Source organism: Pristiophorus japonicus, chromosome 21 (genome assembly GCF_044704955.1).
Source record: "Pristiophorus japonicus isolate sPriJap1 chromosome 21, sPriJap1.hap1, whole genome shotgun sequence".
In the NCBI taxonomy this organism is placed as follows: Eukaryota; Metazoa; Chordata; class Chondrichthyes; family Pristiophoridae; genus Pristiophorus; species Pristiophorus japonicus.
The window spans coordinates 42,740,028-42,866,812 of record NC_091997.1 but is presented as its reverse complement, the minus strand read 5'-3'; the positions used below and the strand labels follow the sequence as shown (position 1 = coordinate 42,866,812).

The following is a 126,785-nucleotide window of genomic DNA, read 5'->3' as shown; positions in this document are numbered from 1 at the left end:
TAACAGTTGTAGGCAATTCTTTGCCCTTATCTCCTGCTGCCATTTCTTTACTGAGTTCTTTACTGGGGTCTCGAGTCGTAGGCTTGCTAGCCGATCAATAGGTCGCTGATTAATTAACTAACACACCGCCGAAGTTTAGACATCTATGGGACCTCGAGCCGACTACCAACCGGAGGGTTCGCAAACCGGAGGCTTTCAGAATCGTGTAGAAGGAGAGGCGAATTTAGACTTTTGACTGAGGACTTTTTTTTAATAAGAGGAGTCCTTACCTCAATATGTAGGTCCGATGTTCAAAATTCAGTTTCTTTCCTCAGCGATCCTGTTCGCAGCGCCAAAATTGTTAGATCTCTTAATTTCCAATGAAATACGAACTCCGATTGTAGCTTTAATTTTTTAATCTTGGCAGAGAGCAACAAGCTGTTGGCTGATTGCCAGTTTCTTTGTCTTACTGAGACACATGGTCAAAATGGCTGTATTTTATATCAGGTTCAATTTACAGAAAAGAACTCGCCTTCTTTGACCTTATTGGCTCAATTGAAAGTCTTTTAACGTTTTAATTGGCTCGCTGCCCAAGGGTCCTAAAATGTCAAGTTGATTGATGCCTTAATGCAACATGCTGAAATGCATGTAGCATCTCTGACTTATTGTCTGTGAATTTTCACAGTCTGTCTAAATGAGCCTGTTTGAATACTCTATCACGAACCCTCACCCCCTGGATCGGAAAACCTGGCCCAGTTAAGAGCAGGACCTATTGGTCCCAGAAAGGCCAGGTTATTTATCCTAATCAATGGAGGGTGCTACAGGAAGGACAACTCTTACAGAAAGTGTCAGCCAGGCCATTCATGGAAGTGCAACACTGCATCTTGGTGGGAGGGACCAAGAAGGAAACCATTCAAGAGGGAGGCCGTGCCCAACAGCATCAAAAGCAGATGCAGAACAGATCGTCATGGCAACATGTTGGGGAGAGGTAAGAGGTGAGAGATTACAAGAAAAGGTTCGCTGATGAATGTCCACTACATTGGTCAACCAAGAACATCAAATAGCCGTAAAGGCAGCCAAAGGGTAAGGGGGTCAGTGTTTCATGTCACAAACTCTGAGTTCCCCCAGACCAATGCCACAATTACTACAATCCATCTTCACTACCCAGGGGTGACGTTGGAACTGGGCAACATTATTTCTGTGCAGCATGGCCCTTGGTCTGATTGCACAGTTTGCCATAAAATATATTAAGTAGATGTCACAATGAAATGTGGGGCAAGCTTCCGAGAGCTTTATGGGCAATGTTTTGTGCCACTTGGGTGTACGCACAAGCAGGTCTGTGCTGAGTTAGCACATCTCCGCTAATGCAGGATGTTAAAATTGGTCTCTATGTCCTCGGGCTAGGGAAGAGGTGAAATCAGCCAGCGACCCTTTGCTGGAATGAGGTGGAAAGGTCATCCTAAGGTTTGGCACCCTCTACAGCTTAAAGTTGAATGAATACCTGTCAACACGGACTATCTGGGCTCGTACATGAAGGAATGGCACCAAAACAATTATCTGGTCATTATCACATTGCTGTTTGTGGGAGTTTGTTGTGCGCAGGTTGGCTGCCGCGTTTCCTACATTACAACAGTGACTACACTCCAAAAGTACTTCATGGCTTTAAAGCACTTTGAGTCAGCCAGTGGTCGTGAAAGGCACTATATAAATGCAAGTCCTTCTTTTTAATCTGAGTAAGTACCAGAGAGCTGTAATCATCTGCATCTGTACCCAGAAAAAAAACATTACCTCAGGAGAGATGGGGAGCAAAGTTAAGGTGTGGAACAATACCATTTTGTGTGTTAAGTTAACTCATTTCTAGAGAAAAACCTATTTGATTTCTTGCTACAAATCTTTGCTTACCAGTCAGATTTCGGCTAAGGCAAAAAATATTCCACAGAGAAACCCTCTCAGAAGGGATCCGGTCCTACAACTTATTTTATTAACCTGTTCAAACCGACTTTATTATAAGGCACAATCAGTAATACAAAGCAACGTTGAACAACAAAAAAAGCAACAGGTTTAATATATTAAAGTACAAAATAAAATGCAGTGTTCTATGTTATATATACCATGAGCAGGGGTGGAAGTTCATAGTATCCCAGGCTTTGAGAACATCTGTTAAGAGTACTAAAGATCAAAAGTTTGAAACTTGGTTTCCTTCTTGTTTTTCCCATGTGGAGATCTTGACCCTGAACAGCCAGAGTGCTGAGGTCTTTAAAATGGTGGGATCTCCGAAATCATTAAAATGGTGGGATCTCCGAGATCATTAACATGGTGGAATCTCGGAGATCATTAACATGGTGGAATCTCAGAGATATTAACATGGTGGGATCTCGGAGATCATTAACATGGTGGAATCTCGGAGATATTAACATGGTGGGATCTCGGAGATCATTAACATGGTGGGATCGCCGCGATCTTAGCGTCTGGAGATTTGTTACTGGCCGTCATGGGAGGTAAGAACTCTGAGGCTGTCCACATCATGAGGCTTGAGTTACAAACATTTGTTTGGCGACAACATCGAACAATATTTTGAAGAATGTTCACATTTCTAAAAGCTTGCCACAAATGCTTTAAATATAGAGTAGATCAAAGATGAAGCCTGTGTCGTAAGTTTTTTAAAATTAATTATTATATGAAGGACTTTCACACCCTGTAGAGCCAGGCAAAGCAATGAATCTCATTGCTCAGGACGGAGTATAAAAGGCCAGGAGGCCCAGAAATTGCCAAGTTAGCTTCTCTTATGAATTTTGAAAATGAGATTTGGCAGTGGTTTTATTTCCTTATCGAATGATCACTTCTTTATTATAATTCTTTTTATGGTGGCAAGTAATATTGGAAACTAATAAATATATTCCCTCAGAAACTGTGACTAAAACATTTACTGATCTTTCGGCCTATATTCATTCCATCGTATGAAATCCTTGAACATTATCCAGTGGTGAGAATATGTAATTAACTGTTAATTTAAGTAGTCTTTAGGAATCTGTATGTTAGGGATGAATGGTAGTGTGAACTCTGAACCCAGCTAACATAATGGTCAATGCACTAAACTAGATTCACCCCACCCTTTATTTTTTTGTTAAGTCAGAATTTTACACAAATGTGGTCATTTTGTTTGTGCGTCTGACACAGGCAGAAAATAATATGATCATATTAAGGCAAACCACTGAGAAATCCACTTAAGTTGAGTTTCCATTAGCCTGCCCTGGGACTACTTGTCTCGAGATATACCCAAGTCCAGAGAAATTAGGTGCAAGATCATGGACCCCCATTTACAGAGTATTTTATGGATATAATTATCTGCTGACATTGTTGTATGTTGCATGTTAAAGAATCAAAAGCATACATTTATATAGCATCTTTAATGTAAAGAACATGGGTGTGAGAAAAACAGAAGCCAAGCAGAGAAGGGAGAGATTATGAGAGATGACCAAAGGCTTAGTTGAAGTGGTGGGGGGATTTTGATGAGTTTTTTTTTAGGGGAGTGGGAGCTAGAAAGGTGGAGAGGTTTGGGGAGGGAATACCACAGAGTTGGAGCCCGATAGCTGAAGACTCTGCTGCCCATTGACCACGGGAAGGGAGGATACACAAAAGGTCATAGATGGAGGAATAGAGTGTTGGGTTGGGTATAGGGCTGGAAGAGATTGCAGAAATGAGAGGGGCAAGAACATGGAGTGCAGTGAGGACAGGGGTGATGGGCAAGTGGGACAGAAGACATGGGGCAGAATTTTATTCACGTTGAAATTTGTGTCGTGAAGCAGGTAATGAAAGTATGAGGATGGAGTGAAGCTTAACAGTCATGAACAGGGTGACCTTAGCCTACTTAAAAGCTGAGTAACCCTCTAAATGTATAGCTGGAGAAAATATCACTGTGCTAGATCTTGTTGACTATGTGTCTCATATTGCCTTGGGGTGGAGAAGAGGAAAGACTGTGGTAGGAAATGTTTTTTTAGTTATGTCGAATTTACAGCACGGAAACAGGCCATTCGGCCCAACTAGTGCTCCACATGAGCCTCCTCCCACCCCACTTCATCTAAACCTGTCAACATAGCCTTTCTTCCTCATGGACTTATCCAGCTTCCCCTTAAATGTATGTATGTTATTTGCCTCAACTACTCCCTGTGGTAGCGAGTTCCACATTCTCACCACTCTCTGGGTAAAGGAGTTTCTCCTGAATTCCCGATTAGATATATTGGTGACTATCTTATAGATATGGCCCCTAGCTTTGAAGTCCCCACAACAACAACCTGTAATGATTTAGACGAGGGGATTAAATGTAGTATCTCCAAATTTGCGGATGACACTAAGTTGGGTGGCAGTGTGAGCTGCGAGGAGGATGCTATGAGGCTGCAGAGCGACTTGGATAGGTAAGGTGAGTGGGCAAATGCATGGCAGATGAAGTATAATGTGGATAAATGTGAGGTTATCCACTTTGGTGGTATAAACAGAGAGACAGACTATTATCTGAATGGTGACAGATTAGGAAAAGGGGAGGTGCAAAGAGACCTGGGTGTCATGGTACATCAGTCATTGAAGGTTGGCATGCAGGTACAGCAGGCGGTTAAGAAAGCAAATGGCATGTTGGCCTTCATAGCGAGGGGATTTGAGTACAGGGGCAGGGAGGTGTTGCTACAATTGTACAGGGCCTTGGTGAGGCCACACCTGGAGTATTGTGTACAGTTTTGGTCTCCTAACCTGAGGAAGGACATTCTTGCTATTGAGGGAGTGCAGCGAAGGTTCACCAGACTGATTCCCGGGATGGCGGGACTGACCTATCAAGAAAGACTGGATCAACTGGGCTTGTATTCACTGGAGTTCAGAAGAATGAGAGGGGACCTCATAGAAACGTTTAAAATTCTGACGGGGTTAGACAGGTTAGATGCAGGAAGAATGTTCCCAATGTTGGGGAAGTCCAGAACCAGGGGACACAGTCTAAGGATAAGGGGGAAGCCATTTAGGACCGAGATGAGGAGGAATTTCTTCACCCAGAGAGTGGTGAACCTGTGGAATTCTCTACCACAGAAAGTTGTTGAGGCCAATTCACTAAATATATTCAAAAAGGAGTTAGATGAAGTCCTTACTACTAGGGGAATCAAGGGGTATGGTGAGAAAGCAGGAATGGGGTATTGAAGTTGCATGTTAAGCCATGAACTCATTGAATGGCGGTGCAGGCTAGAAGGGCCGAATGGCCTACTCCTGCACCTATTTTCTATGTTTCTATGTTTATATAGCGCCTTTAATGTAGTGAAACGGCCCAAGGTGCCTCACAGGAGTATTATAAGATAAAACATTTGACATCGAGCCACATAAGTAGAAATTAGCTGGAGGAGTTTACAGAGACAGAGCGGGATAAGGCCATGGAGGATTTGATATTTTTTACAGGAGATGATGCTACGGAGTGAAATATTTAGGTATTTAGGTCTTCACTGTTGAATGCAACATTAAGATTCTAAAATTAGGCTGTGTGAATATTAATTCAGCAAAAATTAACACATTGGTATGAAATTCTTTGGCTTTCCATTTAACGGAGGCATTGACCAGTTTAAAATAAAATGGGTTAACACCTCAGATGAAGTAGTGGACCAAGGAATTTTACAAGAATGCATTGAGCGTTTATTCACTGATATTCACACAATGCCAGCAAGATTTGGGAGTTGTATTGGGATCAGCTACTGTCTGTATCGCAGAGCCCTGAGCAGAGTGTGGGCGGAATGAGGAGGGGGGCAAGGGACAGAAGAGAAAATAAACTCTGAGCTCAAAACTGAAAGTAACACAAGAGGGTTACCAACAAGTTTAGGGGGAAAAAAACACTGGAGAATGTGGAGAGAGGCAAAAGCAGGCAGGAGTATAAAAGTGAATGGAAGTTGATATGTATTTCATTCAGGTTGCTTTCCTCAATTTGAGTGTTATTACATTATAAGTCTCATTCTCACCTTTGTTTGTGATGACTGCCATCAGTAGAAGTCTTACGTGTGTATTATACTGTATATAATTTTAATTTAATTGGATATTATTGTATTAATGATTAGAAGGTATTTAAAGTTTGTAGTCATCTAAAGCCCATTGCCGATAGCTTCACCACATGGACTGCAGTGGTGCAAGAAGACGGCTCACCACCACCTTCTCGAGGGTAACTAGGAATGTGCAACAATTGCTGGCCTTGTCAGCGACACCTACATTCGGAGAACAAATTACAAATAAAAGATGTAAGTGCTCTCATTTAGGATATATCCACCAATGAGGCAACCATGCCAAGAACAGCTCTTTCCAAAGCCGTTGGCCTACAACATTGAAACAGACCAACAAATAAGAAATGTAAGTGCAAAGAGGGTTGAGTTGCCTGAGTTTTGATGGCCACATTGCCAGGGTTTAGGGGCTGCACGTGGTAGAGTTTGGGCACCACTGCCCCACGCCATGACAAATTTATTGTTTCTAATTGTAGTTTAAATAAAAGATTAAACAACAACAACTTTTATTTACATGGCGCCTTTAACATAGTAAAACGTCCCAAGGCGCTTCACAGGAGTGTTATCAGACAAAACAAATAAATTTGAGGGGGCCAAGGATAGATCCTTGGGGGACACCAGAGGTAACGATGTGGGAGTGGAAAGAAAGGCCATTGCAAGTGATTTTCTGGCTACGATTAGATACAAAGAATGGAACCAGGCGAGTGCAGTCCCACCCAGCTGGACAACGATGGAGAGCCGTTAGAGAAGGATGGAGTAGTCAAATGTCAAAGGCAACAACAACTTTTCTTTGTATAGCGCCTTTAACATAGTAAAATGTCCCAAGGCGCTTCACAGCAGTGAGGGATAGTTTACCTTTGTCACAGTCACAAAGGATGTCATTTGTGACTTTGATGAGAGCCGTTTCGGTTCTGTGTCAGGGGCAGAAATCAGATTGAAGGGATTCAAACATGGAGTTCCAGGAAAGATAGGCACGGATTTGGGAGGCGACAACTCGTTCAAGGTACAAAATAGAAATACAAAGACACAAATGCGACATCAATCCCTCAGCACTGGAGCTGGTGCAGATGTGCTGCAGGGCTCTAGTTGGTAGCAGTGAGAGGCTGTTCCCAATTATGACAGGAACCAATGCTCTCTGACCCTGCCCCAAGGGTGACTCTGTCCCTTTAAGAGTTCACTCGGCAAATGTAGAGGAGCAGGAACGATTCTATTGGGAAGGGATGTCACAGGATCAGGAAGTATGCTTCATTCTGAACACTGTACCTTGCTCGCAAATGGGAACAAGAACGAACAAGTAGCAATAGGCCTATCAGCAATGAAAACGATTCAAATATGCACACTGATCAGATGTAGTCACTAGGCCTGCCTTCACCCAAATAGCACCCTGACAGCTTTTAGTACCACAGCCGGTATTTGCACAGTGCAGGAAGCGGTCTATATTACCAGGACTTTCAAAATGAAGAGGGTTAAAGTTTTCACGCTACGCGCTCCCCCCCCTCATCATCATCATCATAGGAAGTCCCTCAAAATCGAGCAAGACTTGCTTTCACTCTAAAAGTGAGTTCTCAGGTGACTGTACAGTCCAAAATGGGAATTACAGTCTCTGTCACAGGTGGGGCAAATAGTCGTTGAGGGAAGGGTGGGACAGGTTTGCCGCACACTCCTTCCGCTGTCTGCGCTTGATTTCTGTATGCTCTTGGCGACGAGACTCGAGGTGCTCAGCGCCCGCCCGGATGCTCTTCCTCCACTTAGGGCGGCCTTTGGCCAGGGATTCCCAGGTGTCGGTGGGGAACTTGCACTTTATCAAGGAGGCTTTGAGGGTGTCCTTGTAACGTTTCCTCTGCTCACCTGGAGATCGCTTGCCATGTTAGAGTTCCAAGTAGAATGCTTGCTTTGGGAGTCTTGTGCCTTCTGTCACACTATTGGCTCCCACACTCACTTTTTAAATAAAGCAAAGCCCTCTCACAAATCAACAATGGCCACATCCTTGATTAGCCATCTTTTCCGAACAAACATGCTGGCCTCTTTCTCACAATATAAGGATAACTGTGCGATATGAGACTCTGGCATGGAGTTTTGGTTCCCAGGAAGGCAAATGGGAGGTTTGCTCAGTGAGTGCATGGATCAGAGAAGCGTGCTTAATATGATGTGCCCTTGATTTTCCCTGATAACCTAATTGGGTTAAAATCCCACCGTGTGCTAGTCGTGACAAACCGGCTCTCATGAATTTCCTTTCTCTGATATCTTAAAGTCGCCAACCTATTTAAAATAAAACATTAACACCTTTGTTAAAAACAGCAAAGGCATTCCATTTGATCATGCTCATTGCTACCATCCTGTGGCACAATCCCAACACAAACAGCTTTGCACACACATCTTCCATCACGAATAATGATGCTTACACAAATTTCCAATCTCAATAAGATCCTTAACACACTTTGAAGCAACCTTTGTTGGCAGACAGTAAATGCTACATCAACTCTATTTTCACTATTATGGAGGGAATGGAATAGTTAATAATTACTCCTGTTTAAAGTCAACCTTTCTCTGGCAGATAAGAATGGATCTCAGTCACACCCACCGCGTGTTAAACTCTTAAGGACAACCATTTGCTCTTTGTCGCGACTTTGTACTTCCTTGTGTTTTGACTCAAGCTTTCAGGCACAGCAATTTAAGGAAACATGAAACCTGGGATTTGCTGGAGAAACATGGGCAATAAAACCTGCTGTAAACAAAGAGCTGATAAACAGTGAGGTAAAACAAAGCAGCAGACAGGGGCGTGTGAATGGTTAACGTGTAACTATGCTGTCATCAAAGACGTTCTGAAGTGTTTACTGTAAACACCAGGTGAACAATTGAGCAGACTTTCGGACAATGATTGACATTGATATCTCTGGTCTTTGCGTCCAAAAATCATTTGAACAGTAGAGCCCAGTCTTCAATTAATTTTAAGGTACACACTTCACAGACTGATTAAACTGTGCTACTGCTGTAGATAGAAAAGGTGTAGGTTAAAACTGAGCTGTTCCACTTGGGGAAAGTCGAGGCTCTCCCCTGTTCCATTACCAGCCAGGCCCCAGGGGCTAAATGGCAGACTGTTCCTGACAGAAGTTGTCACACCCCATGAGGTTCCTCTCGGGTTCACTCGCAAGAGCCGCCTCCCTCAGCACTGACATGTGCTCCTCAGCTGAGGAGAGGGATTGGTCAATCCAGTCCAGGCTTCCAGTCATGTGACACGCGTTCCTGGTAACCAATACAAGATGGCTGACAGAGAGCAGGAGGGCCGTGGTTCTGCGAGAAATGGAAGAGACATAGTGTCACACATCAGAAAGGAAACTCTTCAATAAAATATGAATGAAAATAAAGATGACAAGGATTATACATTTTACATTTGAGCCTCTGCTCCATATCTATAACAATGCTAAGTTTACCATTCATGGTAGCTATGGGTATCAAAGGGAAATGTGTGACTGAGCCTCCTTGGTGTATGTTGGGTGTTTGAGGGGAGCTCATTATTGATCGAAATGTAGAAATCCACAGCGTTGAAAGAAGGCCACCTCGGCCCATCGTGTCCGCGCCGGCCGACAAAGAGCCACACGGCCCTCGGTCAGCAGCCCTGAAGGTTACATATAAACCGATGAACAATGAACAATGGTGGAAAGATAAAGAGCATCTGGTCCAACCAGTCCGCCCCACACAACTGCGACATCCCCTGCACCGCAACATTCTACACTCCACCCCAACCGGAGCCATGTGATCTCCTGGGAGAGGCAAAAAAAAGAGATAAAAAACCCAGGCCAATTGGGGGGGAAAAATCTGGGAAAATTCCTCTCCAACCCATCCAGTTGATTGAAACTAGTCCAGGAGATCACCTTGGCCGTATCATAGTCCCTGCAGTACTTACCATTGTATCTGCGCCAGCCAACAAGAAGTTGTCCAGTCTAATCACACTTACCAGCTCTGGGTCCGTAACCCTGCAGGTTATGGCACTTCAGGTGCCCATCCAAGCACCTTTTAAATGTGGTGAAGAATGTCCTTCTTCAAGTTAGGAGACCAAAACTGTACACAATACTCCAGGTGTGGCCTCACCAAGGCCCTGTACAACTGTAGTAACACCTCCCTGCTCCTGTACTCAAATCCCATCGCTATGAAGGCCAACATGCCATTTGCTTTCTTAACCGCCTGCTGTACCTGCATGCCAACCTTCAATGACTGATGTACCATGATACCCAGGTCTCATTGCACCTCTCCTTTTCCTAATCTGTCACCATTCAGATAATAATCTGTTTCTCTGTTTTTACAACCAAAGTGGATAACCTCACATTTATCCACATTATACTTCATCTGCCTTGCATTTGCCCATTTACCTAACCTATCCAAGTCACTCTGCAGCATCATAGCATCCTCCTCGCAGCTCACACTGCCACCCAACTTAGTGTCATCCGCAAATTTGGAGATACTACATTTAATCCCCTCGTCTAAATCATTAACGTACAATGTAAACAGCTGGGGTCCCAGCACAGAACCTTGCGGTGCCCCACTAGTCACTGCCTGCCATTCTGAAAAGTACCCATTTACTCCTACTCTTTGCTTCCTGTCTGACAACCAGTTCTCAATCCACGTCAGCACACTACCCCCAATCCCATGTGCTTTAACTTTGCACATTAATCTCTTGTGTGGGACCTTGTCAAAAGCCTTCTGAAAGTCCAAATACACCACATCAACTGGTTCCCCCTTGTCCACTCTACTGGAAACATCCTCAAAAAATTCCAGAAGTTTTGTCAAGCATGATTTCTCTTTCACAAATCCATGCTGACTTGGACCTATCATGTCACCTCTTTCCAAATGCGCTGCTATGACATCCTTAATAATTGATTCCATCATTTTACCCACTACCAATGTCAGGCTGACTGGTCTATAATTACCTGTTTTCTCTCTCCCTCCTTTTTTAAAAAGTGGGGTTACATTGACTACCCTCCACTTCATAGGAACTGGTCCAGAGTCTATGGAATGTTGGAAAATGACTGTCAATGCATCCGCTATTTCCAAGGCCACCTTCTTAAGTATTCTGGGATGCAGATCATCATGCCCTGGGGATTTATCTGCCTTCAATCCCATCAATTTCCCCAACACAATTTCCCGACCAATAAGGATTTCCCTCAGTTCCTCCTTCTTACTAGACTCTCTGACCCCTTTTATATCCGGAAGGTTGTTTGTGTCCTCCTTAGTGAATATCATTTCTTTGTTCCCAGTTATGACTTCCCCTGATTCTGACTGCAGGGGATCTACGTTTGTCTTTACTAACCTTTTTCTCTTTACATATCTATAGAAGCTTTTGCAGTCAAGTTTAATGTTTCCTGCAAGCTTCCTCTCGTACTCTATTTTCCCTGCCCTAATCAAACCCTTTGTCCTCCTCTGCTGAGTTCTAAGTTTCTCCCAGTCCCTGGGTTCGCTGCTATTTCTGGCCAATTTGTATGCCACTTCCTTGGCTTTAATACTATCCCTGATTTCCCTTGATAGCCATAGTTGAGCCACCTTCCCTTTTATATTTTTACGCTAGGAATGAGATGAGGAGCAACTTCTTCACTCAGAGAGTTGTTAACCTGTGGAATTCCCTACCGCAGAGAGTTGTTGATGCCAGTTAATTGGATATATTCAAGAGGGAGTTAGATATGGCCCTTATGGCTAAAAGGATCAAGGAGTTTGGAGAGAAAGCAGGAAAGGGGTATGAGGGAATGATCAGCCATGATCTTATTGAATGATGGTGCAAGCTCGAAGGGCTATTTTCTATGTTTCTATGTAAGTTCAGGACTAGAGCAGGGAGGAACCTAAGAGGAAGTTTGGCCCAGTGGGCTAGGGGAAGGAAGGGAAGTGGCAGAGGCAGCTGATCGGACGGTCTCAATCTTTGAGACGAAGAAGTCCATGAGCTCCTCACATTGTTGTTGGAGGGGAGTGTGGTTGAGACAGGGGAGAGGGGTATAAAAAGGTTAGCAGTAGAGAATAGTAGCCGGGGGTTATCTTTGCATTCCAGGATGATCCTGGTATAATGAGCAGTTTTGGCAGACAAGAGAAGGAACCAATGATACTTTATGTGGTCGAGTCAGATCTGGCGGTGAATGGCTAAACCAGTTGTCCACCACATCCGTTCAAGTCTGCGCCCCTTGGACTTGAGGGAGCGAAGATGAGGGCTGTATCAGGGGGAACGGCCAGGGTGAGAGAGCGTAATGGTTTCAATAAGTCTAATTAGAAGGATGGCAGGGCAGCTCAGTCCTGTGGAGTGCGTGTCCTGTGACATGTGGGAAGTCCTGGACAACCATGTGTGCAGGAGATGTATCCACCTTCAACTACTCGAGCTCCGTGTTTCAGAGTTTGAGTGGCGGCTGGAGTCAATACGGTGCATCTGCGAGGCTGAGAGCTACATGGATAGCACATTTCAGGATTTGGCCAGCCCGCAGCTTATAAGCATGCAGGTAGAGGGGAAGTGGGTGAACACCAGATGGAGGAAGAATGCTAGGCAGGTACTGCAGGAGTCCCCCCATGAGTCCATCTCACTTTCCAACCAATATTCTTTTCTGAGCACCGGTGAGGGCGATGGTGCCTCTGGGGAGTGTAGCCACGGGTGGTCCAGCTGCACAGGGGGGGAGGGATAAAGAATAAAAGAGCTATAGTGGTAGGGGATTCAATAGTTAGGGGAATAGAGAAGCGTTCTGCGCCCGTAGACATGACTCCAGGATGGTATGGTGCCTCCCTGGTGCCAGGGTCAAGGGTGTCACAGAACGAATGCAAGGCATTCTGGGGGAGAGGGTGAATAGCTAGAAGTCGTGGTCTATACCAGGACCAGCGACATAGGTAGAAAGAGGGATGAGGTTCTACAGGCAGAATTTAGGGAGTTAGGAAAAAAATTAAAGGCTCGGACCTCAAAGGTAGTAACCTCCGGGTTACTACCGGTGCCACATGCTAATGAGTACAAGAATAGAAGGATCGAGAGGATGAATGCATGGCTGGAGAGTTGGCGCAGGAGGGAGGGCTTTAAATTGTTGAGGCATTGGGCCCACTTCTGGGGGAGATGGTACCTGTACAAACCAAAAGGGTTGCACCTTAATAGCGCCGGGACCAATATCCTCGCGGGGAGATTTGCTAGTGCTGTTGGGGAGAGTTTAAACTAGCTTAGCAGGGGGCTGGGAAACCGAGAACAAATTCAATAGGGAAGGAAGTAAAGCTGAAATTGGATAGCAAGAATGTAGAAAGTGAATCTGTAAGACAGAGGAAACAAGGGTTAGTAAGTAGTAATCAAGGAAGTCTTCCTGTGTTAAATGGTATTTGCTTCAATGCAAGGAGTAGAGCGAATAAGGCGGATGAGCTGAGAGCACAGGTAGACACTTGTTATGACATTCTAGCCATTACAGAGACATGGCTGAAAGAGGGGCAGGTTTGGCAGCTAAATATTCCTGGTTACTGGATTTTTAGACAAGACATGGGGGGGGGGGAGGGGTATAAAGGGAGGAGGGGGTCGCGGTTTTGATTAAAGAAACTATTACAACGGTGAGGAGGATAATATGTTAGAGGGATCATCAAATTAGGTCATATGAGTTGAACTGAAAAATAATAAAGGGGCAATCACATTGCTGGGCATATATTATAGACCCCCAAACAGGAACAGGGGAGACCATTCAGCCCCTCGAGCCTATTACACCGGAACAGGAGGAAGAGAAAATATGTAGGCAAATTTCTGTGAAGTCCAAAAACCATTGGACAGTAATAGTAGGGGATTTCAACTATCCTAATATTGATTGGGACAAATATAGTGTAACGGTATAGAGGGTGTGGAATTTTAAAAATGCTTTCAAGAGAACTTTTTTAGTCAGAATGTAACAAGCCCAACATGGGAGGGGGCAATTCTAGATTTAGTTTTGGGGAATGAAACTGGGCAGGTGATAGGGATATCAGTGGGAGAGCACTTGGGTTCCAGTGACCATAATTCAGTCAGATTCAAGGTAGTTATGGATAAGGACAAGGATAGGCCAGGAATAAAAGTCCCAAATTGGGGAAAGCTAACTTTACTAAGTCGAGAAGTGATTTGGCCACAATGGACTGGAAACAACTACTTGTAGGTAGAACCTCCGGAGGAATATAGAAAGTTCAGAGGTAAAATTAAAAAGGATATTAGGAATGCGAAGAGAGAGCACGAAAAATTCTTGGCAAGTAAAATTAAAGAAAACCCAAAGATGTTCTATAAATATATTAAGAGTAAGAGGATAACTAAAGAAAGGGTAGGACCTATTAGAGACCATGAGGGAAATCTTTGTGTGGAGGCAGAAAATGTTGGTAGGGTGCTTAATGAATACTTTGCTTCTGTTTTCAAAAAGGAAAGGGGCAATGCAGATACTGCTTTTGAGGAGGAGTGTGAAATTCTGGATGAAATAAACATAGTGAGAGAGGAGGTATTAAGGGATTTAGCAGCTTTGAAAGTAGATAAGTCCCCAGGCCCAGATGAAATGCATCCCAGGCTGTTCAGTGAAGCAAAAGAGGAAATAGCAGAGGCCTTGACCATCATTTTCCAGTCCTCTTTGGATTTAGGCATAGTGCCGGAGGACTGGAGGACTGCTAATGTTTAAGAAGAGAGAAAGGGATAGGCTGAGTAATTACAGGCCTGTTAGCCTAGCCTCAGTGGTGGGAAAATGATTGGAAAAAATCCTGAAGGACAGGATAAATCTACATTTAGAAAGGCAAAGATTAATCAGGGACAGTCAGCACGGATTTGTTAAGGTAAGATTGTGTTTGACTAGCCTGATTGAATTTTTCGAGGAGGTAACCAGGGTCAATGAGAGTAGTGCGTATGATGTAGTCTATATGGACTTTAGCAAAGTTTTTGATGAGATTCCTCATGGCAGACTGGTCGCAAAAGTAAAAGCCCATGGGATCCAGGCAAAATGGCAAGTTGGATCCAAAATTGGCTTAGAGGTCAGAAGCAAAGTGTAATGGTAGTTGGAAGATTTTGTGACTGGCAGGATGTTTCCAGTGGGGTTCGCAGGGCTCAGTTCTGGGTCCCTTGCTATTTGTGGTATACATCAATGATCTAGATTTGAATATAGGGGGTATGATTAATAAGTTTGCAGATGACACTAAAATTGGCTGTGTGGTTGATAATGAAGAGGAAATCCTGACTGCAGGAGGATATCAATCTACTGGTCAGGTGGGCAGAGCAATGGTAAATGGAATTTAATTCGGAGAAGTGTGAGGTAATGCACTTGAGGAGGTCTAAAAAGGAAAGGGTATACACATTAAACGGTAGGCCACTTAGAAGTGTAGATGAACAAAGGGACCTTGGAGTGCTTGTCCACAGATCCCTGAAAGTAGCAGGCCAGTTGGATAAGGTGGTTAAGAAGGCATATGGATTGCTTGCTTTTATTGGCTGAGGTATAGAATACAAGAGCAGAGAGGTTACGCTTAAATTGTATAATACTCTGTTTAGGTCACAGCTGGAATGCTGCGTGCAGTTCTGATCGCCGTGTTATAGGAAAGACGTGATTGCACTAGAGAGGGTGCAGAGGAGATTGACTAGAATGCTGCCTGGTATGGAGAATCTTAGCTATGAGGACAGACTGGATATGCTGGGTTTTTCTCATTGGAACAGAGGAGGCTGAGAGGAGACCTCATTGAGGTGTATCAAATTTTGAGGGGCCTGGATATAGTGGATCGCAAGGGCCTAGTTCCCTTGGTGGAGGGGTCAATTACAAGTGGGCATCGTTTTAAAGTGGTTGGTGGAAGGTTTAGAGGGGATTTGAGGGAAACTTCTTCACGTAGAGGGTTGTGTGGGTCTGGAACTCACTGCCTGGAAGGGTGGTAGAGGCAGAAACCCTCACCACATTTAAAAGGTGCTTGGATGGACACTTGAAGTGCCATAACCTGCAGGGTTACGGACCTAGAGCTGATAATTGGGAGTAGACTGGACAACTTCTTGTTGGCTGGCGCAGATACGATGGTAAGTACTTCAGGGAATCGAATATTTCCAGAGTGATCTTCTGGACTAGTTTCGATTGCCTGGATGGGTCGGAGAGGAATTTTTCCCAATTTTTTTCCCAATTGATCTAATTTTTTATCTGGTTTTTGCCTCTCCCAGGAGACCCCATGGCTCCGGTTGGGGTGAAGTGTAGAATGTTTTGATGCAAGGGGTGTCGCAGTTGTGTGAGGCGGACTGGTTGGGCCGGATGCTCTTTATCTTTCCACCATTGTTCATTGTTCACAGGTTTATATGTAACCTTCAGGGCTGCTGACCGAGGGCCGTGTGGTTCTTTGTCGGCTGGCGCAGACACGATGGGCCGTAATGGCCTCCTTCTGTGCTGTAAATTTCTATGTTTCTATTGGTACTAGGGTATCAAAAGTGCTTGTGAGGGTGTGGTTGACCTAACAGAGTTAATGTTTCAGGTTGATGATGTTAAATCAAAACTGCTGATGAATAGGTTAATTCATAAATTCAAGGCACATATAAAAAATAATCAATGGCAAAATATTTTCGATATCAGGCTAGATTTCAACGGGAATAGTTTAATACTAGGCTCCACCTTGTGCCGAGGTAATGGTGTGCTATCGGCATGAATACATGCACAAAGCAATTTCACCTCAAAGGTGTGTGAGACCCCAGTCTTTACAACCAGCTCTAGTGAAAAGTCATCGACCTAAAACGTTAGCTGTGTTTGTCTGCCTGACCTGCTGAATTTTTACCAGCATTTTCTGTTTTTATTTCTTTTTGACTCGGTTTTGTGCCTTTACTGTCACCAGTGCATGATGTCATATTCACTATAATCATTAGCATATGTTAGCATATTTAAAGTACCTCATTAGTATAGCAGGTTTGCACCATTCGAGCTTCCGATGGTGTCTTAACTCAGCCGGTGGTACGGTAAGGTTTATTGGAAATTGCAGCATGAAATCGTTTGCTGCTAGCTAACTGCTTAAAGGGCTTTTACATTATTGCAAGAAATAGTCAGACAGTCATTACACAACTCAACCTCCGTTGTGCCGAGTGTGATGGAGATCAGGAGCTGTGCTTTTGGTCTCTGTTAACAAGGAACAATGCAGCCCTCACTTTTATTGCTGAGAATTATGAGTCTGTGGTCATCCTCAGCAACAGCAACACTTGGTACAGAAATCGCAGGTCCCCCTTTCCCGCCGGGACCCCTTGGCACAATATAAAGGTGCACATAGTTTTCAATTGGCAGCATGCTAGAGGTAGATTCAAACTTTAAGGGCAACAGGTAATTGTTATGTCTTTAGATGCTCTGATAATGACTCCACGAGGCAAAATATTGCACTTGAACTGTAGTGACCTTAGTCCATTTAATATAACTCCAGAGTGAGGATACCACATGGTGGACTCCCTTTTATACCTGAGTACCTGTGGTGTACAGGTGACCCCTGGGCCTCCACCAGTAGCACCCTCTGGTGGTGCCAGCATAGTGTATACAGTGTGAACCTTGCTGATGATACCTCCAGTAAACAAGTTTCCATCTTATGCAACTATACAGTGGCTACTCAGAGAGTATATCAATAGTGTACATATATAACAGTCATTTATTTTCCAATTTAGTGTTTCTGTTAGCTTCTGAGTCAGAAGGTTGTGGGTTCAAGTCCCACTCCAGACATCTGAGCACATAAATCTAGGCTGACACTCCAGTGTAGTGCTGAGGGAGTGCTGCACTGTCGGAGGTGCCGTCATTCGGATGAGGCGTTAAACCGAGGCCCCATCTGCCCTCTCAGGTGGACATAAAAGATCCCATGGCACTATTTCAAAGAAGAGCAGGGGAGTTATCCCTGGTGTCCTGGCCAATATTTATCCCTCAGTCAACATAACAAAAACAGATTATCTGATCATTATCACATTGCTATTTATGGGAGCTTGCTGTGCACAAGTTGGCTGCCGCATTTTCCACATTACAACAATCACTACACTCCAAAAGTACTTTATTGGCTGTAAAGCGCTTTGAGTCATCGTGAAAGGTGCTATATAAATGCAAATCTTTCTTTCTTTCTCTTCCATGAGCAAAAAGATGAGCAGGCGAACTGTTTCAAGGCCACTGCCCAAAATAAAAACAGGTAAGACGTGCACCAAGGGCTGGGCTAATGCTACTTTACTGGTCTGTCAGGAGATATATAAAACAGGCTTGTTAAACCACTGACTCTCCCTCCCTCCTCTATGCTTGGTACTTCCTAAAGTTCTTTATTTAAAAGTAGGAGATCCCTGTGCAGAGAATCAAACTCCTTATCACGCAATGATACTCTGCTGGAATCCATCATCCTCTGTAGCACTCGTTGGTATTTTACTCCTTCAATACCATCAGACCCCAAATCCATGTGGTATGCAGCTCATTCCTGTAAAATCTCCATGCAGCTTTAACACCATCTGACCTTTGCACCTTGATTATATAGGTCATTCTTAAGTTCTGCAGATTATTTACCACCATCTGATCTTTAACCCACTGTATGTTTATGGATCATTGCTAAATACTTGCGTCAGATTAATTTGTACAATATACTCCTCACAAACTGGGGCAGCACTATCACGATTAATTGAGTAATCTGTTCCTGTTCACTGAAAAATTACTTGACTTTTGCAAGCAGGTGGATTTTATTCATTAGATTTCTTATACATAGAAACATAGAAAATAGGTGCAGGAGTAGGCCATTCAGCCCTTCGAGCCTGCACCGCCATTCAATAGGATCATGACTGATCATTCACCTCAGTACCCCTTTCCTGCTTTCTCTCCATACCCTTTGATCCCTTTAGCCATAAGGGCCATATCTAACTCCCTCTTGAATATATCCAATGAACTGGCATCAACAACTCTCTGAGTGAAAAAGTTTCTCCTCATCTCAGTCCTAAATTGCTCATCCCTTATCCTTAGACTATGTCCCCTGGTTCTGGACTTCCCCAACATCAGGAGCATTCTTCCTGTATCTAACCTGTCCAGTCCCGTCAGAATTTTATATGTTTCTATGAGATCCCCTCTCATCCTTCTAAACTCCAGTGAATACAGGCCCAGTCGATCCAGTCTCTCCTCATATGTCAGTCCTGCCATTCCTGGAATAAGTCTTGTGAACCTTCGCTGCACTCCCTCAATAGCAAGAGCGTCCTTCCTCAGATTAGGAGACCAAAAATGAACACAATATTCCAGGTGAGGCCTCACCAAGGTCCTGTACAACTGCAGTAAGATCTCCCTACTCCTATACTCAAATCCCCTAGCTATGAAGGCCAATATACCATTTGCCTTCTTCATCGCCTGCTGTACCTGCATGCCAACTTTCAATGACTGATGTACCAAGACACCCAGGTCTCGTTGCACCTCTCCTTTTCCTAATCTGCCACCATTCAAGTACAAATTGCCTTCACATTTCCTGATTAATATTAGTGTTTCTGTCCCTTCATCACAGTTTCCTTAGAATTAGTTTTACACTATATCAGCACAATCTCACTCTCTCTAAGGCAGTCCCTTGGAGTTGAGGATGACTTGCTTCCACAATAATATGAGTTCTCAGGTGACTGTTGAGTCCAATGCGGGATCTCCAGTCTCTGTCACAGGTGGGGCAGACAGTGGTTGGAGGGACGGGTGGGTGGGGTGCTTGGGTTGTCGTGCACTCTTTCCACTGTTTGCATTTGTCTTCCGTGTGCTCCCGGCGAAGAGACTCGAGGTGTTCGGCGCCTTCTCAGATGCTTCTCCTCCACTTTGAGCGGTCTTGGGCCAGGGGTTCCCAGATGCCGGTGGGGATGTTGCACTTTTTCAAGGAGGTTTTGAGGGTGATCTTGAAGCATTTCCTCTGCCCACCTGGGGCTCGCTTGCCATGTCGGAACTCGGAGTAGAGCGATTGTTTTGGGAGTCTAGTATTGGGCATGCGGGCGATGTGGCCCATCCATTGGAACTGATCGAGCGTGGTCAATTCTTCGATGCTAGGGATGTTGGTCTGAGTGAGAACACTGAGGTTGGTGCGCCTATCCTGCCAATGGATTTGCAGGATCTTGCTGAGGCTGCATTGGTGGTACTTCTCCAGTGCTTTGAGGTGCCTGCTGAACGTAGTCCATGTTTCTGAAGCATATAGGAGGACAGGTATCACTACTGCTCTGTAGATCATGAGCTTGGTGCCGGGTTTGAGGTCCTGGTCTTCAAATACTCTCTTTCTCAGGTGGCCGAAGACTGCACTGGCACAGTGAAGGCGGTGTTGTACTTCATCATCGACGTCGGCCCTTGTTGACAGTAGGCTCTAGAGGTATGGAAAATTGTCCACATTGTCCAAGACCTCGTCGTGGATTTGATAATCGGAGGGCAGTACTGTGTGGCGGGGGCAGGTTGGTAGAGGACCTTTGTCTTATGGATGTTTAGTGTAAGGCCCAAACTCTCGTACGCTTCGCTGAAGGTGCTGACGATGAGCTTGGTTTGAAGTTCGATTTCTGAGTATGCACAAATGCAATCATCATCTGCATACTGTACTTCAATAAAAGAGGATGGGATGACCTTGGATCTGGACTAGAGGCGTCGGAGGTTGAACAGTTGCCCGTTTGTTCTGTAGATTAGCTCTACTCCAGCGGGGAGCTTATTGAGGGTGAGATGATACATCGCAGCAAGGAAGATCGAGAAGAGCGTGGGTGCGATGACACAGCCTTGCCTGACCCCGGTCCCAATGTGTATTGGGTCAGTGGTGGATCCATTGGTCAGGATCACGGCTTGCATGTCATCGTGAAGCAGGCGGAGGATCGTGACGAACTTTTGAGGTCAGTCAAATTTGAGGAAGACACTCCACAATCCCTCGCAGTTGACAGTGTTGAAGGCCTTTGTGACAGCAAACAAGGCCATGTACAGAGGATGGTGTTGCTCCCTGCATTTTTCTTGAATTTGACGCGCGGTGAAGATCATGTCCATTGTTTCCCTGAGTGCATGCAACCTGCATTGCGACTCTAGAAGGAGCTCTTCAGCCACTGGGAGAAGGCGATTAAGGAGGATTCTTGCGATGACTTTCCCTGTGGCAGACAGCAGGGAAACCCCTCTTTAATTACCGCAATTGGAATTGCTGCCTTTCTTGAAGATGGTCACGATTATAGCATCTCTGAGATCCCCTGGCATACTCTCCTCCTTCCAAATAAGAGAAATGAGTTCATGGATTCGTGCCAATAGTGCTTCTCCGTCATACTTTAGTGTTTCGGCAGGGATTCCATCTGCTCCTGAGGCCTTGTTGTTCTTCAAAAAATTTCCTCCCCATTGGGGAATTGAACCCTGGTCTCCTGCGGGGTTACTCACCAGTACACTAATGAGGAACCACAATCCCTTCAAATTGGTTAAAGGACAGAAAACAGAGAGTAGGAATAAACATGACTTCATAAACTCAGAGGGTTGTGAATCTTTCGAATTCTCTACCCCAGAGAGCTGTAGATGCTCAGTCGTAGACTATATTCAAGACAGAGGTCGATAATTTTGGGGTATCTAAGGGAATTAAGGGATATGGGGATAGGGCAGGAAGGTAGAGTTGAAGTAGAAGATCAGCCTTAATCTTATTGAATGGCGGAGCAGACTCGAAGGGCCGAATGGCATGCTCCAGCTCTTAGTCCTTATGATTTTAAAATTCTCATCCTTGTTTTCAAACACCTCCATGGGCCTTGCTTCTCCCTATCTCTGTAACCTCCTCCAACCCTACAATCCTCTGAGATCTCTGTGCTCCTCCAATTCTGGCCTCTCATCGCTCCACCATTGGCGGGCATGCCTTCAGCTGCCTAGGCCTTAAACTCTGGCATTCCCTCTCTAAACCTCTCTGTCTCTCTCTCCTCCTTTAAGACGCTCCTTAAAACCTAACTCTTTGATCAAGTTTTGGTCTCCTGTCCTAATATCTGCTTACGTGGCTCGGTGTCAAATTGTGTTTGATAACGTTCCTGTGAAGCGCCTTGGGACATTTCACTCCGCTAAAGGTGCTATATAAATGCAAGTTGTTGTTGTTGCGCCACACTACAAACTGCCCTCATGGCTGCACCACCCCGGCCTCCATGCCAGCAACATGCCCTCTCTGTGCAAGTACCACACCAACCTCTATGCTGAGCTGCCTCCTCCCTTTATGTCAGCCCCTCACTCTGCCTCCACGTCCCGATCACTAATTCCTCTTTTATCTTCAGCAAGAGCAGCAACTAAATAGTCTCACTTCTCCTTGCAGTCGACCACACACACACACACACACGTCTATCAAATTACCTGTTTTAATTGAGCTGTCCCAACAATAAACAATGCTCTCGAGAAAAGCGCGATTGACATGCAAGACTCCAACGTCAGTAGAATCAGCTGATGCTCCAATCGTGCAGGAAACTGTGCTCCTATCCAAGTGCAGTTAGTCCACTCAATCAACATATCGCAGATTGAGAGCTATGTCGTACATTATGTAACATTCTAAGAGGCTGATTTGTTAACATTTTGGAATCAATAGAAACTGCTGCAGACCTGGCATCCAGGAGTTTGGGATCCAGTGGAGGGTACATCGATCTCACAACATCGTCCACCCTAACAGTGAACAGGAAAGAAAAGAAATACGTTACTGCAAGCTCTACCAATGCAGTGACAGAACTTGAGGAATTCTCTCCTTACAGAAAGCAGTGAACATTAGAAATAGGAGCAGGATTAGGCCATTCGGCCCCTCGAGCCAGCTCCGCCATTCAATGAGACCATGGCTGATCTTCTACCTCAACTCCACTTTCTTGCACTATCCCCATATCCCTTGATCCCCTTAATATCAAAAAATCTATCGATCTCTGTCTTGAATATACTCAAAGACTGAGCCTCCACAGCCCTCTGGGATAGAGAATTTCAAGATTCATCACCCTCTGAGCGAAGAAGTGGATAAATGTAATAATGTTTAGACAACACAAATAGAATGGTGGGATGAATAGCCAAATGATTTTGATGATCTTAAATTTGAGTCCTCTTGTTACATTTCACCAACTAGAGGAAACAGTCTCCTTGCTCTTCATAATCTTTAGGATACCCCTTAATCTTATCAGTTTCAGTGACAAAGTCCTCACTTCTCTCTTCATTATTGTAACCCCTCACCATTGGTGACATTCTAGTGAATCTACAGCGTACCTTTTCCATCGCTATTATATCCTTCCTGTAATGGAATGCACAACATTGTGCCCCTATCAGTAAATCGTTAGTCAATGTAAGAAAAGAGCCCATGACTAGTCTCTAAACAAGACCAACTCCAGTGAGATCAGTCCGCTTGGCCATGTCATCCCACCACATTTACCTGACTGAATTCCTATCAGTCATGCAATAGTTTTAGATAAAGGACAAATCAGTTTAAAAATGATTATGGGGTAAGTACGTGGAAATCCTGGTTCTTTCAGTTGCGTGATATTTCCTCTTTGAATTACAGTCGCCTTGGTTAACCCTTGCCACTGGACTAAGACCTAGCTCTGTCAATCCCGTGTGGTGGCTGCTGTGCAATGATCACCACACATTAAAAAAATCCACGCACAGGCATCTTCCACCCTTCAAGATGTAGTTCAGGACCTGGAATATTAGGTCCTTCATTGAAACACTTGTGAACTCATTCCTTTTTGGCGTGGAAGCAAGTCATCCTCGTTTCGAGGGATCGCCTATGATGATGAGAGACAGTTTCCAATACACTGTCGGGATTTCCTAGGATAAAGTAGTTTTCCGACTTAATTAATAGACATTTCCAAAAAATAAAAAGTGAATTCAGATAGGTATGAGACCTCGGTGCTGTGAGGCGAGGCACAGGCCTCAATTATTTTCAACAGAAAAATGAAGATGGAGAGTGAAGGACTACGAGATTCAAGTGCTTACGATTGTGAAAGGGATGGATAAGGTGGAAACTGAGAAGTTCTTAATGTCATCCTACGGTCTGTCATGGTTTCCTGGGGCCCTGTGGTTTAAGAGCAGGTCTCTGGGTGATCGGAAGTCACAGCCCCTGCACTTCCCTCTGGAGCCACTCAGAAGTGGTGTATTGCTAGTGCTGTGGGGAAGGAGTTAAACTAATATGGCAGGGGATGGGAACCTATGCAGGGAGGCAGAGGGAAACAAGAGGGAGACAGAGGCAAAAGATAGAAAGGAGAATGTTAAAAGTGGAGGACAGAGAATCCCAAGGCAAAAAACAAAAAGGGCCACATTACAGCAAAATTCTAAAGGGGCAAGGTGTGTTAAAAAGACAAGCCTGAAGGCTCTGTGCCTCAATGCGAGGAGTATCCGTAATAAAGTGGATGAATTAACTGTGAAAATAGATGTTAACAGATATGATGTAATTGGGATTACAGAGACATGGTTCCAGGATGATCAGGGCTGGGAACTCAAAATCCAAGAGTATTCAACATTCAGGAAGGATATAATAAAAGGAAAAGGAGGTGGGGTAGCATTGCTGGTTAAAGAGGATATTAATGCAATAGTTAGGAAGGACATTAGCTTGGATGATGTGGAATCTATATGGGTAGAGCTGCAGAACACCAAAGGGCAAAAAACGTTAGTGGGAGTGGTGTACAGACCTCCAAACAGTAGTAGTGATGTTGGGGAGGGCATCAAACAGGAAATTAGGGGTGCATGCAATAAAGGTGCAGCAGTCATCATCGGTGACTTTAATATGCATATAGATTGGGCTAACCAAACTGGAAGCAATATGGTGGTGGAGGATTTCCTGGAGTGCATAAGGGATGGTTTTTTAGACCAATATGTCGAGGAACCAACTGGGGGGGGAGGCCATCTTAGACTGGGTGTTGTGTAATGAGAGAGGATTAATTAGCAATCTCGTTGTGCGAAGCCCCTTGGGGAAGAGTGACCATAATATGGTGGAATTCTACATTAGGATGGAGAATGAAACAGTTAATTCAGAGACCATGGTACAGAACTTAAAGAAGGGTAACTTTGAAGGTATGAGGCGTGAATTGGCTAGGATAGATTGGCGAATGATACTTAAGGGGTTGACAGTGGATGGGCAATGGCAGAACTTTAGAGACCACATGGATGAACTACAACAATTATACATCCCTGTCTGGCGTAAAAATAAAAAAGGGAAGGTAGCTCAACCGTGGCTATCAAGGGAAATCAGGGATAGTATTAAAGCCAAGGAAGTGGCATACAAATTGGCCAGAAATAGCAATGAACCCAGGGACTGGGAGAAATTTAGAACTCAGCAGAGGAGGACAAAGGGTTTGATTAGGGCAGGAAAAATAGAGAACGAGAAGAAGCTTGCAGGGAACATTAACATGGACTGCAAAAGCTTCCATAGATATGTAAAGAGAAAAAGGTTAGTAAAGACAAACGTAGGTCCCCTGCAGTCAGAATCAGGGGAAGTCATAACAGGGAACAAAGAAATGGCAGACCAATTGAACAAGTACTTTGGTTCGGTATTCACTAAGGAGGACACAAACAACCTTCTGGATATAAATGGGGTCAGACGGTCTTATAAGAAGGAGGAACTGAGGGAAATCCTTATTAGTTGGGAAATTGTGTTGGGGAAATTGATGGGATTGAAGGTCGATAAATCCCCAGGGCCTGATGGTCTGCATCCCAGGGTACTTAAGGAGGTGGCCTTGGAAATAGCGGATGCATTGACAGTCATTTTCCAACATTCCATAGACTCTGGATCAGTTCCTATGGAGTGGAGGGTAGCCAATGTAACCCCACTTTTTAAAAAAGGAGGGAGAGAGAAAATAGGGAATTATAGACCGGTCAGCCTGACATCGGTAGTGGGTAAAATGATGGAATCAATTATTAAGGATGTCATAGCAGCGCATTTGGAAAGAGGTGACATGATAGGTCCAAGTCAGCATGGATTTGTGAAAGGGAAATCATGCTTGACAAATCTTCTGGAATTTTTTGAGGATGTTTCCAGTAGAGTGGACAAGGGAGAACCAGTTGATGTGGTGTATTTAGACTTTGAGAAGGCTTTCGACAAGGTCCCACACAAGAGATTAATGTGCAAAGTTAAAGCATATGGGATTGGGGGTAGGGTGCTGACGTGGATTGAGAACTGGTTGGCAGACAGGAAGCAAAGAATAGGAGTAAATGGGTACTTTTCAGAATGGCAGGCAGTGACTAGTGGGGTGCCGCAAGGTTCTGTGCTGGGGCCCCAGCTGTTAACATTCTACATTAATGATTTAGACGAGGGGATTAAATGTAGTATCTCCAAATTTGCGGATGACACTAAGTTGGGTGGCAGTGTGAGCTGCGAGGAGGATGCTATGAGGCTGCAGAGTGACTTGGATAGGTTAGATGAGTGGGCAAATGCATGGCAGATGAAGTATAATGTGGATAAATGTGAGGTTATCCACTTTGGTGGTAAAAACAGAAAGACAGACTATTATCTGAATGGTGACAGAGTAGGAAAAGGGGAGGTGCAACGAGACCTGGGTGTCATGGTACATCAGTCATTGAAGGTTGGCATGCAGGTACAGCAGGTGGTTAAGAAAGCAAATGACATGTTGGCCTTCATAGTGAGGGGATTTGAGTACAGGGGCAGGGAGGTGTTACTACAGTTGTACAGGGCCTTGGTGAGGCCACACCTGGAGTATTGTGTACAGTTTTGGTCTCCTAACTTGAGGAAGGACATTCTTGCTATTGAGGGAGTGCAGCGAAGGTTCACCAGACTGATTTCCGGGATGGCGGGACTGACATATCAAGAAAGACTGGATCAACTGGGCTTGTATTCACTGGAGTTCAGAAGAATGAGAGGGTATCTCATAGAAACGTTTAAAAATTCTGATGGGTTTAGACAGGTTAGATGCAGGAAGAATGTTCCCAATGTTGGGGAAGTCCAGAACCAGGGGTCACAGTCTAAGGATAAGGGGTAAGCCATTTAGGACCGAGATGAGGAGAAACTTCTTCACCCAGAGAGTGGTGAATCTGTGGAATTCTCTACCACAGAAAGTTGTTGAGGCCAATTCACTAAATATATTCAAAAAGGAGTTAAATGTCCTTACTACTTGGGGAATCAAGGTATATGGCGAGAAAGCAGGAATGGGGTACTGACGTTGCATGTTCAGCCATGAACTCATTGAATGGCGGTGCAGGCTCGAAGGGCCGAATGGCCTACTCCTGCACCTATTTTCTATATTTCTATGTTTCTAAGACATATTAAATGCTCCTCATCCCCCCAGAAATGAAATGTCTAACCCAACTGCACTAACCCAACTTCCACCGTATGTTATATCTCCTCATGGCAGTGGCCCTTTAAACCAGTCACTGTGGCCAGGTCTGCTCTGCAGATGCATCCTATTTATTATTGTCCACACGTTGCTGACAAAGTGCTTTGAGCTGCTCGGTTATGCTATCCCAGCGATAGGTTCCTCTCACCTTGGACTAATCCTCTTTGCCACCACGATTATGTCACTCAGCCTGGCTGGCGATTTAATCTTTGCCCCTGATCCCATCGTCATGGCAACCAGTTTCTCAGTTAGAGTATGACATATCTGTAAAACAAAATGCAGATCCGAATCATCGGAAGAATCAGCAACAGTGAAGACGGGCCGTTCTCAAACCCCCAAAGCAAACACCCTAAAACATTCCAAAACAAAATTTGCCTGGGATGTCACATTTTGCTTTTCCAATTAATAATGTTGTCAGGTGCTTGTTATGTCAATCTTTCATCCAGTGCCAGGGTTTACCAAAAGCACACATTCTCACCATGGGTTCCAGTATAATGTTCCTCAGTTGTATTGACTCTCTGGTTCCTCTCCAACATTCTGACTCATATTATTACCATGAGAAAAGCCCTCAGCGAAGTGAGACTCGACAGGTGTAAAGTCCAAATGATGAATGAAAAATATCTCTGGTCAGGATCGTTTGCATGCAATCACATTCTGTATCTGCCTGGCTTGTAGATTTCCACTAACTGTTAGAGGCACTGAGCACATCATCCCACCATAGGCAGTACCTCGGAATTGAGGAAGACTTGCTTCCACTCTTAACATGAGTTCTTAGGTGGCTGAACAGTCTGATATGAGAACCACAGTCCCTGTCACAGGTGGGACAGGTAGTCGTTGAGGGAAAGGATGGCTGGGACTGATTTGCCGCATGCTCTTTCCACTACCTGCGCTTGATTTCTGCACGCTCTCGCCGACGAGACGCGAGGTGCTCAGCGCCCTCCCAGATGCACTTCCTCCACTTAGGGCGGTCTTTGGCCAAGGACTCCCAGGTGTTGGTGGAGATATTGTACTTTATCAGGGAGGCTTTGAGGATGTCCTTGTAACGTTTTTGCTGCCCACCTTTGGCTCGTTTGCCGTGAAGGAGTTCCGAGTAGAGCGCTTGCTTTGGCAGTCTCGTGTCTGGCATGTGAACAATGTGGCCTGCCCAGAGGAGCTGATCAAGTGTGGTCAGTGCTTCAAAGCTGGGGATGTTGGCCTGGTCGAGGACGCTAATGTTGGTTCATCTGTCCTCCCAGGGGATTTGTAGGATCTTGCAGCGACATCGTTGGTGGTATTTCTCCAGCGACTTAAATGTCTTCTGTACATGGTCCATGTTTCTGAGCACAATTGGAAAGCTAAGTAAGCGCGTGAGGAAGAAAGGATTGGAAGGATGTGTTGATGGGGTGAGATGAAAGAAGTGGGACGAGCCTCGAGGGGAGCACCGGCATAGACCCGTTGGGCCAAATGGTCTGTTTCTGTGCTGTAAATACTTTGTATTTGCATAAGATTTAATGATTCGTTTCACAGTGCTCAACTTCACCTTTTGAAGAAATATGCCACAACTTTCTAATTCATCTTTTCTGCTACAGTTGCAGATGTCTTGTAATAAAATGATAAAGGGATTCGACAGGGTATACACAGAAACTATTGTCCTCCGCTGGGGCCATCCAGAATAAGAGCGCAGAATGTTAATCTTCAAAACAGGTTATTTAGGAGGGAAATCCAAAAGCACTTTTTCACATAAAGGGTAGTGGAAATCTGGAACTCTCTCCCCCCAAAAGGTTGTGGATGCTGGGTCAATTCGAGCTTTCAAGACTGAAATAGATAGATTTTTGTTTAGTAGGTATCGAGGGATATGGAGCTAAGGCGGGTAAATGGAGTGGAGGTAGAGATCGAATTGAATGGCCTATTCCTATGTTCCTAATATATTCACTTTGGTTTCAAATTTTTTTTTAAACTGGCACAATTCTTACCTTAAGAATCTCAATGCAGTGTGACACCAAACCCCTGGAAAAGAGAAGAGTCTATTTCAGTTACACACATTCACATATCGAATTTAATCACATGTAGACAGACACACTCAACTAGCCAGAAGTACCCACATATTACAGAAGCACAAACAGAAAATACTCTTCTTCACATCCAAAGCATTAACCTGTTCACATAGACCGATTTACCTCCTGTGAATTCCTGCATTTTGTGTATTTGGTTCAGATTCTCAGTACTTTTCTTTATATTTTGTAGAAGTGTTTATTTTTTTTTTTAAAACATGAGGGCCGAAATTGCTGGCCTTACCGTCCACTGCCGCCAACATTCGTCTGGTCGAACCGCCCAGTACCACTTTCAACGTGGCCTGGAGAGGGCGGGAAGGGAGAGCCGTCGGGAAGCGCCTGCCGACATCAGCGGACGGCCGAGTCACGCAACTGAGCTCCTGCCTGCCGAGATGCAATATTCACGCCGGCGGGAGTCGGCGGGAGTCGGCAGTAGAACGGGGGTGGACTGCTGCCTGCAGGCTGGTCTGTCCCCGACGGTAAGTTGGAAGATGCTGAAAAAAAAGGTTAGCGAACTTAAGGTCTTCAGATGTTTTTTGTTCTTTTGTTGATGCTTTTTCTTTCCAACCCTTCGACCCTCCGTGGGCCCCGACTCCATCCTCGGAGGCACTTGGGCGGCAAGCGCTGCCGAGATTGGGAGCTCCCGCCGGCTGCTGCCCAGATTGGCGGTGTAAGTCGCTCATTTGCTGCCCACTGACTTTCGAGGGACCTTCTTCTTGAATATCCTGCCCAAAGAACCACCAGGAACTTCGGCGGCCATCGGCGGTCCTTTGGGCGGCACTTGGGCGGGCGGAGGCCTTCACCAATTTCGGGCCCATGTTCCTGATATGTATATTTGTATGGGTGCATTCATCGGAAGCCAGGAGTTCACAGTCACTGTTGACTCCCAGCACCATTTTAAGTACTGTTGAAGGCCAGTGACATAAAACGCAAATCAGGAGGACACCTCCACTGTTAGTCGCTCTTTATCACACACATTCTGCTACAGGTTAAATTCAGATTTAGATTATTGTAAAAAAAAATTCCTCCTCACAAAATTCCATCAAGCACCTTATAAAGTCCTATGCAAGTCAACACAGCTTTAGCACAGCATGGGCTCGATTTTCTGATCAACATTAGATTACCACCAATAATCCACTTATTTCAGAGATTACCCCTTACGTTGAAATACCCCCAAATGGAAAATCAATTCTAGTGTCACAGAGGGACCAAAGGCATTCAGAATCAGTCCCTCGGCCCTGGTGAGTTCCTGATCTCAGCCCCGCGTTACTGCTAGGGGACTCCAAACAGATGCCAAGCACATCCTGACATGGAATGGGGTCCTGACATGGGATGGGGACGGAGGAAAGAAAATCAAATGGGGGGATTTGCCACTGAGCCACTCTTGTTCATCTCCAGGTAACTAAAGAAAGAAAGAACTTGCATTTATATAGCGCCTTTCACAACCACCAGACGTCGCAAAGCGCTTTTACAGCCAATTAAGTAATTTTGAACTGTACTCACTGTTCTAATGTGGGAGAGGTGGCAGCCAATTTGTGCACAGCAAGCTCCCACAAACAGCAATGAGATAATGACCAGATACTCTGTTTTTTTAGTGATGTTGGTTGAGTTATAAATATTGGCCAGGACACCGGGGATAACTCCCCTGCTGTACATTGAAATAGTGCCATGGGATCTTTTACATTCACCTGAGAAGGCCGTTGGGACCTCAGTTTAATGTCTAATCTGAAAGACGGCAATTCCAATAGTGCAGCACTCCCTCAGCATTGCACTGAAGTACTAGCCAAGTCTTTGGTGGTCACATAAAAGCCCTGCTCTTTGGATACAGAAAGTCTTGGGCTGGTGGGGACTACAAAACATTTGATGGCCTTTGACCTTGGCTCATGAGAACGATTAGCTCAGTGTTTGTTCACGCAGCGTTGGTAAATCAGCAATAACATAAAGGCCCGTGCTCTCTGTACATACGAGGCATCCTCTATCCAGTCTTCGTTTTCCAGGATTGCCTCAATGTGAGGGTTTGTGATAACCACATCATCCAGTTCCAGTTCCGAGGGCTCACTCTGGGTCTCCATTGCACCAATCAGATCCACCGTAGGCCTGTGGGACAAAACAAACCATCAGGTAAATCGCAAATTTGGAATAATACGAATGGGGGCAACGCTAACAGGTTGGTAGAGCTGTTGAGTTGGGAGTGGCTTAGCCAGTCACGTGATGTTCACAAGACTCAATAAAACCCCAGCTGGTTGGTTTCGGGGGATCCATGATGAGGCAGGTGGTTGTGAGCCTGGTGGATGACTTGGTAATGTGTAGTGTGATTGTTAAATCTTTTGCGAATAAACCAATAATAGCAATGTGTTTCTATGAATTCTTAAGCAAAGAACCCATGAAGCAAATACATTACAGTCAGGATGGAGGGTGGAAAAACCAGCCACTGGATATCTGAGCATTAATCCATTGACACAGAGGTGGACATTATCAGCTTCTTTTGTGGGGTTTGCATGTGATTCTCCCACAACAGTATCGGGAGCAGGCTGTGTCAGTGCTTCATCCTTCTATACATCCAGCAGAGGGAGTCCATCACCAAGTGCTACAGCAGCGAGAACCTCCTGGAAGACACCCCCTTTGTAAAGAGAGTCTTTGGCAAAAGCGATTTGCCCAGCAATAACCATTGGTGCAGTTTATGGGAACCTGGTGCTGTTCCTTTAATGAATCGGTTTCTCTGTTCTTCTTTTATGAGCTAGATCTGTGTTTTCAGATTCTCTCGTCACCATTGAGAATTTTCATGTAAACACTCTCCACTCAGTGAGCCCCACTATTATTTGACTTAAGGCTCATGATTCATTGCTTATCTCAAATGAAACCCAAGGTCTTTAAGCAAACAGAACTACCGATGTTTTGCTAATATTTAACCCAGCTCTTTGACACATAGCTGAGAGGTGTGGTCCAAACTGTAGATATCAGCTTGAGAAATCACAGCCTTTCCACACACAGGCACATCAAGTGTGGGAAAGTGGGATTAGGCTGGATAGCTCTTTGTCGGCTGGCGCGGACACGATGGGCCGAAACGGCCTTCTTCTGTGCTGTAAATTTCTATGATTCAAGTTGTTTCCTTTAAGATAAAGCCTGAACTTTAACAACCTTCAGGCTGTTTCCCAAGGGCAAAGAAACATTCGGAAACATAAATTACTTCTTTTAAATGAATGTTGCATTTTGTAAGTGAGCGAAAATACTAATACTTTAACTCTTATATAATTAAATGCTCAAACTCCATGAGGTGCACAATAAATGCACTGATTGATATTGAATATTCGGCTAGGTGCAGGTAAAGTGGAGTAGAATCAAGCTGGCAGGGTTGATACACTGGAGCTTGTGATCTCCCAGCCTACCACTGTGGACAGTGAGAGAATGTGACAGGAAGGAAGAGTTTGCATTTATATAGCGCCTTTCACATTTTTAGGGTATATCCCAAAATGCTTCAAATCCATTGGAACTTCTTTTAAATATAGCCAGGATCGTGTAGGCAAATGTGGCAGCTCTCTACCTCTCTCTCCTCCTTTAAGACGCTCCTTAAAACCTAACTCTTGACCAAGTTCTGCCATAGTTTCTTCATTTGTGGCTCAGTGTCAAATTTATCTGTTTTGTTTTATAACACTGCTGTGAAGCGCCTTGGGACGTTTTACTATGCTAAAGGCACTATATAAATAAAAGTTTTTGTTGTTGTTGTATGCTATGGAGTTGGGACTGTCCCAGCATCCATTGCAGTAGTGAAAGCACTGCATTAAATCTATGAAATCCCTTTGGACTGACAGTCCCCTCCTGTGAATTAACAAGTTCTCTTAGTACGTACAATGTCATTTGCAGCAGAGCAAATATTAAACTGCATTAAAATTAACAGAACCAATTTCGAATTGGACTAGGCCTCAGGCCTGGTTGGCACTTACTTCGAGTCGAACTGGTGCAATAGGTGGCTGGGCTGGCAATAGCGGTGTCTGCAAACAACCACAAGAGCCACAAAGGAAGCCAGAAAGATTGTCGCTAGGACCCCAATTGCTACTATAACCACCGTCTCCATGGCAACAACACGGGAGAAACGTTTTCTGTTGGATGAGCCACTGTCTTTGTATCGTTGTCCTCCCACTTTGCTATGGCTTCATCTTACCTGAAATTGAAATAAGAAAGATGTTTACTTTACTTCACTTATCAAGTGAAAAAGAAAGATAGGCATTCATTTATATAATGCCATCAAAGTGTTTCAAAACAAGTCACACACTGAATTTTGTTTGAGTGCAGTGACTGTTGGTATGTGGTCAAGTGTGGCAGCCATTCTGTGCCAGTAAGCTCCTATAAGCAGCCCTCAGTTGAATAGTTAATCTGTTTTTTTTACTTGGTGCTGTTGATTAAGGGGGAATGTGGTCCAGGACACCGGGAGGATTCTCTGCTCCAAAGTAATGAGCCTTACAGCAGGAGAGACACTGCTAAATAAATAACAGGGACCAATGAACCAATAATTGATTGAGTGATAACCAAAGCAATAAGCCTGATGGAGGGGTGAGTTATCTAGCGGTAGATTGGCTTATTTTACATATAGTGAACTGCAATTATTTGCTCTTTCCAGCTGTGCAATGCATGTTAAAATACAACAACTTACATTTACATGGCGCCCTTAACGTAATAAAACGTCCCACAGGAGCGTTATCATAAACAAAATTTGACACCGAGCTACATAAGGAGTTATTAGGACAGGTGACCAAAAGCTTGGTAGGTGAGGTAGGTTTTAAGGAGTGTCTTGAAGGAGGAAAGAGAGATGGAGAGGTTTAAGGAAGGAATTCCAGAGTTTAGGACTTAGACAGCTGAAGGTACAGCCGCCAATGATGGAGCAATTAAAATCAGGGATGTTGAAATGGCCAGAATTGATTGAACGCAGAGCTCTCGGGGGATTACAGGGCTGGATGAGATGACAGAGATAGGGAGGGGTGAGACCATGGAGGGATTTGAAAGCAAGGATGAGAATTTTAAAATCGAGGCATTGCTTAACAGAGAGCCAATGCAGGTCAGCGAGCACAAGAAAATAGTATAACAAAGGATGATAATTTATGCAGGACATTAGTTTCTGGTTGTGCAATTGGTGCTTCTGGATATCACTTGGGTGTTGCTGGTGGTCAGTACAGAGCAGTGAATATGGGACAGACTCCTGGCTGAAGCAATTAATGTTGAGTTGCTGATCTCTGTGAAAAGAGAGCTGGATAAGTACGTTGTTGGGAATGGACCCCAATACACAAGATTCACTGCTGCTCGGTTTTGCATTGGTGGTATCAGAAAAAGCACAGATAGACACATTAACCAATCACAACCATTTAGTTGTCACATTCTAGTGGAGTAACACTTTGAAATCTTTAATGACTGGTTGCAATTAATACTGTGATTTCAAACCACTGCTTAATACTGAGTAATATTACATGTGTTTTTGTCCGAACAGCAGTGTAGGAGGCTTGATGGATGGGTTGAATAAAACCCGCTGTTTGAAGTTTCTCTCGTTTCTCGTTGCATACTTACAGAGATCAGCAGCAGAGAATGATTACATTTTGTGCCTGTGTTCAGGAGGTTACAGGACAACAAGAAGCTCCAACATGATGGATGTACACAGGCCACGGACCCAGCCATTCAATGCCAAGTGACCTCTGACCCAGGGATATACAACTACTGTGTTGCATGCTGTTGTTGACAATGGTATTTCCAACAGTGCTAAAATATTTATGTTTCTTATCTTGTTGTTATCCTTCAGCCCTACAACCCAAGAGCACTCCTCCAACTCTGGCCTCTTGCACACCCCCGATTTTCATCGCAGTAACATTGGTGGCTGTGCCTTCAGCTACCTAGGCTCTAAGCTCTAGAATTCCCTCCATAAACCTCTCTGCCTCTCTCTCATCCTTTAAGATGCTCTTTAAAACCTACCTCTTTGACCAAGCTTTCTTTCCCACTGTCCCAATTTCTCTTCATGTGACTCAATGTCAAATTTTGTTTGATAACGCTCCCGTGAAATGCCTTGGGATGTGCTACTATATTAATGGCGCTGTATAAATGCAAGTTATTCTGTCTGGGAGGGCTGTGCTGGTAGTCTTTATACTGCCGTAGAAGCCATTTAATGTGCATCATTGCTGATTCTTAATTCTAATACTTTAACATAGCTTAGAGAACCATTTAGAATGGAGTGCCAAAGTATGGGCTACAGACCATGTGCAGTCCTGAACCACTAAACAATTTACCAGGAACAGTAGCATAGTGGTTATGTTACAGGACTAGTAACCCAGTTAGAGCTGGACTATGGATCCAGAGACATGAGCTCAAATCACACCATGGCAGCTGGGGAAGTTCAATTCAGTTAATTACATAAATCTAGAATAAAAAACAATGGTGACCATGAAACTATCTTTTTAGTGTAAAAACCCATGTGGTTCACGAATGTTCTTTAGGGAAGGAAATCTATCATCCATACCTGGTCTGGCCTATATGTGATTCCAGTCCTACACCAGTGTGGTTAACTCTTAACTGCCTTCGGAAATGACCTAGCAAGCCACTCAGTTGTCAAATAACACAACAAAAAACAATAATAATAAAACCATACAGACCACCCGGCATCGACCTCAGCACCGGCTACGGACATGATAATGACACACCCAGCCCAGTCGACGGTGAAAGATGCTCCTCACCAATATCTGGGGACTTGTGCTAGGAATTGGGAGCGCTGTCCCGCAGACTAGTCAAGAAACAGCCTGACACAGTCATACTCACAGAATCATACTTTTCAGCCAATGTCCCTGACTCCTCCATCACCATCTTTGGGTATGTCCTGTCCCACCGGCAGGACAGACCCACCCAAGGTGGCAGCACAGTAGTGTACAGTCGAGAAGGAGTGGCCCTGGGAGTCCTCAACATTGACTCCGGACCCCATGAAGTCTCATGGCTTCAGGTCAAATATGGACAAGGAAACTGCCTACTGATTACCACCGACCGCCCTCCCTCAGCTGAAGAATCAGTACTCCTCCATGTTGAACACTTGGAAGAAATACTGAGAGTAGCAAGGGCACAGAATGTACTCTGGGTGGGGGACTTCAATGTCCATCACCAAGAGTGGCTCGGTAGCACCACTACTGACCGAGCTGGCCGAGTCCTGAAGGACACAGCTGCCAGACTGGGCCTGCGGCAGGTGGTGAGAGAAACAACACGAGGGAAAAACGTACTTGACCCCGTCCTCACCAACCTACCTGTCGCAGATGCATCTGTCCGTGGCAGTATTGTGGAGATGAAGTCCCGTCTTCACACTGAGGACACCCTCCATCGTTTTTTGTGGCACAACCACTGAGCTAAATGGGATAGGTTCAGACCAGATCTAGCAGCTCAAAACTGGGCACCTTGAGGCACTGTGGCCCATCAGCAGCAGCAGAATTGTATTTCACCACAATCTGTAACCTCAAGGCCTGGCATAACCCTCACTCGACCAGTACCAGCAAGCCAGGGGACCAACCTTGGTTCAATGAGGTGTACAGAAAAGCATGCCAGGAGCAGCACCAGGTGTACCTAAAAATGAGGTACCAACCTGGGGAAGCTGCAACACAGGACTACATGCATGCTAAACAGTTGAAGCAGCTGCTATAGACAGATCGAAGCGATCCCACAATCAACAGATCATATCGAAGCTCTGCAGTCCTGGTGGTGGACCATTAAACAACTAACTGGAGAAGGAGGCTTCATGAATATCCCCATCCTCAATGATGGCAGTGCCCAGTACGTGCGTGGAAAAGACAAGGCTGAAGCATTTGCAACAATCTTCAGCCAGAAGTGCCGAGTGGATGATCCATATTGGCCTCCTCCTGAGGTCCCCGCCATCACAGAAGCCAGTCTTCAGCCAATTAGATTCACTCCATGATATCAAGAAACAACTGAGTACACTGGATACACCAAAGGCTATGGGCCCCGACAAAATCCAGGCTGTTGTGCTGAAGACTTGTGCTCCAGAACTAGCCGTGCCTCTAGCCAAGCTGTTCCAGTTCAGCTACAACACTGGCACCTATCCGACACTGTGGAAAACTGCCCAGGTATGTCCTGTCCATAAAAAGCAGGTCAAATCCAATTTATACAATTACCACCCCATCAGTCTATTCTCAATCATCAGCAAAGTGATGGAAGGTGTCACCGACAGTGCTATAATGCGGCACTTACTCACCAATAACCTGGTCACCGATGCCCAGTTTGGGTTCCACCAGGACCACTCAGTTCCAAACCTCATTACAGCCTTGGTCCAAACATGGACAAAAGAGCTGAATTCCAGAGGTGAGGTGAGAGTGACTGCCGTTGATATCAAGGCAGCATTTGACCGAGTGTGGCATCAAGGAGCCCTAGTAAAACTGAAGTCAATGTGAATCAGGGGGAACTCTCCATTGTGGCTGGAATCATACCTAGCACAAAGGAAGATGGCTGTGGTGTGCCATTCGCAATTCCTCAGATAACGGAGCAGTCCATGCCCGCATGGAGCAAGACCTGGACGACATTCAGGCTTGGACTGATAAATGGCAAGTAACATTCACGCCACACAAGTGCCAGGCAATGACTATCTGCACAAGCGAGAATCTAACCATCGCCCCTTAATACTCAATGGCATTACCATCGCCGAATCCCCCACCATCAACACCCTGGGGGTCACCATTGAACTGAAACTTAATTGTACCAGCCACATAAATACTGTGACTATAAGCATAGGTCAGAGGCTGGGTATTTAGTGGCGAGTGTCTCACCTCCTGACTCCCCAAAGCCTTTCCACCATCTTTCCACAAGGCACAAGTCAGGAGTGTGATGGAATACTCTCTACTTGCCTGGATGGGTGCAGGTCCAACAACACTCAAGAGGCTCAACACCATCCAGGACAAAGCAGCCCATTTGATTGGCACCCCATCCACCACCTTAAACAATCACTCCCTCCACCACCGTCACACCATGGCTGCAGTGTGTACCATCTACAAGATGCACTGCAGTAACTCACCCGGCTTCTTCACCAGCAACTCCAAAACCCACGACCTCCACCACCTAGAAGAACAAGGGCAGTAGGCGCATGGGAACACCATCACCTGCAAGTTCCCCTCCAAGTTGCACACCATCCTGACGTGGAAGTATATCGCCGTTCCATCATCGTCGCTGGGTCAAAATCCTGGAACTCCCTCCCTAACAGCACTGTGTGTGGGAGTACCTTCACCACACGGACTACAGCGTTTCAAGGCAGCAGCTCACCACCACCTTCTCAAGGGCAATTAGGGATGGGCAATAAATGCCGGCCTTGCCAGTGATGCCCAGATCCCATGAACGAATTTAAAAAATGAGCCCCGTGAAATGAGTTCTGTTTATTCACTGGTTTGCCATATTTGAATATCAGGGCCTGCAGTTTTCCAGAGGGCTATTGCCACATTGGTGACTAAATCTTATATCATTGATAGCAAAAGTGGTTAACGTCACCAACTCAAGGTACAGTATATGCATATTAATGGGAAAATGGATTTTAATTTAATTTGTCCCATGATGTGCACATATGCACCAACAAGGACAAGAAGCTTGGGCATCACCATGTTAGAATTTTTTAGAAAGTAAGTTAAGTTTCCTACCTTGTTGCAACAAGCTGCCTCTACCTGAATCCACCTTTCTCTCCACAGGTGCTTGCTCTGCAGCTCCACCATTTTCTGTCTTTATTTCAGGTTTCTAGCACCCAGTTTTTATTTTCTATCTGAGAGAGACTGGTTATTTTTGTGGTCTGAGGTTTGATGTTTGATGATAGGTTTGATTGATTAAATTTGCATATGGGATTTATATGCTTCCCACACTTTTTGACTTTGGGCGATGAGAGTAAAGCGGGCAATATTGGTTCAGCCGCCCGTTATTTCCATTGACTTCAATTGGGAGAGAGTGGCTGATTCAATATTGCCCATTTTACACGATCACGCAAAAGTTACAGGCCCTCAATTTGCGGCCGGAAGCTCCCCGCTGGGAAACGCCTCCGATCTGCAAATAAAATGCCCGTGTACCCGCTGGTCCCAGAAGTCCGGACACTTGCGGTCCTGGGCCTCTCCGGGTATGCGCAGGAAGAGGCCATATAGCTCAGGGACACACAAGGTTCGCAAATGCTCCTGGGATCACATGGGCAGGCCCAATGAATGACAGAAGGGAATCCCCATTCATACTTCCATATGTACGGAAACCGCATAAGTATGAATGGGAACAGCCCCAAAAATACATCTCGACACCAAATACATTTTTTTTTTTAAATGATCACATATTTAAAATGAATTAAATTGGCACTTAATTAAATATTTAACACAAAAATTTAACTTTTTGACATTTGCATGTTTTAAATGAGCTAAAAATAAACTTACCTTGCACAGGTTTTTAAATGTATACCTTATTGATAACATTTTATTTTTCTGTTTTTTTAAACTTTTACGCTGGTAATACAGTGCCTTACTCCTACTCTTACCAGGCATAGGAATTTCATGGGCGTTCGCTGGGCAGAAGTTGAACAAATAGCCCAACTCTCCGCCTGCAGATGCCCTTTTCCTGAGCATGCGGGGGATCGGTCAAGGGAATTCTGAACAGATCGCAAGTTCTGGGTTTTTGCTCAAGCAAGGCGCACATACCTAAACCCAGAACTTGCGCGATCAGCACGGGCGTGTCTGCACTTTGTATACACCCCTGGGGACCGCAAATTACCGTCCAAAAATGTGCTGACGAAAGGTCATCGGCCTGAAATGTTAACTCTATTCCTCTCTCCACAGATACTGCCTGACCCGCTGAATGTTTCCAGCATTTTCTGTTGTTATTTCAGATTTCCCGCATCCGCAGTATTTTGCCTTTGTGTTAAAATTACCCCGAGGGCATTTGAAACGTTTTTCTATTCTGTGTTAGGTTTACAGATCAGTGACCTCAAAATCATAGTCATTAACATTTCTGCCACATAACAATGAACTTATAAAGTTTTCGGTATTCTAGAATTAGATACTTGCGGTGGCCTTGTGGCACCCTGAGTGATACAGACCAGGAAATTCCTGACCTGTGCTAAGTTAACTGATTCCAGCCAACAACAGTAACTGTCTCCAGTTGGCCCCCATAACCCCGGGGCTAAGGAGGGGAAAAGTTCCCATTCTTGATCACTAGCCAGCACAGGTTGAAGCTCCCTTATCTGGAACCCTCGAGTCATGGCTTGTGCCGATTAAGGGATTTTGCCGGATAAAGGGAGGTCAGCCCGAGGTGGGGGGAGGGAGGAGGTCGGTGCTCCGGGCACGCCCGAAGTGTCGGCGTGACCCCCAGCGGGCTGAGTGTCGGCGGGCACCAGCGGGCTGAGTGTCGGCGGGCACCAGCGGGCTGAGTGTCGGCTGGTCCCAGCGGGCTGAGTGTCGGCGGGTCCCAGCGGGCTGAGTGTCGGCGGGCACCAGCGGGCTGAGTGTCGGCGGGTCCCAGCGGGCTGAGTGTCGGCGGGCACCAGCGGGCTGAGTGTCGGCGGGTCCCAGCGGGCTGAGTGTCGGCGGGCACCAGCGGGCTGAGTGTCGGCGGGCACCAGCGGGCTGAGTGTCGGCGGGCACCAGCGGGCTGAGTGTCGGCGGGTCCCAGCGGGCTGAGTGTCGGCGGGCACCAGCGGGCTGAGTGTCGGCGGGTCCCAGCGAGCTGAGTGTCGGCGGGTCCCAGCGGGCTGAGTGTCGGCGGGCACCAAAGTCAGGGTGGAGTTCGGCCGTGTTTTGCGCATGTGCCTCAGGTCACCGGAATGATGCCGGACGAGGGGTGGTGCCGGATAATGCAATCCCGGATAACGGAGGTCCAACCTGTATGTAGAATTTGCGGGTTGGGGGAGAACACAACCCCTTCATCCACCCCCTCCACCCCAACCCGCTGGTCATATCTATGAAGCTTTTATGCCCATTAGGCCTCCAACAGGCCCATGTTTAGACTGATGGCGCACTACAAGGAAAGATGAGAAGAATGGCCCTCATCACACTTTCCCCTCCCCGACTCCAACTACCAAAGATGACAAATTTGGGGAACTGTCTTGGGGATACCGTCTCCTCCAAGTCACACAGCATCCGGACTTAGACATACACCGTTGTTGCTTCATCGTTGCCGGGATCAATGACCTGGAATTTCCCAACACCATTGAGAGAGCACCATGCTGCAAGGCCAGCAGTGGTTCAAGAAGGCCCACCACCACCACCATCGCAGGGCAACTAGGGAGGGGCAGTAAACGTAGCCCTGCCAGCATCCCGGGAACAAACAAAAAGCTCACAGGCCTCCACTAGATCGATCCCAGCTCTCTCAGAGCCCGAATCACAACATTCAGATTCCAGAAACGTGCCCAGAAGTAACCACTTCCGCTAATGGTTAAGCATTGCAGTCCACACCCTATTCTTACCATGTCAGGAGCTAATTGTTCATCTGTCGGATACCGTCCAGCCAGCGGAACTATCTCAGAGCTCTTCAAACAGTCAACAACTCTGAAATGTAAACCAGCATTTCCTCACATAAAATACTCTCTTGCATACTTTCCATCCGCTCCATGAGTGCAGACTCTTGATAAGTGTACAAAAGTCTGTAAACGTTCAGTTGTAAACTGAGGAATCAGGGAGTGTGGTTCATACAACTTCACAAGATACAGAGCAGGGATGGGTCACAATGCATTTACTTAATTTACTATGTTTAAACTGGGGCCACCCAACTGCCCAAAGGTCAGTTTTTAACCATCATTTTTGTGAGTGCCTAGTTAACCATTTTTCAGAACCCCTTACATAGTTTGCTCTGTGTGTGTGTGGGAGGAAGGGGCAAGTAAGAAACATTTTATTCAAATCAAGCCGCGTTTTGTCGCAGATTTTAACTCAAGCCCCACTCACTGTCTGGCTCTTCTGTTGTTCTCCATTTTAGCAAACCCACTGTTGTGCCGTTTCACAAACCTCACTACAGAAGTCAGGAACTGGAAGGGCTCCACGTTCCTAGTATTAAGGAGTTATTGTGCAAACTCCTGCCTTACATCCCCATCAACTGACAAGCCTTTCAAGTGCGCCTTGGAAGCGCTCCAATGTGGAGAGTCTGCCCGGTGCACACTGGAAGAGTTTACCCTTTGAGGACCATTTTAGATCACAGAGGGTTCGACTACCCTGTGTATATCTTACAGAATCCCTTCAAATAGAAGCAATGGATAATGAGCTGGGCTGCCAGCACTGTGGAATCTGCCCTAATTATGGTTTTGTTCACATTAGTGGAGTCAGCAGTAAAGTCACGATCATTTTAAGGTAATTGAAAGAAGAACCAGGGGCAGATGAACAGAACCTTTTTTTGCTCAGCGAGTTGTTGTAATCTGACTGCACTGGCTGAAAGGGTTGTGGAAGCAGCTTCAATAATAGTTTTCAAAAGGGAATTGGATAAACACTCGAAAAGGAAAGAAATGGGAAAAGAGAGGGCGAGTGGGACTAATTGGAGCCGGCACAGGCACAATGGGCCGAATGGCCTCTTTCTGTGCTGTAATGATTCTGCGATTCCATGATAAAGTACTTTGGGACGTCCTGAGGTTGTGAAAGGCGCTATATAAATACAAGTTTTTCTTTTTCTTTTTAGTACATATCAGAAGGAAAACTGAAGAGCACCTGCTCAATGAGTAGTGCACAAATAGCTGGAGATGGAGTGGGAAGATATCTAGGAGTCTCAATACACGCAATGCTCAACGGGGAAGAAATTGGTCCCCTTTGCACCTCCCGTTAGCGCCACTGGGGGGGGCAAAAACGGGGCACTAACGACTTACCGACCGGGTGCAGCAAAAGAAACGACTTCCGCTAAAGTGGTTTGTGGCAGCGGTAACACCTTGCGCCACGATCTCCTGCGCCCGCCGATCGTGACGTCATTATCCTGCTCGTTGCCCCGGTAGCACCGCGGACCCGAACTTCGCTTCCACCCGCTGCAGCATCGCCGGGCGACAACACCGACAGCTGCAGGAGCCGTCGGTCGGGAGGCTGGGCGCTTCGGGAGGGGCAGGTTAAAGGGGACGTTAGTGCAGTAAATAAAAAAATTGTGCGAATGCAAATTAATGCCAATTTTTTCCATTTTATTTCAGCTGCGGTCGATTAGCCCAGCTCTCTGCGACAATGCTTGGGGCTGATCGGGCTGGATCGCGGCTGCTGTCAGGGAGTGCAGAGCCTGCAGCGATTGCCCTTCCCTTTAAGGGAGGGAAGGAGTCTCGGATCGCGGCAGCGCTTCCCGGGACATTGTGCAGCGCCCCATCACTACCGCACCACCTGCATGGTTAATGCTCCAACGGAAGTGGTAACGCTTGATTTAGCGTTCCACTGCCCTCCTGGAGCACTGACACCGAATTTAGAGAAAGCCGAGAATCATTAGCGACTGCCGCTAACTTTTTCCAGCTTTCAAAATTTAGTGCCCCAAACGTGTCACTCCCGAATTTCTCCCCCTTGGTCTTCAAAGAGTTAAACCTCAAGAGTTCTGGCTTTTAAACATGGACACACAAAACTTTAGAAATGAAAAGAAAGACAAAGTACAAGTAAGTCAGTGACTGTAGAACGTGAAGCCCAGTTTCTATTCAATGCTGCTCTAACCTCCGAACAGCAATCCCTTTCATTGTGGGATGATAGAAAACAAATGCAGTGGAGTTGAGATAAATCCATGATCAATCCAGGAATAATTGAGATACCAACATGAATTTGCAATGTCCTCATCCCTCACACTCACATTGTGTAGATATCCTGCCTGAACCACACAACATTTCTTGGCCCAGTTACTAAAAGATTTCAAAGGTCCAATCCAGGAAAAGATTTGGATTTCTTTTATTAAATGCTGTACGGAATCCACATTGAATGAGTTCAGCTTTGTCCCGTTTCTTAATTCTTGTGAAATTTGTTAAACATTTGAGAAGACCAAAGCCATCACCTTCAACCCTCATCACAAACTGCGTACCCTCGTCACTGATTCTATCGCCCCCCCCCCCCACTCCCAGCCACTGTCTCAGGTTGAAGCTGACTGTCTAGCACCCCAATAACCCTGAGATGAGCTCTGATCCCATATTCTCACCATGACAAAGACTGTCTATTTCCACCTCCGTAACATCGTCTGTCTCCACCCCTGTCTCAGCTCATCCGCTGCCAAAACCTTCATCCATGCATTTTCCACCTCCAGATTCAAATGTGCCAACGCTCTCCATGGCCAGTCTCCCATTCTCTACCCTACCTAAACTTCAGCTCATCCAAACCTCTGCACCGTCCCGCTCACCAATCACCTGCTCATTGACCTACATTGGCTCATGGTACCCCGACACCTCCAATTTCCTCATGTTCAAATCCCTTCATGGCCTCGTCCCTCCCTATCGCTGTATCTTCTTCCAGACTTCGAGCCCTTCAAGAAGTCTGTGTTTCTCCAACTCTGGCTTCATGTGCATCCGCCGCTTTCTTCACCCAACATTGGCGGCAGTGCCTTCAGCTGTCTGAACTCCCTAAACCTCAACGCCTGTCCACCTCACTCTCCTCCTTTGATACTGAGACATGTAGAGCAACAAAAGGACCATGGAGTGCATCTCCACAAATCCCTGAAGGTAGCAGGTCAGGTAGATAAAGTAGTTAAGAAGGCCTTCGGGATACTTGCCTTTATTAGCTGAGGTATAGAATACAAGAGCAGGAGGGTTTATGCTTGAACTGTATAAAACACTAGTTAGGCCACAGCAAGAGTATTGCATGCAGTTCTGGTCACCACGTTACAGGAAAGATGTGATTGCACTGGAGAGGGTATAGGGGAGATCTACGAGGATGTTGCCAAGACTGAAGAATTTTAGCTTAACTGAGGTGTATAAAATTATGAGGGGCCTAGACAGAGTGGATAGGAAGGACTTATTCCCCTTAGCAGAGGGGTCAATAATTAGGGGGCTCAGATTTAAAATAATTGGTAAAGGGTTAGAGGGGAGTTGAGGAGAACTTTTTTCACCCAGAGGGTGGTGGGGATCTGGAACTCACTGCCTGAAAGGGTGGTAGAGGCAGAAACCCTCATCGCATTCGAAGAGTACTTGGATGTGCACGTGAAGTACCGTATCCTACAGGGCCACGGACCAAGAGCTGGAAAGTGGAATTAGGCTGGATTGCTCTTTGTCAACCGGCGCAGACACAATGGGCCAAATGGCCTCCTTCTGTGCTGTGAATTTCTATGGTTCTATAAGTTAAGAGCCTGCTTAAAACTTACCTCTTTGACCAAGCTTTGACCTCTCCAATATCTACTTTCTTTGGCTCAGTCAATGTCTATCTGATAATGCTTCTGTGAAGCACCTTGAGAGGTTACCGTCCATTAGCGGTGCTATATAAATGCTAGCTGTTGGTGTTGTTTTGCTCACATAGGTGATTGTGCTGTTGATGGAGCGCAGCCCTAGAAGGTTCAAGATTCAATCTAGGTTCAGTTAGCTAATCTCGGCTACAACTGGCTTCAGAGTCACTGGGCTAGAGAAGGAGAAGGGGAACAGTCAGCCATGGTTTGTGCTCCTGATTGCTGATAGTGACTCCTCCAGGACACGTGTGGTTGCTGGGCGAGGATAGGATTGGGCTGAGCTGCGATGCTCATCACAGTTGAATATCCAGCAGATACTCACTGTCCAGGTTTGCTCATGAGAAATGGCCACTTGTGTGAGGTAGCAGAGGCTGCCGGGGGCTGTAACACCAGCAAGAGTCAGTGCTTTCAGCAGTGGAAGAGAAGGATCGGATGAAAATAAGTAGTTTTTTTAAATTCTCCATGTAGGGTATGGTAGCTTAGTGCTGATGGTACTGGACGAGCAACCCCGAGGTCATGAGTTCAAATCCGACCATATTAATTGTGCACTTAAATATATTGGGGCCAAAATTGCCCCTTACTTTAAGAGCTGTAACCACCTCAAAGATACCCTTCCCCACCCCGCCCCCCCCCCCACCCCGGCATGGGAAATTGCCCCGCAGGAGCAGTGCTGCCACTGGTCAGTGCCCCCCGGTGGAAAGCTGTGTGTGGCTGGGCGGCGCGTCCGCCCTTAAAGGGGAGGGCGCACTGCCGCGGCCGGCATTTTATTTTACTTGTTGGCCGACTCCGAGGTCGATCCGACAATGGCGGCCACGGGTTCGGTCGGGCCACCATCAGGCAGCCCCAGCACCCCCTCTTGGGTACCGGGCCGCTGGTCCGGCCGAAACCCTCCCTGGTGGGCCAAACTAAACTCACTGCAAAGTTCCCAGTGGCCCTCCCCTTTAACTGAAGGGGAGGGACGTTGTGATACGTCAGTGCGGCGCAGCACATCAGCAGCTCCCGACTTCCACACCGCACCGCACCAACACCACTTCCGCCATTTAAACGCCTGGCTTTACTGCCCGGACACTGGCGGTTGAATAAAAAGGGTAAAACTGTGCCATGGATTGGGGCGGGAAACCAATGAAATAAACGGTGAGTGCTCTCCCTTTCTTTCAGTCAGGGAGCAACTTCGGCCCCAATAAATCTGGTCATTTATGAGCTGGCACCAGGGCAGAAAGACCATGAAGGTCGCTGGATTGTCATAAAATGCCGTTCAGGGAAGGGAGCCTGCCATCCCCACCTACTCTGGCCTACATGTGACTCCAATCCCACACCGAGAACAAAGGAACATTAGGAACAGGAGGAAGCCATTCAGCCCCTCGAGTCTGCTCCACCATTCAATTTGATCATGGCTGAACTGCACCTCATCTCCATTTACCCACCTTTTTCACCCAGCCATAGCCAACAAAAATCTATCGATCTGAATCTTGTATAGTACAGTATTAGGCGATCCCTCGTATCGAGGATGACCTGCTTCCACACCAACAAGGGGTGAGTTCACAGGTATTTCCATGAGGGACCTGACATTCTAAGTCCCGAACTACATATTGAAGGGTGGAAGATGCCAGTGCGTGGATTCTTTTAACGTGTGTTGGCCGATGCACACCAGCCACCACACGGGCTTGACAGAGCTAGGTCTTGGTCCAGTGGCAAGGTGACTGCAGACCAAGCTTTGCTGCACGAGTTCACACTGGGGAGAGACCGTTCACCTGCTCAGTGTGTGGGAAGGCATTCACTCAGTCATCCAACCTGTTGGCACACCAGCGAGTTCACAAGGGACTGCAGGGGTTGGATTCTGCTGTTATTCACATCCCTACTGAATCGTGTTCAATCTTGTAAGCTCCAATTGTGCCCCAGTATTCACCGTCATTTGGGGAAGCGAGATCCAGATTTTTACTAACCTTTGTGTGAAAAAGTGATTCCTGATTTTGCTCCTGAAGGCCGAGCTCTAAGTTTAAGATGATGTCACCTTGTTCTTGATTCCCCCACCACTATGTGGTGATTCTTTGCCTCTGGGCACCAAGGGGTGGGCCATGAATGTAATCTTGCTCGTGTCGCCCACATCCCAAGAACTTACTAAAGAAAGACTTTCACAACCACCGGAAGTTTCAAAGCGCTTTACAGCCAATGTTGGGAGCGTAGTCACTGTTGTAATGTGGGAAAAGCAGCAGCCAATTTGCATACAGCAAGCTCCCACAAACAGCAATTAATAATGAGCAGATAATCTCTTTTTTTGATTGAGAGATAAAGATTGGCCAGAACCCCAGGGATAACTCTCCTGCTCTTCTTCCAAAGAGATCTTTAACATCCACTTGAGAGAGCAGACACAGCCTCAGTTTAACATCTCATACTGAAAGACAACACCTCCAACAGTGCAGCACTCAACACTGAAGTGTCAGCCTAGATTTTTTGTGCCCAAGTCCCTGGTGTGGGATACTGAACCCACAACCTTCTGACACAAAGGCTAGAGTGCCACAGCTGATACTACTGATAACTAAAATAATTAAACTAAACACTAAGGGGCTGAATTTGCCCTCCACCCCAAATTATCTGGTGAATTACCACTCAAATCGATGTGGTGAGGAATAGAGGGAAATTGGCCTCTTTTCTTTTCATAAATCAGCGGGGCGGTGTTTGGGTTGACAGAGGGGCGGAAGCGAGTCAGGAGCGGGGCAGAAGGCGGGCGGTGTCATCAGCAGCGCGCTGAGAACACCGTGCCCACGATTAGCAACGTCCGTCCCCTTCACTTAAAGCGGAGGGACGCTGCAAGGCCTACTTGGTGCCCACCCAAGAGGGGGTGCCGGGCTGCGTGTTGGCAGCTCGGCCGAGCCCGTGGCTGCCATTGTCGGACCGACTGCAGAGTCGGCTGAAAATGTAAGTAAAATGGCTGCCGACAATTAAAATAAAACGACGACCGTGGCGATGCGCCTTCCTCTTTAAAGGCGGACGCGACGCCCAGCCACTGGCAGCTTCCTGCGTGCCAACAGGACGTCATTGTCGCCATTCGCACACGAGCGGGGTGGATAGCTTCTCTGCCTCAACAATCACAAGGGCAATGTCCCGATCGTCGGGGAGTTCACCCCATTACCGCTCGAGGCGGTAACTGTTCTTAAAAATAGGGGCAATTTTGGCCCCTAAATAACTAAACACACATGAGAATCCACAGACATTGACTGTCCCACCATTCTGTGGCATAGCTCATAGCGTGCAAGTCTTCTGAATTTGATCCAGTTCTTATTACAAACCTCTTTAAGCCTTGTTTTTTACAAACCTCCTCTGCTCCCCCCTCTCTCTTGTGAAGGCACTGACTCACGCTGAGGATTTGTTCAAGCTGCCCCATGATGTACATACGAATTTTAAAGGGACAATTTTATAAAGTCACGGTACCAATAGTAGCCTCACTCCTGGTCACGCGTATCCGGAAAGTGCAGGCACCCTGGCCATCGTACAGCTATCATTCTCTTTTATAAACAGCACACTTTAATCGTGTTTCAACCTCCTTCAGAGAGAGACATCTCCCAAGTAACAAATCTTTTTGACAGCCACGTACCCTTGGGTGCACAGACTCATTTCTTGTACAAAGCTGTACAGGATCGTTCGTGATTTATTTTGTGTGCTTTCCCCAGGTCTCCCTCATGCACTCCCCAGCACAGACAGCACCTGGTGACCTGCACACCGGCTGCTCTGCTGTTGTAAAGGTAACAAACTCAGTAAGAAGCTGCTGAGCAGAGAAGTTTATAACACAGGGAACTGTACTGGAGCCTCAGCTTTTCACCATTATATACATCAATGACTCAGATGAAGGAATTGAGAGCTATATAGCCAAGTCTGCAGATGACGCTTAAGTTAGAAGGCACAGAACATTGTGTGGAGGGCAATAGGAAGCTATGGCAGCTGTGGCTCAGTGGGTAACACACTCTTCTCTAAATCCAAAGGCTGTGGGTTCAAGTCCCACTCCAGCGACTTAAGCTCATAAATCTAGGCTGACACTCCAGTAGAGTACTGCACTGTTGGAGGAGCTGTCTTTTGGATGAGATGTTAAACTGAGGCCCCCTCTGCCCTCTCAGGTGGATGAAAAAGATCCCACAGCACTATTTTGTGAGAGCAGGGAAGTTATCCCCAGTGCCCTGGCCAATACTTATACCTCAATCATCATAACAAAAACAGATTATCTGTTCATTATCACATTGCTGTTTGTGGGAGCTTGCTATGCGCAAGTTGGCTGCCGCATTTCCCACATTACAACAGTGACTACACTCCAAAAGTACTTGATTGGCTGTAAAGTGCTTTGAGACATCTGGTGAACATGAAAGGTGCTATATAAATGCAAGTCTTTCTTTTCTTTACGAAGGAACATTGAAAGGGAATTCAATGTAGGGAAGTTTGAGGTCATCCACTTTGTGTCTGAGAAAGACAAATCGGAATATGTTCTTAATGTTGAGAGACGAGGAGCTGTGGAGGAGCAGAGGGATTTAGGTGTGCAAGTACACAAATCACTAAAATCCAGGTGTAAAAAGTAATCAAAAAGGCGAATTAAATGTTGGGCTTGGAATACAACTGTGAGGAAGAGATGCTTCAGTTATACAGAGCCTTGCTCAGACCCCAGCTGGACACCGCGTTGTGTTGGGCTCGAACCTCAGGAAGGATATATTGGCCTCGGAGGGACTGCAGCACAGATTCACCAACATGATACTAAGGCTTTAGCGTTACATTATGAGAGCCGGTTTTTATTCCCTTAAATTTAGATGGTTGAAGGACGATCTTTAAAATTATAAAGCGATTTGTTCAGATAGATACAGAGAAATTATTTCCTCTGGTGGGGGAATCAAAAAGAGGGGACACAGTCTTAAAACTAGAACTGGGCCATTTAACAGTGAAATCAGGAAGCATGTTTTCACACAGATGTAAATCTGGAACACCAGATGGGTAAATGAGGTTGAGGTGCAGCTCAGCCATAATCAAATTGAGCTGCACCTTTAAAATCTTGAACATTTCAATTGACCCAGCATCCGCAGCCTTTTGGGACAGGGCGTCCCAGATTTAGTTTACAAAGGGTAGAATGTGGGAGGTCAGCCAGGAGTGCGTTGGAATAGTCAAGTCTATAGTTTGCTGCTGTGTCCTGCTGCATGCTTCCTGATTTCACTGCTAAATGGCCCAGCTCGAGTTTTAAGACTGTGTCATGGGGCTGAATGGCCTATTCCTAGTTTCTATGTTCCAGTGTGTGGGCACACCTAGGGCTCAATTTTAACTCCTGGGCAGCAACATGGCCTAGCGCGAGGCCGGCCCATCCGGGGGCGACAGTGGGAAGGCCCAGCCAATTGTAACAGCCTCGGTATCATGCCATTGGCCGACTGTCCCCCCCCCCCCCCCCTCACCTCGCTGCTGAATAATGGGTTTGAGTACTTCATACTGTCCAACGCAAGCAACACCTGCATAAGCTGCATCTTTACAATATCCCAAACTGCGCGTAGTTCGATACAGTCAGATAACTCAGATTTAAATCACTTTCCCAGTGAATGCATTGGAACACGCCACCAACTCTGCCAACTTAGAACTCTTGGTGACTTGTTCTGTCCTTTCTTCTCGTCTCTCCTGACCACACGGAGTCAGGCTGAAGATAAGTGCCACCATGCCCAGCAACCTTCTGGCATGTCCCCAACATGGTCACTCTTGCGAGCCACAACAGTACGTTTTATGGGGCTATTCCACCATGCAGGGCATCACACGTCAAACTGACTCTACCCACACTCGCCCACTTTCAAGCAGACATTATTGCGTGGTGCTCAGGAATGGGACTGTCGACTAAATCCTCCTTTCCCTAGTCTCAGGACACAGCAGCAAACTGTAGACTTGACTATTCCAACGCACTCCTGGCTGACCTCCCACATTCTACCCTTTGTAAACTAGAGGTGATCCAAAACTCGGCTGCCCATGTCCCAACTCACACCAATTCCCGCTCACCCATCACCCCTGCGCTCGCTGACCTACATTGGCTCCCGGTTAAGCAACGCCTTGATTTCAAAATTCTCATCCTTGTTTTCAAATCCCTTCATGGCCTCGCCCCTCCCTATCTCTGTAATCTCCTCCAGCCCTACAACCCCCCCACAGATGTCTGCGCTCCTCTAATTCTGCCCTCCTGAGCATCCCTGATTGTAATTGCTCAACCATTGGTGGCCGTGCCTTCAGCTGCCTGGGCCTCAAGCCTCCTTAAACCTCTCTGCCGCTCCACCTCTCTTTCCTCCATCAAGACTCTCCTTAAAACATTCCTCTTTGACCAAGCTTCTGGTCACCTGCGCTAACTTCTACTTGTGAGGCTCGGTGTCAAATTTCTAATCGCATAATACTCCTGTGAAGCGCCTTGGGACATTTCACTATGTTAAAGGCGCTATATAAATACAAGTTGCTGTTGTTGGGGCACCCTCACTGCACCTGGGAGCAATGAATTCAGAGAAGCCACGGGACCGGACCCAGGAGCCTCCTGGTCTGCATGGGTCAGTTTTAGCTCAGGCTGGGCATTTTCGGAAGTAAAAGCTAACAGACGGCTTGGTGACGGGCCAGCCACACAGACGTACTGAACAGACTGAGTATCGCTTCCCTCTCGACTATTACTTACCGCTCCAAGTATGATCGAAAGCTGCCTGTCAGCTTCAGGTTAACGCTGCAATTCCTTTCTCTCTGCCCACCAAACTACTTCTGGCTGAAAAATGCTCACCTGCTTGCTTTCTCTCGGTTCCCCCAGTGCTGACACGGGTTTTACACTCCCTGTGTGACCACCCGCTCGCTCCCCGCAGTAAATTCCAGGTTTGGTACATTCGGTCAGGTCTGTGCAGCTAGCGTAAGCCTGTCGGCTCTTCCCTTGAACCCAGACCGGCACCACACATACCCAGCCTCATCTGAGAAACGATCCCCCTCGGAGCTGCAGGCCCTGTTGATCATCTCCTGTATGTCCTTCACTAAGTTACCTTACCTGGACAGCGCGTCTCAGCACCTGTGATTCTCCCCCTGATCTTCTGCCTCAACAACCATTTCCGCAGAGGCTCCAGTCGTTTGCAAAGCAAACAGCAAAGGCTTGGTTTGACATTTGACCCAATCGCTAACTAAAGAAATAGAACACGACACAAAACAATGACAGCTCCCAGCACAGACTGCTCACGGGGCGTCTCAACATACTCTTTTAAAATCCTTTTTTAAAATCATTTTCTAAAAAACGGTCAGAAAGTCTATCTATTGGTGTCAAACGTGATTATTTGCTCCAGGTGAAGAGTTTACCACTTGCTGCCCAGCCTCCCTTTGTAAAGTGCTTCAGGACATTTTGTGCGCAGGGAGCAATATAAAGTAAATAAATATAAAGTTAATTTCTCGTGTGGTGGCACTCCATTGTCACAGTAATGCTGGGGTCACTGACCTGGAAGTATATAACAGTAAATTGCTGTATTACAGTAATAATCTAAATATGATTGGTTCACCTATTAATGTAATACAGAAAATTTACTGAAGCAGTACATTGCATGATTGACTTGAGGGAAAAATATGACATGCTTTACTGATACTGAAAGACTCATTCTGGCTCGGCCCGCAAATCAGCGCGGTCCCGGCCTGCAAGACCATCAGCAGGCCGGAGCCATTAGAGGGACAGTGTGCGGCGGCATACCACTGCAGGGAGCAGAGCGTGGTGCTGCAGGAGAGCAACGGCTGACTGCAGTGCGGGCAGGTACAGCAGGAGTGGAGAGGTCAGGGCGAAGGAGCGGCAAGAGTTCGTAGAGAGATGTGATCGGGCAGGAGAGGCAAGCATTTGGGGCTTAGAAGAGGCGAGGGCCCAGGGGCAGCACGGGCCAGCCCACACTGCGATATGTGTGCGCACTAGGTCCGTGCAGCAGAGTTGGTCTCCAGTCGTCTTGGTTAATCCTTGCCACTGGACCAAGTCCTACCTCTGTCAAGCCCGTGTGATGGCTGGCGTGCAACAGCCACCCCATGTTAAAAAAAATCCAAGCACAGGCATCGTCCACCCTTCAACATGTAGTTCATGATCTGGAATATCAGGTCCTTCATTGAAACACCTGTGAGCTCATTCCTTTTTGGCATGGAAGCAAATCATCCTTGATATGAGGGACCGCTTATGATGATCAGAAGATAGAGAACATTGTGCAGATGGAAATAGGAAGCTATGTCAGCTGTGGCTCTGTGGGTAGCACATATACTTCTGAATTAGGAGGTTGTGGGTTCAAGTCTCACTCCAGGGACTTGAGCACATTAATTGAGACTGCTACTCCAGTTCAGTGCTGAGGGAGTGCTGCACTGTCGGAGGTGCTATCTTTCAGATGAGATATTAAACTGAGGCCCCTCTGCCCTCTCAGGGGCACAGATAAGATCCCATGGCACTATTTTGAAGAAGAGCATGGGAGTTATCCCCAGTGTCCCGGCTAATATTTATCCCTCAATCAACATCACAAAAACAGATTATCTGGTCATTATCACATTGCTGTTTGTGGGAACTTACACAGCTTACTGTGTCTCCCAACTTAGTGACATCTGCAAATCTGAATTTACAGCTCTCTGTTACTTCATCCAAGTCATTGATATACATGGCAAAATGCTGAGGCCCCAGCACAACTCCCTGGGGAATATCACTTGTCACATCCCACCAGTGAGAACCTTTTATTTATCCCTATTCTCTGTCTCCTACCTCCTAACCAATTACCAACCCATGTCATATGGTTACTTCCAAATCCATGCACTTGCATTTTTGCCAATAATCTCTTGCGCTGAACCTGATCAAATGCTTTCTGGAAGTTCATATAGTCAACATCCATCTACTTATACGGCTCGGTGTCAAATCTTTATCTCATAATACTCCTGTGAAGTGCCTTGGGACTTTTCACTATGTTAAAGGCACTATATAAATACAAGTTGTTTTTGTTGTTTTTGATGATGGATTCCAGTAACTCGTCGACAACAAATGTCAAACTAACAGGGCTGTAGTTTCTTGGTTTCTCCCTCCTTCCTATAATAATGGAAAGACATTTACAATTTTCCAATCTAGAGGCACAATTCACGAATCTAGAGAGCTTTGGAAAAAAGCTCATTTGCAATTTCCTCACCAATTTATTTCAATTTGTCTCTCTTATGTATTTCCATATTCGCGCCAGCTCAGTGATAGACAACAGACTATTCAATCCTGGGGGGCATCACAGCCCATCTCACTTGGCATCCACACGCGTGCACTTTCCAGCAGAAAACACTAGATAGCAATCAGGAATCAGGAATGGTTCAGAAAGCTGGCTAATTTCCCCCTCTTTCCCAGTCCAGGGCCAGTGAAGCCGATTGGAGAGGTGGAGATAAGATCCAAGTTGAGATAGCTCATTCGGCATAGACAGGGGGAATTGAACCTGGGATCTTCTGCCTTGTGTGGCTCAGTCCTACGCGGTACATTTTACCCACTCACCCATCGTGGGAGACACAAACTGTAACTAAAGGTAGCAAATTCATTTTACTTTCAAAGGACACACAACCTGTGCTCAGTCGTGCCACCAACAGGACCTTTGCGGTAGTACAGCCTGATCTATCACTGCCAGAACCCAATGTCCAAAGGATCCCAGGGTAAATCCCTGGCCTGTGCTGTCAGCTGACCTAAGCTGGTGTAATATTAAGGATGCTACAATTGGCTTCAGTACTCCTTGGCAAGAGATGGGAAATATCAGCTCGAGTTCCCGCCCCCAGTCACTCTCCAGTAACTCCTGCTGGTATGTCATCATCATAGGCAGTCCCTTGGAATCGGGGAAGACGCGCTTCCACTCTAAAAGTGAGTCCTTAGGTAGCTGAACAGTCCAATATGAGAGCCACAGTCTCTGTCACAGGTGGAATAGATAGTCATTGAGGTAAGGGGAGGGTGGGACTGGTTTGCCGCACGCTCCTTGTGCAGCTCCAGGGTTGTCAGCTGTGGCTCAGTGGGCAGCACACTCGCCCTTGAGTCAGAAAGTTGTTGTTTCAAGTCTGACTCCAGGAACTTGAGCACATAAATTTAAACTGAGGGAGTGCTGCACTGTTGGAGGTGCTATTTTACGGATGAGATGTTATACCGAGATGCCGTCTGCTCTCTCAGGTGGATGTAAAAGATCTCATGGTGTTATTTCGAAGAAGAATAGGGGAGTTATTCCTGGTGTCCGGGCCAATATTTATCCCTCAGTCAACATAACAAACAAATTATCTGGTTATCATCATATTGCTGTTTGTGGGAGCTTGCTTGTGCACAAATTGGCTGCCGCGTTTCCCACATTACAATAGTGACTCCAAAAGTACTTCATTGGCTGTAAAGTGCTTTGAGATGTCCAGTGGTTGTGAAAGGTGCTATATAAATGCAAGTCTTTCATTCTCCTGGGAAACTGGGATGAAAAAAGACTTTCAATAAATATAGAAATACAGCTCCCCTGTTGGCTCTGTGATTAAAGACAGTGCCCGAAAATGTCCCAGCTCAGATGAGCTCATTCAGCGCACACCAGGGATCGAAACTATCATCTTCTGGTGTTGTTTTGAGCTTCAGGGAATAGTGGGCCTGAGGAACAGGCTGCCGGCTCACAGGGTGAATGCTGATTGGATTTGTCATCAAGCGACAGTTGGGCCTGTTTCTGGTTGGGGTGGAGATCAAGAGGTAGATTCTGTATAATTATCAGGGCCAAGGTGGTCTCCTGAACTAGTTTCGTTTGGTTAAGGTGGTCGGGGAGGAATTTTCCCAAATTGCCCCCTCACGCCCACTCCCCCCCCCCACCTCTCCTAATAGGCCTGGGTTTTTATCTGGTTTTGGCTTCTTCCAGGAGACCACATGGCTGCGGGCGGGGTGGGGCGTGTATGTATCGTGATGCACAAGACGTTGCAGTTATGTGGGACAGGCTGGATGGATCAGTAGATTTTTCCCTGTCTGTCATTCTTCATATGTTTCATTTCAGCCTAGAAGGCCCCAGGTTTAATCGAAAACCTAAAGTCAAATAGCCTGCTGCCACCCACAGTCTGGGCTCCCACAGGAATGGTTGGTAGATCTCTGTAGTCTCCTTCAGCCTCACATCCCCCCCCCAAGATGTCTGCGCTCCTCAAATTCTGCCCTCTTGAGCATTCCTGCTTCTAATCGCTCAATCATTGGTAGCCGTGCCTTCAGCTGCCTGGGCCCCAAGCTCTGGAACTCCCTCCCTAAACCTCTCCGCCTCTCTACCTCTTTTTCCTCCTTTAAGACGCTCCTTCAAACCTATCTCTTTGACCAAGCTTTTGGTCATCTACCGTAATTTCTTCTGATGTGGCTCAGTGTCAAATTTATTTATTTTGTCTTACAACACTTGTGTGAAGCACCTTGGGACGTTTTACCACATTAAAGGCGCTATATAAATAAAAGTTGTTCTTGTTGTAGAGTGAGGTACAAAAGAGCAGATGATTCAGTCTGTCTCCTTTTGGCCAGTCCCAAAACCTAACTGGTGAAGTTCGGACGCGGGGGGGGGCGGGGGAAGTGCAGGATGGGTGGAAGGAGCAGTAATGCCGTCTGTTCAGGACCCAGGCCTGATTCACGAACTTCGCCGATTTAAAATGACAGTTGCCAAGCCAACCTTCCAGGATTGTCCTGGAATTAAATATTAATCTGCAGGAAAATGCTGTGAGCAAAACTCGGGAGGAAAATCACAGGGGCATTAAAATTAATCCTGTGCTTTTTTTCCCCCCATTTTCTTTGAACACATCAGAAAAACTGTAAATGTTATGATTTTATAAAAATATTAGCGATGGGGAAAAAGGCTGTCCGATTGGATAACGAAGCGTCTGTTTGTTTTCTGGCTGGAATAGAAAGGCAGATTGCCACGAGGATAGACTGTCAGCTGCCAATGGGGGGAGTGTGGGGGCGGGGCGGCAGGACACAGGTCATGTGATGAAATCTCCAGAAATACGTGCAACCAGAGTTAACGACCCTAATAAAGGTGGATTGGGTGCGTGCAAAGCAGGCCAGCTCAATGACACTCACACTGAGTCTTTACACATGGTGATCAGAAAGTAGTCTGCTACTGTTTCTCATTCCGACTACCAGGGAAGTAGTCACGCTGGCGAGCGAGCCACAGGTGGGCAGCGGAAACGCTTCAAGGACACCCTCAAAGCCTCCCTGAAAAAATATAATATCCCCACCGACACCTGGGAATCCTTGGCCCAAGACCGCCCAAAGTGGAGGAAAAGCATCCGTGAAGGTGCTGAGCACCTCGAGTCTCTACGGCGAGAGCAAGCGACGACAGTGGAAGGAGCACGCGTCGACCCAGGCTCCCCACCCACCCTTTCCTTCAACCACCGTCTGCCCAACCTATGACAGAGACTGTATTGGACTTCTCAGTCACCTGAGAACTCACTTTTAGAGTAGAAGCAAGTCATCCTCAACTCCGAGGGACTGCCTTTGATGATGATGAGTTACACTAGCATTGTGCTGTGGAACCCGGACATTCAACACCTGAAGGACTCAGTCCCACACCATTATTAGAGAACCGGTATGAACGGAAGTTCAAACAAATCATGCTTTACAGTGACATGCACTGTCTGACTGCACCCCCAAATCAAGGGCCATCACTGGGTGTCAACCGGAAACAATACACTGAGATCAGACTGAATTAACAATTCAATTCACACAATAGAAAGCACAGGTATCGGATTCAAGTTCAACATGGTGCAGCCTAGTACTAACCTGAGAGAGTGCGTGAGTGCAGAGTGAGCACAGGCCCTGAGAGTGAGCGCAGATCCTGAGAGTGAGCACAGGCCCTGAAAGTGAGCACAGACCCTGAGAGTGAGCGCAGACCCTGAGTGTGAGAGTGAGACTGAGCGCAGACCCTAAGAGTGAGCGCAGACCCTGAGAGTGAGAGTGAGAGTGAGCGCAGACCCCGAGAGTGAGATTGAGCGCAGACCCTGAGAGTGAGAGTGAGCGCAGACTCTGAGAGTGAGAGTGAGAGTGAGAGTAAGCGCAGACCCTGAGAGTGAACACAAACTCTGAGAGTGAGCACAGACCCTGAGAGTGAACGCAGACCCTGAAAGTGAGCACAGAGCCTGAGAGTGAGCGCAGACTCTGAGAGTGAGAGTGAGCACAGACCCTGAGAGTGAGCGCAGACCCTGAGAGTGAGCGCAGACCCTGAGAGTGAGCACAGACCCTGAGAGTGAGCGCAGACCCTGAGACTGAGTACAGACCCTGAGAGTGAGTAAGCTCAGATGCTGAGAGTGCGAGTGAGCATAGACCCTAAGAGTGAGTAAGCTCAGATGCTGAGAGTGAGAGGGAGCATAGACCCTGAGAGTGCGAGTGAGCATAGACCCTGAGAGTGAGTAAGCTCAGATGCTGAGAGTGAGAGTGAGCATAGACCCTCAGAGTGAGCGCAGACCCTAAGAGTGAGCGCAGACCCTGAGAGTGAGAGTGAGCACAGGCCCTGAGAGTGAGTGAGCTCAGATGCTGAGAGTGAGAGTGAGGGCAGATCCTGAGAGTGAGCACAGACCCTGAGAGTAAGAGTGAGAGTGAGCGCAGACCCTGAGAGTGAGCACAGACCCTGAGAGTGAGAGTGAGCACAGACCCTGAAGTGAGTGAGCTCAGACGCTGAGAGTGAGAGTGAGCGCAGAACCTGAAAGTAAGAGTGAGAGTGAGCGCAGACCCTAAGAGTGAGCACAGACCCTGAGAGTGAGAGTGAGCACAGACCCCGAGAGTGAGTGAGCTCAGACGCTGAGAGTGAGAGTGAGCACAGACCCTGAGAGTGAGAGTGAGAGTGAGCGCAGACCCCGAGAGTGAGCACAGACCCTGAGAGTGAGCACAGACCCTGAGAGTGAGTACAGACCCTGAGAGTGAGCACAGACCCTGAGAGTGAGAGTGAGAGTGAGCACAGACCCCGAGAGTGAGCACAGACCCTGAGAGTGAGAGTGAGCACAGACCCTGAGAGTGAGAGTGAGAGTGAGCACAGACCCCGAGAGTGAGCACAGACCCTGAGAGTGAGCACAGACCCTGAGAGTGAGAGTGAGCACAGACCCCGAGAGTGAGCACGAGCACAAACCCCGAGAGTGAGCACAGACCCTGAGAGTGAGAGTGAGCACAGACCCTGAGAGTGAGTACAGACCCTGAGAGTGAGCGCAGATCCTGAGAGTGAGAGTGAGAGTGAGCACAGACCCCGAGAGTGAGTACAGACCCTGAGAGTGAGCGCAGACCCTGAGAGTGAGTGAGCTCAGACGCTTAGAGTGAGAGTGAGAGTGAGCGCAGACCCCGAGAGTGAGCATAGACCCTGAGAGTGAGAGTGAGAGTGAGCACAGACCCTGAGAGTGAGAGTGAGCGCAGACCTTGAGAGTGAGCACAGACCCTGAGAGTGAGAGTGAGAGTGAGCACAGACCCCGAGAGTGAGCACAGGTCCTGAGAGTGAGCACAGACCCTGAGAGTGAGAGTGAGCGCAGACCCCGAGAGTGAGTACAGACCCTGAGAGTGAGCGCAGACCCTGAGAGTGAGAGTGAGCACAGACCCTGAGAGTGAGAGTGAGAGTGAGCACAGACCCTGAGAGTGAGCACAGACCCTGAGAGTGAGAGTGAGAGTGAGCACAGACCCCGAGAGTGAGCACAGACCCTGAGAGTGAGCACAGACCCTGAGAGTGAGAGTGAGAGTGAGCACAGACCCTGAGAGTGAGCGCAGACCCTGAGAGTGAGCGCAGACCCTGAGAGTGAGCACAGACCTTGAGAGTGAGCACAGACCCCGAGAGTGAGCACAGACCCTGAGAGTGAGCGCAGACCCTGAGACTGAGCACAGACCCTGAGAGTGAGTAAGCTCAGATGCTGAGAGTGCGAGTGAGCATCGACCCTGAGAGTGAGTAAGCTCAGATGCTGAGAGTGAGAGTGAGCATAGACCCTGAGAGTGCGAGTGAGCATAGACCCTGAGAGTGAGTAAGCTCAGATGCTGAGAGTGAGAGTGAGCATAGACCCTCAGAGTGAGTGCAGACCCTAAGAGTGAGCACAGACCCTGAGAGTGAGAGTGAGCACAGACCCTGAGAGTGAGTGAGCTCAGATGCTGAGAGTGAGAGTGAGGGCAGACCCTGAGAGTGAGCACAGACCCTGAGAGTAAGAGTGAGAGTGAGCGCAGACCCCGAGAGTGAGCACGAGCACATACCCCGAGAGTGAGCACAGACCCTGAGAGTGAGAGTGAGCACAGACCCTGAGAGTGAGAGTGAGAGTGAGCACAGACTCCGAGAGTGAGCACAGACCCCGAGAGTGAGCACAGACCCTGAGAGTGAGCACAGACCCTGAGAGTGAGAGTGAGCACAGACACTGAGAGTGAGTACAGACCCTGAGAGTGAGCGCAGATCCTGAGAGTGAGAGTGAGAGTGAGCACAGACCCCGAGAGTGAGTACAGACCCTGAGAGTGAGCGCAGACCCTGAGAGTGAGTGAGCTCAGACGCTTAGAGTGAGAGTGAGAGTGAGCGCAGACCCCGAGAGTGAGCATAGACCCTGAGAGTGAGAGTGAGAGTGAGCACAGACCCTGAGAGTGAGAGTGAGAGTGAGCGCAGACCTTGAGAGTGAGCACAGACCCTGAGAGTGAGAGTGAGAGTGAGAGTGAGCACAGACCCCGAGAGTGAGCACAGACCCTGAGAGTGAGCACAGACCCTGAGAGTGAGAGTGAGCGCAGACCCCGAGAGTGAGTACAGACCCTGAGAGTGAGCGCAGACCCTGAGAGTGAGAGTGAGCACAGACCCTGAGAGTGAGAGTGAGCACAGACCCTTAGAGTGAGAGTGAGCACAGACCCCGAGAGTGAGCACAGACCCTGAGAGTGAGCACAGACCCTGAGAGTGAGAGTGAGCGCAGACCCCGAGAGTGAGTACAGACCCTGAGAGTGAGCGCAGACCCTGAGAGTGAGAGTGAGCACAGACCCTGAGAGTGAGAGTGAGAGTGTGCGCAGACCCCGAGAGTGAGTACAGACCCTGAGAGTGAGCGCAGACCCTGAGAGTGAGAGTGAGCGCCGACCCCGAGAGTGAGTACAGACCCTGAGAGTGAGAGTGAGAGTGAGCACAGACCCCGAGAGTGAGCACAGACCCTGAGAGTGAGAGTGAGAGTGAGCGCAAACCCCGAGAGTGAGTACAGACCCTGAGAGTGAGAGTGAGAGTGAGCACAGACCCCGAGAGTGAGCACAGACCCTGAGAGTGAGAGTGAGAGTGAGCGCAAACCCCGAGAGTGAGTACAGACCCTGAGAGTGAGCGCAGACCCTGAGAGTGAGAGTGAGCACAGACCCCGAGAGTGAGCACAGACCCCGAGAGTGAGCACAGACCCTGAGAGTGAGAGTGAGAGTGAGAGTGAGCGCAGACCCCGAGAGTGAGTACAGACCCTGAGAGTGAGTGAGCTCAGACGCTTAGAATGAGAGTGAGAGTGAGCGCAGACCCTGAGAGTGAGCACAGACCCTGAGAGTGAGAGTGAGAGTGAGCACAGACCCTGAGAGTGAGTACAGACCCTGAGAGTGAGCGCAGACCCTGAGAGTGAGAGTGAGAGTGAGCACAGACCCTGAGAGTGAGCACAGACCCTGAGAGTGAGCGCAGATGCTGAGAGTGACAGTAGACCCTGAGAGTGAGAGTAAACATAGAATAAACACTGGCCCTGAGAGATACTGGAGATATAATGGCTGTGTTCACTGTGTGTTCCAAAAAGAATGTTTACAATTTCAGCAGAAATACCAAGCTCAGGAATTCTTCCCGCCCATGTTTGCCGTGTTGCCCCACGTAGGGAGCAGAACAAATGTTCCCTGGTGTGAACAGCAAGTCCGGGCAGAAATACGGAATCATTGAAATTTATGGCATATTAGGAGGCCATTCAGCCCATCGTGTCTGCGGCAGCCAAAAAAAAGAAAGACTTGCATTTGTATAGCGCCTTTCATGATCACCAGACATCTCAAAGCGCTCTACAGCCAATGAAGTATTCTTGGAGTGTGGTCACTGTTGCAATGTGGGAAACCCGGCAGCCAATTTGCGTACAGCAAGCTCCCACAAACAGCAATGCGATAATGACCAGATAATCTGTTTTTTTGTATGTTGATTGAGGGATAGCTATTGGCCAGTACCCTGGGGATAACTCCCCTGCTCTTCTTCGAAATAGTGCCATGGGATCTTTTACATCCAGCTGAGAGCAGGCGGGGCCTCGGTTTAACGTCTCATCCTAAAAACGGCACCTCCAACAGTGCAGCACTCCCTCACCGCTGCACTGAACTGTCAGCCTGCAGTGTCACTTGAATCCACAACCTGCTGACTCAGAGCCGAGTGTGCTACCCACTGAGCCACGACTGACAGTTATCCAGCCTAATCCTAATTTCCAGTTCTTGGTCCGTAGGTTACAGCATTTTATGTGCATATCCAAGTATGATTTAAATTAGGGTTTCTGCCTCTACCACCCTTTCAGGCAGTGAGTTCCAGACCCCCACCACCCTCTGGGTAAAAAAAGTTCTCCTCAACTCCCCTCTAATCCTTCTACTTTAAACCTGGTTATTGACCCTTTTGCTGTGGGAAATTCCTAACCACTCTATCTAGGCTCCTCATAATTCTATACACCTCAATTAAGTTTCCCCTCAGCCTCCTCTGTTCCAAAGTAAGCAATCGCAGCCTATCCAATCTTTCCTCACATCTAAAATTCTCCAGTCCTGGCAACATCCTCGTAAATCTCCTCTGTACCCTCTCGAGTGCAATCACATTTTCCTGTAATGTGGTGACCAGACCTGCATGCAATACTCGAGCTGTGGCCTAACCAGTGTTTTATACAGTTCAAGTTGAACTGAACCAGTGCCCCCGCCCTGCCGTCTGAATTGTACCTGTCTAACGTCACCACATTGTTCAAAACTATTATATTGTATTTGCTCCACGGGTTCTTTGCTTAAGAATTCATGGCAACGCATTGCTATTAAGAACTAGTTGGTTTATTAGCAAAGGTTTAACAATCACACTAGACATTACCAGTTCATCCACCAGGCACACAACAACCTGCATCATCATGGCTCCCCTGAACCCAACTGGCTGGGGTTTTATTGAGTCTTGTGAACATCACGTGACTGGCTAAGCCACTCACAACTCAACAACTCCACAACTATTTTATGTAGAAACATTAATACAATTGCCCCCTGATTAAAGGGGGGGGCACCTTGGCCATGCCCAGGAGCAGTCCTACGAGGAGGCCTTTGGACCTACCCGCTCCCCTCAGCACAGGGTGACCAAAGATCAGAAGTGTGGGACTGAAGTGCAACCAGAATTTGAGGAGCAGCCCCTTCAAATATTGGAAGAGGGGCTGCAACCTCCCACATCAACATAAACATGGAACATGGACTCCTCTAGACTGCAGAAATTACAGGCGGCCTGGGAGCCCATGAACCGACTTAAAAACATATTGCACGGGACTGCTCTGTGCAACACCCTCCAGGCCAAGTTCCCAATAAATAGAGGGAGGGCTCCCGCGTAGAGTACACTCCATTGGGGATCCCCGCCTCCTCCAGTAAGATGGTGCGCAATGGCGTGTCCGGACGGAGAGTGTGCAAGAACAGCCTGTACAGGAATCCCCTCCGTGCAGAACTGAAAGGCACGGAGGGGATTTCCCGGAGGAGGCTCAAGTTGTGAGGCGACGACTCCCGAGGGAGGTTTCGGAACTTGGCGCCGATGAGGAATTCTCAACTGCTCTACAACTCTTTTAGAGTAAACAAATCAACATTAGATCGAGTGCCCCCTGATCTGGGGGACACTCCAGACACTTATAACAGCCCTCTTTTTTTTTTTTTTGTTTTTTTGTATTTTGTAGGGGTTTTTTTGTGTTTTTTTAGGGCATTAAAATTCAATATTTTACAAGTGCCCCCTATAAAAGTGGAGGGGGACACTAAAACCCCGGCAATTAAAACAAATTAAACTTTAAAACATAAAATCAAATAAAAATTTGGTTGCCGGGGGTAATGATGCACTCCAGTCCCTCCGGCGCCCACCTCTCGCGGAAGGCCGCGAGTGTACCAGTGGACACCGCGTGCTCCATCTCTAGGGACACACTGGCCCGGATACAAGCACGGAAGAGAGGCAGGCAGTCAGGCTGAACGACCCCCTCGACCGCCCGCTGCCTGGACCGGCTGATGGCACCCTTGGCCGTGCCCAGGAGCAGTCCTACGAGGAGGCCCTCGGACCTACCCGCTCCCCTCCGCACAGGGTGCCCAAAGATCAGGAGTGTGGGACTGAAGTGCAACCAGAAATTGAGGAGCAGCCCCTTTAAATATTGGAACAAAGGCTGCAACCTCTCACATTCAGTAAAAACATGGAACACGGACTCCTCCAGACCGCAGAAATTGCAAGCGGTCTGGGAGCCCGTGAACCTGCTTAAAAATTTATTGCACGGGACTGCTCCATGCACCACCCTCCAGGCCAAGTCCCCTCCATCGGGGACCCCCGCCTCCTCCAGATGGCAAGATGGTACGCCATGGCGTGTCCGGACAGCAGACGAGGATGGCAACGTGGAGAGTGTGCAAGAACAGCCCGTACAGGAATCCCCTCCGCGCAGAACTGAAAGGCACGGAGGGGATTTCCCGGAGGAGGCTCAAGTTGTGAGGCGACGGCTCCCGAGGGAGTTTTCGGAACTTGGCGCCGATGAGGAATTCTCAACTGCTCTACAAACCTCTGAGCACACTCACAGGTGCATACATTGCAACTATAACCTGTTGTAAATGATTATCAAACACTCGACCTGTAACTGCACTGTTTAGATTCTTACTTGCAAGGAGAAAATTGCCTGATTGTAAAGCATCTGGCAGAGGGCATCATGGCTAACTATGCCAACCTCTGGGCATGCCGTTTGATGCCAAGTCTGCAGGAACTGGTACTGCACACCTCCAGATCTGTGGTAGGTGTGCCAGCCTGTCACAAACTCGCCCAATCCTGGTAGAGGCCTTATGTCGGGCATTATTATTCACTCTTCATGGAGCTGAATTCCTCAGGGTCTCGGGCATGCCAGGAGGGTGAGCACAGGCAGGAGGCACCAGTTCTGCCACCTTGGTGCTAAAGGGATAGCAGGCAAAACTATCATACAGAACTCAGTATAATAAGGGGCACCCCTCACAGATCTGACCCAGAACAGGTCAGGAAGGTCACCTGACTGAGCCAGTCGGGGCAGCAATTGGTGTCATGTCCCTCGTAGGGTTGCCAACTCTGGACGCATTCCTGGAGACTTCACTACATGACCTCCTGTCCCCTCCAGTCAAAACAGACTTTTTAAAAAAAATAAGAAATGAAAATGTTGAAAGAAAATGAAAAAAAGCACACTTTTTATTTAAACGTCGCCATGATTTTCCTCCTGAGTTTTGCTCACAGCAGTGTCCGGGAGATTAATCGTTAATTCCTGAAGACTCCAGGACAGTCCTGGAGGGTTGGCAACCCCTAGGCTACAGGGGGGGGGGGGGGGGGGCAGGAGAATCAGCCTCTCGTCCTGCTCGTGTTCGCTCTGCAGTAACCCCCACCGCCCCCTCTCCCCCCCTCCCACCCACCCACACTGGAATATGGAATGTGATGCATTGATCGTTGACAACACTCTGTGTCTAGGCTACAACAACAACAACTTGTATTTATATAGCACCTTTAACATAGTGAAACGTGCCAAGGCGCTTCACAGAAGTATTATGAGATTTTTTTTAAATTGGCATCGAGGCACATAATGCAAAATTAGCACAGGTGACGGTCAAAGCGGTAGGTTTTAAGGAGCATCTTGAAGGGGGAAGGAGAGGTAGAGAGGCGGAGAGGTTTAGGGAGAGAATTCCATAGCTTAGGTCCCAGGCAGCAGAAGGCACGGCCACCGATGGTTGAGTGATTATAATCACACATGAAGGTGGTCACTTGGGTGAGGTATTGAAAGTCTGCGTCCCCCTCCACCTTCCGACCGCCCCCTCCCCCTGCCCCCCTGTGGACCTGTACCCTGGGGTGGTGTCTATGCTTTTGGGAGAGGTGGGGGGGGGGGGAGAAGGAGTACAAGTAGAGGGGGGGAAAAAATCAGTTCTGTTCGAAATACTTTCGCGCCAAATATGGAAACAGCTGAAACAATTCTCAACTTAAATCACAAAGAAATAGATCCAGGTTCAAACACTGCCTTACAAAAACTGAGAGAGTTGTTCTAGTCTAGTTCAAGGTGTGACACAATCTGCAGAGATTGGGCAGCGCAGAGGCCCCCTCAACCTGCCCAGTAAACACCGCAGCCCACTCAAAAAGCTTCAGAAGCGTCTGCAGGCAGCCTAAGACCATCCGAGACACATTGCAGCTCAAGGTAGCTGCAACACTCCCACTCTGTGTCCGAAGGGCTCTCACATCAGACAGTATTCCACCCCTTGGGCCTCTGGACAGCAAAGGAAAACAAAGTTTACAAGGGCCTGTCGGTGTTTGACAGAGTGAGTCAAGTCAGAGCTCTGGGTTAACAGACAGGAGGCTGAGCAGGCAACGCACACGCAGCACTCTGCAAGTCCCAGGAATTCCTGCATATCAGCGCACAACAGCAGCAGGCAGACAATGGCAAGCAAGGCTGAGAGGGGCCAACCCTCACCCAGAAAGATGGCAAGCTACACACACAGATTTCAGAACGGGTACTTACACTGCAATAAGTCTGGAGCACGCTGCATGGCAGACAGAGAAACTCAGTTTTACTTGGTGCAGTTAAAAAGCTGGGAAGGTAACCAGATCAGAGGCAGGAAGTGGGATAGCAGAGGGAATGAGGTACCCTGGAATGTTGCTAATGCCTTTAATAGGATCAGTGCACAATACAGCAAGGGCAGGCTCCTCCCCCTACAGTACTGAGTAACTCCACTAAATCCAATACATCAGCACCCACCACCCCCCCTCCCCATCCCCCCATCACCACTCACACAACTTTGGTAAAAAAAACACTTTCATGCAACACACAAGCTTTCACTGCTCCCTGTAAACTCTCACTGAGCTGTGTGTTTGAGGCAGAGAATATGTTCCTTATTAATTCCCCACACTCAGCCAAAAGACCTGAGTTGCGTGATTCCTATTAACACAAATCTGCAGCCAAAGCAGATCAGAGCCCCTCAAAGAATCATAGAAATTTACAGCACGGAAGGAGGCCATTCGGCCCATCGTGTCCGCGCCGGCCGACAAAGAGCTATCCAGCATAATCCCACTTTCAAGTTCTTGGCCCGTAGCCCTGTAGGTTACGGCACTTTAAGTGCACATCCAAGTACTTTTTAAATGTGATGAGGGTTTCTGCCTCTACCACCCTTTCAGGCAGTGAGTTCCAGACCCCCACCACCCTCTGGGTGAAAAAATTTCCCCTCAGATCGCCTCTAAACTCCTACCAATTACTTTAAATCTGTGCCCCTGGTTGTTGACCCCTCTGCTAAGGGAAATAGGTTCTTCCTCCCACTCTATCTAGACCTCTCATAATTTTATACCCCTCAATAAGGTCTCCCCTCAGCCTCCGCTGTTCCAAAGAAAACAACCCTAGCCTATCCAATCTTTCCTCATAGCTAAAGTTCTCCAATCCAGGCAACATCCTCGTAAATCGCCTCTCTACCCTCTCTAGTGCAATCACACCTTTCCTGTAATGTGGTGACCAGAACTGTATGCAGTACTCTAGCTGTGGCCTAACCAGTGGTTTATACAGTTCAAGCATAACTCTTGTATTCTATGCCTCAGCTAATAAAGACAAGTATCCCATATGCCTTCTTAACCATCTTATCTACCTGGCCTGCTACCTTCATGCACTCCAAGGTCCCTCTGTTCCTCTACACTTCTCAGTGTCCTACCATTTATTGTGTATTCCCTTGCCTTGTCAGCCCTCCCTCACACTTCTCTGGATTGAATTCCATTTGCCACTGTTCTGCCCACCCGACCAGTCTATTAATGTCTTCCTGCAGTCCGCAGCTTTCTTCTTCATTATCAACATTGTGACCATGTGGGGGGGGGGGGGAGCAGTTTATTGTGAGTCCAGAATTACATTGCTGGTTGCTTTATATTTCCAGCCAGAGCCTGTAATAGCCATTTGCTGAATATGTGGAAAGTGATAAAAGGGAGTTCTATTGCATGTGGTGTATTCCAACATTGCTTCTCACTGACTCCATGATATTCCACTTTGAAGGCCCACGGGAGCCAGTGGCAGACGCTGGCATTTAACTAGAGAGACAAATCACTCCGATCACCGTCTGTAAGTTTCCCCTGTCCCCTTCTCTCACTGCTGGAGGCACTGACACCTGTTGGAGATTCAGCTTCACAAATGCCAGAAGCCCCCCCGATACTTAGCTCTGCAGGGACCTAGATGTACCCTACGTCACAACAGTGCCTGCACTTCAAAAGTACTTTATTGGCTGTGCAGCACTTGGGAACATCTTGAGGTCATGAAAAGCGCTATATAAATGCAAGCTTATTCTTTCATTTATTAGACAGTGAGTGTGAGCTGATGCTTTGGATGTTGTCGCATCCAAAACCTGGATCTGTCCTCACGCCGTGTGTGTGTAAACACGTGTGCACGCACACTTCTAGTGATCAGGAGTGAAAGTCTTGTCTGATTTTCATCCTCCTCTCTAACCCAGGAGTAGTGAGGCCAGTTGGAGCATTCCCACACGTTATATGGGGATGAGATAACTCAACACAGGCTGAGAATTGAACCTGGGGCCTGTTATTCTGTAGGGTTTTAGTGATGGCCTTTTGCCCAGTTTGGCAATTGTGTCAACTTAGGTCAACCGAGAAGCTTTATGGGCTCTACTTTCCTCTGCTACCCTGACTGAGTTCAGCTGGGACAGTGGAGGAAGATGGGCCCAAATCAGGTGCTGGGACCTACTACTCCATTTCAACCCGGACTTCAATTTCCCTTGCTGGAATGGCCGCCAGCTGCTCCCTCCCTGCCTGTTACATGCACATGCTGATCAGAGGGGGAGGCCTGGTAAGAAGCTCTGCATTTCCACGGTTACCTCCACTGTTTTTGTCAATCCCACGCTCCGCCAAGAGAAAGGTGGCAGTAGACCCTGAGGTAATGGCGGTAAGCGGCCATAATCATCACGTGGAGGGAGAAGTCTTAGCCAAGACCTAGAATTAACACCACCTTTCTCCTTCCGGGCTCTTCCTCACCCTTTAACTCACCTCCACCTCTTCAGGTACGACAACAACAAAAACCACTTGCATTTATATACGGCATATAACAGTAAAACGTCCCAACATGCTTCACAGGTGTGTAATCAGACAAAAAAAATTTGTACCAAGTCAAAGGAGCCATTGGGACAGGGTCAAAGAGGTAGGTTTTAAGAGTATCTTAAAGGAGGAGAGGTGGCGAGGCTTAAGGCCTCAGTGGGGGGCGCGAAGGAAATCAGGAATGCACAGGAGGCCAGAATTGGAGGGATGCAGAGTTCTCCGAGAGTTGGAGTGCTGGAGGAGGTTACAGAGATAGGGAGGGGCGAGGCCATGGAGGGATTTGAACATAAAGAAAGAAAGAAAGACTTACATTTATATAGCGCCGGACATCTCAAAGCACTTTACAGCCAATGAAATACTTTTGGAGTGTAATCACTGTTGTAATGTGGGAAACGCAGCAGCCTATTTGTGCACAGCAAGCTCCCACAAACAGCAATGTGATAATGACCAGATAATCTGTTTTTGTTATGTTGATCGAGGGATAACTATTGGCCAGGATACCGGGGATAACTTCCCTGCTCTTCTCCGAAATAGTGCCATGGGATCTCTTATGTCCACCTGAGAGAGCAGACGGTTTAATATCTCATCCAAAAGGATGAGAATTTTAAATTTGAGACGATATAGGTCAGTGAGGGGCAATGGAGGAACAGGACTTGGTTACGATATGGGTACCAGAGTTTTGGATGAACTCAAATTTATGGAAAGTGGGATATGGGCCAGGAGAGTATTAGAATGGTCGAGTCCGGAGATATCAAAAGCATGGATGCGGATTTCAGCAGAAGATGAGCTGAGGCAGGGGTGGAGACGGGTGACGTTACAGACTGTCTTGGTGATGGAGAAGAAATGGGGTCAGAAGCTCAGCTCAGCGTCAAAAAATAAACTGAGGGTTAAACAGTCGGGTTCAGCCCGAGAGAGTTTGCAGGGAGAGGAGTGGGGTCAATGGCTAGGGAACGGAGTCTGTGGTGTGGACTGAAGGCAGTGTTTAGTGCGGTCCCACTGCAGCACTGCCAGGATTAGCCGGGCCCTGTGGCGGTGTGCTCCCTCTCGGTTGTGGTGACCCAACCCGGCATAACACATAATCTCCTGACCCAGGAAAATGGTTTGGGGTTACCACGGGGTCACAGTGATGGGTGGGGGGCGGTCCTAGCCCCACCACAATCTGCCAAGAAGAGGAGAACCCTGTCCCATATGTGGCCCCTGAGGCTCCATGGAGCAAAGAGCTTGAACACTTCTATCATCATCAAAGGCAGTCTCTCGAAATCGAGGAAAACTTGCTTTCACTCTAAAAGTGAGTTCTCAGGTGACTGTACAGTCCAATACGGGAATTACAGTCTCTGTCACAGGTGGGACAGACAGTGGTTGAAGGAAAGGGTGGGTGGGGAGTCTGGTTTGCCGCACGCTCCTTCCGCTGTCTGCGCTTGGTTTCTGCATGCTCTTGACGACGAGACTTGAGGTGCTCAGCGCCCTCCCAAATGCACTTCCTCCACTTAGGGCGGTCTTTGGCCAGGGACTCCCAGGTGTCGGTGGGGATGTTGCATTTTATCAAGGAGGCTTTGAGAGTGTCCTTGAAACGTTTCCTCTGCCCACCTGGGGCTCGCCTGCCGTGTCGGAGTTCTGAGTAGAGCGCTTGCTTTGGGAGTCTTGTGTCGGGCATGCGGATAATGTAGCCCGCCCAGCAGAGCTGGTCGAGTGTGGTCAGTGCTTCGATGCTGGGAATGTTGGCCTGATTGAGAACACTTCTGTACTAGTCCAGTGGCCGACCTCATGTAAGCGTCATCGTTCTTGAATTCTTCAGCCTGTACAGGATGCGATAGTAGGCTATTCAACCATGGAACTGAGCCTGAACCTGTTCTCACCCAAAGTCACTGAGGCAGATTAATAACACCCTTACTGCTACTCAGGCTGAAATCGGCTAACTCAGCACAGACCAGGATCAGACCTGGCGCATTGCTGGTCTCCCCAATGCACTTTCTACACAGGGCTTTGCCCTCACCCACTGAGCCACTGAAGGAGCCAATTCACATTGGTATCAGTGTTCCCTCTAATTGTTTTTCCTGTGTAGGCTCTTTACATTTTCTGGGCGGGATTTCTTCCAGCGGCAGCAGCTGGTGAGCGGCCGGCAGGGGGGCTTGCAATTGGTGCTCGGCCCCGTACCTTAGGGAGAACATTGGTTGGCATTCCATGTCTTTCAACTGCTACAAAGTGACTCATTTACACTCCTCTCCACCTCCCTCTTCCCTCCTTTAAGAGGCTGCCTAAAACTTACCTCTTTGAGCAAGCATTTGGTCACCTGTCCTAATGTCTCCTAAAGTGTCAGCTGTGGCTCAGTGGGTATCACACTTGCCTCTGAGTCAGAAGGTTGTGGGTTCAAGTCCCACTCCAGGAACTTGAGCACTTAAATCTAGGCTGACACTCCAGTGCAGTGCTGAGGGAGTGAGTGCTGCACTGCCAGAGATGCTGTCTTCTGATGGGACATTAAACTGTCTGCTCTCTCAGGTGGATGTAAAAGATCCCATGGCAGTATTTTGAAGAGAGCAGGGGAAGTCATCTCTGGTGTCCTGGCCAATATTTATCATTCAATCAACATAACAAAAACAGATTCTCTGGTCATTATCACATTGCTGTTTGTGGGAGCTTGCTGTGCGTAAATTGGCTGCTGCGTTTCCCACATTACAACAGTGACTAAACTCCAAAAGTACTTCATTGACTGTAAAATGCTTTGAGACATCCAGTGGTCGTGAAGGGCGCTATATAAATGCAGGTCTTTCTTTCTTTGGCTCGGTGTCAATTTGTGTCTGATTACGCTCCAGTGAGGCACTTTAGGACGTTTTACTATGTTGAAGGTGCTATATAAATGCAAGTCTAAAGATTCCTCACAAACAAATGCTTGAATCTAGTTTAACTACAGTGAGAGAATGTATTTGCAGACCCTGCACAAATTAGCTCGTTGTTAAATATGTTTCATTAAAAAAATATATACTTTTTTGACGCAAGACATTTTGTACAACATGTGTTGCAATCACTTCTTGCTGCTAAATATGTTCATAGAATATTTTCTGTGTCATAATTACACTCTCATTGCGTTTACATCCTCACATAGTAGCTGAAGCAAGGAACCATGTCAAGAAGCTGAACTTTGCTTCAGCCCCACCCCCAAGCTGACTCCCCTCCCCTCCCCCCCTTACCACGAGCTGTCTCCAGCCCAGCTGCATTGTGCTGGGCCTCACCTCTTGCATTTCCTGTGTATTAAACATTGCTCCCCGTGCAGTGTGTGTCGGCCTCCAGTAGTCAGTCAGAGTGTCTGTGATGGCAGTCACAATCGTTCATTAATTTGTGTAACACAATCGAACAAAAAGGTAATGGCCTATTAACACCTATAATGACACATTATGAAAGTAATGCTTGCAAAGCCCAGATAAATTAGGGTCTTTCATATTAAACTGTGACAGAGCTATCGTTCAGTTATAGAGAAAGGAATAACTTGCATTTACTGTGTATAACAGAGTGCTGCACTGCCTTTCGGATGAGTCGTTAAACCAAGAAAGAAAAAACAGGAAGATTTACATTTATATAACAATTAAAGAATTACACCTTTCATGACCACCGGATGTCTCAAAGCGCTTTACAGCCAATGAAATACTTTTTAAGTGTAGTCAGTATTGTAATGTGGGAAACATGGCAGCCAATTTGCACACAGCAAGCTCCCACAAACAACAATGTGATAATGACCAGATCATCTGCTTTTGTTATATTGATTGAGGGATAAATATTGGCCAGGACACCAGGGATAACTCCATGAAAGAGTAGACGGGGCCTCGGTTTAACATCTCATCCAAAAGACAGCACCTCCAACAGTGCAGTACTCCCTCAGGTGGATGCAAAAAATCCCATGGAATTATTTTGACAAGCAGGGGAGATCTCTCTGGTGTCCTAGTCCCTCAAACAACAGCATCAAAACTTACCTGGTCATTATCACATTGATGTTTTTGGACTCTTGCTGTGCACAAATTGGCTGCCGTGTTTCCTACATTACAACAGTGACTACATTCCAAAAAGTACTTCATTGGCTGTAAAGCATTTGGGACATCCTGAGCTCCTGAAAAGTGTTATATAAATGCAGTTTCTTTCTTGTAATGTAGGCGAATGCAGAAACCAATTTGCACACAGCAAGATCACAAAAACAGCAAATTAAATGAATGATGAAATAATCTTGCTTTTAGTGGTATCAGTTATGGGAGAAACAATGGGCAAGACATTGGGAGAACGTGCATGGGATATTCTGCTCCTGCCGTCTGATGTTCTGCACCCAGTATTCATAGGAACTTCTGCCGTGTTAGCATTTCAGGTTTTTCCAGGTGAACTTGGAAAGTGTTGGGTAGAAAGCTCGTTAGTTCACCTCTATTTTGATGCATTGCATATTAACAAGGATACAATGAAGGATAAAGAGAAATGACAAAAGAACTTGCACTCCACATTCCCTAACATATAAGCCTCAAGTTGTGAACCTGAATGTACCACCTCGTCCCTTGGGGAGGTCAGGGTGGGGGGGGGGGGCGGGCAGCGGGCGTGGAGGCGGGAGAGAGAGTGGAATCTAGAGAAATAGGTCCATTCCTAGCTCCAAAAGGACACAATGGAAAATGGTATGAACTCAGGATGACCAGTCCCAGGATGGCAGACTGATGTTTGAGGAGAGACTGGATCGACTAGGCTTATATTCACTGGAATTTAGAAGCATGAGAGGGGATCTCATAGAAACATATAAAATTCTGACGGGCCTGGACAGGTTAGATGCAGGAAGAATGTTCCCGACATTGGGGAAGTCTAGAACCAGGGGTCACAGTCTAAGGATAAGGGGAAAGCCATTTAGGACTGAGATGAGGAGAAACTTCTTCACTCAGAGAGTTGTTAGCCTGTGGAATTCTCTACCGCAGAGAGTTGTTGATGCCAGTTCATTAGATATATTCAAGATGGAGTTAGATATGGCCCTGATGAATAAAGGGATCAAGGAGTATGGAGAGAAAGCAGGAAAGGGGTACTGAGGTGAATGATCAGTCATGATCTTATCGAATGGTGGTGCAGGTTCAAAGGGCCGAATGGCCTACTCCTGCACCTATTTTCTATATTGCTATGTTTCTATGATGCAGATGTCCATCATCTGATGAGTTTATGCATTTAAGGGGAAGCTAGATAAATGCATGAGGGAGAAAGGAATAGAAGCAAATGTTGATGGATTAGATGAAGAAGATGGGAGGAAGCTCATGTGGAGCATAAACACCGGCAGGGACCTGTGGGCCGAATTGCCTGTTTCTATGCTGTACATACTATGGAATACTCTGAAGGCTCTGAAGGAGCTACAACAATGAAGAGCTATTTTTGTACTATACCATTGTCAATGAGAGAAAAGTTAGTTACGTTTAATGCGTTTGTACAACATTCCTTTGGCTGCTATTTTTAACAGAGGGAAAATGCCTGCATTGATACAGCAGATATAGCAATGGGATAAGTATTTATCCACTAATATTGCAAACAGTGAATGTTAGGAACAAAACAGTAAATAGCATAGCAAAAACAAGAGTAAAGAAACAATTTAGAATACATTGCGACAATGCACATTTTAGTTGTTTTCTGTCCACTTTGCTGGATAGGGGCTATTTTCCCAAAGTCCAGCTGCTGGGGAGCCTGACAGCTGGGAGAGCATATCGGGAAATAACGAGGAGACTCCGACAGGAAAGCCTACAAAGAATAACGGTGGGAGCATATATTGTGAAATTGCGCACTCCCATCCTATTATTCCGCCTCGCACCCCAAGTAATCATAGGCCGGACTGGGGGTCTCCGATTGCCATTTCCAGAAATCCCGATGCAAAACTTTAATCGTCAATTTAAAAAAAATCATTCTTGACCCGTGGGCATGGCTGGTTAGGCCAGTATTTATTGTCCGCCCCACACTCGACTTGAGGAGGTGGTGGGCCGTCTTCCTGATTTCCAGCAGACGTGCATGTGCGTGGAGGGGGGTACCCTGCACCCCGCACCCCGCACCCCTCAGCCTGAAGGCTCACGCTCAGAGGAGCCTGCGCCTTGAGGCAAGTCAGGCAGTGTCAATCATCTTAAGCTCCGCCCTTTTACCCAAGCCCCACCCCTTTGCCCAAGCCCCATCCCATTTTTGCCCAAGCTCCACCCCTGTTGCCCAAGTCCCCCCCCTTTGCCCAAGCCCTACCCCTTCGTCCAAGCTCCACCCCTTTGCCCAAGCCCCACCCCCTTTGCCCAAGCCCCACCCCTTCGTCCAAGCTCCACCCCTGTTGCCCAAGCCCCACCCCTTTGCCCAAGCCCCACCCCTGTTGCCCAAGCACCACCCGTTGCCCAAGCCCCACCCCTTTGCCCAAGCCCCACCCCTGTTGCCCAAGCTCCACCCCTGTTACCCAAGTCCCCCCCTTTGCCCAAGCCCTACCCCTTTATCCAAGCTCCACCCCTGTTGCCCAAGCCCCACCCCTTTGCCCAAGCCCCACCCGTTGCCCAAGCCCCACCCCTTTGCCCAAGCACCATCCGCTTCGCCCAAGCTTCACCCCCTGTGTCCAAGCTCCACCCCTTTATCCAAGCCCCCCATTGCCCAAGCTCCATCCCTTTGCCCAAGTCCCACCCCTTTGGCCAAGCTCCACCCCTTTGCCAGTTTGGCCCAGACTCTGGTTTGCTGAGTTGAAACAGGAAGACTCCTCCATAGCAACATCATTAGTAAATACTGAGCCGAGCAACTATGCTGATTACCTTGAGTCCTTCCATTCAGCTCGCGTTTGCCATTTTTTGCTCTGACATCCCATTCTTTGCAGAATAAAAACCCCATTTATATATTATCAGATCTGCCATTTTATTTTCCAATTTACCATTTTGAATGTGTATACACATCAGGTGCAAGTGTTATAGTTCTCACTCTAAACAGCCAGTGTAATTAAAATCTCCACCAAACAACAGTGCCAAAGATAAGAGTTATTTTAGGATAATTGTCACGAAAAATAGTTCACCAGGAGGAAGCCTCAGAGGACATTTATGTCCCATCAGAATGTCTCCCCACGTTGCCTTGTACACTGGATAGGGACCGGAATCTGTGGTGTTACACAGCGACATCTGCTGGAGATCCATGGTAAATAACAGATTGAATAAAGTGTCATTGGAGAATAAACTGTTAGATAAAAGTCATGGTTGTAACCAGGATCAAACATTTACTGAGAGAAATATGGCCACCCTGCCCACAACAAATATGAATGACTGGTGCAATGTATTTGCTTCATGGGTTCTTTGCTTAAGAATTTATAGCAACACATTGCTATTAAGAACTAGTTGGTTTATTAGCAAAGGTTTAATAATCGCAGTACACATTACCAGTTCATCCACCAGGCTCACAATCACCTGCCTCATCGTGGATCCCCTGAACCCAACTGGCTGGGGTTTTATTTAGTCTTGTGAACATCACGTGACTGGCTAAGCCACTCCCAACTCAACAGCTGTACAAACCTGTGAGCATACTCAGAGGGGCATACATTCATCATCATCATCATAGGCAGTCTCTCGAATGAGGATGACTTGCTTCCACACCAAAAGGGACGAGTTTGCAGATGTTTCAATGAGGGACCCGATATTCCAGTCCTGAACTCCAGGGGTGGAAGATGGCTGTGCGTGAATTTTTTTTAATGTGTAGTGACCATTGCACACCAACCACCACATGGGCTTGATAGAGCTAGGCCTTTATCCAGTGGCAAGGGTTAACCAGGATGACTGGAGACCTGCTCTGCTGCACGGACCTAGTGCGCACACATATCGCAGCGTGGGCTGGTCCGTGCTGCCCCTGGGCCCTCGGCTCTTCTGGGTCCCGTACCCCCATTTACCGCACCTCCGCCACAATTTCTCATCGCTCATCCGCCACGTTCTCTCACCGCTCCTCCGCCACAAAACATTCGCCGCACCTCCGCCACAAAACACTCACCGCACTTCCGCCACAATCTCTCACCACACTTCTGCACCAAACATTTGCCGCACCTCCGCCACGATCACTCACTGAATCTTAGCCACGATCCCTCACCGCTCCTATGTCCCAATCATTTCTGCCTCGATCTCTCGCTGCTCCTTATCCGTCCCGACCTTCCCGCTCCTCCGCTGCACCTGGGCCCTGCCGATGTTCCTGCCCACATTACATTACAACTGCTGTCACACACTGAAACACTGGGTGGTGTAACTGGTATTGGGTGATGTACATTGTAGTTGTTGTTATCACCAGGAACCCACCTGGCTAATACACCAGATCCTGGCTGCAGTTTGGGAGCGACAAGATATGAAGGAATGAATCAGAGGCCTGAAGTTACACCCCAAATCTCACCTGGACTCTTATTTATTTTCCATCCGTCACAGTGATTTCACCCAGCCACCCCTGGTTAATACAGTGGTGTGGCAGAAGATCTCTGTTTGATCCCTAGTGTGCGTTGAGTTGGTTGGTTTGAGCCGGGTTAGAGGGAAGGCACTTGGGATTGTCCTCATTGCCGCTGGGTTAGGAAAGAATCAGCAGACCAGGATTTCTGTTCCTCATCACTGTCACACCAGGGCTTCGGGTAAAGGTGGGTTCGAGCTCATAGGCTTCCCCTCATGGTTGTATTGCTTGCCGGCACTCAGTGGTGCTTACGCTTATATGTGAAGGAGCTTACACTTGGGCGAGGTAATGTAGGGCACCCAATGCCCAAGCAATTGTAGGATTCAACATCTTAAAGAGAGGAGCATTAAACATTGCTGGAAAATAGAAGAAATTATTTACAAATTCTTTTGCCCAGTATTTTAATACTCTGTCATAGGTGGTTCAGTCAGATAGCACTCTCACCTCTACGTCAGAAGGTTGTGGGTTCAAGTTCCACTCCAGAGACTCAAGCACATATTCTAGGCTGACACCTCAGTGCAGTATTGAGGGAGGGCTGCACTGTCAGAGGTACTGAATTTTGGATGAGACATTAAACCGAGGTCTCTCAGATGGATATAGAAGTTCCCATGGCACTAGTTAAAGAGCAGTTCTTCCCAATATTGGCCAATATTTATCCCTCAACTAGTATTACTAAACAGATTATTGGGTCATTATCTCGTTGGTGTTTGTGGGAGCTTGCTGTTCGCAAATTGGCTGCTGCGTTTCCTAAATTACAACAGTGACTACACTTCAAAAGTACTTCATTGGCTTTAAAGGGACATCCTGAGGTCGAGAAAGATGCTATATAAATGTAAGTCTTTCTTTTTTCCCCCCTAACAATCTGGTTGGTAGGATCTTGTTGAAAGCAATGAATGAACTTTAGTAAACAGCTTAAGTTTTAAAAGAAATTCTAAAAGGTTAAATTATATGACAATATTTTAATTTCTTTATTACTGAAAAATGCTAATGTACACATTTTGTTCACCTGCACAATAAAGCTCCAATAATTCCATAATTTGTTTAATATACATTCACATAACAGCAGTGAGGTACCAGAGAGGCAACCAGCAGGATAGAAAAAGGATGGTGAAGCTGCAATTCCTGAACATAATCTTACTTTATATAAATATATACAAGAACTTGTATTTATATAGCGAAAAGTCCCAGTGTGCTTTACAAAGGGGGAGGGCTAGACACCAAGCTTCACACGGGGACAAGTGGACACCTAATTGTACAAGCTGGAGAGGCAGAGGCCAGGCTTAGTGAGGGAACGAGGTGACAATTAACTTTACTAGGGGGTCAGGGGAGCACTAAGCAGGAAGTAAAGGAGTTTGTTGAGGGAGGGACTGAAGGCACAATCAAACAATAGGCTTTTAGAAGGTTTTGAGGAGCTGGGAGGAAGGTAGAAAGGAGAAGTGGTTTTAGAAAGAGTGTTCCTGAGGAGTGAGGAATTGTAGCCCGTTAGTGGAGAATAGATGGGGATAATCATCCCAGGTCAAAGAAACGGAGCGTTCTGGCTGGAGACCATTACCCAAACAGGTTAAGCGAGGCCAAGGGGGTGGTGTGCAGGGTTTGAAGACACAGGCAAGGATCTTGAGTTCAATTTTCTGGGGAGTCAGTGCAGCTGAGCAAAGACGGGTGGAGGATGGGTATGAGGACTTTGTGCAGATGGGGACTTGCAGCCACAGGGCTGTGAATTGTTTTTGAAGGGTGGAGGCAGGAAGGGAGACCATTTGGGAAATGAATCCAGGAGGTGAGGCAGGAGTGGAAGAGGGCTGCGGATCTGGAGGGCTGAGGTAGGAGTGTAAACGGACAATGTCACAGAGGTGGAAGGCGGCGGCCTTAGAAATCGGCCAGAGGTGGAGTCGAAGCCCAGCTCAGGGTCACAGGATCCCGAGGTTGCACAGTATGAGGGTAGATATCGGAGTACGTGGAGCCTCGTCCAACGGCAGTGTATAGAGGGAGATCGCGGCTGGGCTGCCTGCCATTTTCTGATATACACTGCTGACTGGCCAGGTACGTAGGTAATCAATCATACACGTGCAGTATTAAAGAACCCAGTCTGCTAGAAAGGCGCGATTTGATAACATATATATATATATATATTTTTTTTTTTCCAATTTGCATCCTCTTTCTCCTGCAGTACAGATCCATCACCCAAGTAAACCATCGCACTGAGCGTGTACAAAACTGTTCAACTGTGGGGGGCATTGCGGCCGAGCCCTATCGATGTCCTCACCCTGATGTCCACAATCTCAGCAGGGGTCAATGGACAGCGATCAGGAGCAGGAAACTTAGTTGATAGTTTTTTCCCCCCTTCCCCATCCTGAGGCACTGCCCTGGTTAGGATCAGCTGGCTCAGCACAGACCAGGGACTGAAGCTGGGGCTCCCCTGGCCTGTAACAGCTCAGCTTGGCTCAGGGAGCTGGAAAACATAGAAACATAAAAAATAGGTGCAGGAGTAGGCCATTCTGCCCTACGAGCCTGCACCACCATTCAATAAGATCATGACTGATCATTCACCTCAGTACCCCTTTCCTGCTTTCTCTCCATACTGGAGCATTAGAATCACCGTGATAGACCCTTTCCTTTGTTAACACTGGATAGTTATCATATTAGGTATTTTTAATGCTGGATTTTAAATTCAATATATTAAAATAACAGGATTTCAAGCTTTAATTTATGCCAAGTGTCCAGCACTATAGTTAAAGATTAAAAAGTCAAACACCCAGAGTCCTTTTAAGAGCACGGGCTGGCGATATCACCACATTCGAGGATAGGAGTCAGGGTCAGAATTAATACAACAGAATTGCCCTGCTCTTAAAATAACAAACCCAGATCTTTAATTTGGCTTCATTTAAAGTAATTTAAAATAATATACATAACTTTTAAGACTTTTTCTAAAGCTATTTACATTTTTTCCGAATGTTATACTCTTGAGGAACTCAGTAACAAGAGAGATACACATCAAAGAAAGCATCAGTAGATATGACACAGAAGCAATCTGCAGATTGATGGAAACATACGTTTGAATTTTATGGGATTTGGGAGTGAGAATAAAACTACATTTAAGATTAATCACAAGACAATGCGCAGCCTCCATGTTACCTGCTTTGCACTCTGTTGTTTAGCAACTCACTTGCCTCAGTTACAGATTCAAAATGGCTCCAGACTGGTTATTGGACAAATGATGCATGGGAGTTTAGCACACTGGCTAACAACGCCGTTAAAATAACAAGAAGAAGTTACTGTACCATGAATGTGTTAAGCAGTGTGCTAAAAACAGTGCACAGAGCAAATTAAAGTCCATGATTGTTTAATAACTTTACAATCTGTGGGCAGAGAACTAAGGCAGCTCCCCTTTAAAAATCATAGGAGCCTAGGTTTTTTGATGGGTTCTATTTTAAACCCGTAAGAACCTTTTTATTTTAACTGGTGTAATCTTCGCTAGACAGTTAATTTTATTTTTAAAAAGATTTTTTTTTAAAGAAAATTCTCTGTTTTGTGCGTCGTCGCTCTCTCAGCTACCTCAGTGGTGGATTGTTTGCTGCTGTGTGTGTGTGAGGGACTCTCTAGGCAATACGGTCAGAGTCTCATACTGTGGTGGAGGGGCAGAAGCAGAATGTCCCATTGGTGGACTATGTGGGGTCTAAGACCTCAGTTATACTGCCACTTTCAGCTGAACACAAGGGGGCATGAAGGCAAAAGGGGCGGTATTGGTTCGGAGTCAGGGTGAGGCTCTCACCTTTGACCCCCGCTAGAGCCAAACCGCGCCTAGTAGCTAGTCTCACACTGCGTGGCGTCCATATCAGGTACAGTAACACTCCAACTCAATGCAAGGCCGCATGTACTGCTTCGCCTACCTCCCTCCGATGTTTAGAATCGGCGAGATCAAGAGCGTGCACAGAGCTCCACTGTTGGTGAGCTCAGTATAAGGCACAGACGGGAGTGCTAATTAGGTCTGCAGACCGAGCACTGCACTACACAGGAACTGGCCCGGAATCGTGGCGTGCCGGCTAACTGAAACCGCAAGGTGCAGGCAAAGAGCATTAAGGGGCAGCCTATTGTGAGATCAGCTGATACCTTACAGGGTAAATATTATGAATGCTCCCAGCACAGAGCCTCAACCACCAGGAGCCCATATCAGGAACTTCACACGTGCGAGGCCCCTGTTATTTTCTGTCCATAATAGAATATATTTCCATCCAATTAAATTGAATTTAAAGTAAGGATGGAGCCGTGCAAACTACTGGCCCCCTCATAATGTGTTATGAGCACACCTTCATAACATCACCCTTCACAGGATGTCTCAGAGAATCTTCTGCACCAGTGCAGTCGGGAGCTTACATTGGGCGTCAGGAGCTAGTAAAGGGATATTCCCGGGTCAAGCAGGAAACTCTTTTTGGATAAAATTTTAACGCAGCGAGCTAGGGTGACCGCGGCTGGACTCGAACATGCAATCTTCTAACAACTTCATAGTTAATAATCGAAGTCAGAGGCTTTATCCATTAGGCCACGCAGGAATGAAGATTACAGCCGTCAGCAAATGAATCACCTTACAGCGCTGTGATTGACTTTAATCTCTTTTCTTGATTGTTTCCTTGGTGATGCACTCCGGACACTGGCTGACAGAGAGGGGGTGACTCTAAGCTTCTCCATCGACCCTGTCCATGCTGCTCTGCAGGGAACTAAATGCGGAGGGGCTGGGGGGGTCATCAAAGTGTTCTCCCCACACTTCTGTCAGTTCTGCCCTTCATCTCCTCAGCCACGAACCTTATGGACATTTTGTGCTGCTCCTGACAGCCCAGTGGGGGATCTGAAGCTCACAACTCACCCTGTGATCAGGTCAGGAGCAAGAAATACTGAAACAGTTAGGTTAGGTTAGTACTGACAGTAAAATATGTCATTCACTTTATCAGTGCTCTTACAGGCAGTGGCTATGTGGAGTTTTGACTCCCATCTACTGCGGGTTCTGCTGTATGGAGTGTGCTATTGTACACTGGTTTTTTTTTTCAGGTTAGGCGAGACTCTTAATTATCTCCCTTCCAGAACGTCCTCATGTGGTTCAATCCTGCGGTCTCTGTGCCTCTGTTGAGTGGGCTGTTCTCTAATTTTCTCCCACTTGCCGTGGAGGAGCTTGTGCCCGCTACCTGGCACCTCTGCTCCGGGCAGCGTGGAGAACCAGAACCGCTGTCTACCCGCTGCGACCTTCCTGATCTGCACGGCTCAGTACCACACCAGTCAGTGAGCTCCCCCACCAGGCCAGTAGAGGGTTTTACATGTTGGGCTGTAATGGCCTTGAATGGGGGATACTTTAGTCAGACGGCATCTTGATGTAGGCCTTTTTAAGAGTAAAGCTGACAATCGGCGTGACAGCTGACGGTTATAAGCTCGGACACGTCTGATTAAAGCACACTGTTGGAAGTGCCACATTCCTGCTGTTGTACTCAAACAGTCACCACAGGTTATACCACACATTACATTGGCCTGCAGTGTTTCGTACCATTGCTACAACTGTTTCCAATGCTAAAACAAAAGGGCTCAAATTTTTCCCCAAAGCATTTTTTTGCCGTACTTGAAGAGTTACGCCTGATTTTTTGAGGCCCAAGTACGCCAAAAAAAAATGTTCTAAGTTTTCTCTCTCTCTTGCTCTTTCTCTACTGTGTGTGCGAACCGGGGACCGAGAATGGGACCGGACTGTGTGTGTGTGAACCAGGGATCGAGAATGGGACCGGACAGTATGTGTGTGAACCGGGGACAGAGAATGGGAATGGACAGTATGTGTGAACCGGGGACCGAGAATGGGATCGGACTGTGTGTGTGTGAACCGGGGACAGAGAATGGGAATGGACAGTATGTGTGAACCGGGGACCGAGAATGGGACCGGACTGTGTGTGTGCGAACCGGGGACCGAGAATGGGACCGGACTGTGTGTGTGCGAACCGGGGACAGAGAATGGGAATGGACAGTATGTGTGAACCGGGGACCGAGAATGGGACCGGACTGTGTGTGTGCGAACCGGGGACCGAGAATGGGACCGGACTGTGTGTGTGCGAACCGGGGACCGAGAATGGGACCGGACTGTGTGTGTGCGAACCGGGGACCGAGAATGGGACCGGACTGTGTGTGTGCGAACCGGGGACCGAGAATGGGACCGGACTGTTTGTGTGTGAACCGGGGACCGAGAATGGGACCGGACTGTGTGTGTGTGAACCGGGGACCGAGAATGGGACCGGACAGTATGTGTGTGAACCGGGGACAGAGAATGGGAATGGACAGTATGTGTGAACCGGGGACCGAGAATGGGACCGGACTGTGTGTGTGTGTGAACCGGGGACCGAGAATGGGACCGGACAGTATGTGTGAACCGGGGACCGAGAATGGGACCGGACTGTGTGTGTGTGAACCGGGGACAGAGAATGGGAATGGACGGTGTGTGTGAACCGGGGACCGAGAATGGGACCGGACAGTATGTGTGAACCGGGGACCGAGAATGGGACCGGACTGTGTGTGTGTGAACCGGGGACAGAGAATGGGAACGGACGGTGTGTGTGAACCGGGGACCGAGAATGGGACCGGACAGTATGTGTGAACCGGGGACCGAGAATGGGAACGGACGGCGTGTGTGAACCGGGGACAGAGAATGGGAACGGACGGTGTGTATGAACCGGGGACAGAGAATGGGAACGGACGGTGTGTGTGAACCGGGGACTGAGAATGGAACCGGACTGCCTTTGGACAGGGTTGGAGGAAAGTTGCTGCTATATGTTTTTCAATTCTTTCACTGTGTCCGGGCATCTGCTGAGCCGCTTTCCCTACCTGCCTTAACTCTAGGGAGGGTTTTTCTGGAGAGGCCACAAACGCTGGCCTAATCAGAACTGGAGTAACTCTTAGCTGGCCAAACTTCTCTAAATGGCCAGAAGTGGCGCAGGTGGCTGGTTACGCCCCCTCTGGCTGAAAAAAAACTGCCTGAAAAAAATCGTAACTAACTGAGTTATGCTGGTGCAAATTGATTGGGGAAACTGTGGTTTTTCAACTTAGACCAAAAAGAGCAGCCTGCTCCAAAAAACGACGCAAATCACTGGGGAAAATTGAGCCCTGGGCTTTAACCCCAACTCCACAGGGAATCCTCCATCACACCACGGACGAAGGCCATTCGGCCCATCGTGCCTGTGTCGGCTCTTTGAAAGAGCGATCCAATTAGTCCCACCCTCCTGCTCTTTCCCCACAGCCCTGCAAATTCTTCCTTTTTAAGTATATTTCCAATCCCCTTTTGAAAGTTACTATTGAATCTGCTTCCACCGCCCATTCAGGCAGCGCGTTCCAGATCACAACAACTCCCTGCATTAAAAAAATGATATCTCATCTCTCCTCTGGTTCTTTTGCCAATTATTTTAAATCTGTGTCCTTTGGTTACTGACCTTCATGCCTCTGAAACTATTTCACATTGTTTACTCTATCAAAACTCCTAAACGTTTCACACGCCTCTATTAAATCACTCCAGCCTTCTCTCCATTTCTATTTATGCCCATTTTCCTCTTCTGAATCTTTCTCCAGGTTGCTTCCTCGTGTTCATTCACCCTGTTCTGTTTCTCTATTGTGACTTTCCCTCGATTGTGGCAGTCACTTTCTCTATAGCCGAGCTTCTGGACAACACAAGTGCCTCGAGACTGAGCCCCATAACAGTACTGACCCCTTCTGGACACATCACTAACTACACCCAGTAATCACTTCCCTCCAACACCAGACATCAGTAATATTCTGAGCTCCTTCTGCAAAAATGGATGGGAAATCAAAGGCAACGCACCCACACTTTTCATGGTTGGTGCTTGAGGCTCCTCATCGGAAATGCAAAGTCGGAAAGTCAGCCCTGATCAACAAACATTAATGGCTTCCTTTCCGATTAACATTACTTTAAAAGGGCTATCATTGGTGATAAATAATATGGAATAAAGAAAGATGACATTGTGTCATCTGCTTCTGCAACGCACTCAAAGTTAGAATTCCTTACCCCCTCACTCCTCCGTTTCTCCTATCCAATCTTGACATCAACTGACCACTACATCTTCGTTTACCACATTTTCCCTCCTACTCTTCTCAGCTTTGTTGGTGACCTGCACGATGGGCTTTGACCCTTTATTTAGACTTCCCAGTTAGAAAAACCTTGATGACCAACTGGTCTGTGAACATCAGGAATTATGGAGTAACGAAATCACACAATGGGGTGACCTTTCCTAACTCACGACATTGCCTGTTCTAACTTCTCGCGCCCACCATTCCATAGCGCCTACCCTCAATTGTCCGCTTTTACCCACAATCAGAAATGTTGTTTGAGTAAAACTACATCTTTGGTTTGAGTGGGAGGAGGAGGATGCACCGTTACTTTACTGCAAGACCACAGTATGCTGAGCTCACCTCTGATAGTGTAGTCCATAGCTTGCTTGGCTATCTGACTCACCAGCCCTGGAAAACCATTTCCACTCTTACATCCTATTGCACATGTGTGATATAACCTGCAGTGTTATGGTTTTCCCAATTCAATGTTTTTTTTTAAAATGCGCATTGAATTATTAAATACAGTATCAACAAGCAGAGATGGAAAACATAAAAATCCAATGTCTTGGGGGTCGAATCCTGATGCATCCTCTTCTTACAGATGTCAGGTCGCACGGAAAAATGCCTCGAGCAGCAGAGGGAGAAGCAGATTTTAAAGTGCTGCGTGCTGATTCATCACAAAATGCTCCTGTCGGTTAGAATCCCAAGTGCCACCATTAACCACACAGTGAAAACTACAATCAAATCTATCCAGCAAAAATGGCTTCCAGGAGGAGGTTGAATTAAGCATGGCATCTCTTCCTGGATCCAGACACAAGGAACTCCCAATATTTTTTTAAAAACCCAGGCACGGCAGCAGCAAAGCAGGCGTGTCCAGCAGAAGGAAAGACCCATTTAGACTGGGCCCCTGGGCCGAGTACCTCATCTACTAAGAGTATGATCCACTTTGAAGAAAGCTTCTCCTCCAATAATCTTGAAGTTGAATCAGACATGTCCTGAGAGACAGCTTTCCCTCTTTTTGCATAAGGCCATGACTGCTAGGTCCAGTGCATGCAGACACCTCTGGCTCCTCGTACTCTATGTACACACTCACACACACATCAGTCGCTGTGTTGGGCAGCAGTGCCCCAGTCTGTTGCTCATCGAATATCCCCCAGCTCGTGGCTTTTGCTGAAAAGATGCCGGTACTGGTTAAGGATGAACTCTACAATCTGGTTCTGGTAGACCATGTGGACCGCCATGTTTCCTGTCTCTGTCTCTGGTTTCAGGAGGGTGGGGCCAAACACGATGGCCATACTCTGGGAGCTCATACGGTTCTGGTTGCGGCATTCTATCACACTGGAAGAGAGTTAGAGAGATGATTGTAACTTTGAAAGCTGTGTGTCATTTTTATGTCTTCATTGTTCAATCCGAAAATACATCAAAATAAAAATTGTGCTTAGATTTGACGAGACAGCCCCACGCTAAAATAAGGACAAAGCAACAGTAGAATAAATCGCGTAGCAGACATCGAGGTTTTATTCACCAAAAACTCGACAGTGAGCATCAACTACAGCCCGATTCTGTCCTCAATGGATATCCAGACACTTATCAGTGAGTGTCATTCGAACATAAGAAATAGGAGCAGGAGTAGGCCATGCCATGCTCAAGCCTGCTCCGTCATTCAATATAGCTGGATCTTCTACCTCAACTCCACTTTCCTGCCCGATCCCCATAGTGCCATTTGTTAATAATCAGGAGGCAGATTTACCCCTCTTTAACCCTGGGACACTTAAGACCAAATGTAGCTCCTAGTGTGATTACATCGCATTCATAGCACAGACACAGGCCATTCGGCCCAACTGGTCTATGCCTGTGCTCCACATGAGCTTTCTCCCAACCTACTTCCATCGAACCATATCGGCATAACCTATTCCTTTCTCCCTCGCGTGCTTATCCAGCTTCCCCTTAAATGCTATGCTATTCGCCTCAAACCCTCCCTGTGGTCGCAATTTCCACTTTCTCACCACTCTCTAGCTAAAGAAGTTTCTCCTGATTTCCCTCTTGGATTTATTAGTGACTATTTCACATTTATGGCCCCTAGTTCTGGTCTCCCCCCACAAGTGGAAATATCTTCTCTATGTCTACCCTATCAAACCACTTCCTGATCTTACAGATCAGCTAACTCAGGACAGGATGGTGATTGAACTTGGCACTCTCCTGAGCTCCAAGAATCTTGGTGAGCTACTGGCAGAGCAAGCAATTATTCTCTCATGTTTACTTTTGATTTCTCCCCTCCACCACTGAAGCCTTTGATTCATGTACAGCTGGCTGGGCACTGAGTAAGAGCGACAATACAATTGCTCACTGAACTGGCTATCCTTGAGCGGGCCTGGATCATGAATGTCAGGAGGCTATTTGACTGTGTGAGGCACCACAGCCAAGCCAAATTATGTTCTCACACAACATCTAAACATGCAGTATGACCCCCCCCCCCCCCCCCCCCCGATTGCTTTGTCCATCCTTTAGGCTGGCAGCAATCAGGAAAACCCTTACCACTACCCCAAATGAGTTTAGTTAAATCAGCACAGACTGAGGATCAAACCAGGGGCCTTTCTGCTCTGTGTGGTTGTGATTGGTACTGTGCGTTATAACCCAGATAAGCAGCGTGGAGGCACCGAGCCTGCGAAGGAACATCAGCGACATGTCAAGGCCATAAAAGGAGCAGCATGGAGGCCCGGGAGCAGCATGGAGGCATACCACTCCAGGGAGCATTGCGAGCTGGTGCAGGAGGGAAACGGCTGTGAAGAGTGATGTCATCAAGATCCAGGTGATTGGAGCGTGGGCAGATACAGCAGGAGCGGCGAGAGACTGTGGAGGGATGTGATCGGGGCCCAGGGGAGGCGTGAGTTCGGGGCCAGGGGCCCAGGGGCAGCACGGGCCAGCCCACACTGCGATATGTGCGTGCACTAGGTCCGTGCGGCAGAGCTGGTCTCCAGTTGTCTTGGATAACCCTTGCCACTGGACCAAGACCTAGCTCTGTCAAGCCTGTGTGGTGGCTGGTGCGCAACGACCACTCCACGTTAAAAAAATCCACCCACAGGCATCTTCCACCCTTCAGGATGTAGTTCGGGTCTTTCATTGAAACACCTGTGAACACGTCTGATATGTCCTTACTATACAGTATAAATGCACACGAGGCCCATACTTGAGAGAAGGTCACTCTGTGACCAATTACCTTTATTACCAAGACCTTAAGTGATGAAGGTGGGTGGAGCTTCCCTTTTTATACCTGAAAGTCCAGGTTAGGAGTGTCTCCCACAAGTTCGCCACTTGTGGTCAATGTTCTCAAGGTGTACAACTTAGGTCAGCTTATACATGGGTTACAATGATAGTTGAATACATGACATCACCTCCCACCCCCCCCCCCCCCCAAAAGTCTTATTGGGAACACAGGTTAAGTCTCTCTGGTGGTTTACGCTCCCTTGTAGAGCGCCTGAATTGGGGCTCCGGTTGTTGGGCGCTGGCCTGAGTGTCTGCTGTTTGCGGTGCCTCAGGCCTGTCCAGACTGCCCACAGTGACTGGGCTCTCCTCCACTTGGTTCCGGTGTTCGGTCACCTGTGGTGGAATAAACTCTACGTTGTGTTCTTCCTCTGCTTCTTCTATGGGGTTGCTGAACCTCCTTTTAGTTTGATCCACGTGTTTGCGGCAGATTTGTCCATTGGTAAGTTTAACTACCAAAACCCTATTCCCCTCTTTGGCAATCACAGTGCCTGCAAGCCATTTTGGCCCTGCCATCGTAATTCAGGGACAAAAACAGGGTTATTGACATCAATGCATCGCATCCTCGCATTCCTGTCATGGTAGTCACATTGTGACTGACGCCTGCTCTCAACAATTTCTTTCATAGAAGGGCGTATAAGGGATAACCTGGTTTTGAGCGTCCTTTTCATTAGCAGCTCTGCGGGTGGAATCCCTGTGAGCGAGTGTGGTCGGGATCTATTGGCCAATAGGAGACACGATAAGCAGTTTTGTAGGGAACCCCCTTGGATTCTGAGCATCCCCCGTTTGATTATCTGCACTGCTCGTTCCACCTGGCTGTTTGAGGCCGGCTTGAACGATGCCATTCTGACATGGTTGATTCCATTCCCTGCCATGAAGTCCTGGAATTCAGTGCTTGTGAAGCACGGGCCATTGTCGCTGACCAAGACATCCGGTAGACCATGGGCGGCGAACATTGCCCGTAGACTTTCTACCGTGGCAGAGGATGTGCTTGAATTTAAAATGGCACACTCAATCCAAAATCATTTTTCCCATGACAGGACCTGCGTAGTCCACATGGATGCGTGACCATAGCTTGGCTAAGGGGAGCTTCCCTGGGTGCGTTGCCCAGCTGAGCACATGTGTTGCACCTGCGAACACAAAGTTCCAAGTCTGCATCTATCCCTGGTCACCAAACGTGTGACCTGGCAATTGCCTTCATCATGACAATGCCCGGGTGCTCATTGTGAAGTTCTCTGATAAACACCTCTCTGCCCATCTGGGACATGACTACTCGGTTTCCCCACAGTAGGCAATCGGCCTGAATCGAGAGTTCATGCTTGCGCCTATGAAACGGTTTAAATTCCTCAGGGCATGTCCCGTACGTGGCTGCCCAGTCTCCATTCAGGACACATTTATAAACTAAAGACAGTAGCGGGTCTTTATTTGTCCAGACTTTAAACTGACGGGCTGTCACAGGTGAGCCTTCGCTTTCGAAAGCTTCAACAGCCATGACCATCTCAGCATCATGCTCAGTTGCCCCCTTAGTGGTGGCTAGTGGGAGCCTGCTGAGTGCATCGGCGCAGTTTTCAGTGCCCGGTCTGTGCCAAATTGCGTAGTCATAGGCAGCTAACGTGAGTGCCCATCTCTGTATGCGGGCCGATGCATTCGCATTTATGGCCTTGTTGTCGGCCAAAAGGGACATTAGGGGTTTGTGATCTGTCTCCAGCTCAAATTTCCTGCCAAACCGGTACTGGTACATTTTTTTAACTGCATATACACATGCTAGCGCTTCCTTTTCTACCATCCCGTAGCCCCTTTCTGCCTGGGACAGACTTCTGAAGGCATAAGCTACCAGCTGTAACTGACCATTGGCATTCACATGCTGCAACACACACCCGACCCCATAGGACGGCGCATCGCACATTAAAACAAGCTTCTTACACGGGTCATACAACGTTAACAGTTTGTTGGAGCAGAACAAATTGCGTGCTCTATCAAAAGCCCTTTCCTGGCTGTCCCCCGAGACCCAATCGCGACCTTTGCGTAGGAGCACGTGTAGCGGCTCTAACAGCGTGCTCAATTTGGGAAGAAAGTTACCAAAATAGTTCAGGAGCCCCTGGAACAAATGCAGCTCTGTCATGTTACGGGGTCTGGGTGCTTTCTGGATTGCTTCCGTTTTGGACGCAGTAGGTCTGATCCCATCTGCTGCTACCCTCCTCCCCAGGAATTCTATCTCTGGAGCTAAGAAGACGCACTTCGCCTTTTTCAGTCGCAGCCCTACCCGGTCCAGTCTGCGTAGCACCTCCTCCAGGTTGTGTTCTTCAGTATCATGGCCCATGATGAGGATATCGCCTTGAGAAACCACTGTCCTTGGAATCGACTTGAGGAGGCTTTCCATACTTCACTGAAAGATCACGGCAGCCGAACGAATCCCAAACGGACATCTGTTATACTCAAACAACCCCTTGTGTGTCGTGATGGTGGTCAGCTTCTTCGACTCACTCGCCAGCTCCTGGGTCATGCAAGCTGAGGTCAGGTCCAATTTTGAAAAAATTTTGCCACCGGATAGCTTTGCAAAGAGGTCCTCCGCTCTCGGTAGCGGGTACTGGTCTGGGAGTGACACCCGATTGGTGGTGGCCTTGTAATCGGCACATATCCTGACCGATCTATCCACCTTGAGCACTGGCACGATCGGGCTCGCCCAGTCACTGAATTTGACTGGCGAGATGATGCCTTCCCTCAGCAGGCGGTCCAATTCACATTCTATCTTTTCCCGCATCACGTACGGCACCACTCTGGCCTTGTGGTGTACTGGCCTGGCCTCCAGGTTTATGTGAATCACTACCTTGGCCCCCATGAAAGTGCCGATGCCAGGTTGAAATAATGAATCAAATTTGTCCAGGACCTGTGAGCATGATACTCGCTCCACAGAAGAAATTGCATTGACATCGCCCCATTTCCAGTTCGTGACAGCAAGCCAACTCCTCCCCAGTAGTGCGGGACCATCCCCCGGGACAATCCAGAGTGGCAACCTGTTCGCCGAATCTTTGTGGGTCACACCGGAATGATCTCCTTTGTATATGTTCGTAGCTGTGCGTCAATCAACAATAATTTTGGCCTCCTGGCCTTGGACACCCACAACCTTTCGAACTGTTTGATACTCAGGGACTGGCTGGCCCCCGTGTCTAGCTCCATTAATACTGGGATACCATTGAGGAGCACTTTCATCATTATCGGTGGCGTCCTGGTATATGAACTGTATATATGCTCCACATGAACTCGCTGAACTTCAGCTTCCAGCGATTTCCCTCAGTATTCATTTGGCCTCGTAGGGCTTACATCAGGCCCGTCCTCCTCGTACATCAACCTGGTTGCGGGTTTCCTGCACATATGCACCAAGTGACCACTGACATTGCAGTTTCTGCAGGTATAGTGCTGATATCTGCAAGCTCTGGCTGGGTGTTGCCTCCACACCTCCAGCATGAGCTGGAGGCCCCATTGTTGGAAACAAAAGGTCTCTGACTGTCTCTGTAACTGTCCTTAAGCGCACCATTAACAGGTGTTGATGGCCCTTATTGGCCGCATTGTCCATTGTGATGGCATGAATCGCCGTTCAGCTAGCCATTGTCTCTGTTGAATTCCCCCTTTGGGTTCGACTACATGCTGGGGCATGTCCGATTGCCCTTGTCTGCCTAGAGAACTGTGTGCCGCGTTAACAATGTTGACTCCCTCGTCGTTTGCCGTATTTGAGCCAAGATTTTTGTCATACATCATTTTGATCTCTTCCTTCCCTGAGATAAATGTCTGGGCTATCAGAGCCGCCGCTTCCAAGGTCAAGTCTTTGGTCTCAATCAGTTTCCTGAAAACCCCAGCGTGCCCGATGCCCTCAATAAAAAAGTCTCGCAGCATCTCCGCTCTGCATGCATCTGGGAACTTACATAGGCTCGCCAGTCGCCGGAGATCTGCCACAAAGTCTGGAATGCTTTGCCCTTCTCGCTGTCGGTGCATGTAAAACCGGTGTCTCGCCATGTGCATGCTGCTCGCCGGTTTAAGGTGTTCCCCGATCAACTTACTGAGCTCTTCGAACGTCTTGTCCGCCGGCTTCTCTGGCGCTAGAAGGTCCTTCATCAGGGAGTACGTTCTGGATCCACAAACCGTCAGGAGATGAGCCCTGTGTTTGTCGGCCGAATCCTGTCCCAACCATTCCTTAGTGACAAAACTTTGTTGTAGTCTCTCAATAAAGTCGCCCAATCATCACTAACATAGTACTTCTCTTCTGTGCTGCTAGTGGCCATGCTCGCGTGATTTAAATCCCAGTATCTCGTCGCCAATGATATGTCCTTACTATATAGTATAAATGCACACGAGGCCCATACTTGAAAGAAGGTGACCAGTAACCTTTATTGCCAAGACCTCAAGTGATGAAGGTGGGTGGAGCTTCCCCTTTTATACCTGAAAGTCCAGATTAGGAGTGCCTCCCACAAGTTCGCCCCTTGTGGTCAATGTTCTCAAGGTGTACAACTTAGGTCAGCTTATACATGGGTTACAATGATAGTTGAATATATGATAACATCCTTTTTTTGGCGTGGAAGCAAGTCATCCTCGTTTCGAGGGATCGCCTATGATAATGATGATGATGAGTGATGACCTCTGCTCACCAAATATGCCACCTCTTACACACTCCGTTCTTTCTGCCTGTATCCTCAGGCGTGACTGTCCCGTCTGCAACTCCAACTCATTCTTTTTCAAGACCTCAGAAAGCTGGAATTCCTTATCTCCTCACCCATCCATTCTTCCGATAATCTACAATTTTTCCTCCTACTCTTCTCAACATAGTTGAGGTCCAGCACAATGGGCTTTGGCCTGCTATCTAAGTTTCTCAATTTGAATAAACAATCCTTGACAAGCAACTGTATGTGAACATCCACATCAAGTAAATCCAGGCCAGTACTGACCTGCCATTTCAACTCCAGTGTGATCAGGTACAAGGCAGTTTTAGAGGAAAACTCTCATTTAGTTGAAGCTCTGGATGCTATTACAACACGTGTAGGAAGGCCTATCTAACACTTGCTTAGGGACGTTGCAGTAAAGCTGTGTCAGCTGTGGCTCAGTGGGTAGCCCTCTCGCCGCTAAGTCATTAGATTGTGGATTCAAGTCCCATTCCAGAGACTTTCAGATGAGCAATTAAACCGAGGCCCTGTCTGCTCTCTCAAGTGGACATAAAAGATCCCATGGTACTATTTCGAAGAAAAGCACAGGTGTCCTTGCTAATATTTATCCCTCAATCAACATCACTAAAACAGATTATCTGGTCATTATCACATTGCTCTTTGTGGGAGCTTGCTTGTGTGCAAATTGGCTGCAGCGTTTCCCATATTGCAACTGATATGTCCTTACTATACAGTATAAATGCACACGAGGCCCATATTTGAGAGAAGGTCACTCTGTGACCAGTTACCTTTAATACCAAGACCTCAAGTGATGAAGGTGGGTGGAGCTTCCCCTTTTATACCTGAAAGTCCAGGTTAGGAGTGTCTCCCACAAGTTCACCCCCTTGTGGTCAATGTTCTCAAGGTATACAACTTAGGTCAGCTTATACATGGGTTACAATGATAGTTGAATACATGACATCAACAGTGACTACACTTCAAAAGTACTTCTTTGGCTATAAAGCGCTTTGAGACGTCAGCGGTTGTGAAAGGCGCTATATAAATCCAAGTCTTTTTTTAAAAAAAGAAAGAATTTGCATTAAAAGAGCATTTTTCACGACCTCAGGATGTCACAAAGCACTTCACGGCCAATTAAGTACTTTAAAAAAAGTGTAGTCACTGTTGCAATATCGAAATCGTGGCAGCTAATTTGTGCACAGCAAGGTCCCACATATAGCGGTGAGATAATGACCAGATAATCTGATTTATTTGATAATGGTTGAGGGATAAATATTGGCCAGGACCCTGCTTGCCTTCAAATAGTGCCATAGGATATTATACATCTGAGAGGGCAGATGAGACCTCCGGCAGTGCTGCACTCCCTCCGTACTGCACTGAGCTGTCAGTTTAGATAATGTGCTCAAGTGTATAAATTAGGCAACAAGAAATTCCTGACTTATCTGCTGGAGTCTCAATACAAAACCTCTTCTTCCGAACTTTACCTGAGCACAAGCCACAGGATGGGATATGATGCTATGACGACATAAGATGTAGGCCACACCACTTCGAGTTTACTGGCCACCACTGGAACGATTCTAACTGTTCCCTTTGGGAGGGTAGGATAACAATGGTGATACCAAATATCAGGAATCAAAGCTCTGAGAAAGGGCTAGACTTTTTTCATCTGAACAATGCAGATTATGAAACGATATAATAGAAGAGCTTTAAATGATGAAAGGATGGGACAGGGCAGGAAGAAGCAGATTGTTTCCAGTAGTACAGGGGACTAGAATGAACGACTGTAGATAGAGGATTAAGGGGCCGAAATTGCCCCTTTCTATAAAGCCTGTGGCCGCCGAGTCTCTGCGGAGGGGCCGCCATTTTTGAAATTGCCCTTCCTCATGTTTCGAACAGTGTAGGGGACCACTCCGCCATTTCCTGCCATGGCGTGCACGCGCCGACCCCTTGCCGACAGGCAGCGACCCCATCCCGAAATTGCCCCTCGGGAAATTGCCCCTTTCCCGGAATTGCCCCACGGGAGCTTTTGCTGTCGGTACCCTCTCTGTGGCTTGGCAGAACAGCTGCCCTTAAAGGGGAGGTGGTGCAGCGGGCAACTCCATGTTTTGTTTTTGTCGGCCGACTGCCAGGTCAGGCCGACAATTATGGCCGGGGGTTCGACCGGGCCACCAACAAGCAGCCTGGCACACCCTCTTGGGATGGAAACTCTCCCTGGTGGCTCAGTATTTGCCATTAAAGTGGCTGCATGGTTTGCAGCGGCCTTCCCCCTTAACTGATCAGGAGGATGTTGTAAAGCGCCAGCACGATGACATCATCAGCACGGCGCTAATGACTTGCAACGTCGGTCACTACACCACGTCCCCACTCCCGCCACACTAGTGACGGCTCCTCTGCCCCGCCCCCATTTCCACACTGATGTTGAGAGCACTCCCGCCGCACTCGGAAAAAACCCACCAGCACCTGAATTTCTCCGGATTGTCCGCCCCATGCATTGCGATGGATGGAACCCTTTGAAAACGGCAAGTGCGATTCGTTTGGGGCGGTGGGCAATTTCGGCTCCTAAATGTAGCAACATTTAGAACAGTGGGCAGGAGAAACATCTTCTCACAAAGAGTAATGAGTTTGTGCAATTTACTTCGAGGGTTAGTGGTTAAATTTATGTCAATGTATGCTCACAGGTTTGTAGAGCTATTGAGTTGGGAGTGGTTAAGCCAGTCACGTGATGTTCACAAGACTCAATAAAACCCCAGCCAGTTGGGTTCGGGGGATCCACGATGAGGCAGGTGGTTGTGAGCCTGGTGGATGTTGGTAATGTGTAGTGTGATTGTTAAACCTTTTGCTAATAAACCAACTAGTTCTTCATAGCAATGTGTTGCTATGAATTCTTAAGCAAACAATCCATGAAGCAAATAAATTACAGTCAACATTCAAGATTAGATTGGAAAGGTGGATGAAGGAAAAGGAGTTAAAGTGATATGGAAACAGGGTAGTTATTTTTTTTTTTTTTATTCGTTCATGGGATGTGGGTGTCCCTGGCAAGGCCAGCATTTATTACCCATCCCTAATTTCCCTTGAGAAGATGGTGGTGAGCCGCCTTCTTGAACCGCTGCTGTCCTTGTGGTGAAGGTACTCCCATAGTACGGGTAGGGAGGGAGCTCCAGGCTTTTGATCCAGTGATGATGAAGGAACAGCGATATATTTCCAAGTCAGAATGGTGTGTGACTTGGAGGAGAACATGGAGGTGATGGTGTTCCCATGCGCCTGCTGCCCTTGTCCTTCTAGGTGGCGCAGGTTGCGGGTTTGGGAGGACCTGCCGAAGAAGCCGTGACGAGTTGTCGCAGTGCATCTTGTAGATGGTACACACAGCAGCCACGTTGCGCTGGTGATGGAGGGAGTGAATGTTTAAGATGGTGGATAGACTGCCAATCAAGCAGGCTGCCTTGTCTTGAATGGTGTCGAGCTTCTTTAGTGTTGTTGGAGCTGTACTCATCCAGGCAAGTGTAGAGTATTCCATCACACTCCTGACTTAAGAACATAAGAATTAGGAGCAGGAGTAGGCCATACAGCCCCTCGAGCCTGCTCCACCATTCATTAAGACCTCCACTCCACTTTCCCACCGGATCCCCATAGCCCTTGATTCCCCAAGAGTCCAAAAATCTATCTATCTCAGCCTTGAATATATGCAACTATTCACCATCCACAACCCTTTGGGGTAGAGAATTCCAAAGGTTCACAAGCCTGAGTGAAGAAATTTCTCCTTATCTCAGTCTTGTACCTTGTAGATGGTGAAAAGGCTTTGGGGAGTCAGGGGGTGAGTCATTTGCCACAAAATACCCAGTCTCTGATCTGCTCTTGTAGCCACAGTATTTATGTGGCTGGTACAAGTAAGTTCTGGAAATTATTTACTCGCACGGAGGGTACACACTAACAAGGCCGAATGGCCTGTTTCTGTGTTGCAACTTCTATGTCTGCCTGTTTTTATTGGAAACAAGATTTGGACAAGATCAAATTGAGTTTTTCTGCTCTTAAAGTTTCCTATTGGCTATGGTGTCAGCAACTACCAGAGTCCATTTTGCAAAGACATCGGTCTTTGTTGCAGTGTGCTAAACTGCTGCACCAGCTAAGAGCATTAAAGGACTGAGGCACACCAGAAACTAGGAAATGGTGCAACTTCACTTTCATCATTTCTCTGGGGTTTCACACTACATACTTCACCCAGAGTGAAGGCAGGTACTCACTTGCACAGGTGTTTGAAGAGAACTTGCATGGTATCATGGTTGCCTGCGGGGAGTGAATGGATTAAATTTTTCATATATGTCAAACGTTGACCAGGATCTCCCATTTCTGTGAAAAAAAGGAAGCAGTTTGAACGAGGGCAGAAACATTCAATCCAGTTTTAAAAAAAAAAAAGACTTTCAGTTTTTGCCCCAGTTAGATTTTCTAGTGCCATGTACCATTCTGGGCTGATAGGTAGGCAACTTATTGTAGGCCTTGCAAATGGCAATCTGACAAGGGTTGATTTGAAGTGCATGACAACACAGTCCAGCTGAGATTGGCAGCTGAGCATAAACCTAAGCGTTTGTGTATATAGGGATCAATGAGTACAAATCCACTGGCTACCACTTCATGGCACAGTAAATAGGGGCCCCTTTCACACTCAATCCAGTTTCTAGTTGGCGATCATCACCAAAGGTACACAAGGAGTGGTTAGAATTCATTTACTTTATGCAGGAGGTTTTTTAGGAGATGCAATACACTACCAAAACAGCGATGAAAGCAGAGATCCATAATCGTTTTAAAAGTGAGGTGAATAACTCTTTGAAAAAGAAACACTTAAGAGGGCATTGGGAAAGGCAGGGGAATTAGATTTAGAGATCCGAAACGGGCTTGTTGGGCTGACTGGCCTCTGCCTGTGCTGTAAAATTCACACAACTCCACCCCAGCAACACAAAGCATTTTCTTTTTCCTTTCCCATTTTCAGCTCCATTACAACATGTTTTATTGGATTCCGGCATTGTCTGCTCAATACATAATCAAACCCTACTCTTTTCAATAACAAATAAAAGGTTCATTTTTAAAGATTAAATACCCCATTTTGTAAAGGTTCCCTTCTTTGAATGCAGGGTATGACCCTTATAGAAGATAGATGAGAGGGAGAAGTGCATGGCTTGTTCCTAATATACCACTAATATCTCCTGTTCCTAGCTGCCAGGAGGCCTCAGCGACCATCAAGGTTTGACTCTCTGCCCTGAGGGAGATATTGCAGCCTCTGACTGGCAACCTCAATCAGCCAGTAAGCACAGTCAGACTAAACCTGTATCAGCACTTTGTGGCATTGTGTGCCGCCCACTACTGAAGTGGACAAGGTAGTTAAGAAGGCTGACGGAATACTTGCATTTATTAGCCGAGGCATAGAATACAACAGCAAGGAGGTTATGCTTGAACTGTATAAAACGCTAGTTAGGCCACAGCGAGAGTACTGCGTGCAGTTCTGGTCACCACATTACAGAAAGATATCATTGCACTAGAGAGGGTACAGAGGAGATTTACGAGGACGTTGCCTGGACTGGACAATTTTAGCTATGAGGAAAGATTGGATAGGCTGGGTTCGTTTTCTTTGGAACAGAGGAGGCTGAGGGGAGACTTATTGAGGTGTATAAAATTATGAGGGGCCTAGATAGAGTGGATAGGAAGGACCTATTTCCCTTAGCAGAGGGGTCAACAACCAGAGGGCATATATTTAAAGTAATTGGTAGGAGGTTTAGAGGGGATTTGAGGGGAAATTTCTTCACCCAGAGGGTAGTGGGGGTCTGGAACTCACTGCCTGAAAGGGTTGTAGAGGCAGAAACCCTCACCTCATTTAAAAAGTACTTGGATATGCACCTGAAGTGCCGTAACCTACAGGACTACAGACCAAGAGCTAGAAACTGGGATTAGGTTGGATAGCTCTTTGTTGACCGGCACAGACACGATGGGTCGAAATGGCCTTCTTCTGTGCTGTAAATGTCTATGATTTTATGATATTGCTTTCATGGGATATAGTTCTTCTTTATCATTCGCAACCAATCAATTCCCACTGACCTCACCAATTTCTCGTTCCCCATCCCAATTCCCTCAGTAGGTTCGTCCAGCCCACAAATATGTCCATGGAAACTAGCCATTTGGTTAATTTCTCACAAACCAAGGGGGGGACAATTAAAGTAACAGGTAACATTAAAAAGGTGTATACACCCTCCCCTCTCCACAGGAGTACACATCAGACATTGTATCAGCCTCGTGTCTACCCACTAACAAACTCAACGAGAGGACAATAATCATGCAACATCCCTTGTGCATACAAACTTGTGCTCTCACTGCTTCATCTCATGGGCCAAATATATTACATTTCTTAGAAAATAAGGTTATAAAAGTGCTATTTTGCTGTACAGGAGAACTTCAACTCTGAACGCTCAGCCTGTCAGTGACTTTAAGTCTCCCTGTGTAATGTTAGTAATGAATATATTGATGGCCAAAGGAATATCAAATGAATGCAATATCTGTATATTATTAAAGATGTTGTGTAGCGCATTCATTTCTTAACCACAAATATTGCTTCCTCTTGTCACAATATTTCGTCAGTCTTTCCTACTGAAATGTCAAGCGTCATAACGTAGTTGCAGATTTTGGCCACTAGGTGGCTCTGTGGAGAAGTTTCTGAAGCCTCTCTCCCAACTTTGTTACCATCTTATACATACAAAAAACTTATAATCATCAACTGACCAATATCACAGGCAATTTACAATTTTAATAAAACCCGTAACCGGTTAGCAAAAACAGCAACTGGGGAGTTACGCTGGGCAGCACAGCCCTAAAGATAAACATTCCACTTTTACTTACTCATTGCGCCAATGAAACTATCAAAATAGTTGAATGGGAAGAGTGGCTCAGGCAGCTCTCGGAAGAAGAGTTTCAGCGCCCCCGTGATAACATGGACATCATCCCATGGACCTTCCTCCAGGTTAACATTTTCATCTGTACAGAGAGAGAGTAAGTAGAAGCAAAGAATTAACAAGTTAAGCTTCCACAGAGCCACCACCGAGTTAAAGACTGGCCCTTCTCGGCCTTGATAGAATTATCAATGGGCTCCTTGATGGCTCACTTGTGGCTACTAAGGCACGCAGACCAGGAAGGTCCCATGTTCAAATGTTGCATGGTGCTGAACGATCCCCAAGCCGGCTAACCTCAGCAGGACAGTGGTGGGATCAATTGGAAAATATGCCACATTTCAATTCCCAATTGCTATCTAGTACTCAGTGCTGGAATGTGCGTGTGTGGATGTGGCATGAGGAGAAGATCGGGGCTTAGCTGTGATGCCCTACATAGTCAAGGCGCTCATTGACACTCACTGCCAAAGTTTGCACAAAGTATGGCCACTTGGGTGAGATACTGGCGCTCCAGTATCAGTCAGTATTGTCTGCTAGATGTGGAGAAACTCGGAGAAAAAAAATTGAAACCAGCTTCCACTTTGCTTTTTAAAATTCATTCTCAGGATGTGGGTGTTGCTGGCAAGGCTGGCATTTATTGCCCACCCCTAGGACTGAGCAGCCCGCTTGGCCACGTCAGAGGGCATCATCATCATAGGTAGTTCCTCGGAATCGAGTAAGACGTGCTTCCACTCTTAGAATGAGTCCTTAGGTGGCTGAACAGTCCAATATGAGAGCCACAGTCCCTGTCACAGGTGGAACAGATAGTCGTTGAGGGAAAGGGAGGGTGGGACAGGTTTGCTGCACACTCTTTCCGCTACCTGCGCTTGATTTCTGCATGCTCTCGGCGATGAGACTCGAGGTGCTCAGCACCCTCCCGGATGCACTTCCTCCACTTAGGGCGGTCTTCGGCCAGGGACTCCCAGGTGTCAGTCGGGATGTTGCATTTTATCAGGGAGGCTTTGAGGGTGTCCTTATAACGTTTCCTCTGCCCACCTTTGGCTTGTTTGCCGTGAAGGAGTTCTGAGTAGAGCGCTTGCTTTGGGAGTCTCGTGTCTGGCATGCGGACAATGTGACCTGCCCAGCGGAGCTGATCGAGTGTGGTCAGTGCTTCAACGCTGGGGATCTTGGCCTGGTCGAGGACGTTAACGTTGATGCGTCTGTCCCTGCATGGGATTTGTGGGATCTTGCGGAGACAGCTTTAGTGGTAATTCTCCAGCGACTTGAGGTGTCTACTGTGAAGAGTAAACCACATTAATGTGGGACTGGAGTCACATATAGGCCAAACCAGGTAAGAACAACCGGTGTAGTCCTCTAAAGATCATCCGTGAACTAGTTGGGTTTTTAATGATAACCAGACAGCTTCATGGATCTCTTTTACTGAGAACAGCTTTTTATTTAAACAGAATTTAAATTCTCAAATTGCCATGTTGGGATTACTACCAGTCCAGTAACATAACCACAGCACGGCACCAATGTTCCCATTTAACTGCCCGGCCGTGCAGCGGTCTGGAGGTCCCGTGCAGCTGGGCTCACCGGCTTTTAAATGGAAAATCCGTGCATGCACGGAAATTTAAATGGGCTGCGCACTCAAAAAACATAATTAGAGGGAACATTGCACTACATTACCCACTTTATGGCTTGCAAGCCTTCTTTCCAATAATAATGTTTGCAGCGTTCAGACAACAATAAATTGTTTAAATTATTTCTCGTAGACTCTTTCATCTGAGGCCCCATTAGACAGTGCTATCACCTTTGGAAATATTTGAGCTAGTCCCAGGATGTCCCAGAATCAATAGAGATGAACTGCAGTACAATTTGTCACTCGATTGTTTGGAGTTATCCAACTCTGCAAGACTGCATCATTTACAAATGTAATATGAATCTAAATTCAAATTCAAAATGACCCCACTTGACTGTCATCATCCCTTATCTTCCCTGCTCTACGCAGCAGGTAGACAACAAGTTTCAAACCAAAACACTGATTTGAAACTACGATTTACAATAAGGAGGAGACCTCCATTTAACATTCAGTTTGGAATTAGGGCTAGCCTGATTCTAAAACAGAAAAACTCTGCTGCCTGTAGCCTAATTTGCACCGAGTCCTGTTCACCCATCACCCCTGTGCTCTCTAAACTACATTGACTCCCGGTCCAGCAACGCCTCGAATTTAATATTCTCAGACTTCTATTCAAATCCCTCCATGGCCTCACCCCTCCCTATCTCTGTACTCTTCTCCAGCCCCACAACCCTCCGAGAACTCTGTGTTCATCCAATTCTGGCCTCTTGTGCATGCCCGATTTCCTTCATTATGCCATTGGCTGCCGTGCCTTCAGCTGTCTTGGGCCTAAGCTCTGGAATTCGCTCCCTAAACCTCTCCACCTCTCGCTCCTCATTTAAGATCCTCCTTAAAAGCTACCTCTTTGATCAAGCTTTTGGTAGCCTGTCCTAATATCTCCTTATGTGGTGTGGTGTCACATTTTGTCTGATTAGGCTCCCGTGAAGCGCCTTGGGACGTTTTGCAACATTAAAGGTGCTACATAAATACACGTTGTTGTTGTAGTACAAACAAGCTTTTCAAACTGTGCGGTGGAATCTCACCATGATTGACTTTGAAACGCAGCTTCTGTATGATAGCCAGGTTCCCACTGACTCGGTATAAGCCATCAATGTCCAAACCTAACGAGAGAGAGAAGGTCACTGAGTGGTGTTTACATGATGCAATGTTCAGTCAGAAATCAGAGAATACTGGTGATAACAGGTCAGAAGGGTTGACAAAAGTCTATCAAGAAAGGACAATGCCATATTATTATGCCTCGGTACCAAACCCAAAGTAAACATCAGTATACTCCACATTGATGTGTGAATTAAAGCTCATAGAATCACATAGAACGTATAACACAGAAGCAGGCCATTCGACCCAGCTGGTCCATGCTGAAATTTCTGTTCCACACGAGGCTCCTCCCACCTCTCTCCATCGAACCCTATCAGCATAACCTGCTATTCCTTTCTCCCTCATGTGTTTATCTAGCATCCTCTTAAATACCACTATGCTATTTGCCTCGTGGTAGCGAATTCCACTCTCTGAGTAAATACAATTTAAAATTTAACATCATACACAAGTCTTCCTTGATCTAGTCTGTGCTAGATTAGTAGATCCCAGCCAAGGTAGCGATGCTGGGAAAAAACATTTGGCCTCAGCATACCTGGGTCAGACAGCAGAAAAATGTTTTCGAAGATGCAACCCCACATTGTAATGTATGCACCTGTGAGTATGCTCAGGTTTGTAGAGCTGTTGAGGTGTCCCTGGAGAGGGAGCACACGGTGTCCACCGGTACGCTTGCGGCCTTCCACGAGAGGAGGGCGCCGGAGGGACTGGAGTGCATCATCACCCCCGGCAACCAAATTTTGATTTGATCTGTTAGTGTCTAAAGTTTAATTTGTCTATGTTTGTTGGTTTTAGTGCCCCCCCTCCCGCCCCCTTTTAGCCAGCAGCCACTTGTATAATTTGTGTTTTTGCGCCCTCAAAAGAAACCCCCCAAAAAACAAAAAAAAACAAGTGGGCACTTGAAAAGTTTTTCGAATGATGCCCCCCCCTTTAATCAGGGGGCACTTGATTAAAGTGCACAACTAAATAGTTGTAGAGCTGTTGACATGGGGCAGTTCCGTGCAATCGGTTCACGGACTCCCAGGCCTTTTCTGCGGTCTGGAGGAGTCAGTGTTCCACATGTATGCACAGTGTGTGAGGTTGCAGCCCCTTTTCCATTATTTGAAGGGGCTGCTCCTCGATATTTGGCTGCACTTCAGTCCCATGCTCCTGATCTTTGGGCACCCTGTGTGGAGGGGAGCGGGCAGGTCAGAGGGCCTCATGGTAGGACTGCTCCTGAGCATGACCAAGGTGGCCATTAACCAGTTCAGGCAGCGGGCAGTCGAGGCGGTTGTTCAGCCCGACTGCCTGCCTCTCTTCGCGGCTACGTCCCTGGAGATGGAGCACACGGTGTCCACCGGTACGCTCGTGGCCTTCCGCGAAAGGTGGGCACCGAAGGGACTGAAGTGCATCATCACCCCTGGCAACCAAATTTTAATTTGACCGTTCAAGTTCACTGTAAAGTCTTATTTGTTAATTTGTCGGTTCTAGTACCCCTTTAATAAGAGGGCACTCGGCTTTATAGTTTTATAGTTTATTTACAATATTTGTAGAGCTGTTGAGTTGGGAGTGGCTTAGCCAGTCACGTGATGTTCACAACACTCAATAAAACCCCAGCCAGTTGGGTTCAAGGGATCCACGATGAGGCAGGTAGTTATGAGCCTGGTGGATGGACTGGTAATGTCTAGTGTGATTGTTAAACCTTTTGCTAATAAACCAACTAGTTCTTAAGAGCAATGTGTTGCTATGAATTCTTAAGCAAAGAACCCATGAAGCAAATACATTACACACATGAATTCACCATTATATATACTCTTGATAATCAGTAATACTCCAAAGCAAGTCTCTTTCAGGAGACTGGCCAAGTTTTTATATATATTAGTTAGATTAGATTTATGTAGGAAACAAGCTTGTATCTAACATTTCCATCACACTTCAAAGTGTTACATTTGTTACACTTAAAAGTGTCTCAAAGTGCATGTCTTGCTTGGCCATGCATGGTTCCACTCCTACTTATTCGAACTCAACTGGTGCACCTCCGCACTGGCTTCCCTTCCTGCCCACGTGCGGTCACCTTTGACCAGGTTCAATCGTTGGTGAAATCATCTGCAGGAAATGGGTCAGTTTCCATATACACGGTCATGATAACCAGCTCTATTGCTCCACCATCTCCCTTGGCTCGACGACCGCCTCCATGCTGTCAGAGTGCCCGTCTGGTATCAAGCCATGGATAAATCAAATCGGACATCAGAAAGATTGGAATTCATTGGTTTTATGCCACCCTGTGGCTGCCCTGGATCTCGCACTCCACCACTTCCTAAAAAGGGAGGGAGAACAGCCAGTTGTCGTGGTGCACATTGGTACCAACGACATAGGTAAAAAAAGGGATGAGGTCCTACAAAACGAATTTAAGGAGCTAGGAGCTAAATTAAAAAGTAGGACCTCAAAAGTAGTAATCTCGGGATTGCTACCAGTGCCACGTGCTAGTCAGAGTAGGAATCGCAGGATAGCGCAGATGAATACGTGGCTTGAGCAGTGGTGCAGCAGGGAGGGATTCAAATTCCTGGGGCATTGGAACCGGTTCTGGGGGAGGTGGGACCAGTACAAACTGGACGGTCTGCACCTGGGCAGAACCGGAACCAATGTCCTAGGGGGAGTGTTTGCTAGTGCTGTTGGGGAGGAGTTAAACTAATATGGCAGGGGGATGGGAACCAATGCAGGGAGACAGAGGGAAACAAAAAGGAGACAAAAGCAAAAGACAGAAAGGAGATGAGGAAAAGTGGAGGGCAGAGAAACCCAAGGCAAAGAGCAAAAAGGGCCACTGTACAGCAAAATTCTAAAAGGACGAAGGGTGTTAAAAAAACAAGCCTGAAGGCTTTGTGTCTTAATGCAAGGAGTATCCGTAATAAGGTGGATGAATTAACTGTGCAAATAGATGTTAACAAATATGATGTGATTGGGATTACAGCGACGTGGCTCCAGGATGATCAGGGCTGGGAACTCAACATCCAGGGGTATTCAACATTCAGGAAGGATAGAATAAAAGGAAAAGGAGGTGGGGTAGCATTGCTGGTTAAAGAGGAGATTAATGCAATAGTTAGGAAGGACATTAGCTTGGATGATGTGGAATCTATATGGGTAGAGCTGCAGAACACCAAACGGCAAAAAACGTTAGTGGGAGTTGTGTACAGACCTCCAAACAGTAGTAGTGATGTTGAGGAGGGCATCAAACAGGAAATTAGAGGTGCATGCAATAAAGGTGCAGCAGTTATAATGGGTGACTTTAATATGCACATAGATTGGGCTAACCAAACTGGAAGCAATACGGTGGAGGAGGATTTCCTGGAGTGCATAAGGGATGGTTTTCTAGCCCAATATATCGAGGAACCAACTAGGGGGGAGGCCATCTTAGACTGGGTGTTGTGTAATGAGAGAGGATTAATTAGCAATCTCGTTGTGCGAGGCCCCTTGGGGAAGAGTGACCATAATATGGTGGAATTCTGCATTAGGATGGAGAATGAAACAGTTAATTCAGAGACCATGGTCCAGAACTTAAAGAAAGGTAACTTTGAAGGCATGAGGCGTGAATTGGCTAGGATAGATTGGCGAATGATACTTGAGGGGTTGACTGTGGATGGGCAATGGCAGACATTTAGAGACCGCATGGATGAACGACAACAATTGTACATTCCTGTCTGGCGTAAAATTAAAAAAGGGAAGGTGGCTCAACCGTGGCTATCAAGGGAAATCAGGGATAGTATTAAAGCCAAGGAAGTGGCATATAAATTGGCCAGAAATAGCAACGAACCCGGGGACTGGGAGAAATTTAGAACTCAGCAGAGGAGGACAAAGGGTTTGATTAGGGCAGGGAAAATGGAGTACGAGAAGAAGCTTGCAGGGAACATTAAGACGGATTGCAAAAGTTTCTATCGATATGTAAAGAGAAAAAGGTTAGTAAAGACAAACGTAGGTCCCCTGCAGTCAGAATCAGGGGAAGTCATAACGGGGAACAAAGAAATGGCAGACCAATTGAACAAGTACTTTGGTTCGGTATTCACTAAGGAGGACACAAACAACCTTCTGGATATAAAAGGGGTCAGAGGGTCTAGTAAGGAGGAGGAACTGAGGGAAATCCTTATTAGTCGGGAAATTATGTTGGGGAAATTGATGGGATTGAAGGCAGATAAATCCTCAGGGCCTGATGGACTGCATCCCAGAGTACTTAAGGAGGTGGCCTTGGAAATAGCGGATGCATTGACAGTCATTTTCAAACATTCCATTGACTCTCGATCAATTCCTATTGAGTGGAGGGTAGCCAATGTAACCCCATTTTTTAAAAAAGGAGGGAGAGAGAAAACAGGGAATTATAGACCAGTCAGCCTGACCTCAGTAGCGGGTAAAATGATGGAATCAATTATTAAGGATGTCATAGCAGGGCATTTGGAAAGAGGTGACATGATAGGTCCAAGTCAGCATGGATTTGTGAAAGGGAAATCATGCTTGACAAATCTTCTGGAATTTTTTGAGGATGTTTCCAGTAGAGTGGACAAGGGAGAACCAGTTGATGTGGTATATTTGGACTTTCAGAAGGCTTTCGACAAGGTCCCACACAAGAGATTAATGTGCAAAGTTAAAGCACATGGGATTGGGGGTAGTGTGCTGACATGGATTGAGAACTGGTTGTCAGACAGGAAGCAAAGAGTAGGAGTAAATGGGTACTTTTCAGAATGGCAGGCAGTGACTAGTGGGGTGCCGCAAGGTTCTATGCTGGGGCCCCAGCTGTTTACACTGTACATTAATGATTTAGACGAGGGGATTAAATGTAGTATCTCCAAATTTGCGGATGACACTAAGTTGGGTGGCAGTGTGAGCTGCGAGGAGGATGCTATGAGGCTGCAAAGTGACTTGGATAGGTTAGTTGAGTGGGCAGATGAAGTATAATGTGGATAAATGTGAGGTTATCCACTTTGGTGGTAAAAACAGAGAGACAGACTATTATCTGAATGGTGACAGATTAGGAAAAGGGGAGGTGCAACGAGACCTGGGTGTCATGGTACATCAGTCATTGAAGGTTGGTATGCAGGTACAACAGTTGGTTAAGAAAGCAAATGGCATGTTGGCCTTCATAGCGAGGGGATTTGAGTACAGGGGCAGGGAGGTGTTGCTACAGTTGTACAGGGCCTTGGTGAGGCCACACCTGGAATATTGTGTACAGTTTTGGTCTCCTAACTTGAGGAAGGACATTCTTGCTATTGAGGGAGTGCAGCGAAGGTTCACCAGACTGATTCCCGGGATTGGCGGGACTGACCTATCAAGAAAGACTGGATCAACTGGGCTTGTATTCACTGGAGTTCAGAAAAATGAGAGGGGACCTCATAGAAACGTTTAAAATTCTGATGGGTTCAGTCAGGTTAGATGCAGGGAGAATGTTCCCAATGTTGGGGAAGTCCAGAACCAGGGGTCACAGTCTAAGGATAAGTGGTAAGCCATTTAGGACCGAGATGAGGAGAAACTTCTTCACCCAGAGAGTGGTGAACCTGTGGAATTCTCTACCACGGAAAGTTGTTGAGACCAATTCACTAAATATATTCAAAAAGGAGTTAGATGTAGTCCTTACTACTAGGGGGATCAAGGGGTATGGCGAGAAAGCAGGAATGGGGTACTGAAGTTGCATGTTCAGCCATGAACTCATTGAATGGCGGTGCAGGCTCGAAGGGCCGAATGGCCTACCTCTGCACCTATTTTCTATGTTTCTATGTTTCTATCCTATGTTGTTGCTGGGTCAAAATCCTGCAACTCCCTCCCTGACAGCATTGTTTAAGTGCCTTCACCACATGGACTGCAATGGTTCAAAATAGAAGGCCCTCCAACACATTCTCAAGGACAATTAGGTATGGGCAATAAATGCTGGTCTCGCTAATGATGCCCACATCCCGAAGAATGCATGTTCAGCCATGAACTCATTGAATGGCGGTGCAGGCTAGAAAGGCCGAATGGCCTACTCCTGCACCTATTTTCTATGTTTCTATGTTTCCTCCTGCCTTCAATGTGACCTGCCCACCTCTTGCTGAAAAGCCCACTCTCGCGCTTCCCATATAAGTCACTCTCCCAGGCTCCTTGTCAGGCCTCCCATATTCCAGCTTCAAGCTCTGAGGATTGAATGAACAATAAATTAATTCAGCATCAGGACCGGGAAGGCCAGCTTATTTCTTAGAACTAAGTGTGTTGCTTAGTGTTTTACAAGCAGCAGGATTAGTGCTTGGGAAGTCAACTGATGAGGTATTTCTGACACAGAGGGCCTTTAACTCCAATAAGCTCCCACTCTTTGAGTAGTTTATCCTTTTTTAGTGAGAAAAGATAAAATGGAATAAATAAAAGCATCCCGGCTTCAGCCTCATTCCCTCCTTCCTAGATTGTGACTTCCCATTCATTCCTAGACTGAGTTTCCCACTCCCGACTGGCTCAATTATTCCCTCAAGGCCTAAAATTTGGCTCAGTACTCCCTTTCAGGCCCTCGCTCCCTGGATCCCTTCCACCAGGTCCCAATGTGGCATCATTGGTTCGGCCACAGCTCCATCAGAGCGATAGAAAGACCAACTGTCCCAGAGCAGGGATACAAGCTATTCCAGACTCTCATCTGCTCCCTGCCCCACCCCTCTCCTTCCCTTGCATTCAAAAAGGAGCAAGATCACTTCTGCAGCTACTCGAGCATTGGATAGTGTGGGAGGCACACAGAGGAGAGAGGAGGCAAAGGGAAGGAAGGACAGACAGAAAGAAGAACAAATGAGAGAAGATACAGAGCTGACAAGAAAAAGAATGTGAACCATATAAAGTGAGAGGAAGAATGGGAGGCAAATTGAGAGAGATAGAAAGAGTTAGAGAGATAGAGTAGAAGAGTTAGAGAAATAGAAAAAGTTAGAGAGAGATAGAATTAGATAGAGATAGAAAGAGATAGAGAGATATAAAGAGTTAGAGAGAGTCAGAGAGAGTTAGAGAGAGTTAGAGAGAGATAGAAAAAGTTAGAAAGAGATAGAAAGAGATAGAGCGATAGAAAGAGATAGAGATAGAACGAGTTAGAGAGATAGAAAGAGTTAGAGAGAGATAGAAAGAGTTAGAAATAGAAAGAGATAGAGAGATAGAAACATTTTGAATATAAAGAGATAGATGGAGAGATAGAAAGAGTTAGAGAAATAGAAAGAGTTAGAGAGATAGAAATGGTTAATGAGATAGAAAGAGTCAGAGAGATAGAAAGAGTTAGATAGAAAGAGTTAGAGAGATAGAAAGAGTTAGCGAGATAGAAAGGGTTAATGAGATAGAAAGAGTTAGGGAGAGATAGAAAGAGTTAGATAGAAAGAGTTAGAAAGAGATAGAAAGAGTTAGAGAGTGGAAGACAGACAAAGGAAGAGAAAGACGACAGTTTTTTCTTCTGTTGATGATCACCATCATGGGACACCAGTGAGTAAAATTAAAAATGCAGTAATGGAGCTTAAAATAAGTTGTATTGACAGCAATCAGGAATAGTTCCTGAGACATGCACTTTATATTTCGAAGTGGCAGAATTCGATTACCTCGCTTTTCTACAGTTTGAATGCATTGCCGTACAAAGCGTGGCACTGTGGTGCTCTCCCGTTGGCACAGATCCTCTAAACCGCAGCCAAATACTTGATCTGTAAAACACAAACCGCACAGTGCTAAACCTCTGACCTTGGCGGTCTCGCTGCAAAATCACTACCCACACTGGAAAAGTGACTGAGCATCACAGCAGTAAAAGCATGGCCAGAGACAGTGCTGGAAACTCTACAGTTAAACCAATGGTACATTCTCTCACACCAGTCTATGTACACATGCACGTGTACTCGGTCTATATTTATATGGACAATGTATTCAAAACAGTTACATTAACATAAAAAATGTACACGTACTTGTGTATTGATTCTACAATACATATGGACAATATATTCACAATAGTGTATATGGTTGCATTAACATTGGCAATGTACACATACCAATATACCAGTTACATTAACATGGGGGGAAGGGTTTGTATACCAACATGCCTGCATGCACTAATGTGAGAAATACATTACTGTCAGAAAAAAATGATTATATATCATTATATATAACAAATGTGGATTATTAGATGAATATATATGGACTGTTATATTCATACACCATTGGACTGATATTTCTACTGATATTTAGACTAAATTAATTTGACACCATTGGAATCACCCAATGTAAATCTGCGGTCAGGATTGGGTGAGCCTGCCTGTGATTAGCCTGGTCATTCACTGAAATACCTCAATACCACTGAGGTCTTGTATTACCCAATCTTTAAGACTTGAACTCTGCCAATGTTCCTCAATAACATCTGACATTTCCTGTATCAAACAATCAAATTTTTCCCAGTATATTTCCCTGCCCTTTTGTTGTGCCTTTCCGCGTGTTTGCGCGGGAGCACTGGCCTTGTTGGGAACAGGCACGATGGGCCAATTGTCTCCCCCCCGCTCTGCTATAATTCCTGGGATTTTATGAGGTGCACAAGAAGTGCGGAAACTTGGAGCTTAAAGTAATGGGTTTACTGAAAGAATGTACAGTATACTAAAAATGAATAAACATGTTGTGTATCTGTAAAGCATGCACTCCCATGTTCCGCTACCAGGGAGAGCATCCCCTGAAGTCCCAAGGGATCCCAGCATCCCTTGGGAGCACTGTATATAAGCCGGTCCTAAGGCCTGTTCCTCACTCTGGAGTGCCTTAGTAAAGACTGAGGTCACTGTTACTTTAACCTCCCTGTGTACAGTCTCATCTGTGTTAGGAACACAATAAAATATGTACTTGTTTTGCTTTCTGCAGTCTTCTGCAGTTCATCTGTTTGAAACAGGATGTCAAAAGCTGATCATTAACTCACTGCAGCGCACTGTAGACTCTGTGGCTATTTAGTAAACAGACAGGACTGTAAAATCTTGCTGAATGGTTAGATTTGGAGTTTTCCTGTCTAAAAATGGATGCATACCTTTCAAGCTGCAGTGTGGGGACAGGGTGAGGTGTGAGTCCGTGCCGGGGGTGAGGGGAGGGGGTGTGGGGAGGTGGGGGGGGTGGCCGTTGGTGGAATGGGGAATGGAAGTCGGTTGGTCAATGATTATGCCTGGGGGGAGGGGGGGGGGGGAGCCGTTGATGGAATGGGGGCTGGAAGTCGGTCGGTCAATGATTATGCCAGCTTGGGAGTCTTGAGTAAAATTGCCAGAATGCCCCAATTAAAATAAGATGCCTGGCAGGGAATGGCGGCCAGGGGAAGCCCCAGTGGTTGTTGACCTTCGCTGTGCAGTCCCGCACTCTCTCCCTTACCTTGGATATAACCTTTCTCCCTCACACTCTGCAGGGTCGGTCTCCGCAGCAGGAATTTCTTTAGTTTGGTCTTCACCTTCTTGTGGTCGGCAGTTTCAGCCGTGCTGACCACAGAGTGCCTGAAAGCAGCTAAAGTAAAGAGACCAAAAAGAAAGAGAGTTAATCCGGGCATGACTTCCAGGGACAGCGGGAGCCAGGCGGCTCACAATACAATGCAGCTCCAAAGCCAGGGAGCTGCGCCAATCTTTGCATCACCAAAAAGCAGGAAGATGTTGTTGACGTATCGAGGTGCCGATTCTTTGTCAGACTGGCTGTGTTTTTCCAGCATTTTATTCATAGAATCATGCAGCGCAGGAGGCCATTCGGCCCATCGTGCCTGTGCCAGTTCTTTGAAGGAGCGATCCAATTAGTCCCATTCCCCCGCTCGTTCCCCATCGCCGTGCAAATGCTTCCCCTTCAAGTATTTATCCAATTCCCTTTTGAAAGTTACTTTTGAACCTGCTTTCACCACCATTTCAGGTAGTGTGTTCCAGATCTTAACAGCACGTTACATAAAAATAAAATCACTTCATCTCCTCTCTGGTTCTTTTCACAATTACCTTAAATCTGTGTCCTCTGGTCACTTACCCTGCCGCTACTGGAAACAATTTCTCCTTGTATAAATATTGCTTCTATTCCAAATTTTCAGCATTCAAAGATGTTGGCTGTAAGATTCATAGGATATACGGCACAGAAACAGGCCATTCGGCCCAACCAGTCCATGCCGACATTTATGCTCCACAACATTCTGATTAACGCCAGGGTGCCCCAATTAAAATAAGCTGGCTGGCAGGGAATGGAGGCCAGAGGAAGCCCCAGTAGTCATTGATTGTCGCTAAGCAGTCTCGCACTCTCTCCCTTACCTTGGATATAACCTTTCTCCCTCACACTCTGCAGGATCAGTCTCCACAGCAAGAATTTCTTTAGTTTGGTCTTCACCTTCTTGTGGTCGGCAGTTTCAGCAGTGCTGACCACAGAGGAAAGAGTGCTTTGGAAAGATTTGGATACGAATGGACAGTCGGGAAGGGTGAGACGAGAACAGGACGCTGGACTCATTCGAGAAACTGCTCGACGTTGCAATGGGGAGATGGAAGGGTTGGCGTTCTGGGGGGCTGAGATCAAATGAGCTGAAGAGCCTTCTCTGTCCAAACTGATTTTGTGATCGAGCAGTTCTGGGATGAATCAGTAACTTTGGAAATGCAAATCCTCGATTATAGCAATTACAGCCCCTTGGGCAAATTACTGAGAACGGGAACTGGTTTCATGCCACACGCACAAATAGAAGGGCCAATGGTGGGCATCCACTTGCCACAGTTCAGACTGTCACATTCTCAGGAGGGAAGCAGAGTGCCTCATCACTTTCAAAAGGGCTGTGGAACTCCTGCTGGACAGACCCAGTGAAGCAATCTTACAAACATCGCAAGAAAATAGGGGGAGGGAAGGTGGAGGGGATGTGGAGCGTGGCAGAGAAGGAGCTGGGATGGGCAGAGGAATATGTGGGGAGAGGAGGAGGCGGGGAGAGGAGGAGGCGGAGGCGGGGAGAGGAGGGAGGCGGGGAGAGGAGGGAGGCGGGGAGAGGAGGGGTGGGGAGAGGGGGAGAAGGGGAGAGGAGGGAAGTGGGGAGAGGAGGAGGTGGGGAGAGGGGGAGGCGGGGAGAGGGGGAGGCGGGGAGAGAGTGAGACGGGGAGAGAGTGAGACGGGGAGAGAGTGAGACGGGGAGAGAGTGAGACGGAGAGAGAGGGAGACGGGGAGAGAGGGAGACGGGGAGAGAGGGAGACGGGGAGAGGAGGGAGACGGGGAGAGGAGGGAGACGGGGAGAGGAGGGAGGCGGGGAGAGGGGGAGAGGAGGAGGCGGGGGTAACCAAAGCAGGAGGGGATGGGGTACTCACTGGTTAACAATTTGACATAAAATACCTTTTTGCACTATTCACTTATTTTTGAACAAGGTCTATGATTGAGATAAATTAACACCCAGAGGATTTTTATACCGACATGCTAAACAGTGTGGGAATTAAATCCCAAAATATTCACATTATAATTAAGCATGTTAATAAAATGGAATTTTAAAAATAGAACAATAAATGTTAACAAGGTATGACTTTTGTATTCATCTAATTATGTGTGACACCCGGTATATTTGCAAGACGTTGAAAGCCTTCATCACTCTGTTCTGGGAGATCCCCTCCGGACTTGTGGGACACGCTATTGGAAAATCTGTGACTAATTTTGTTTTGGGGACATTGGCCCCAAGTTTCCACATGATTTGCTCCTGATTTTTAGGAGCAACTGGTGGAGAACGGAGTATCTTAGAAATCGCAATTCTCCACATTTAAGTTTTCTGCAGTTCTAATCAGTTAGAACAGTTTCACTTTGGAACAGAATTTTTTTTCAAAAGGGGGCGTGTCCAGCCACTGACGCCTGATTTGAAAGTTTCCACAGTGAAAACGTACTCCAAACTAACTTAGAATGGAACAAGTGAAGATTTTTGTAGGCCTGAAAAAACCTTGTCTACACATTAAAAAATCAGGCGCAGGTTACAAATTAGGTGTCGGGAACGAGGTGGGGGGGGAAGTCATTACATTCTACAATAAATCCTTATACTTATACAAATATTATACAAATAATTCCATCCTGAATAAAAATTTATAAGCAAAGAAAAGATTAAATAAACCATGTTCCTACCTGTGTGAAAGTGCTTCAGGCAGTGAGAAGGCTGCAGGAAGCCTCAGAGGTTGAGGCAGCCATTCCCGACGGCAGGTGGTGGGGAGGCCCCCCTGCCGTCAGTCGGGCCCGTCGGGAAACGGCTGCCTCAACTTCTGAGGCTTCCTGCAGCCTTCTCACTGCTGCAAGAAGCCTCTGTGCTGATCATGGAAGGGCAATGTGGTTTTATTAAAAAATGTTAAAAATTGAACAGCTACAAAGAATTACAAAAATGGCCGAGTGCCAATGTTTCCTTCACACTGCGCGTGCGCGAACGCTCCAACGCGCACGCGCAGGGTTGTCGGCACAAAAAAAACTCATTTAAATGGTACCCGTCCCCTCCTACTTACAAAAGCGGCGCGAGTGGTAGGCTCCGCCCCCTGGGCGCCGCGCCAAGCTGACATCGAGCTGCAAAGCGCTCGAGAATAGCGTGTTTTTTTTCAGGCGCCGTTTTAGGCGCGAAAAACGGGCGCTCAGCTCAGAGGGGCGCCTGTTTTGCCGCGTGTGGAAATATGTTTATTGGGGCCAATATGTTTAATTCTCAGTGATATCAATATTGGGAATCTGTCTGTCTTTCCACCATCGCCCATTGGTAAATAAATAAACTCTACAAACCCATCTAGAGACTTACAACGACTTTTCTTCTCCTCTTTATCTTTGCTGTTGTATTTCTCAGGTCCGACTAAGTCAGAAGCAGCATCAATTTCATCTGTGCTGACTGGGTCCAACTTAAAGAGAAACCAAAAGAAAAATCATTGCGACAATGTCATAAATTCAACACGTGGCTGACATACGTTTGTAGGGTAGAGAGCTAGCTTCAGTCACGCACTGCGGGATGTTTCAGAAAGTTGTGATCAGCGAGGGGGGGAATTGGATGAGGATGGGTTCTGCCAGGCCACGCCCTTTCTCACAGTCCACCAATTGCCCGCAGGCTGGGACCAGATAAACGCCTGCCATATATGGCAATAATGGGCAAATAAGGAGAGACAGACAAAAATATATTTACAATCCTGTAGCTGGGAGAGCGTTCTGGATCTTCCCAAAGCTAGGACCTCCACCACCTAGAGGGGCAAGGGCTGTAGGTGCATGGGAACACCGCCACCTCCACGTTCCCCTCCAAGCCACATTCTATTCTGATTTGGGCATTTCTCGCCCCTTCCTTCATCGTTGCTGAGCCAAAACGCTGGAACTCCTTATATAACAACATTCTGGGAGCACCATCACCACACGGACTGCAGCGATTAAAGAAGGCGGCTCACCGCCACCTTCTCAAGGGCAACTAGGGAAGGGCAATAAATGCTGGCATTGCCAGCGACGGCCATATGCCAAGAATTAATTTTTTAAAATTCTTTGTCCCTCCAGTAAATATATCCCAATTTTGCAAAATTGGAAAATCTGGGTGATAGCTCCTTCTGAAGAGTTTTCCAATTAAATCAACTTATTAAACACTATTGACAGTTTCTAAACTGTAGCCTTGACACACAGCATGGTGTCTGTACTGGAGCTGGTGAATTGTCAAAGACACTAGTCAGCTCTTTAATAACATTTGAAACACAATGGGAGCTCAGGTGCTTCCAGGATTGGCTTCTAGACCAGCCGCCCATGAATGAAGCTTCACACCACACGTGTGGGCCCTTCCCATAGCCTGCATCACGGAGGGAGGGGGGGGGCAGAGGACATCTGAAATGACAGGTGTCCATAAGGGCAGGATATGAGTTACATTTCTGAACAAGTAATACTCATCCTCTAGCAATCACTTTTAGTGGAGGTGATAAAGAGTTTAAACAGATTCTTCCTTTCAGTTTGTAGACAATTGCCTGGTTCCCTGATTGGGGGCGGCAACCTGCTCTGGGCGGGACATCCTGCGCCCGGCACAGAATTAGGCTCACCGCCCCTCAGAGGAAGTGCAGCGCAATCTCGGGCGCTCCACTTCCTGATGGGGCTGGATCAGCAGCACTAACTGGGCGCGATCGGAAGCGCTACGCGGATGCCCCACATGGCACCGACAGTGCTTCAACGCCCTTTCCCTTCGCTAAAGGGGATAGCCGCTGCGCACTCTGCAAGGCCTCTGATAGACTCCGCTGGACCACCAGGGCAGCATGGTACCGGGCCTGCAGCCCAGCAGCCAAAACGGAGTGCCGAGCTGCGCGATGGCGGCCTGCACCATGCTAAAAAGAAAACAGGTATGGAACACCACCCGAGAATCAGCAAAAAATCTAAGATGGCGTCGCGCGGCTCTGGAGACCTCCCCTTTAACCTCCGCCCCGCGAGCGGACGTCGGCTGGCTTTGTGACCCGCGAAACTGGCGCTGACACCTGCTCGCGCCAGCCTCACTGGCCAATTTCCCCCGCAGGGAGGTGAGGGGTCGCCGCGCACAGCAATGACGCTATCGCTGGTTGCGCGGCTGTCCAGGGCACTACCGATGGGGTGCAGCGCTGCTGTTGCGGTGCCTCCACAAACTTCTGGGCAGTTTCCCAGGAGCCTCGGGTGAAAAGTCTCTTGCACCCCGGAGGCGCTAACGGGCCTCTGAAAAAAGGGGGCAATTTCATCCCCAATAAATATACCAACTGGTGCATGTTCCCTGCCCACAATGCAATTCCCTATGTCATCGAATGTAAAATATGTCTTGCTTCATTTTCAGTCACATACCACTTGAAGGATGCTCTCATTGATGGTCTTATACCAGTCCCCGATGACAGACTCTGCATCATACTGTATGAGGTACTCGGAGCCCCCTCGGGTCTTCAACTGGAAACAAAAGCACGCACTGTTAATATGCTGAGCGTATGAAGTCAAGAACACAGTCTGAATGCATTACAGGATCTTGGGGTTGGACACAGAAGTACAGCAGCTGAAAATCCCTCGAGGTTCACATTACTGATTGCTGGAAAATAGAACATTCAGAGGGGGTGTGACAGGGTAGTTGCTGAGAGGTTAGATTCTGAGGGGGTGTGAGGTTGTTTCCCCTGGCTGGAGAATCTAGAGCTCGGGGGTCACAGTCTCAGGATAATGGGCAGCCATTTAGGACTGAGATGAAGAGAAATTTCTTCACTCCGAGGGTTGTGGATCTTTGGAATTCTCCACCCCAGAGGACTGTGGAGACTCAGTCGTTGCATATATTCAAGGCTGAGATTGCTACATTTTTGGACTCTGAGGAAATCAAGGGATATGGGGAAAGTGCAGGAAGGTGGAGTTGAGGTCGAAGATCAGCCATGAGGTCGTATGGCCTACGCCTGCTCCTAATTCTTACATCTTATGAAAGTATCCCATTTTGCGCTCGGCTGTGAATCCTGCCCCATGACAGAATAGCCCAACAATAACTATCCTCACTCACACATTGAGAATGGTCAGTTGGATAAGGCACTGGGCAACCCTGGAACCCTGCTCCACCACCTTCGGAAGAAGAAGGGAGTAAAACGATGGGACACAAAAATGGGGCAGACAATCTTGCCATTCATCTGCGATATCATGTATCGAAAATTAATCATTTAGTCTTATTTATATTCCAATATTTTTGAATATATGTCAAGATTTTGCAGCTCATGCCCAGGGGACACCAGGAAAAAAAACAAGAGTTTAGACTCGCTGTTCCTGTAATCCCCATCGGGCAAGCACGCTCAGAGACCATGGGCCGGTGAAACGGTGCGAAAGTGTTGTAGCCGTATCTCCAGCCGGCTCTCCCTCGGGAGCATGAGACAACTGAACTTACCCTGATAACAAGAGAGAGCTCAACGTACATTTGCTTCACTAGGTTTGCCACCAGGCTGTTTTGCGCCACTTTGCCAACTTTACCTTAGCGGAGGGGGTCAAGAACCAGGGGGCAGAGATTTAAAGTAATTGGTAGGAAGTTTAGAAGAGTTATGAGGGGAAATTTCTTCCACCCAGAGGATGGTGGGGGTCTGGAACTCACTGCCTGAAAAGGTGGTAGAGGCAGAAACCCACACCACATTTAAAAGGTACGAGGAAAGATTGGACAGATTGGCTTTGTTTTCTTTGGAACAGAGGAGGCTGAGGGGAGACCTTATTGAGGTGTATACAATTATGAGGGGCCGAGATAGAGTGGATAGGATGGACCTTTCTCCCATAGCAGAGGGGTTAACAACCAGGGGGCATAGATTTAAAGTAATTGATACGAGTTTTAGAGGGGATTAGAGAGGAAATTTCTTCACCCAGAAGGTGGTGGGAGTCTGGAACTCACTTTCGGAAAGGGTGGTAGAGGCAGAAACCTTCACCACAATTAAAAAGTACTCGGATGTGCACTTGAAGTGTCGTAACCTACAGGGCTACAGATCAAGAGCTGGAAAGTGGGATTAGGCAGAATGGCTCTTTGTCGGCTGGCGCGGACACGATGGGCTGAAATGGCCTCCTTCCGTGCTGTAAATTTCTATGACTCTATGATTTACATGGAGGTCCATCTTCTTTTCCATTGAAGTCAAGGGTAAAGTGAGTCAGACGCAGTGTACAGCGGGCTGCCGATTGGTGATGAGCGTCTTTCACACCAAGTGGCAAAGACCAATTTCACGCCCCAGACACCCAGCAACCATGTGGCGAGTACTGCATGCCCTTTTCTGACAGAGTGCAACTTGTCGAACAGATTTTAAAACTTCAGCAAACCTCAGCTGAAACTAAAGAGGGAATTTGGTATTAACTGAGGGCCATTGTGTGGTCATAGTTTCTCGACAAACCTCAAAAATTTTTTTTTTAGCGAGATTCAATTACAGCTGTCATCATAAGACGATGTTAATAATAAACAGTAATTAGCAGCAAGGAGTAATAACAGAGTTCAGACATTGTGCTCATCGCTCAAGGCAAGTGGCAAAAACCTATCGGCCTTGAGGTTACGCTGGGCGATACGAATGGTTAAATGCTGAACACGTTTGACTGAAGTTGCTCTCTCTGTTATTTTGGAAGAGAGTTTTAATTTAAACAGGTTAATGCCTCTACTGAAATAGGAGAAAGGGGAATTTTAGACGAATACCTGAGGTGTGAATCCATGATCAGAAAAAGGACTTTAACCTTAAAACAATTGTTTCAGATTCAGCCTGAAGATGGAGGGTAAATGTTGGCAGTCTTGGACAAAAATGTTTGGCTCCAATTTGCCAGTTTATTGGGCAAGTGTTTATTGGGCTTATTGAGGTGTATAAAATTTATGAGGGGCCTAGATAGTGTGGATAAAAAGGACCTATCCCTTAGCAGAGGGGTCAACAACCAGGGGAACAGATTTAAAGTAATTGGTAAGATGTCCAGAGAGGATTTGAGGGGACATTTTTTCACCCGGAAGATGGTGGGGGTCTGGAACTCATTGCCTGAAAGGGTGGTAGAGGCAGAAACCCTCACCATATTTAAAAAGTATTTGGATGTGCACTTGAAGTGCCATAAATTACAGGGCTACGGACCAAGAGCTGGAAAGTGGGATTAGGCTGGATAGCTCTTTGTCGGCCGGCACGGACACGATGGGCCGAAATGGCCTCCTTCCGTGCTGTAAATTTCTATGACTCTATGATGGTGATTCAATCAACACTGGGATCAATTCTTTGCCCCGTTGATATTAAAGGTGCACCTCCTCACCTCCAACACGTTCTTTTTGCTCGATTTGTCCTTTGCTGCCCATCCGATTGCTGCTCCTCGCAGCTCAACTGTGTATTCAGGGATGATCTGGCCAACTGCCTGTTTCTAAGCAAAGAGAAACATTCATTGTGAAAGAGACTGAACATCAACTTCTGCCATTCTGCTTGTTCCTGTGTAATGGAATTATTCTCTCTAGGACGGTGTTTGCAGTTATGAAAAAGAATATGAATGATGACATCGGTCATATCCTCCCTGTCGTTTTGAATGATTTACTAAGCCTTTTGACACTCTGCCTTCAGAATCCTGTTGGATGTGCCCGAGTCCTGACCCAGGATAATCTGAGAAATTGTTTCCAGAGCGGTGTCGAAATTAACAAGTTTCATTATTGGGGGTGATTTTAACTTTGGAATGATACAAATTGGCTGTCCATTATTGGCTGCATATGAACTCCTGTGACGTCAATGGGAAAGGAAAATTGGGCATGGTGTATAATGGCGGCCAATTTGATATCATCTGCTTTACACCATTGGCCAAATGTAAAACTACCCTCAATCATTCAATGTCCTTTTTAAGTGTGCTGCAGGAGACAAATGCAAATTTAGCATTGGAAATATTGCCTTGCAAAAACTGAAATGTAAATTTGTAGGTGTGGCTGTGTGGACACTTCTTATGTTTTAAATGTGGTGCTGATAAACATATTATGGGAAAAATTGGATGTTGATGAGTCTATTTTTCAGGCATGAGAAAGGCAAAATGGGTTCCAAAATCAGACCATGATCTCCCATGCCTGAATGACCCCGGAAGTGTGCCTCAATGAGGCAAGGTTTCATCACCCACGACACTCACCTGGTTGAGGATGGTAGGACCTTGATTGGACAGCAACTAGGTGCAAGCACCAATGGGTTTGGAGGGGTTTAAGCAGCAGTCCTTAAAGGGACCGCTGGAGGCCGCTGAAAAGAAGCCCCAAAACTTTGACAATGTTTTTATTTTGTGGAGTCGGAGCGCTTCTTCTAACTTCACAAAATGACTGAGGGCCGCTGCCAGCCAAGGCTCAGCCCCTGTCAGCATCACCTCCCCACACAAGACCTACCCTAGGGCCTCTACCAGCGTCACAGCCAGCCCAAATTGTTGCAATTGGTAACAACGAGCTGCGTCGGGTGCCCGCTTGGTGCCTGCAGCTCGCCAAGATGGGACCCAGTGCTGAGTTTGGCATGGGCTTCGTGCTGGCACGACCAGGGACGCACACAATCGCTCTGCTGGCATATCCTCCATTTTGGGTGCACGTCTAATTTCTTACCCATTAATGTATAAAATGTTTCCTTATTGGCCGAGAGTTATTTTCGCCTCTCCCGTGAAATTACATGGCTGTGGGGGAGGGGGTTGGGGGGCGGGGGCTAGGTGGGGGGGTGAGGGAGGAAGGAATTGTTTGGACATGATGTTCCTCTCATCATGGAGTGGGGGAAACTTGATAGACCAGTTTGTCTTTTCATGCCCGTCAATGTTGTACGTTTGTAAACCCAAGAGTTGTTGCTTATTATTGAGATTCATGATAAGTACGGACAGCTAGGCTAGTCTCCATCTTGTCCCATACATGTTAAAAGGTTTATTATACAAAATTTATCCTTAGAACTGTAGCAACTGTTAATCCACTGCATTTAGAGAAACATTAGAGAAACAGCAATTACAATATTGAAAAAATATCGGAGGTAATTTTCAACTTTGCTCTGGTAATCTGGTGAATGGCATTGCCCGTTGGCCATTGTCTCAGGTTGAACTGGACAGTTTGCAATCCCAGTGGCCTATTTGTCCCTTCGTGAGCTTCCAACCCCATTTGCTCTGCATTCAGATACCGCCTACTTTCACCTCAATAGCACCTGACTCCGCTTCTGCCTCATCTTCTCTGCCGCTGAAACCCTCATCCAAGCCTTTGTCAACTATTCCAATGCTCTCCTGGCCAGCCACCCATGCTCCACTTCAGCTCATCCAAAACTCTGCTGCCCATATCCCATCCCGCAACAAATCCCGATCACCCAGCACCTCTGTCCTTTCTGATGTACATCGCCTCCTGGTCCCCCAATGCCTCAAATTCTCATCCTCATGATTAAATACCTTCATCGCCTTGCCCTGGTTATCTCTGCAATGTCCTACAGACCCGTCTGGGTCTCACGCTGGAATTCCCACCCTAAATGCCTCAACACCTCTCTTTCCTCCTTTAATTTCCTCCCTAAAACCCAACTCTTTGACCAAGCTTTTAGTGTCTCCTCCTAATAACTCCTTTGTCTCAGTATCCATTTTGTCTGACTGTAATTCTGTTGTTTTTTTCTATGTTAAAGTTGCTATATAAAGACAAGTTGTTGTTGTCGATGATGATGCTGATATTGATGATGAGGATGATAATTATTTCATTGATCTCAATGCAATGATAATCGAGCGGGCTCTATAACAGCCGGACAATCCGTTCCTTCAGATGAAACGTCCAGGCGGCGAAGTTGAAAATGACCTTCATCAAATTCACTATTTCTATCAGTTACTCTTTGGAGTTTTCCAGTTTAAATCTCGTTACCAGGCTGCCTGCAGACTGATTCTTGGGATCTTTGTAAAACGTCAGAATTCCACCCTGTAGCACAGTCCAGGAGGATGCCCAGTTCTTCCTAAAATTAAAACCAAGGTTCAATGCAGCACATTTGCCATGTTTAAACAGATTGTAGAAATGACGAGCACATTTACAACCAATCAAGCAAACAGGCTTTGAACGACTGTGTAAACTATTAATCTCGGAATCAACAGGTGAACACTTGGAAATCTTCGATCTAAACAATTTCTGGGAGTGGGGGGTTGGGGGTGGGGGGGGGGGGAGGTGGGAAAAGAGGGAAGATTTCCTCTTGCCACTGGTTCTAGTGAAATCATGAATGTTATGTTGATGATGAGGTGGATAAGGTGGTTAAGAAGGCACAGGGAATGCTTGCCTTTAATAGTCGAGGCATAGAATACAAGAGCAGGGAGGTTATGCTTGAACTGTTACGCCACAGCGAGAGTACTATGTGCAGTTCTGGTCACCGCATTACAGGAAAGATGTGATTGCACTCGAGAGGGTACAGAGGAGATTTGCAAGGATGTTGCCTGGTCTGGAAAAGTTTAGCTATGAGGAAAGATTAGATAGGCTGGGTTTGTTTTCTTTGGAACAGAGGAGGCTGAGGGGAGACCTTATTGAGGTTTATAAAATTATGAGGGGCCTCGATAGAGTGGATAGGACGGACCTATCTCCCATAGCAGAGGGGTCAACAACCACTGGGCATAGATTTAAAGTAATTAAAATGAGTTTGAGAGGGGATTTGAGGAGAAATTTCTTCTCCCAGAGGGTGCTGGGGATCTAGAACTCACTGACGGAAAGGGTGGTAGAGGCAGAAACCTTCATCACATGCAAAAAGGACTTGAATGTGCACTTGAAGTGCCGTAACCTACAGGGCTACGGACCAAGAGCTGGAAAGTGGAATTAGGCTAAGTAGCTCTTTGTCGGCAGGCACGGACAAGATGGGTTGAAATGGCCTCCTTCTGTGCTGTAAATTTCTATGATTGTATGATACCGCTAACATATAGTGAGCGGAAGAACTCTTGCCCCATCCGCTCCCCACCCATGGTGCATACAGCCAGGTTTTGACAGCTCAGTTGGGTTTATGCGTTTAAATGGGATCCCCTGAAGAATTGTTGAATAATTGAAATTTCAGTACAAAAAGAGACAATTGTGCCTGCACCCGTGCTGGCTCTACATTGGAGCCACACACTCAAATCCCATTATCCTGCTCTTCCCGAAGAAGGGCGATTGGAAGTAGATTTTTGGAATCATCGCAAGCGTTGAGGTACCAATGGAAAATGGCGGGCCCTGGAGGATTCTCAGACGCGCATTAACGGCATGTGAGGATTCGGAAAATCAATCCTTCTGACTACAGTAGCCAAGTGCAATTGACTGAAGTTAAACAGATTCATTAAAATGCTGAAACCCCATTGATACTTAGGAGACTTGGATCATATGAATTAGAGAATAATGGATAGGGTGTGTCTAAACATGTGATTCAGATGATATGCAAGAGTGGTCCCGACCAGTCAGTTAATCATCCACATTCAAACCCCAGGTTCAATTACAAAATGGAACATCTAGTTTTCTCAGAGTGAAAAATAATTGACTGCTTGGGGGTGGAATAATGTGTTTGTAAGTATGAATGGTGAGAATGTAAGTATCTGTACACAGCACGTCCTTGAGAACTGATGATCACACAGAAAATGTCTGTACTGTTCATTTATTGAGAAACAGCGGCACTTGATTTCCGACAAACTCCTTGTTTACTATATATTGCAGTAATCAAAGTTCAGCAATAAAGTATTGCACAGTAATAATGTGGACGAAGGGATAGGTTTACAAGCTAGCATGCCTGGCGCAGAATTTCGAACGGTAGACGTGTATATCAGGAATATGGGCGCGAAGGTCAGTATGCTGATTTAGAACAGACACGATTTTCGAGCCATTGAAACTAGGAACGCTGCCCGCCCCCCGCACTCCCCCCCCCACCCCCTGCCCAATACCAATTACTAATATGCAATTCCTATTGTGCAATGCTCTGTGCTTGAACACGACTGTGTAGAAGTAAACCCTATAGCCCACATAAAAATGTTGTTTTGTGATGTTGCCTTCTGTCACATGAAATGTTAACTGCAGTCTAACTTTATTTAGTTTCGGAGGCTTTAAGGTAGAGGTCTATGGGATTGCTCACCTTTATCATGGGGTTTTACCCCACAGTAGAGATAGCAGGTTCTACAGTAACCTGACTAGGGATAGCTTTTCTTTGAATTCATTCATGGGATGTGGGCGTCGCTGGCAAAACCTGCATTTATTGCCCATTCCTAACTGCCCTTGAGAAGATGGTGATGAGCCTTCTTAAACTGCTGCAGTCCGTGTGGTAGGGAGGGAGTTCCAGGATTTTGACCCAGTGAAGGTGAAGGAACGGCAATATATTTACAAGTCAAGATGGTGTGTGACTTGGAGGGGAACTAGGGGGTGATGGTATTCCCATGCGTCCTTGTCCTTCTAGGTGTAGAGGTCACGGGTTTGGGAGGTGCTGTTGAAGAAGCCTTGGTGAGTTGCTGCAGTGCATCTTGTAGATGGTACACACTGCAGCCACAGTACGCCAGAGGTGGAGGGAGTGAATGTTGAAGGTGGTGGATGGGGTGCCAATCAAGCAGGCTGCTTTGTGCTGGATGGTGTAAAGCTTCTTGAGTGTTATTGGAACTGTACTCATCCAGGCAAATGAAGAGTATTCCATCACACTCCTGATTTGTGCCTTGTAGATGGTGGAAAGGCTTTGGGGAGTCAGGAGGTGAGACACTTGCCACAGAATACGCAGGCCCTAACCTGCGCT

At 46.9% G+C, this 126,785-nt stretch overlaps 2 protein-coding genes and 1 long non-coding RNA gene across 6 annotated transcripts in view; 1 reads left to right on the top strand and 2 right to left on the bottom strand.

Moving 5' to 3' along the window:
* Positions 1 to 5,103: 5,103 nt before the first annotated feature.
* On the bottom strand, positions 5,104 to 67,245 carry tmem98 (transmembrane protein 98). The gene is made up of 7 exons (XM_070864076.1): positions 67,161 to 67,245; positions 33,143 to 33,360; positions 31,167 to 31,298; positions 29,124 to 29,157; positions 27,320 to 27,435; positions 22,457 to 22,516; positions 5,104 to 9,281 (listed from the first exon to the last, which is right to left on the bottom strand). Exons 2-7 carry the CDS (start codon positions 33,271 to 33,273, stop codon positions 9,074 to 9,076), a joined length of 681 nt encoding a protein of 226 aa, XP_070720177.1. The 5' UTR covers positions 33,274 to 33,360; positions 67,161 to 67,245; the 3' UTR covers positions 5,104 to 9,073.
* Positions 67,246 to 81,914: 14,669 nt separating this feature from the next.
* On the top strand, positions 81,915 to 87,643 carry LOC139233971 (uncharacterized). 2 transcript variants are annotated; one of them, XR_011588245.1, is made up of 2 exons: positions 81,915 to 82,990; positions 86,802 to 87,643. It is a non-coding gene; the product is annotated as an uncharacterized lncRNA (long non-coding RNA). The 2 variants fall into 2 exon arrangements; XR_011588244.1 differs by having other exon boundaries at positions 81,915 to 83,025.
* Positions 83,920 to 126,785, bottom strand: part of LOC139233970 (rho GTPase-activating protein 27-like) — a 164,188-nt gene continuing 121,322 nt past the window's right edge. For all 3 annotated transcript variants that reach the window (XM_070864692.1, XM_070864693.1, XM_070864694.1), the window contains 10 exons: positions 123,938 to 124,025; positions 121,375 to 121,479; positions 118,456 to 118,554; positions 116,438 to 116,534; positions 113,068 to 113,196; positions 111,288 to 111,386; positions 103,674 to 103,751; positions 100,987 to 101,121; positions 98,349 to 98,454; positions 83,920 to 87,538 (listed from right to left, as the gene is read on the bottom strand). In XM_070864692.1, coding sequence (XP_070720793.1) covers positions 87,340 to 87,538; positions 98,349 to 98,454; positions 100,987 to 101,121; positions 103,674 to 103,751; positions 111,288 to 111,386; positions 113,068 to 113,196; positions 116,438 to 116,534; positions 118,456 to 118,554; positions 121,375 to 121,479; positions 123,938 to 124,025 — 1,135 coding nt within the window. In that variant the 3' untranslated portion in view covers positions 83,920 to 87,339. The remainder of the gene's footprint in view (positions 87,539 to 98,348; positions 98,455 to 100,986; positions 101,122 to 103,673; positions 103,752 to 111,287; positions 111,387 to 113,067; positions 113,197 to 116,437; positions 116,535 to 118,455; positions 118,555 to 121,374; positions 121,480 to 123,937; positions 124,026 to 126,785) is intronic.

What these genes read in the sequence shown, in the direction of transcription:
- tmem98 (XM_070864076.1), bottom strand. Translation starts at nt 33,273, where the DNA reads ATGGAGACGGTGGTTATAGTAGCAATTGGGGTCCTAGCGACAATCTTT. An exon ending in GACTGGATAGAGGATGCCTC is followed by an intron (nt 29,158 to 31,166) that starts GTATGTACAGAG and finishes TCTCTTTTCCAG; the next exon opens with GGGTTTGGTGTCACACTGCA. An exon ending in GCAAAGAGGATTAGTCCAAG is followed by an intron (nt 22,517 to 27,319) that starts GTGAGAGGAACC and finishes GTTCACTGTTAG; the next exon opens with GGTGGACGATGTTGTGAGAT.